This window comes from Pan paniscus, chromosome 13 (genome assembly GCF_029289425.2).
Source record: "Pan paniscus chromosome 13, NHGRI_mPanPan1-v2.0_pri, whole genome shotgun sequence".
Classification (NCBI taxonomy): domain Eukaryota; kingdom Metazoa; phylum Chordata; class Mammalia; order Primates; family Hominidae; genus Pan; species Pan paniscus.
The window spans coordinates 102,511,371-102,655,549 of record NC_073262.2 but is presented as its reverse complement, the minus strand read 5'-3'; the positions used below and the strand labels follow the sequence as shown (position 1 = coordinate 102,655,549).

Below are 144,179 nucleotides of genomic sequence, written 5' to 3'. Positions count from 1 at the left end.
AACTTGTGTGTCTTAGGGGTTTGGGGGAGAGAAAATGCCTAGACAGCTGGCGTGCGCACACACACACACACACACACACCAGCAGCAGTTTCTGTATTCCAGGGAAAAAGTGGAAACTTGTGTGTCTTAGGAGCTTGGAGGAGGAGAAAATGCCTAGGCAGCTGCCCTTGGGGAAGCTCTGAAGTAGCAGAATAATCCAAAGCCAATTGTCAAAAGTATTCTATTGAATATTACTAAAGTCAACCTGTATTGGGGGCAGTGTCAACCTCTGCAAGCTCCTCCATGCATTCACATCACAGTATTTATGGAGCCCTCATTATGGGCCAAAGCACTGGGCCAGGAGAAGGGAGACTGTAACAAGCAACATAGACACAATTCCTGCCTTCACAGAGCTTATAGTCTGACTCGGTTGTCATCATCATGCTGTCTACTGATACTATTTCCTTGGTAGTACCAACCAGTCGAGATTTCAGAAAAGAGATGTCCAGTAAGATGTGTGTGGCTGATGAACACCAGACACAGCAATGTCGGATACCCAGTTGTAGTTTCCTTTCCCACACTGAAATTCCCTCGTATGACCCTCAAGACATTTAAGGCCTGTTAAACAGGGCCGGGCACATTAGCTCACACCTGTAATCCCAGCACTTTGGAAGGCTGAGGTGGGAGAATTGCTTGAGCCCAGAAGTTTGAGATCAGCCTAGGCAACATAGTGAGACCCTGTCTCCAAAAAAATTAAAAAATTAGCCGGGCATGGTGGCTTGCACCTGTGTTCTCAGCTACTTGGGAAGCTGAGGTGGGAGGATCACTTGAGCCCAGGAGTTTGAGGTTGCAATGAGCTATGATCTTCCACTGCACTCCAGCCTGGGTGACAGAGTGAGAACCTGTCTCTAAAGTAAAATAAATAAGTTTGTTAAACAGGACTGCCTGTGCTAGCTGAGCTATGGGGAATAATAGGAGGGCAAGTCCCCACACTCTTCAGCAGAGCAGGTGTAAGGAAGCAGCAGGACCCTGGAGAAGACCCTCAAGAGGTGCTGAGTCAGAAGACAGGGCAGTCCAGAGCAAGGGGGGAGGACAGGAGCCAAGATGGGCTGGTGCGATGTGCAGCCTTACCCCAAGGACTCTCAGAAATAGATAAGGGACTGGCCCTCCTTCATTCACCATGAGTGGAGTACATGTCATTATTGTTGTAACATTAAAGGAACGGCTGGAAAACATATGAAGGATCTCTAGAGCACACAGAAAGGGAAAGAGATAGCTATAAAATCATGGAAAGAAATATACCAAATATGCCCAGGGGTAAGTGGGTCCTAGATGGATTCATTCTTTCATCATTTTACATATATTATTATCACGTGCACGAAATGTCGTTTCAAATGCACCTGCTCTCACCACACTCATGTCACACATGGATTTTTCTCCTACTCTGTATCTTCCTTCTTCTTTCTCATTGTTTTTTTCTTTTTCTTCCCTTCCTTCCTTTCCTCCTTTCCCTGCTTGCTCTCATCTCAGGTGTTGTCTTTCAGCTGCAGGTATAGCAACCTCTTTCTGTCATGGCCTATCTTTGGGGTTAAAATAATAACATTGATCTTGCACTGTTCTAATCATTTCATGTGTATCAACTCCTTGAATCTATATAACAATCCTACTTGGTAGTAAGGTCACTATCCCCATTTAGCAAATTAGGAAACTGAAATCCAGAGATGTTAACCAACCTGCCCGGACACACTGGTAAAAAGCAGGACTGAGCTCTGAACCTGGACACTGAGGCTCCCAAGCACACCCATCCAAGCCACCTCGCTGCACAGCTCTGGGAAAGCATAGAGGCCACCAACTACAACTCCTGCCCCAAGACTGCTCAGCATCTCAGCTTTTATATGAAATTGAGGGCACAATGGCTGGGGTCCTGAGCCCAGTTATTTCACAAGTGGTGCGACACAAATACAGCTTAGTGCCTTAGAGTCCTATCAGGTAGCCATCATGCCACACCCTCACGGACGGAAAGGCAGGTCACAGGATTTCACTACTTAGCCGTGTGATCCTGGATATGTTCCTAAAGCTTTCTGAGCCTTGTTTTTCAATCTACAAAACGGGTATCCAATCGCTACCTCATTAGACAGTATTGTATATTCTTACCACAATACCTAGCACATAGTAAGTTCTTAATAGCGGTAGCTATTTTTCCCACCAATCATTGGCAAACTGCTTGTTAGAGGATTCATTTGTCCTTATGTAGTTTATACTCTAAATGGTACACACCAGGGGCTCAGCAAACTACAGCCCACAGGTTAAATTTGGTTGACTGTTTTTGTAAATAAAGTTTTATTGAAACACAACCATACACATTTGTTTACATATTTATTATCTTTTCATGTTATAATAGCAGAATTGGCTAGTTACAACAGAAACCATTTTCTTTAGGTCTGCAAAGCTTAAAATATTTATTCTTTGGTTCTTTACTGAAAAAGTTGGTCAACTCCTGCTATAGACAGATGTACTTACTAGATGAAGTATCAAAACAAATACACAATCCAGTAGTTTGTCAGATTTTAGATAGATACTTCTGTTTGCTATTTTATTTTATTGGGAGCTAAAGTGAGAAGGTTTATTTTCTAGGCAAACACAGTAAACACCTAACATAGAAATTAAAAAGTCATAATCTTTTAAAAAATCGCAAATATACAAAGTCATTTGGCAAGATGTAAAATAGGTTTCAAATTCCCCACATCATTTGTCCTTTCATGTGTCATTTCAGCTCTGCTACTGAAGGCTTCTTTCCTAGGCACTGATACTCTTATTAGGAAGGCAATAATATATGGTTCAGCTCTTTTGTTCATATGTTTAGGGTATCATCTGCCTTGCCCTGAGATGAATCAAAATGAAACATTACAGGAGCTAGAATGGTGGAAGTTATGGCTTCCAGAATAAAACAGCAGCCTAGTGATCTATAGAGTGTCTCCAAAAGATATTAAATTAATCAGCCAAGGATTATTGTGTATTTTTCCGGAACATCTGTGGGCTCTTTCTTTAGGGTGTTTTGAATGGGGTTTCTATTATGAGATTGTGGCAGGGAGAGCACTGTTATTGTCATACAGATGGCATGTGGAGAGAGACTCCGGATGGGCAACAGGGACTCAACATTCAGAAATACAGTGGATCCTCTGGGAATATGAATACATGCTCGCTCAGAGAAGGGCTCTCTGCTTTGTTTAGAGAAGGCTTAAGTTGGTAGGAATGGAAAATTTGTTTTCCCTAGTGTGCTCTCTCAGAATCAAACAGCAGCCAAAAATCCCAGAAGGAAAAAATGAGATTTCTCTTCAGAAAGATAATTGACTAGGAGGAGGGTTAGACCAGAAATTGATGGCAATTGTACATAGTTACCAAGAAAGTGAGAGATTCCTCCCAAATGAAAGTTCACATGGGGCAACAAAGATCAAAGATCCTAACCAACCAGGGACTCGGGGGAGTGCAGTTTGGAGGCAAAGAAATGACTATGGAGAAGTGGAAACAATTTAGTTTAATGTAAAAAACTGTCGTGTCTCTCGTATCCATCAAATTAGTTGTGACAAAAATTACTTTTCAAGGAGGGTACTTAACTAGAAAGGCATAATATCAGAATTTGATTCGACAATACTGCGCATAGAAACAGCAGCGAATGCTGACACTGGAGTCGGAGAAAGAACAGGGAGTTTGGATGGAGACAGACCTGAATGTGATGCTCAGATCTACCACTCAACATTACAGAAGCTCAAACAAATTGGCCAGGCGCGGTGGCTCACACCTGTAATCCTAGCACTTTGGGAGGCCGAGGCGGGCGGATCATGAGGTCAGGAGATCGAGACCGTCCTGGCTAACACGGTGAAACCCCGTCTCTACTAAAAATACAAAAAATTAACCAGACATGGTGGTGGGCGCCTGTAGTCCCAGCTACTCGGGAGGCTGAGGCAGGAGAATGGCGTGAACTCAGGAGGCGGAGTTTGCAGTGAGCCGAGATGTTGCTACTGCACTCCAGCCTGGGTGACAGAGCAAGACTCTGTCTCAAAATAAATAAATAAATAAATAAATATATAAATTACTTCCCCCTCCCCCAAAAAACCTCCCTCTCCTCACTTTCTGCATCAGTCAGGCCTTATAGTCTACTCTGTTGAGAAAATGGCAACCGTTAGACATGACCTCATGCTGTCTGGGTCTCCCTCCAACTTCAAGTTTATCTACATCCACACCTTTGCATGCCTGTGTTCTTCCAGATGGAGTGCCCCTCCTCTTGCTCTCTTCAAGGCCACCTGTGTTCCTTGACCTTCTTTCCTGCCACCTCCTCTAAAATCCCTGGCTCTCCAATCTCTTCCTCCCTACCCCACTCCCCATTAACATTGAACAAATATTCCCCATCTCTCCCCTAAAATTTCCTGACCCTGCATTTACCTCCTAATTCCAGAGAAACTTTTCTGAATATTCTCTGGATGTTGTCTTAATTTCAATAATCTATTATTTTTAATATATTTCCAGGTTATTCACTGTATTTTTGTATTTATGCTATAAAGTCTTAAAAATTAGGGAGTAGTGTGTGTTCAATTCCCAGTTCTACCACTTACTGGCTGGGTAAACATTAACACCTACTTTTCCTCCTGTGTCTGTTGGTTTCCTTGTCTGTACATTTGAGATAATAGTACCTACTTTGACTTCAGGACTGAGAAAATACAGACCAGTGAACAGTCACTATAAACTCAACCAATATATTGCACACACACACAAAAAAAAAGAGAGAGAGAGAGAGACAGAAAACTATTTCTGGTGTATATATTTGTGTAGGAAGATACTTTTTGGAGATTGCATTTAAAAAATACAATAAACTTTCTCCCTTTGTTGACATGATTTGACTTTTTTCTTGTGAATTCATTCTCTCCCTTCCTCTCCTCTTGAAACCACTTCTCCTTGGATAACGGCATATTTTTAATAAAGCTAGTTCTCCACCAGGGTAAGGAAAGGAGGTAAGTTGGGCCTGTTAAAATGATCTGAGGTCTCACACTCTTTCTCAATTTCATTACCAGAAATTCTAAGGTGTGGCATGGTGGCTCATATCTCTAATCTTGGCACTTTGGGAGGCCTAGTTGGGAGGATCACTAGTGGCCAGGAGCTTGAGACCTGCCTGGGCAACATAGCAAGACTCCCAAGTCTATAAAAAATAAAAATTTTAAAATTTTAAATTAAAAAGAAAAGAAATTCTAATTCAGTAAATCCAGAGCGAGCCCTGAGGAATTTGTGATTTGAAAAGATTCTTTAGGTGATTCAAATATTTACTTTTTTCATGTCACTCTGACTCCCAAATGAAAGTCTGTGTTTGAACGTAGGCAGGTACTTCAGGCCAGGTCTGGAATCATTCACAAGACTCCTGGCGCCACATCCACAGGCCTCTTCACTTGTATTAGCTGTGTGCCTCTGGGAAACTAGATGCATCGATGACAGCCTGACTCTATCAGGCGCCTTCTAGTCTTTCTAAGGAGTCAACGCAGTGTTTTTGGCTGGGTCAGGTGTGAAATTGGAAACATTCTTTGAGAGATCCTGTTCAGATTTCTATGTTAATTCAGTGTTTTCATGTCTAATTTCCCACTCTGATGCAATTATACATATGTAATCCATGTTGACAAGTTCTGACCCTCAGATTCCAGCAAAATCTCCACCATGTATTTCTGAGAGTTCTTAGAGAGGACTCATTAGTGATTCTGATATTTTAATTCTCTCTATCTGCCCCATCTTCCCTCCCCTGGGTGCTGCCATGTTCACCAAACTCTCCTGAACCTGTTGGGCCTGCTGAGGTTTCCCCAGGACACTCTTGTCTCTGTCCCCTCTGCTGGGTGCCTGAGCTGAACACCACGACCGCTTTGGCCATACCACCAGCCCAACAGGCTTTGCTGTCCCCACTCCTTGCCCCTAACCTAGCAAATCTCAGGCTTCCAGTGTTGATTCAAGGGGACCCTGACTGCCAGACTGCTGTTGGGAAATGGGAGAAAATGTCTCTCTCCCCTTTTTAGTGTGAGACACTCTTAAAGGAACTGATCAATGTGACCTTATTAATCCACATACAAGATATTAGAAATAATTTTTCAGTAGTGAAATTAGTGGTATTCAAGATATGTGCTTGGCTAGATTTTGATGAGGATATTTGAAATACTTTCTCAGCCATTTCTGGAGTATGGATTGAAGATTAGGGAATTTCAAATGTTAATTGACCAATACGCTACACTGTAAATACAGGTTAAAATTAACTTAAATACACATATATCACATTGTTCATTCTGAACTGTTTCAAAGTAAAATCCCACATAGACGATATAGCAAGCTCAGACATATTTCTGGTAGAGACCTGGATGAGAAGATAAATTCAATAGATAAACACTAACCAGAATTGCCCTTTGCATCCATATTTAAGAATTAGTAACTTGGCATGGTGGCTTATGCCTGTAATCCCAGCACTTTGGGAGGCCGAGGGAGGTGGATAACTTGAGGCCAGGAGTTTGAGACCAGCCTGGCAAACATGGTGAAACCCCGTCTCTACTAAAAATACAAAAATTAGCCAGGCGTGGTGGCACATCCCTGTAACCTCAGCTACTCAGGAGGCTGAGGCGCAAGAATGGCTTAAACTTGGGAGGCAGAGGTTGCAGTGAGCCAAGATCATGCCACTGCACTCCAGCCTGGGTGACAGAGTGAGACTCTGTCTCGATAATAATAATAATAATTAGTAAGTTGGTCTAGAGTATACAGCCTGACTCTTTCTTCTAAAATGAATTTGTTTTCTCTCAGGAATGTCCTTAGACTCATTTAACTGGACTCTGGGTGGTCCATTCAACATCTTCCCAGATAGACCCAGACCCAGCATTCCATCTACATGTAGCCCTTGAAATTTTGCTACTGTGCTACTCCTTTCTTTTCAGTCAGATTTCTTTTCACTCAGTAATTGGACTGACCCCTTCTCTTTCTCTTTTAAGAGTTGTTGATCACATTTGGAGTTCAATGACACTACTGTTTTGCTTTACTGTTGGAAGTTGGGAGAGACTAATTACTCATTCCTCCTTATTTATCAGTTCCAACCAATTTATAAATAGACTCAAGGAGTCAAGTTAGGAACAAAGTGCAGTACTGGCAAAGTTGATTTGGGTAGCGTGCAGAGATACTCTACCTTTTACTCCAGGTTGAACTTACCCACCACTGAGATTAAAAAGCTGGGAAAACGTAGACCTTCTCAGCAGCTGAAAATCTAAGGCAACTATAAAATATCAGGCTGTATAGAGCCGTTCCATCTGAAGTCAAGCAAGTCCAAGAGAAGAAAAACAAGCGAGGCATTTAGCACAAGCCATTGGCACGTTAGACCCATCCAGTAGTGACCCAATGAACATCTGCTTCTCACCAATATCCTACTTCAGAATGTTGAGGTATAACCAAGGGGATATGAGGAGTAGGATCCCCCTCTCCACGTACTCTAGAGCATGTTCATCACCTCCCTTTCTTCCATACCCACTGTCCTTGGCTCAAGGACAAAATCGAGTTTTCAAGAAGACCTAAGGGGTCTTCTGTTCTAAAGGAATAGAAATTTCAGGAGCAGCAATATGGAATTAAACTCCTTCTTTTTGGTTCTCTCCATCTTTCTTTCTTCCTAGGCAGCTGGAGGGTATTTGGGGTTAAGTAAGGGGCTCCTGCTTGAGAAGTTCTTCTCTTGAAGGTCTAATAGACAATGGGGTGGGGCCCAGGAGAAAAAGGGCCTGGAGCTAGGCTTCAGGCCTGCCTATCTGGACCTTAAGTTAATGGGGGTAAACAGAGTCTGTAAATTTTCCATGTCTGTCCACTCTACCAGGATTAGAAATTAAAGAGACTTGGACCTAAAACATAAGTGAATATTTAAAAGTTAGCATTTGCCAGTAATGATAACTTAGACGGACATGCCTACAGAACCACGTGGAAGCATCCCAGGTAGGCATTCAGAGTAGGAGGAGCTCAGTCATCAACCTGCTTTTCTTGGAGACCAGCATTCGACCACAGATGAGCCTTGTCTAAAGCACATGCGTAAGTTTCCAAATATATCCAGCATTAGCATTAACCCCAACTGTATTATCATAGGATGATGACTTGTTCTTCAGCCAAGATTGTGGGCCATTTTCATCTCTGCACACTCATGTAAAAACAATGGGGTTTGGACACATGCTTGACTGCTCCTAACACAAATACTAGCCACTATTTTGGAAACCTGACAGTTGCTTTTCAGATTCTTTTCCAGTGGCCTAATGTTACAGTCTTAGAGAAACTTATTAAGGAATGATTACCTCATTTGAGTCTTTAATAGTCTTCAACCTCTTTTTATAGATATTAACTTGCAACTCCCTCACAGAACTATCATAATATGATTATGTTCCTTAAGTCCAACAGCTGCCCTTTACCATCGAGAAAACTGAGGCCTAGAACATTGGTGCATTACCTTCTTAAAGATCTCAGTTGACTTATCTGATTTATTTCAAATTTCCCCAAGCTATGAAGTTTGGTTCTATTGTGACATTGTTATCTTGGAGTCTACACAAATTTTCATTTTGGATGTGTGAAATTCTGCCTATTAGTCACTTCTTTTGAAAGGTGGAGAGTAGAAAGAAAGGGAGAAGAAGCAAATTTATTGCTGATTATAAATTGAGTCCTGCTTAATAAAATCCATATTCTGGCTTGATAAACTTTCTGCTAAAAGTCCTAATTAGCAGCAGATGGTTTTGAGGTTCAGGAGACAAATTTACTTTCCAAATTCCCATTAGAAATTAGTTGGAATCCTTGATTTTTATCTTTTTCTTTTGCTTGTTTGAATTTCTAACTTTTCCATAGAGAACATGAATTACATGAATAATTTAAACTGTTGTATAAAAGCTACTAATACTGTGAACAAGTTCAAACATTTGAAAATGTTAACCACATAAGAGGACTGTCTGTATAGAAGAGATGCCCCGCACTGAATCTGAATACAGCCTTGGAATTATTTTTTAAAGTTCTATCATTTGCAGAACTATCATACTGCAGTTATATACTATATACATACAGCTTTAAAGCTAGGTCTGTTGGGCTAATATGGCAGTGTGAATTCATTTTTGAAAAGTCACTGTGCTCCAAACAAATGCAATGGTACAATAATGGATAAAATACAGAAACATACAAAAAGAGTACCAAGAAGTTCAACTGGCCTGAAAGGTGATATTAGTATCTTATCATGGAAGATACTAATTTAGCCATGGCCTAGTCATGGAAGAATTTTTGTTTTACTATCTGTATTTTTTAAATTAATGTTCCCAATTTGAGATAATTATAAATTCACATGCAATTGTAATAAATAATACAGAGAGAGCTTGTGTAGTCCTTATCCAGTTTCCCACAATATAATACCTTGCGTAACTATAGTGCAATGTCACAAGCAGGCAATTGGCATTGATACAATCCACCGATCTTATTCATGTCATGAGTTTTACATGCACTGATCTGTGTATGTATTGAATTCTGTGCAATTTTGTATTGCACGTATAGGTTCACAGAGTCACCACTACCTCAAGTTACGGAAAAGATCCATGCCCTTAAGGATTCCCTGTGCTGCTGCTCTTTTTTTTTTTTTTTTTTTTTTTTGAGGCAGAGTCTCACTCCGTCACCCAGGCTAGAGTGCAGTGGCGCGATCTCGGCTTACTGCAAGCTCCGCCTCGTGGGTTCATGCCATTCTCCTGCCTCAGCCTCTCGAGAAGCTGGGACTACAGGTGCTCGCCACCACACCCAAAAAATACTAATTTTTTGTATTTTTAGTAGAGACGGGGTTTCACCATGTTAGCCAGGATGGTCTCGATCTCCCGACCTCTTGTTCCACCCGCCTTGGCCTCCCAGAGTGCTGGGATTACAGGCGTGAGCCACCGTGCCTGGCCTGCTGCTGCTCTTTTATAACCATAACTCCTGCCTGCCTCCCCTATCCCTATTCTCTGGCAACCACTGATCTGTTCTCCATCTCTAAAATTTGGTCGCTTCAAGACTGTTAAAAAAATAGAAGAATCATGCAGTTTGTAAACTTCTGGGGTTAGCTTTTTAAACTCAGCACAATTCACTTGAGATCCATCCAAGTTGCATGGATCAGTTTCTCTTTATTGCTGAGTAGTATTTCATGGTATGGATATACCACAGTGTATTCACTCACTCACTAAAGAATATCTGAGTTGCTTCTAGTGTTTGGCTATTACTAATAAGCTCCTATGAACATCTGTGTACATGTTTTCTGTGGATGTAAGTTTTATTTCTCTGGGATAAATGCCCAAGTTTTTTTTAATCTCCAAAAATAAAAGCATAATAAGATGAAATCATGTATGTCATACGGTTTTCACATCTGGCCTGTGAGTCTGGCTCAAACAAATGTACTCACGCTAGAGATGAAGAAACTGGAATTGTCAAAATGATTTGCCAGAGTTATTCTGAATGTAAACTTAAAGCTGGAATTCTTTCTCAGTGAAAGCCTTGTTTATTCTTTAAGGCAGCCCTTTTAGAAGGGAAAGTCACTTTGTACGTTGAAACATAATATCTGCTACCTCTGAGGTCTACCCAGATGTTTGGCATCCAGGATTTTTCATGTTAGTTAAGGTACTTATGTCTAAAATAGCCAAATTCTGTGCACGTTTAAATGTCTATGATTCTGAAAATTGATCCCTATGTCTATTCTCTTAATGAAGAGAGCAGTTTGGTGACCGCAGACAATCAGGAATGCATTAGCACCAACTGGGGAAGAGCAGGAAGTCTACAACCCTCTCAGCTGAAGCTAACTAGCAGCCAGAAATTCTTTCTCCCCATAAGCTGGAAAACAGCTGTCCCAGAAAACTGTTCCTCCAAAGGAGGAATTACTTACACCCTTTTTTTTTTTTAATGGAAGAGATCATGGCCTGGCCAAATGCAAGGCCATGTCAAGCGTCTGTTCATTCACAAAGGGCGAACTGAATATCCTCAACATCCAACTGGCAATAGCTTGAAAAAACAAAACCGGAAACCAAGAACCAACAAACCCTAAGCTTCATTATAGCCTTTTTTGACTTTCATTTTATTCAAACAGGTCACTGACTGTTTATATTTTAGCAATGTTTATCCATGGAAGAGGAGATGAAAAGACTTAAGAACTTAAACCTAGGACGAACAAAACTTAAAAACCAAAAAACTCTAAATCCATCAATCCCAAAATGTGTATTTCAAAAGATAGGGAGCCAGCCTAATTTAACAATATGCTAAACAGGTAAAATATTTCATCTTAGAATTTAACTCCGCAGCAGTGAAACAGGGAGCTTCTCCACTGTGTCTGGAAAAGACAACGCTTTGGTTCTATTGTAAGAACTGTGAATTCAGCCCAGGGCAGGCAGGGATCCAAATGACCTGAATATGCCACTTCCTACGATTAATTCAGAGGAAATGAATCTTCTACCTTTCCTGGATACTGGGCTGACTTTACATATGAATAGAACTGATCAAGGCCAATGAGATGGGATTTCACATAAGTAATAAAAACAATCATGGCAATAACAACTAACATTTATTGAGAGCAGCATTTATAAACACCAGCAGTGGGCTAGAAGTTTCATGGAGATCATTTCCCTGACTCTTCATGATAATCCTATAAGGTGGGTGTTATTATATCTACTATTTTATAGATAAGAAAACTGGTTCTTAGAGAGGAGAAGTATAATAACTTGCCTAAGATTTTGTAGCTGTTAAGTGATGGATCCAGGACTCTAATTATAAAGTCCAAGTTCTAAACTATATGCTCAGCCTTCACTCAGAAATTGCACCATTAGAAAGCCATTTCTCCAGCCTACGCAACATGGCAAAACCCCATCTCTACAAAAAATACAAAAAATAGCGGGGCATGGTGGCACATGCCTGTGGTACCAGTTACTCGGGGGGCTGAGGTGGGAGGATCCACAAAGAATGCAATTTTTCTGGAATAAGATATGGTCCCTTGTTAAATGCCATCCACCTTTGGAAGGGATTACATGGTATCATGTTCTCAGTCATCAACTCCAGTGTCAATGAGTTCTTCAGGCCCTTTATCACTTGATAACAAACTGAGAGGAAGTGTTTCCAGGAATCAGAGGAGACTGCACATAGGAAGTCTAAACGGGGCAGTGAGGTTGTAGAGAAGCTACAAGAAAGCTATAACCAGAGTCTCTATGACTGCTGACATGCCTGCCTCAAGAGATTTAGAGCAAGCCCACTTTTATCCTTCCATCTGTAGAAGGCATTCTCTCCCACAGAGGACTGGCCCTACTCACTGTCCCATTCTTTTATGTGGTAATTAACTTTACCACTACTTCTAGGGGACAAGAATGTACATCCCCTGGAGACTCCCAGATGCTTTCGTCTACTTCTGTGGGTCTCACGCTCCACATAGATCCAACCTTCTTGTCTCTTTCTATATCTAGTAATTCTTGATGAGGAAGAAACCCATTTACAAATTTTTTTCTGAGACAGGGTCTTGCTCTTTCACCCAGGCTGAAGTGCAGTGGCATGATCACAGCTCACTGCAACCTCAGCCTCCCAGGCCAAAAGGACTTATAACTTAAAAGGATGGATGGGGTGGAGATGAACACAAGCTGAGGCACATTAAGCACCAGACTCTGATCCAGGGCTTGATATCCATGATGATCTCATTAAATATTCACAGCAGCTCTCCCAGGGAGATGTGATATCCCCATTTTACAGGAGAGTACACCAGCATCCAGTACCTCCTCACAGTTTCAAAGCTTATTAAGAGACCAATCCAGATTCAAACACATGTCCCCAGACTCCAATCTCCATTTCCCAGCCCTAAAAGAAAGAGTAAATTGGCTACAAAATAAATATCTTAGAACAGAACCTCTTATTGAAATTAAAACAATATTCAAAGGGGAGCAAAAAGGGAGCTGATGCTTCTTATGTATCTTAGCCATCAAATGTAAAAGAAGGTTGAGTTGGCCTTTATGAGGGGGGAAAAGTAGTGAAAGTGATGGGCCACAGAAATCAGCCAACTAAATTCCTTTACAGCCCCTCACTTATTTGGTGAATGGCATGTGCTGCTCACGATAAACAGAAAAATGGCTTGGATTTCTCATCCTCAAATTCTTACCTGAGAGATGGTAACATTCTAAATAAAGGTACATTTCTTATTACAACCTGAGTTTGAGCCCCAAAGCCCAACATAATCTCCTGGTGAGGTGGGGTGTGCCATTGTGAGCCCTGGTTCCCATGTGGTTTCTAAGAGCAGCCAAGCAGCAGATAGTCCTGGGCCTTCTCATCACCCTGATACTCATGAGGCACTCTCAGTCTCTGTTGAGAGTAAGAGCTTTTAGCTTTTGCATCTCCTAGAGGAGCTTTTGCTCCAGTCCCTAGCATTATTTCCTAGAAAAGAGATGTGGCTAAGTTGTGTCCTTGGCTTTCATACCCAAGTACATTCCTCTTGGCCTAAGGGAGAAAGCCTTGAGCTCCTCTTGTGATAGGTGCTTTGATCATGTCCTATTCACCCCATTGGTGAAGGAGGTATTTCAGGACACTGGACACCACACAGATAAGATTGACAGCAGTTTATTCGTCACTGATACTGATAGTCTGGGAGAGGACATTGCGCAACACACAGGGCCACACAGGGACTGCACTTGGGACCAAGGTGAACAACCAGGGGCCATGAGAGGCAAGCTTGGCAGTATCAAGAGGGTGACATGCCCCTTGGTTCCTGTGGGAAAACGTGATTGGCCTCTTTGAATGATTCCACATGCTGGCAGGGACTGAAGCTTGCTCCTTAGGGATAAATAGGAACTGCACTTGGTCCCCATGATAAGAAGAGTTATTAGCTAGGGAACCTTTTCCACACTAGCAGAGTAGGGAGGGGAACTTGTGTTAGGCCATCTGAGGCCTGTCCTGTTTTCTTCAGATGTCAAAGCAAGCATGCTATGGGACCTTAGTTCTAGTCCTTGTACCATTGTAGTACATGTCACTAAAGGATCAAACAAAAATAGAGAAGGAACTGAACAAGTTTTGATTTGTATATGCCCCGTTCCTCCTTCAACATACATGCTCTAGAGGTAAAGAAACATGCGAGTCCCTCCCTTTTACGTTCCTTCATGAAGCCTTGGATAATACCAAGTCCTTTTTGATGGAATACCACAATAACCAGTGACTTAATAAATGTTATTGTTTGAGGAAGCCAATCTTTATTTGAGTAGCTATTGCCAGCCAAATTCTTTATTAATTTATCAAATATTTATAGAAAATCTAAACAGACTATTTGTATAGGAGCTGTATCTGTCAGAGTTCTTTGGTTGCAGGCCACAGAAACTGAGTCTGGTTGACTTTAACAAAAAAAGGGAACTTACTAGACTGGATTTCAGTAGCTCAGAAAACTGGATTAAAAAAAAGAATTTAAAGAACCCAGGTTCAGAAAGGACAATAATCAGGACAGCTCTGATTAGGATCTTGGTAGCAGAAACTGATGAATACTCTATTGAGGGCAGCATGGGAGAAATGAATTAACTCTAATCCTTCCGTTAGTTGGCCTAGCATTCAAACTGCAGGAGGAGTCTGACTGGCATGGCTGGAGTCTTGGCCCAGGGAAGGAGGACATGTTGATCGAAAATACAACCAAATCTGCAATAGACAGCAGATGGTTGCTCAAAGGAAAACCAAATGACTATTTACCCAAAGAAAGAGGAAGGGATTCTAGGCAGGCAAAAACAAAAACAAAAACAGGCATACATTTCTAGAGCTATGTCATTATCTTATATGAATTGGAAAATCAATGATTATTAAACAAAACAGGTAAATCATATCTTAACCCACTTTCTTGGTTGTGCTTTCTACAGTGTGTATTTGTGTACTTTTTTGTTTCATTAAAATAAAACATGTTCAGTGCCTCAATACCTGGTTGTAAGGTAGATTTGTTGTGGATTTAACCCTCAGACAGGCCAATCTGCCTTTAAGCCTTATCTCTTACTCCAACCACGTATCTTACAGAAATAGATCTTTTTTCACAAAGAAGAAGTAGAGATATGAATGAATCAGCAAAAAATATTTTAAGTGATTTTAAAATTATTTAATGAAAGCATTTTATGTAGGCACTGCCCTGCTAGACTTATGGGCAGCAAAAAGATAGATGCACACCACAAAAAGTACTTCCCACACCTAAGTTTATAATGAACATGTGCACACGCAAGCAATTAAATGACAGTTCAATAAGAAATATGTAACCCAGATGTCAGTGGAAACTCTACATTCTTTTCCTTCCCAATATTTACGTCCTGAAGAGTCCCAGAAGTTCCCATACTCAATGTCATTTTTGAATCTTAGTTTCTGTTACCCCTGAAATCTTATTTTCACTTTTATTTTTGCCCCACAATTGTTGCCTTTTCTGTGTTCCATACGAAACCAGAAATACCCCCACTAAAAAAAAGGGGCGTGTTGAGTACAGCAAACTCCACTCAAACATTGGTGAGAAGAAGGGGACCCACATGAAAGAAGAGCTAATAGGTAAAAAGTGTTTGATTTCTATATTTTTAAAAGTCTTTTAACTATTTCCAACAATTCAGGCCACAGCATTCTGTCATGTATTTCAGCCCTCTACTTTTTTCACTGCTTATCAGTAATCTACCCCATGTTACTATGCAAAGCAATCTAGGCTTCCTCAATGCAGCTGCAGCACTCCCTTGGTAGAACCAAACACTCACTAGCTGTTGGACAATTGATCACCTACTTCCTCATCAGTCTCTACAAGAGAACTGGATCAGATTTTTTCCCAGGGGTATGAATCCTGCCACCCATCCTTAGGGGCGTCAAGGGGGGCAGAAATGGCTATAGTAAACCTACATTTTAAATAAGAGTTTGCCCTCTGTCACAGCTGCTCTGAGTGGGCCCATGAGGGAGGGAAGGTTGTGGGTCTTAACAGTGTGGAAGAGATTTTAGGGAAGGACTCTAACTTGAACTCATGACTGTGACTTAAAAATGCAGGGATCAAATTTAAACTGAAAACTTCAGACTAAAATTTTGTAACCAAATATATACATTTTGGTGTGTGTGTATATATATATATATATATATATATATATATATACACACACACATACACACACACATATATATTTCTCTCACTTTTCCAAATCCCATAAAAATATCATAAGTAATATCAAAATAAGAACAAACCTATTGCACTACTGAAAACCAAGAGGGCATCTTCAGGCAAGTAAAAAATTTCTGGAATATATAAAGCAAATGACATATTTCCCCGAAGCTGAAGAATCTGCAACCCATGTAGTTGAATAGAAAAAAAGAAAAAAAAAGAGAGAGAGAGAAAATAAAAGATTAAAAGGAAGAAAAGAAGGAAGGAAGAAAGTTAGTTTTCCAGATGAACTTTGAAATCCTAAAACCAACAATAGTTGGAATTAAAAGGAGCTGGAAATGGGGTGACAGGCTGGGTGAATAATTAAAGACCTGTGGAACAGCTGCACGAGTCCCCTGCTCTCAGAATTGCTGGTTCTGTTGTTTGCCTGCAGGATACAATTTTCCATTTGTGAAATAATTTTTAAACCCTGATACAGAGTATTCCCAGGATGGTTGTTGGGACCAGAAAAGCAGGGCACTCCCTAGGTAATATATGATCACTACGAGATTCGCAATGAAAAAACAGGTGACTCAGATAACTATTGGTTCTACATCTTTCTCTCTGCTTCCTTTATCAACTGCCAAAAGAAAGCTTGCTATATTCAAAAACTGTCACTGCCAGAGAAACAGAGATTTTTCACTTGGGCTGAGGAAATGGACCCTAGCTACCAATCCAGGTCAATACATACCATTGATAAACGTGAGTATAAAACAAACAATCACCAATCATCTGAAGAAAATGAATAGCATAAAAGAGAGGGAACAAACCAAAAGAGTAGAAGAACTAATTCCTGAAGAAACAGAGTTAGTAGAAAAAAACAAAAGAGAGTTAAGAGCATGCCATATCCTAAAGAAGAGCAGATGTGTGTGAAAAAGAATCTATCAGGACCTTGGAAATTAAAAACATGATCACCAAAATAAATAACAGATGGCTCAAATAACAGAATTTACGTAACAGAAAGCAGAGTTAGTAAATTAAAATATGTGGCCAAGGAAATCTCCTAGGGTATAGTAAAAAATAATGAGATGAAAATAAGTACAAAGTTGAGAGATAGGAAAGACAGATGCAGGAGATCCAACGTTCATCTAATTGGAGTTCTAAAAAGGGAGAACATCAGGAGGAAATTATCAAATAAGTAATTATGTAGGCATATGAAAAAGTGTTCAGCATCACTAATCATTAGGGAAATGCAAATCAAAATCACAATGAGAAAAAATCACCATTTTACATACATTAGGATGGTTATTACAAAAAAAAAAAAACCCAAAATAGAAAATAACAAGTGTTGGCAAGGATGTGGAGAAATTGGAACACTTGGGCTTTGCTAGTGGGAATGTAAAATAATGCAGCCACTATGGAACACAGTATGGTGGTTCCTCAAATAATTGAATGTAGAATTATCATATGACCCAGCGATTCTAACTCTAGCTGTATACCAAAAAGAATTAAAAGCAAGGACTCAAACAGATACTTGTATACTGATATTCATAGAGCATTATTCACAGTGGCCAAAAGGTGGAAACACCCAATGTCTATGAATGGATGAATGGATAAACAAAATGTGGTATAACCATAAAATGGAATATTATTCAGCATTAAAAACGAAAGAAATTCTGATACATGATATAACATGGCTGAACTTTGAAAACATGCTTAAATGAAATAAGCCAGATCTGAAAGGACAAATATCGTATGATTCCACTTATATGAGATACTTAGAGTAGTCAAATTCATAGAGACAGAAAGTAGAACAGTGGTTATCAGGAGCTGGGGGAAATGGGGAGTTACCATTTAATGGTTATAGTTCCAGCTTGAGTTGAAAAATTTCTGAAGATGAATGGTGATAATGGTTATGTCACAATGTGAACATACTTAATGCCACTGGGTTACATACTTAAAAATAGTTAAATGGCAAATTTTATGTTTGTATATTTTACCACAATCAAAAGCCCTTAAAGCAAAGCAAAACATATTACAGTATTGCTTTTGCATTTAAATAAATTAGACATTTTTGTAAAGAAAGAACTATGGAAAGTTTCACTGAGCTGGAGTCTTCACATGGAACGAACTCACTGAGTGATGAGCAGAAGTAACTGTAAAAGAAATAAGCCTAGACACATCATGATGAATTTTCTGAACTCTAAAATTAAAGAGAGAATCCTAAAAACCACAGACCAGAAAAAAGATTACCTATTGCTATGGACTAAATATTTGTATACCCCCAAAATTTATATGTTGAAATCCTAACCCCCAAGGTGCTGGTAATAGGAGATGGGGCCTTTGGGTGGCAATTAGGTCATGAGGGCTGAGCCCACTTGAATGGGATTAGTGCTTTTATTAAAGAAATCCCAGAGAGCTCCCTTATCCCTTCTGCCATGTGAGGACACAGCAAGAACCAGAAAGCATCAGATCCTGATATGGTTTGGCTGTATCCCCACCCAAATCTCATCTTGAATTACCATGTGTTGTGGGAGGTACCTGGTGGGAGGTAACTGAATCACGGAGGCAAGTCTTTCCTGTGCTGTTCTCATGACAATGAATAAGTCTCACCAGATCTGATAGTTTTAAAAAGAGGAGTTCCCCTGCACAAGCTTTCTTCCTTTGCCTGCTGCCATCCATGTAAGATGTGACTTGCTAGTCCTTGCTTTCCACCATGATTGTGAGGCTTCCCCAGCCACATGGAACTGTAAGTCCAATTAAACCTCTTTCTTTTGTAAATTGCCCAGTCTTGGGTATGTCTTTATCAGCAGCATGAAAACTAACTAATACAGTAAATTGGTACCAGTAGAGTGGGGTACCTGAAAATGTGGAAGCAACTTCGGAACTGGGTAACAAACAGACGTCGGAACAGTTTGGAAGGCTCAGAAGAAGACAGGAAAATGTGGGAAAGTTTGAAACTCCCAGAGATGTGTTGAATGGCTTTGACCAAAATGCTGATAATGATATGGACAATGAAAAGCAGGCTGACGTGGTCTCAGATGGAGATGAGGAACTTGTTGGGAACTGGAGCAAAGGTGACTCTTATGTTTTAGCAAAGAGACTGGTGGCATTTTTCCCTAGAGATTTGTGGAACTTCGAACCTCAGAGAGACGATTTAAGGTTCTGGTGGAAGAAATTTCTACACAGCAAAGCATTCAAGAGGTGATTTGGGTGCTGTTAAACGCATTCATTTGTAAAAGGAAAACAGAGCATAAAAGTTTGGAAAATTTGCAGCCTGACAATGCAGTAGAAAAGAAAATCCCATTTTCTGAGGAGAAATTCAAGCTGGCTGCAGAAATTTGCATAAGTAATGAGGAAGCAAATGTTAATCCCCAAGACAATGAGGAAAGTGTCTCCAGGGCATGTCAGAGGTCTTCACAGCAGCCGCTCTCATCACAGGCTCAAAGGCCTAGGAGGAAAAAGTGGTTTTGTGGGCCAGACCCAAGGTTCCTGTGCTGTTTGTAGCCTAAGGACTTGGTACCTGCATCCCAGCTGCTGCAGCTGTGACTAAAAGGGGCCAAGGTACAGCTCAGGCCATGGCTTCAGAGGGTGCAATCCCCAAGCCTTGGCATCTTCCAAGTGGTGTTGAGCCTGCAAGTGCACAGAAGTCAAGAATTGAGGTTTGGAAACCTCTGCCTAGATTTCAGAGGTTTTGAAATGTGAGGACATGAGATTTGGGAGGGGCCAGGGGCAGAATGATATGGTTTGGCTGTGTCCCCACTCAAATCTCATCTTGAATTCCCACATGTTGTAAGAGGGACCTAGCAGGAGGTAGTTGAATCACAGAGGCAAGTCTTTGCCATGCTGTTCTCCTGATAGTGAATAAGTCTCACCAGATCTGATGGTTTTAAAAAGAGGAGTTCTGGCTGGGTACGGTGGCTCACGCCTGTAATCCCAGCACTTTGGGAGGCCGAGGCAGGTGGACTACGAGGTCAGGAGATGGAGACCAGCCTGGCCAACATGGTGAAACCCTGTCTCTACTAAAAACACAAAAAATCAGCTGGGCATGGTGGCACGTGCCTGTAGTCCCAGCTACTCAGCAGGCTGAAGCAGGAGAATTGCTTAAACCTGGGAGGCGGAGGTTGCAGTGAGCCAAGATTGCACCACTGCACTCCAGCCTGGGCAACAGAGCAAGGCTCTGTCTCAAAAAAAAAAAAAAAAAAAAAACCAAAGAGGAGTTCCTCTTCATGAGCTCTCTCTCTTTGCCTGCTGCCATCCATGTAAGATGTGACTTGCTTCTCCTTGCCTTCCACCATGATTGTGAGGCTTCCCCAGCCACATGGAACCATAAGTCCAATTAAACCTCTTTCTTTTGTAAATTGCCCAGTCTTGGGTAAGTCTTATCTGTAGCATGAAAGCAAACTAATACAGACCCCAAATTTGCTGGCACCTTGATCTTGGACTTCCAGCCTCCAGAAATGTGAGAAATAAATTTCTGTTGTTTATAAGCACCCAGTCTACTGCATTTGTTATAGCAGCCCAAAATAACTAAGACATCTACCAAAGAGAAAAAAAGCATATTGGCATCTTATTTATAATACATGACACTAGAAAACAATGGAGTGATTTCTTCTAAATTCTGAAGGAAATTATTTTGAGCCTAGAATTCCTGCTTCAGCAAAACTGGTATTCACATGTGTGTGGGGAAAGGCAATTTTTGAACACATAAGATCTCAGTTTACGACTTATGAATTCTTTCTAAATTAATTATTGAAAGCTATAGTAAGCTGAGAAATTGGTTTTAAAAAAGAAGTGTAATTCAAGGAAAAAATAGATACTAATAGGAATTTTAATTAAAATTAAATAATTATTGATAATATGGCTATATGACTCTATAATTTTTAAAAAAGATAAGTGTGCCATGAAATATTTCATAATAATTAGAACTTAAAATTCAAAGCAATTTCAACGAAACTAGGAAAAGAGAAAGAGAAAGTAAGTGAGAGGATTTTCCCTTATTCTAGGGGGAGTGAGATTTTAAATACAGAATAAATATCAATTCTGAGAAAAATGTAAGTTTAAATATATTTATTAAAAACCTAACAATAACTACTGGAACAGTAAAAATAAGATTTGTAACTTTCAAATACCAGGTGAAAAAAGAAAACCTTATCATCAAAAGAGAAGAACAGCTACCCAAAACAACACAAAATAGAAAACAAGCAAAACCAAACCAAGACAAAAAAGCCTTACAAAGAGAAAACACAAAATGAGAAAGCAAAAATAAGATTGATTGATATAACAAATACAGCACTTTCAAGTCCTAGGGACTGTTCAAAGTGCTTTATAAATATTAGCTGATTTAATCAAACATACAATTACCTCAATAAATGTGAATAGGTTAAATTCCTCAATTAAGAAAACCAGATTCTGATGTCTTAAGTTGTGTTAAAACAAGACAAGAGAGAAAGCAAGAGAAATAATGTCTTTAAACAAAATGACTAAAGTTTGTTAAAACAAAAAGCCAGGAAAATTACACCAAAATAAAACAAAACAAAGTAGCAGGGATGGCAGTATTACTATTGAACAAACTAAAATTCAAATCAAACAGGATTAAATGGAATTTTTAAAAATTACATGTATGTAAATATATGTCACTATAATATATGTCATTATATTTCATATTTTTAAAATATAAAAATTTAAATATAATATTTTAATTTTTAAAATACAAAATATAATAATAAATCTGTAAATTTGTAAAAAGCTTTAAGAGCACTAACCTATGAGCCTTAGGATAATATCAAACATGTTTATTCAAAACTATTAGAAATGTCAGGATTTGAATTGATTCATGGAGTTGCAAAGGGAAGGAGACATTTTTGGCAAAAAGAAATTACCCTACCTGGTCAGCGAAGCCACTAGTGAGGCCACTTTGACTAACACTGAGGGTCTGTGGAGGAGGCTAAGGAAGAAATAAGATTAGAAAGGTGGAGCAGGTCTAGCTTTTACTTCCAGGAAAGGTGATGAGGATCAATGGAGAGATGTGATTACAGGTGTCCTTTAGAAAGGTAAATCAGGGCTGGGCACAGTGGCTCACTGTGAAACCAAGATGGTGAAACCCGGTCTCTACTAAAAATACAAAAATTAGCCTGGCGTCGGGGTGGGTGCCTGCAATCCCAGCTACTAGGAAGGCTGAGGCAGAGAATTGCTTGGACCCTGGAGGCAGAAGTTGCAGTGAGCTGAGATCACGCCACTGCACTCCAGCCTGGGTGACAAAGTGAGACTTCATCTCAAAGTGAGACGTGAGACTCACTTCACAAAGTGAGACTTCATCTCAGAAAAAAAAAAAAGAAAAGAAAAGAAAGATAAATCAGGCAGCAGCATGCAAAACTGGCTGGAGAAGAAATGGAGTATTGGCAACACAGGCAGAAGTGCATATTCACTATTAGTAAATCAGTAGTACATTTCCACATTACCCTTATGCTCTTAGTCTATCAGAAAGAAGTATTTGGAAGTTGAGTTCAATAATATGAAAGTCTTCTGAAAATTGAGGTGCTTTAAATATGTAATATTAATATTAATTATTCTCATTCATTCTATAGTATTATATTTAAATACTTAAAGTCTCTAAATCATGATCATAAATTGGTATCTACAATCCTTATCCTGTAGGTAATTGAAAGCTTTGAAGAACTTGATCAAAGTGAATTCTTTCACCAAAGATCTAAGAATAGCCAGAAGATGTTCAATTACAGAGGCAGTCCAGGCATATCTGCTTTTCCTCCCCTTTCTCTCTTTGCACTGTATCCCGCTCTACCCTATGCGGAGAGTTTGGATATGGAAATTTTGGAAGGGTCCTATTAGCTACAAGGACATAGCCTCCTATGGGAGAATCTGTCTTTTTCAGGATATGAAATCAGTTTTATAATTTTAAGGAAATTTTTGATACCTACATTTTTAAGGAAATGTCATTCTTGACTCTGCTTAGGCTATGCACAGGAGCAGGCCGGCGGAGAACAGATTTTCCTCGTTTTAGGAACTGTTGTTAGTAATGCACTCTCCCAATCACCTGCATCAATGAAGGGGAGCCAAAATGGAAATAATCCCAATGGTAGATCATCCAAAAACACATGGCTCTTTAGTTTGGAAGTACATTCAATTACTTTTTCTTGCAGCTAGGTCTTTCTAAATCTGTATTCCCTGGTTATTGCTAAAGTAATTTGCTATCCCTGACCACACACTAATTCATAATGGGAAGAATGGCCCAGGTGGGCTGGTTGGCAATGGTGCATCAGCCTGAGATTAACCATTTGCCACAGATAATTACAAATGAGTAATTCAGAGCCAGATAATTGAGAATTCTTATATACCATATATTTTGTCTCAGGAGGCCAACTGTAAAATTCCTGTGATTTCTATGATTCTATGTGCATGTGTGTGTGTATAAGAGAGAGAAAGTGAGAAATTAAGAAGAATTTATGATAATTTTATGGTAATCCTTTAGCACTAAAAGAGAATTACTAAGGCCTTGCTTTTAGGAATTGAAGTAACATCTTTAGCTGCTTTCTAACTTTGAAAATGTGAGGATTTTGATTTTTTTAAAAAAAAAATCAACCATAATCTTTAAGTAAATGACTTTAATGTCACATACCAGAAAGGGAACATATAAAGATGAAGCTTATCATTTCTCAACTAGTTTCATCAAGAATTATAATTTTCAATGGGTAAACTTTGAGAGAAACTATACTATTAATCGTTAAACTCAAGAGTTTTATCAAAGCCTCAAACATTATCACTGGCAACAAAAGACTGAATGTAAACATAGTTAATTATTTCTCTGGCTTTACCAAATACCATTCTGAGGTACTGAAGATACCTATTAAGATAGACATAATTATTATTGAAGGATATTATTTATTTATATATTTTCCATAATACCTATAAAATAAATAAGTTAGAGGAAATCATAATCAAAATGTGTATTAAAATAACATTGTCAATAGCTATTGATATTTGGCAATAGCAGTCAATAAATTAAATAATTACAAACTTGTCAAAATTTGGTATTGGAGATGATTGTCCTTTACCCAACTATCATTTCCTTGATGCCCATACCCCTTCTTAGAGAGCGTACCTGGCACTGCCTGGAAAGAGCACTAGAACACTGTGTCCTTGCCTATCTGAGAGTGTGAGCCCATCACACTGAAGCTGAGCCCATCACATTCTCTCTCCTGGTTTTGGATGTGCAGACTAGAAACACCATTTGTAATCAGAGGTGGGTGCTGCTCTTTTAGGAGCACTGGTAATGGGAGTTTTTCCAAAGACAAAAGAATGAAACAGGTGCAGCAGAGACAAGGAACCAGGGGCCAGAGGGACAGGAAGAAGAAGAAAGTGAGAGTAAAAGAATTTTACTGATAACCTTCTGGTTCTATAAAATTTTTTAGTTCTTGCTAAAACTGGACACCTTGAGATGCTGTATCCTTACAATAAACTTCTCTGTAATTAGCCGAGCTTAAGTGGATTTCTTCTGGCAACTATGCATATGAAACTGCTCTACCACTATGTTAATTTTCAAGTCTTCTAAAGATGGCAACAACTTAAATTTCCCTGCCAGAATTTTGGAGAGAGGCAAGCAAATCTGACATCAGAAATGTAGTTGTCTCACTTATGGTTTAAATCCTGAATCAGTTTAGGGAAGCAGTGGGTGAAGATTATTTTTAAACAGCCCACAGTCAACTTATCCTACTCAAAAGTATGACCAAAACACTGAGGAGGCAGAAGAGATAAAGAATTTTTATTTTCTGATAAGTAGTGGTTATTTTGACATAAAATAATTATTATATGAAAGTCCTTTGAACCACTGTGACTTGGATTGACAATTAGAGAAAGAGAGAGAGTGAGAGAGAGAATAGAGTGAGTGTACATGTGGCCTACTGCATGAAAGGTAAATCAGCAGATTCTTGAATCAACCGTCTATTCTATTTCTATGATTATGTATTGGTTTAAAAAAGACTCCTTCTTAGTAAAGGCAAGTGTTGACTAAGTTATGTGTGTCACAATAAAAGCCATACACCTTCTTTTTGGCCTGTTAAAACAAGGTTTAAGGAAAATGAGGAATAGTTCAAGCCAAGAACATCTGAGCAAATAATCAAATAAGAAAAACAATTAAAAGTTTGGGATGATATTAACAAACTGAGAAAAAAACACTGAGATAAGAATCTTGGGGGGAAATAGAAAGCACAGTAAAAAAATAAATAAATGGGGCGAGAGTTAAGATGTGAAAAGACTCAGAAGACCTTCATTCTTACAGTAACACAAGAAAAGTCATAATATAAAATTATACTTACATATGAGACAATAGAAAAGTGGTAGACAAAAGAAAACCTTGACAATCTAATTTTTAATAGATCAAAACCTTTCATGGGTCAGCAGAAAGTGACAACATCCTCTAGGGTAAGTTCTGTGTCTAGATATAGGCAGGCAGATGAGAAGACGTGCCATAAACTTGATAAGTGTATCAGGTAAGAAGAGGCCAGCTGATCTATTGGCAATGGTAAAGGAAGGCAGGATGGACTGAGGTATGGAAGACCCCTTAAATGCAGCATTTTTTCTTGGCATAATAATTCTCCCCATTCTCTTCCACAATTTGTTGAGAAAAGCTGGGCATGCTGTACTAGATAATAAGAACTCGGGTAAATAGTTTGTTAATTTTAGAGTTTATGGTAATCTAGCTAGAAATTAGACTTTTTAATGTTTGCTGTAGCTATAGATGCCAGAAGCTTCAAATTCCTCTGGCATCTTTGTTTTCATCTCCCTTTTTGACTTTCAGCTTCCCTAGGTATTCCTCCTCAAAAAGAGTTGTGTTGTACAGCTCTTTCAGCTGTAATCCACTGTTATAATACTGGAGCCCCGCTGGTGTGGTGGTAAGCCATGGCGGATAAGGAGCATTCTATACTCTTCTAATTAAATCTCTGTGTTTTATTGGGCCTGTGTCTTCTACAAGTTTTTCTCCGGTGGTAAAGACCTTTTTCCCTCTCTTGCCTCCACTCCTATCCCAGACTGCTCCAATCCCAATCTATTTTCTTAAAGCCTTGACCCTTGTTGACTATGTCTTTCCTCCTTACATGAGACAGGAAGACTGGAGGGAGCTTCAGTGGGAAGAATATCCTTCCCCCAATTGGGATAAAGTTCTGAAAGATTCTTTCCCCATGGAGCATAGGCCATTGTTAGGGAGAGGTCTCTGGGTATATTTCCTATTGGGATATTTCTGGGTATATTTCTCACTCTTCCTCTTCTCTTCCAGAGCTACCAGGGGATCTTCCTTCGCCCTTCACTGTGAGAACCTGCTGAGGTCCCTGAAAATACAGTCCGTGAAAGTGCAGGAGCCACCTAAGACTGTGATTCCCAGGAGTTTCTCATTCAAGTCCATACTCAGCCTCCAACAAAATTTATCAAATTTACTGTGTAAAGGTTCTGTCTACTTTATGGCTTGAGTACCTTCTGCTTCAGGTAAGAAGCTCTTGGCTATGTTTCTCTGGATGTCTCCCAGATTTTGGGGAGAAGGGTTGCCCTATAACCTCAGTTCTCTGATGTGTCCAATAAGAGTCACTGATTTTCAGTTTTCCAGCTTCTTCTTGTAAGGATGAGAGTGATGATTCAGGCTGTTAACACGTCAGAACTAAAACTGGAAATCACATTTATATATTTTCATCCAACAACTACAAAATACACTTTCATTTCTAGTACACATGGAAGATAGACCATGGCAGTACATTTAAAGGATTGAAATAATACAGAGTATTTTCTATGATCAAAATAGAATTAAGTTAGAAATCAATAATAAAAATTGATACATGAAAAATCTACAGTATTTGGAAACCAACATTAACTTCTGAATAACCCATAAGTCAAAGAAGAATCAAAGGGAAATGAGAAAATGTTCAAATTAAATTAAAATGACACAACATATCCAAATGCATGGAATAAAACAAAAGTAGGGCTAAGGGAGTGTATTAGTTAACTACTATTGTATAATAACTTTGCCAAAAATATAGCTATTTAAAACAATATATAGTTATTATCTCACAGTTTCTGTGGGTCAGCAGTGTGGGCATGACATAGCTGGCCTCTGCTCCAGGGTGTCACAAAGCAGCAATTAAGGTGTTAGCCATGGCTGCTGTCTCAGCTAAAGACTTGACTGGAGAATAATTTACTTCCAAACTCATGCAGTTTTTAGCAGGATTCAGGTCCTTCCCATAAAGAAAACTCAAGGCCCAGATGGCTTAACTGGTAAATTATATCTTTAAAGGGGAAATAATGCCAATCTTACATAAGTCCTTTCAGAAAATAGATGAGAAAACAATACTTCCCAACTTCGTTGTGAAGCCAGAATAACCCTAAAACCAAAACTGGCAAGTACATTACAAGAAAAGAAGTAACAGAGAAGTAAGTTTTAACAAAATATTAACAATATAACTCTAGCAATGTGCACATAGGGTAATACAGCACAACCAAGTGGGGTTTATCCCAGGGATTCAAGGTCAATTTAATGTAAAAGTGTAACTCGTCGTGAGGTGTGGTGGTTCATGCCTGTACTCCCAGCACTTTTGGAGGCCAAGGCAGGAGGGTTGCTTGAGCCCAGGAGTTTGAGATCAGCTTGGGCAACATAGGGAGATCCTATCTCTACAAATAATTTAAAAATTAGCTGAGCATGGTGGCACACACCTGTAGTCTCAGCTACTCAGGAGGCTGAGGCAGGAGGAACACTTGAGCCCAGGAGTTCAAGGCTGCAGTGAGCCGTGATCTCACTACTGCACTCCAGCCTGGGCGACAGACCAAGACTCTGTCTCAAAAAAAAAAAAAAAAAGTTCATCACATTAACAGAATAAAGGAGAATCACCATGTAACCTTCTTCGTAGATATAGAACAATAATTTAACAAAATTCAACTCCTTTGTAGTAAAATCTCTCAGGAAATATAAATAGAAGGAAACTTTAATAATCTGACATGAAAACTGTATGGCTACAAAAGACTTAATAGTGAAATTTTGGATACTATCCTTCTAAGTTCAGAAATAACAAAAAACAGTTTGTTCTTATCACTTGCATTCAGCATTGCACTGGAAGTCCCAGCCAATACTACAACATGGCAAGAGAATAAAATAAAATGCATAAATATTGGGAACAAATAAGTAAAACTCTTTATTCACAAATGATATGATTATATACCTAGAAAATGCAAAAGAATCTACAAAACTCTGCTAGGTCTCACAAGCGAAGTCAGCAGCAAACAACTGGAAGAGAACATTTTTTAAATGATGGATAGTAGCATCAAGAAACATAAAATACCTAGGAATAAATTTAATGACAGATATACATGTTTGCTAGACTGATGACTATAAAACATTGGTGAGAGAAAGAAAATCTAAATAAATGGAGAGCCATACCATTTTCACAGATTGAAAGATTCAATATTGTGAAGATATCAATTATCCCTTGTAGTAGTTTCTTATGGTTGTTTAATAATTTACCAAAAGTTTAGTCAGTTGAAATAATACAAACTCCTTATTTTACAGCTCGGTAGATCAAGGAGTCAGATGTGGGTCTCACTGGGCTAACATAAAGGTGTCAAGACTCTATTCTGGAGGCTCTGGGGAAGAATCCATTTCCTTGTCTTTTCCATCTTCTAGAGGCCACCCACTCTCCTTGGCTCATGGCCTCTTCCTCCGTTTTGAAACGTCAATAACAGCATGTCAAGTTTTTTTTGTATTGCATCATTCTGACTTCTTTTTCTGCACCCCTTTTCCATAGCTAAGGACTGCTGTGATCACATTGGCCCCATCCAGATAAGCCGGGATAGCCTCCCTATTTTAAGGTTAATTGGCTGGCAAACTTAACTACATCTGCAACCTTAATTTCCCTTTGCCACATAGCCTAACTTATTTACAAGTTCCAAGGATTAGAATATGAACGTCTTTGGCAGGGGGTGAGGGGAAGGGAAAAATTATTCTGCCTGCCATTTTCCTCAAATGATCTGTAAATTCAATACAATTCCAACAAAATACTGGCATACCCTTTTGTAGAAATTGACATGCTGATACTAAAATGTATGATGAATACTAAACAACTTAGAACACTTGACCCTTGTGCAACATGAGGGTTAGGGGTACCAACCCCCATGCACTTAAAAATTTGCATATAACTTTTGACTCTCAAAAAATTTAACTACTAACTGGAAGCCTTACTGATAATAGTCAATTAACACTTATTTTGTTTGTTATATGTACTATAAGAAACTGTATTCTTACAATAAAGTAAGCTAGAGAAAAAATGCTATTAAGAAAATCATAAGAAAGAGGTAATACATTTACAGTACACATGGTATTTATTGATACTGTAAGTTTGCATTGTCTGTTTACAGGATTGATTGTCTGTCTGAAATAGTGGGTGACCATAGCTGCAGACCTCAATCTATGGTACATATCAAGCAATTCGACTTTTTCTCGTAGTGTGATAATTTTTCTCTGCTTCTTGGGAGTGCTTCCAGCATCACTAGTGGCACTTTGTATGGGTCCCATGGTGTTACTCAAGGTCTATGCTGTTGCACTAAACTCATTGAAAAATATGCAAGAACTGAGAGAAATCACTTTCCACTGCAATTTGCAATATACTGAAGAGACAAACTGCTCATGTGGAGATGATTAGCATCACATGGCATTTTAAGCAGATACTTGCAACATTTGAGCTCATGGAAATAGCAACAGGAGGTAGCTATGAAATTATGACAGTAGTACAATATGTACAACAGTGAATTTTATGTAGTTGTGATTCAATACTGCATCTTTACATTTGTGTACATTTCTCCGGACTGTGAGTGGCACCATCTATGATCTGTAAATGCTTATATGCATAAGTTTTGATAAATTCTAACTTTCTATAAAAGATCTATGTGTATTTTATGGTAGTAAAGGATGAAATAGGTTAGTATCTATGTATGTTCTATGCCTTCATGACATATCTAACTTTTTCTTAATTTGGGGGGTATTTCTAGGCTACGTGGTTCTTCTGTAAGTTTTCTCAAATTGTCACAAATCTCCAAAAGAATTTTCAATATATTTATTGAAAACAAATTCATGTTTAGGTGTACCTGTGCAGTTTAAATCCATGTTGTTCAAGCATCAAAGGTACTAAACAATCTTGAAAAGGGTAACCAAATCTGGCAGGCATACACTACCTAATTGCAATATTGTCAGTAAAGCCACAGTGATTAAGAGAATGTAATACTGGTATCAGAATAGACTAATAGATCAATAACAAATGGTGCTGGAACATTTGGATATCCGTATGGGAAAAAGAAGGACCATGATGAATACCTTACATTCCCAAAAATTAACTCAAGATGGATTGCACACTTAAACTTAAAAGCTATACTATAAAGTCCCTAAAAGAAGACACAGGAAAATATCTTTGTGACCTTGTGATAGGCAAAGTTGTCTTAAAATGTGAAAAGACCTAATTCTAAAGGAAAAAAATTGATAAACTAATAAACTGGATACAATTTTTAAATTCTGCTTATCAAAAGACACTATAAAGAAAATGAAATCTGAATAATAAACTTGGAGGAATATTTGCAATACATGTATCTAACCATCATGAGTGCATGTTGCATCACCAAGACCCCTCTCTGAGACTAGAGGATTATGTAATGAGCTCCTTAGAAAATTGTTGGCTGACAGCTCTCAGTTGACAACTCTCTTCAAGAATTGCCTAGGCTGAAGATGTCACACCTCCTTTTGGGGGTAGTCCACGTCTAATATCTTATTGACTCAGGAGTGTAAATGTTTGGTCCTGCACTGCAACTTAGGAAAATTCTGAAGGCCCACCAGGTTCAGAATTTCCTATGTTGTGACTACACAGGTGGCCAGTTTCTCCCTTTAACAATCTTCCTTTTTCCTACGGATGTTGATCCCAAGAGCACTCCCTAATACTTCTCATACATTTGCCTCTCCATCTGCTTCCTAAGAAACCCATTCTGAGAAGCATTGACAAAAAACATGTGTCCCTGATAGATAAGTTACTCCTACAAATCAATAATTTTAAAGTAAAACAACTAAAGTTTTAAAATGGGCAAAATACTTAAATAAATACTTCACAATAAGGGATACACAAATGGTTAATAAACTCATGAAAAGATTGTCAAGATTATTAATCAACAAGGAAATGCAAATCAAAACTACAATGAGAATACCCACACACCCATTAGAATAACTGAAAAATAAAAGTATTAACAATACCAAGTGTGGGAGATAACATGGAGCAACTGCATCTTTCATACATGGCTAATGGGATTGTGAATTGAGGCAATAACTTTGGAAAACTACTTGAATGTTTTACAATGTTTACAATATACCTACCTCATAATCCAGCAATTCCACACTTAGATATTTACCTACAAGAAATGAAAACATTTATCCATGAAAAGATTTAAACGAGAATGTTCATTACTGCTTCACTTATTAATTTAAAAATAACCAAATTAACCATCAACAAAAGAATAGATAAAGAAGTTGTGGCATTTTCATGCAATGGAATACCACATAGCAATAAAAAGAAGGAACTACTGATAGATGCAACAACATGAATGAATCTCAAAAACACTCTGTTAAGTGAAAGATGCTAGACTCCCCAGAATGACATACTGTGTGTTCAGTAACAGGCGAAATTAACATATGAAGGTAGAAATCAGAGCAGTGATTGCCTGAAGAGGAGGGGCTATAGACCTTGAAGAGAACTTTCCAGAGTAAGAATTTTCTAGGGTGATGGCAATGTTCTATAACTTAATTGGAATATTGATTTACAGGGTCATATATTTGTCAAAATTCATCAAACCATACACTTGAGATCTGTGCAGTTTACTATGAGAGGGAAGATACTGTTTGACAAAAGAATGTAAACAGAAAACTGCTAATAAAACATCAGTAAGACAGGAGAATAGTGGTGGGAGACATTCAGAGAAACATGCTCTGTTTCTTGGCCAGTTCCAAGGCTCCTAACATATCTGCTTTCCCTGGAGAGCCTGATAATAGATACTTGCTATGAAATTCAAGCACACATGAAAATTCAGAACGTGTTCATCTTTATCAACGGTAATAGTTTTGAGGGCAAAACATGCAGTCAAGTGTAGTGCTGCACTTAGAAGTGCCTACCCAGCCACAAAATGCAGGGTTGAAGCCCAGCTCTGCCTCTGTTTATGAGATCTAGACCAGTTAGTTATCCTCTCAGCTGTAAAATGGGGATAATGATAATAATTGCATCCACTTAGTGGGGCCACATTGAGGATTAAATGACTTAACACATGCAAGCCTCCTAAAAAGTGTTTGCCATATAATAAGTGCTTGATAACTGTTAATATCGTATGAATTCTAAAGTGCATCCTCCTGCATGGATTTGCTATTGTGCAAGTTTAAAGATATCCAAGCAGAAAAGGATATATAGATCTTTGAAAACTTGAATCTGCTTGTATATTTCTCTGAAAATGTCACTGGCATCATTGTGGCAACCCAGCAGTGATGGTTTCTATTCAGGGAAGAGGCGGTTCTGAATTCAATAAGGTTTTTTGCAGAGAATCAAGAGGCTGTGGGTTCTGGTCAAGGTTTCACTGTAGTGTCTACCAAAGTGGGGTGGTAAAGGACCTATTGTGTCTAAAATCATTTCTTCCCACACCAATGATTACAAAGTTAACAGCTACAGTTAACTGGCTGTAGCTGCAACTGTGGCTGCTTGCTTTCTTCAAATTATGTAAACTACAACCAGCCAGAATACTAGTGAAATATTGAATAGTACTTTTGCTTTTATTGGTTTATTCTTTATTCAATCAAAGTCTGTGAACATCTTCATTTCACTTCAGATTTTAGCAAAGATATCCATTAATTAGACCTCAAAATAACTACATTTCTACAAACTAAATTGCGTTAGCCAGCTTATATTACCGGCAATAGTTTTTTAGTCTGAAATAAATATATGGTACCATCCCAAAAATCTGATGTAGTTTTCTTGAAAAAATTTCAATTTCCTAGTAGTATACAGCAATCCAGAGATGTTACTTACTGATATAGAGCTGCTGTATAATGTATCTTATTGAATCAGAATTATTTCCCAGTTGATTATTGGATGCATAAATCCAACCAAAATTATCACCTATCAACCTGAAAACATTAAACTTACAGAGCCAAATGGATCATCTGGCAAATCATAAATATGGCCATGGCATCCAAGTACACATCAGCACTCTGTTGTCTTGAGTCTAGACTTGGGGGAAACGTTAACTCTTTCAGGTGGCCAGTAGAGTAGGGCAGCTGCATTCTCCTAGAAACAACTCCATGTAATTAGGTTTAGGAAGCCAAACTGCCCTTCACATCTGAAAAGGCACCCTTCCAAGCAGTACATGGCAAAAAGTCTCCTTCAATTTTCCTGTCCTCTCTCCCCAGGAGCCAGTGACCTCCAGAACTGTAGACAAAGCAGCTTTTGCTGCATTTAAAACAAACAAATAGCACAGGAAGGTGACTCAGTGTGATCAAGAGAATATTAGGCTGTTCTCACTGATCATAAGAATGTAAAGTTGAAACCTCATTAATATGCTGTTCCTGCTTTCCTCCTGAGAGAAAGTTGAATTTGGGGTTACCAGAAGGCAGAGCCATTTCAGGGTGAAGCAAAGTGGGCTTTTGTTTCATTTTGATTTTGTTTTAGAGTGGCTTGTTGAGTCCTCTATCATTCCTCTCCTCTCTATGCCCTATTGTGATTTTCTGTCCTGTACATACACTTACATAGAGAGTAACCAAACATCTTATGTATTTCTAGACACTTCTTTCAAATATGTTATTTCCTCCATAAGCATACTCATGTCTATCAGATCATGTTGCCTACTTTTTAATTTGAAAACCAAGGTCACCAAGATGCCCATGATGAAAACACTGCCCCATTCTATACTGAGTGTCTGTCTTCATTCCCTTATCATTAAGCGTGGCAGACATTTTGCTACATTGGTATTCTCTGCCATTGTCTGCATGTTAGTTAACATTCTTTTGGTTCCAAGTGTTAGAAACAGTCTGGCTAAGTTAAGTTAAAAAGGTAACTTATTGAAAGGATGCAGAGGCAGCTCCCAAATCTGGGGATGAGGGGAACAGCCAAGTCTGCTGGCTGAAACCTCAGCAGCAGGAATCCGTGGACTTTCTCTCTAGAGTGCTGCCTTTGATGTGCTTCAGCTCCGAGTAATCCCATCTTTGTGAGTCTTGGTTCAAAATTCCAAACTGGAGATTCCAGAGAGAATCTGATTTGCTCAGCTCAGAACAGGTGTTCACCGCTGTGTCAATCGGCTAGTGACAGAGGTGAAACCCCCTCAGTAAGATATGGCTGCTGAGGATCTCTCCTTTGCCTGTCTGGGGCAGGTCCCCTTCAAGCAAAGTGACACCAACAGGCATTTAAGCTCAGGAACCCCTCTTTGTATATTGCTTTGAATAGAACCATACCTCGAAGCATTTCTTTAATACTTTGCCATAATACTTCCAACAATGGTTAGGAGTATTGTCTCTTCATCCCAAGAGAAAGGCATGTTTTTAAGTCTAAATATTCCCTTGGCTTTGAAAACATCATTTGGCTCATCTTGAAGTGGTAGAGAGAGTGCTGGGCTAACAATGGGTTACAATAGACATACTGAGCATGCCTGACCAAGTTTTGAAAAAGAAAACTTCCATAATCAAGTAAGATACATCCATCTACCAAAAGACATAATTTAGGGTGGAAGAAAGAAGGGCTCTTTTAAAATGCCAACCGGTTAGTTTATGGCCTGTATCAGTGCTGCAGTGGTGGAAAAGGAAGGTGTCAAAAAAGTAAAATAGCTGATTTACTGTCTACAAAAGATTAACAGCTTGCTAGGCCTGGGTGAGTATGGAAGTAGAGGCGAGTGAAATGTTCCCATTGGAGACACACTGATGAAAAGGAGCTGGGTGAGCAGATTGACCAGCTTCTTTTTGTTGTGAGGAAAAAGTTGCCATCCATCATGATTGAACTCTTCATTCTAGGGAAGTGTTTGGAAATCCAGATTGTTTAAGGTTCATTTCCACAAACTGAGATAAACAAATTATTCTGGGACTAAATAATAAGCAAATTCCTACTTTCTGTCTAAAAGAGGGATATCACTGACCATCAGTCTCCTTTGAGGATTTATTCAAGTCGCCCTTTTTGGAGTAGGTGACACCAACATGCCCAGGAGGCTATAGTTTGGTAAAGGCAAGCCTCAGTAGAGTTGATATGGCCAAACTGTGGGTCAAACCAAGGAAACAAGATGTTGGCTGGGACTGGAGGAAAGCCAGTTTCAGAGCCAGAGTTACCTTTTCTGGGCCATCTGTCCGAATGCTGGGAGAGGCCATCTGGGAATTGCAGCTTCTTCTGGTTGGAAGCAAGAGGTTGAGAATCGGCATCTGGGACAAGACCACCATTCAACCCTCCCAACCAAGCCTAAGCCCAGAGCTGGAGCGTGAGGCACTGAGCATAGGACAGTGTTTCCATATGTTCGGAACCCAAGGCCATTGACTGGAATAATCTGAGGAAGTCATAAATACGTAGATAAATTCTAGCACATGTCAAAATAAAAGCTAATAAGCAAATGTTTTTCTAAAGTCATGAAAAAGAAAATCACATTCTTTATTAGTGTGCTGTCAAAACCTGTCAGTCTCATCTGGTTTTTAAGCATATAAGATACAGAATCTATTTTCCAATATCGAATCCATCTTTCTTTTACCAATGACCCTGGGCATGAGTTCATGTAATGGTTTAGTCTTGCTCATGTTTAACCTGCACTCCTCTGGCCTCTGAAAAAATTCTATCCTGATAAGCTTGTATTAGGGCAGTGCTTCTAAACCCTATCAGACCTAATGTCCCCTTTTAGAGCACATATTGTACAATACCTTCTTTATTAACTTGAGATTAAAATCACAGATGATATATCTTACCTTCAAACATAATGTTTTAAAAATCAATATAATGCCATAACTGTAATTTAAATAAGAAATAAAAGGAACATAATGTATAATAAAATAACATATCAATATGGAGAAGCTCAGACATGGCTTCATTAGAAGACAGAATGAAGAAGTCAGATGTTTGTGCCTCTATGTAGAGTTACTATGATTGCAACAGCTAAAAATGCCAACAGACAGAGGTGCAGTGTTGGCAGCTCAAGTGCCCCAAGCAATATCGTTGCCAGTGATACAATTTTCTGAAGTGGCTAACAACACTTGGTTAAGTTCCCAACAAAGCAAAGTATAATCTTCCCTCCACTCACATGGTAGTTGCACTCATGGAAAATTCAGTATATATTTAAACTGTACCCAAGATAGTCTGTGTTTATATAAAAATCGAGTTAGGCTTTAAGCTTAGATAATTGCAAACAGGTTTTTCACCTACATTGCTGTCTTCTGGGACATCTAAAAGTCATGGCAATCATGCATCAATTATTCACTGTGCAAGATCATCCAGCACATTGCGGTACATAGAGAATCCTTGACACTTACCTAACTAATGGCAATTACAGCCCTCAAACACTGTGAAAATCAAAATGTCTCCCCCATATTTCCAAGTGGCCCTTAAGGGAAGGTGTATCCCTGACAGCCACTGTATTAGGGCATCTTACTACAACTGAAAATATAAGGATCATTTAATTAGCCCTTTTTGCAGTATGAAGATACTATATTGTTGAAAACCAAAGTCATGCACCAAACTATACAGGCCAAACCTACCAGGTTGTAATCAAAAGCTCAGGATGGAAAGTGTTCACACATTTTAGGTTGCCTCATCCACTGGAGAGATTACAAACATGGTTTCAAATCCTAATCTGCCCTATACCTGTAACCTTCTAGAATACTATGTGTCTGCAGAATAAGCATTTAATATTAACTATCTGTGACTTATGTATTATCTAAGTGTTAAGCCCTTTTCTAATGTATCTTATATTTTGTCACAGGAACTCATATAAGACAATGGACTGTGAACTACTCCCAGGCAGTAGAACCATATCCTAATCAAGAACATTTGCTGCCTCCAGGCAAGGGGGTCTTGGCAACATGTGCCTAGTTAAATTTCAGAATTGCCATGACCCAGTGACTTCTCTTTGCCTCCTCTCTATAAATGAGAGTGTTGGTTTGGCTCATCCTTTCCCTGTATCACATTGAAGGAAGGTATTTATAAGTGGGGAGAGGGGATGGCGATAACTTGTCTTTTTAGTTTATAGGTTTCCAGATCAAGAGGAGTTGCACTTGAAGAGTGAAACCTCATCTGCAGTTGGACCTGATTTGGAGAATGAAATCATGGCCATCAAGTCTGCTGCCATAATAAGATGAGATTTTTGATGGACCTGAAAAGACTGCAGTAGATTTGCAAGGGGGGAAAAAAAAAGAAAAGAAAAGCCACAATTTCTTTGAATTTCCTCCCATTGCCATTTGGTCCTGTGACCTGCATTTGTCAATGGGACATTAGCAAATGTGATGCAAAGAGACATTTGAAACACGTGCACATTGGGATTCAGAATTGCTGCTTGGAAACTATGCAAGCAAGCTTGAACTAGCCTCTTAGAAGAAAAGAAGATGTGGAAGCAGGCCACGGCCACCCATCCTGCCCTCAAGTGGATTGCAACCACATGAGTAAGCCTGGGTCAGACCAGCAGAACTGCCCATATGAGTACAGCCCAAAGGGCCAACTTACAGAATCATGAGCCAATCAATGATTATTTTAATCAGTACATTTTGGGGATTGGTTTGTTACACAGTATAAATTAACTGCTACCGTAACTCTACAGCACTTTAGGGATAGCAACCTCAGCACCATGAAGAGTCAGAGGGAAGTTCCTGGTGAGTCCTACAAAGACTTCATTATCTGACTCACTGGAGATATCAAAGATACCAGCTTATGAGAAGGAACACTGGCGACTCTGATTACTGACTTATTTTATACATCCAACATTTGCACATAAAGTTTCCAATCTTGCTAAGTTATCAGTTTCTGAAACTGCCTGAGAAAAAAGTAACTGCATGGTCCACTACACCTACCTGACATTTTTAGGCAGTTTTTCTCACTTTAATTTTACCTTTGGCTTATGAAATCTTATATAATGGATCAGTTGTGCTCCATAAAAGCCTTGGAATTTTATCAAATTGCATGTTGTTAGTTGACCCCTGTGCATCTCTCTCCATTATCCTGGCCCACTGCAAGGAACGTGCGATTAAATGTCATTAACCAACCAGAACTAAAGAAGCTTCATAAATAGACATGCTAACCTTTGACCAAACGCAGTTCATAAACTCTTTCAGGAAAGAAATGCTGGAGATTTCTTATAGCATTTCTGGTTCTGAGTTAAATTGGGACTATGTGGAGTGGAAAGGGTACTAAACTCGGAGTTAAAAGGCCTAGCTTCTTGTTTAGATCCTTCCTTCTCTTTACTGGGAGATCTTGGAGTTATTTAACCTCACTAAGCCTTGGTTTTCTCATCTGCTAATGGAAATGATGAAGCCTTCCCTGCCCACCCTCACAGGGCAGATGTGATGAATACATAAAGTAAATCCTTTGTTTGCACATGGCAGCATCAGGTGCTGACTGGCCCACAGAGACCTTGCTTTTAAATATTTTTAATGATACTATTTCACCTATACACAGTACTGTAGGAGGAAAGTCATAGTGGCAGTGCTTACTGGAGAGAAGAGAACCCAGTCTGAAATGCTGTCAATGCAAAGCCCTCCAGTCCTTGGTGCTGACTGTTAAAAAGAGGCCTGGACCCTCCTGGTGTCTGGCCTCTGACCATGCTGTGGAAGGCCTTTCTGGCATGCGTGGCATTGACTCATTAGATCAGGACTGAAATCCCCATTGCTATGTCTGCAAAATGCACCTCTGCCAGAACGATCCCTGTGCTTCTTGCATACACACCCTAACATTTGTGGGAGCCAGAGGACAAATGAAAATCCATATGCCTGATACCTAAATATTTAAAAGGATCAAGGAATCTAACAGAGCACTTAAATAAAATATATTATATCCTCATATCTTGACAAATACACTTCACGCTGACCTTGAAGGCTAGTTTTGAATTTAGAACTCCTCAGACTTCTCAGAGTCCCTTTCCAGGATATGGTGGGCCTTTCTTTTCCATCCCACAGTATGAGGGCCTCAAGATCTCACGTGTGGACACCCCTGTCTCCATGTCCAAGCTCCATCCACACTCCCCACAAGTGTCTGTCGTTTTGGCCACCGATCAGATTGAGGAGTACATTGGGGGAGCCTGTCCACACTCAGAAGGACAGACCTGTGCAGAGGCTCATGCAAGCCCTGAAAATTGGCTCAGGACATTTGGGCAGAGACTTCCGGGGTCTTGGCTACTGAGGCATGGTCTGGAAGGGGAGGCGTCCAGTGGCCAGGTTCCCTTGGTCCTGCAGATTCCTCAGCTATTACTGGAAATCCTGAGGCCTCTAGTTTTCAGGTCCACTACTCCTCTCTGTCCAACTTCAAAAGCAAGCCATGACCCGAGAAGAGAATGGGCTGGCAACCAAGGGTGACATTAAAAGATATTTTTAACCAGCATGGCATGAGTACCATCCAATCATCTAACCATTACACCAGCAAAAATAGACACGGATGATGAGAAATTGCTATGGCCATAGTTCTACTTAGAACTGGCATTGCTCTATATCTGACATTTATCCTTGGCCTTCTCCCTCTCCCTGCTACCTTGGCAAGGCCCACACAACTGATATTCTGCTTCGGTTGATTTCCTGGGCTGGAACCCTTTCCTGATCCTTAGTGTCTTTGACTGGGGCAGGCTCTGATACTCTTCCAAGTTCTTCCCATCTCCTTTCCCCAGGATGCTAAATCAAGAAGATGATCTTGATGCATAGTGTCATTACCTGCCTATGATAAAACTGCTGCCTGGATCCCACCGCTACCACCTACCCACTAGCAGGGGGACCATGGAATGCTGCGGTTATTCCTCCCCTTCACCCTATGGGCATTGGACAGCTGTTGAGACATACAGATTGAGTTTGACAAGATGCAAACACAGAACAATAGGGAACAAGGGTGTGGCTTAAGCAGGATCCTGTACTTCTGGTATCTGCCCTATTTCCAGCCTTGCTGATTCCTGGCTTCAGGTTCTGTGACCAGAGGCTCTTCTTCATCCCATGCCTCCAGCCTGGAATTTCTGCATCTGGCATCTCCTGCTCCACTCTCTTTCCACCCTAGTTGTCTCACCTGGTTTGCTCTTTCCACTCTTCACTTCTAGCAGAAGCTCTTTCCTGACTTCCTTTTGGCCTGTGCTCCAGCACTGTCTCTCTCTGAGTACCCGGCTAGTCGTCTCCCATCCCAAGCTCAGCTGGCATTCCTGATACCCTCCATGGGGCAAACAGGCCCTTTTGTCCCAGGAAGTGTCACATAGACACCCTGGCCCTCGGTAGAAGTACAAACAGAGGCCCACATACCATATGTCTAAATATTTTTAAGTTATACATTAAGCCAACCAACTGTTAAATAAAACATGTCCTATTCTCCTACTTTGACAAATATACCTTCACAGTGTCCTTGAGGTCCAGATGGAAATTTTAATTTCTGGGACTCCTCAGAGTTTTACGCCAGAACATAGAGACAGTGAGAACCAGCCCCCAGTCTTTGGCCCCACCCTGCTGCACAACTTCCTTTTCTTTCTGACCTGGATTTGCCCCACATGGTGAGGGGCCTTGCAAGGACAAGTGTGCACTTCCCAGCCTTCACAGCCAAACTCCACCCACATTCCCTGAAGAGAGCTGCTCCTGGCCCACCCTGTCCTCAGAGTGACCAGCCCTAGAAGTGGGCCTGAGACTATCAGGACAGGGAATTCTGGGGTCTTGGGTACCTGGAATATGGTCTCAAAAGGAGGATGTGGGCTTTGGGGTGGGGATGCTCCCTCAAGCTTCAGGCCTATGGCAGGAGCTCCTCTTTCCCTGGCCTAAGGGCTGTTCTGAGAGAGAGAATGAAGAAATTTGGGTTTAGATAAGTCAAGTTGGAGGAGCTGGTGAGAAACCTGTGTGGAGATGTCCTGCAGGCCTTTGGAAATGTCCATGTAAAGTTTGACCAAAGAACTACGCACAGTAGAAACCTGAACATCACTGAGCTGGAGAAATGGGATTGCGTGGGCTTTCCCACACCAGCTGATGATGGAATAGAGTTGTTTAAAGGCAGCACAGCTTCTCAGTGCCCGAAATCACTGCTCCTCACAATGCAAAGGTTGTTGCCTCTCCCTGTCTTGGTAAGGATGTTTTAGTGAGACATGTGGCTTTCCAGGGGTCATTAGGGACATGTGGAGGTGCCTAAGGTAGAGGTTGTATATAAGATAGATTAGAGTTGACAGTGAGTGCCAAAAGATATAAATGGCTTATAGTGGCAGTTCAGGCTGCAATCATGATGCTACAATCTCTAAGGATCCAGGCTCCCTGTATCTGAATAGTATTTTCCATCTATTCTGAATAATAATTTCCACCTCACTGTTCAAGGTAGTTGCTGAAGCTCCAGTCATCACTTCCACATTCCAGTCAGTGGGAAAGAACAGTGAAATATACACCTCTCCCTTGTTAAAAGAAAAACTTTAGCCAAATGAAATTTAAAAGAATTTAATTGAGCAAAGAACAGTTCCTGAATTGGGCAGACTCCTGAGCCAGAGTAGGCTCAGAGACTCCAGTGCAGTGCAGCCACATGGTGGAGAAGATTTATGGACAGAAAAAGGAAAGTGATTTACAGAAAACAGAAGTACAGAAACAGCCAGATTGGTTACAGCTCAGAGTTTGCCTTATTTGAACATGGTTTGAACAGCTGACCACCTTTGATTGGCCAAAACTTGGTGATTGGCACAAGAGTAGGTTACATTCTGTTTACAACTTCATTTAGAGTACAGTTCACGATGTACAGAGAAACTTTTAGGCTGAACTTAAAATATGTAAGGAGGTACCCTTAGGCTAACCTTGATTTAATACCTCTTAAGGCCATTTCTCAGAAATTTTACATGGCAGTTCTATTTTCATCTCATTGTCTAGAACTTAGATACATGACCACATCCAACTGGAAGAGGCTGGGAAATACAGAGTTTATTTCAGCCAACGAGAATCCACCCCCCACCCCGGACATTCCTAGCTAAAAATTAGGGTTTCTATTACTAAAGAAGTAGATAATGGGAACTTAGGGACAATTATCTGGTTTTGCCACAGGTTGGAAGAGCAGAGATGACAGAAAGAATTGCCTTAGCAACATGCTGTTTCGCTTCTGATGCTCTGAAATCCTTGGTGGTATGGTCATCTTTAGGTCCTGGTCCTTCCACTGCTATTAGGAGGGTGTGGTCGAAGCCTCCCAGCTCCCTTAGTCCCATTTCTTTTTGGGTAAAGCCTGGAACAGCAGGCTACTATCTAGATGCTGGGTGAGAGTCACGTCTTAATTTGTCCTTGCACAGCTCATCAAAGGCTATTTCTCTCTTTGAATAAGCTGTAGCTGTAGCCATTATTATGCCCGGAAAGGCTGTGAAGTTCCACGGATCAGCAGTTTTGGTAGTTGACTCTGCCTGATCAGATGTAGAGCAAATCATAAACTATTCAACATGTAAACACTGGAGGATGTGCTCTGCATGGGTAATGCACATGAAGTTTGGTTTGGCTCAGTGGCTCCTGTGAGGGCTTTAACCCAGCCCAGCTGGGTGGAAGTGTGGTTTTAAAGCCTCTCAGCCCAATATGGCAAAGTTGCGGAGGGAGAGGATGTTGAAATGATGGGGGAAAGCAGACAAATAAAGAGAAAGGGGTCTGTTTTTCATAGAGGAGTCTTCCATTTGAGATTCTGTTCTCTTCCTTCCTGAAGCCCCTCAAACTCAAGGACTTCTGTGGAGTCCATTGAGGAAAGTCTTTGGAATGCTGTCACACAACAGTCTAGGGAAGAAAAGATGGCATTATGAATTCCTTGAAGAGGCAGCAAAGCCATCACTCCAGCCAAATCCTAGCACTAACTTGCCTCACCCACTATTTTACCAGAAGAACTTTCTAGTTGATCTGTTTTTTGACCTGTTACCACTCACCGGAGGCCCAGGAAGGGAAAACACCATTCTGGCCAATCCATGGGATTTGGAGTCAGGCAGATCCAGGCTAAAATTCTGCATCTGCTATTTACTAGTTATGTAGTTTTAAGCACATTAACTTTCTGAGCCTCCATTTGCCTACCTGTAAAATTAAAGGGGGAGAAAACTACCTCACAGGATTTCTGTGAGGCTTAAGTAATATCATATGCATAAAATCCTAGTTCAGTTCCAGCCCTTCAGGCACACAAGCTATAATTTCCTTCCATCTCCTCTGCTGGGAACACTGAATCACAAGTAGGACGTGCCATTAAAACCTTATATCTAAGAATCCTTGCCCACCCCCAGTCCCCTTCTCTACTTTCCCTTCTCTTGCTGTTCCTGACTCTCTGGTAGAACCCTACCCTTATCCAATTCTGTTCTCAGCAGTTACAGGATGTCCTTTAACAGCTGCCTGACCCTCGTCAATTTCCCCCTTCCACAGAGAGACTTATGGAGGAAGTCTTTAATTTCTCTTACCACAAAAAATTGCTTGCTAGCTAAATGCTACCTCAGCCCAGACGACCTGGGCTTGGCCAGTCCAGGGTGTCAGTCTATCCACAGTTGTAGATACATGCTGTCCTCAAGCCTCATTGTCCTCTGAGCCTGAGGGCCCTCTGGACCACTCCATGAAAGTCTAAACTACTGAATTGAAAATGACCAAAATCTTCTCCTGGATCAGAACAGGATGGGGGAATTAAATGGAGAGACCCGAACTTTCCTTCTTGGCTGTGGCTTCTGTTTACAGCTGAAACCCTCTCATTCCCTTCTCATCAGTCTCTTGGCCAATCACATCAGCAGGCACAGAGCAGCCTGGCTGCGCCGAGTTCAGTTAACATTGGAAGCCTTGCAGTGGCGGAAAGAAATCTTGCTTCCTCAGTAAGACAAATGTGGTAAGACCTACATCTGCCTATCTTCTTCTTCCTCCCACCGGAGCAGGAGGTGCCCCCAAAGGCAACTCTGCTTGGGCTCAAGTCTCAGTCCTTCATGCTGTCTCCCTAGTTATACCTTCTCCTTTTTCATTGCTTCCCTCTGGACTGAATCACTCCTGACATCATAGGTAAACATACTGTATTATTTCCCATTTAGGAAAACACCAAAACAAAAATAAAGACCCTCTCCTGACCCCACATTACCCTCCAACCGCTCTCCCATTTATCAAAACCTCTTAGAAGGATTGTGAGCACACTGTCTCCACCTTCTCACTCCTGTTCACTCCACAGCACAATCCAATCCAGTTTCCATTCCCTTTGCTCTGCTGAAACTGTTCTAGTCAAGACCTCCAACCATCTCCATACTGACAATCCAGGGAATTCTTTGGACCAGATGATGTCATTGGTTTGCTTAAAATTCTTTAGTCTTCCCATTGGGCTTAAAAGGACATCCAAACTTCATTTCTTGGCCTTCAGAGCCTTTACTGGCCATGGTCTAACCCTTAAACCTCATCTCATGACCCTTCCCAACCTTCTCGTGAAGTTTTAGTCTTTAGTCATTGGCCTTCCATGGATTCCAGAGATTTTCCAGTCTCTTTCTGCCTCAGGGCCTTTGTGCCTGCTACGGCTTCTGCCCGGAGTGTTTTTCCCTTTGCTTGCTGTGTGGAGGATTCTTTCTAAGTCTTTAGGCCTTAAGAGTCACTTCCTCAAGAGACCTCAGTGACTACTCTACCTAAAATGACCCACTTTGGTATTTTTTATTACATCACCCCATTTTTAATATTGCATAAAATCTATCATTATTCTGACCATTTATGTATTTAAATGTTTATCATCTCTCCCCATTTTTCTCCCTACTCCCCCCTCACTAATGTAAACTCCATGAAGTCAGGGACTGTGGCCGTCTTGTTTGCCATCATATCTTGCTAGATCTGGTATGTAGAAGTGGCTCTATACTTATTGAATAATGAATGAATGGCTCAAATGTTCTCCACATATGAAGTAGCATGTGGATTCTTGAGATGTCTGGGCCTACTTTCACAGTCATTTGAATGTTAAGCAACTCAGATGATCAGCAGAGGTACCCGTTCTTTGCTATTTACATATAGTTGAGAAGAACTCCCTTTCCTGCAAAAGTGCAATACCCTCCTCAGGATGTTTGTGAATGCCTGGTGTCTTAAACTCTCATGAGCACTTGTGGTTTTAATTTGCTGCCCCTGTAAATTTTCAATCTCATTCACATCTCATCTCATCTCATGCAGCTGTTCTTAGCTTTCTGCTCCAACATGACCCAGATGAGTCTTTCTCTTTTTTATTGGCCCCAGATATCACCGATCAGACATTTGAGTATAGACCAGTCTTTCTTCAAGTGTTGGAGCATTGCTGGGGACAAAGAGGCAGCCAGGGGCCATAGTGTCTATACCACAACACTAGGAAATAAACAACTTTAAATTTTAATATTAAATATCTTAACAGTCCTTTTGGGCTGGGCTCAGTGGCTCACACCTGTAATCCCAACACTTTGGGAGGCCAAGGCAGGGGGATCACTTGAGGCTGGAATTTGAAACCAGCCTGGGCAACAAAGTGAGACCCCATCTCTACAAACAATTTTTTAAGAAATGAAGTGGGCATGGTGTCATGCACCTGTGGTCCCAGCTACTTGGGAGGCTGAAGCAGGAGGATCTCTGGAGCCCAGGAGTTTGAGGCTGCAGTGAGCTATGATCACAACACTGCACTCCAGCCTGGGTGACAGTGTGAGACCCTGTCTCAAAAAAAAAAAAAAAAAATTCCTTTAGTTACCACCCCCACTGCCCTCCCTCTGGTGACTTTTTGCTGGTGACATTTCTCAGCCCCTCTTCTCCTTCTCACTTGCTCTTCATCATTTCTTTTGGAGAGCAGTTTAGTTCTATGTTCCTGTTCTTTCAAATGAGAGAGGGTGATGAGATGGGAACAGGGAATAAGAGAAGAAAAGGAATATTTGCCTTTCGAATAATAGAAGGCAATCTACTCCTAGAGAAATAGTCCAGTCCCTTAGAAACAGAGCAGCTTCAGGCTGTTGTGATTTTAAAGAGCACTTTTTAAAACTCCACTTTACCAACACATTTTATGCCCCAAGTGAGGGAAGTATATTTATTGCTATATGTTGCTATATGTTCCTACGTTACAAGTCACACACACATACACACACAGAGATGCACAATTATGTGTTGCTTAATGTTGGGGATAGTATCTGAGGAATGTGTTGGTAGGTGATTTTGTCATCATGTGGACATGATAGAGTGTACTTATACAAACCTAGATGATATAGCCTACTACACACCTGGGCTATATGGGACAACAGCCTATTGCTCTTAAGCCACACACCTGTACAGCATGTTACTGTACTGAATACTGTAGGCAGTTATAGCACAATGGTGAGTATTTGTGTATCTAAACCTATCTAAACAGGAAAGGTATGTTAAGACAGTATTAGAATCCTATGGACCGCCATCATATCTGTGGTCCATCTGAAATGACTGAAAGGTCATTATGCAGCACACGACTGTGTGTGTGTGTGTGTGTCTGTGTGTGTTTATGTGTGTCTGTGTGTATGTGTGTGTTTATGTGTGTGTGTAATTTTGGTTGTTTTCCAAAAAAGCTCCTGTATAGGCCAGAACCTAGTGAACCCAATTCTCAGTCAGTCATACCTTCAGAGTCTGAGTAAAAATTCTTGATTGGGTCTGCCAGCCTCCCCACCCTCACCCCTTCATGCTGAGACCTGTTACACCTTGACTCAGGTAGACCAAGTAAAAAGCCTAGTAGGATGATCAGGGGAAAGGATTTAAAGACATCAACACATGTTCCAGTTACGATCAGCCACAGAAGGTAAGAACATTTTTGTTTGGATTTAACGTGTGGAACACCAATAAGAATGGTCTGACTTGATTTCCAAAGAACAACTTTGAGCACCTAGAAAACCTCACACATCTTAGAAACAATAAAGACAATAATAAAAGGACTGTGCTACTCTGGTGAAAGAGATTGAAACCACTCTCTCTAGATAAAAGCATTTGGGAAAGTCATGTTTAGATTACCCAAGGGCCATAATAGCTGACTCGCCAGGGCTCAGAGCAAAGTACACTCTCAGACTCCAAGATTCTCTTTTGCTCTAAGTACAAGTTGATATGTTCTAGACCTTTCAGGCCAAAAAAACTTGGTCTCTGAATACCGATGAATTGATGCTTTAGAGAGAGCTCTGACCCATGCCAGCTTGCTTAACTTATCGAGAATGGAGTATAAATGGAAGCACCTAGCAGTCCCCAGCACCTAACTTAATGCCTGTTGTTAACAAACATTCACAAAATAAATGAATAAATGAGTTAAATATACACTGTCTGGCTAGACTCTTTGTTTTCTGGTCGAAAGAAGTAGGTATAAGTAAATTAAGAAGGTAGCAAGGATTAATAGCAAATTTGGGCTCTGCACATGCAAACTCAGCCATTCAGATGCATAATCCTAAGGAAAGAGAGTTGAAAATATAGCTGTGTTCTCAAAAGATAATCTTTGATCATGCCCTGGACCCAGAGAAGAGATATCAGGGATCTGAGGATATAGATGTATTCTTACCACATTTAAGTACATCTAGAATCATTTGGTGGAGTACAAGGAGTTCTCAACTTTGGCACTACTGAAATTTTGGGCTGAATTTTTTTTGGTTGTGAGAGACAGTCATGTGCATTGTAGAATGTTTAACAGCATCTCTGGCCTCTTCCTACTAAATGCCAGTAGCACTCCTCCCCCAGCTGTAAACAACCAAAAATGTCTCCAGAAATTGCCACATTTCCCCTGGGGGCAAAATAGTCCCAGTTGAGAACCACTGGTCCATGTTCAGATGGATCGTATGATCTGAAAAGTCTTAGATGCCACAAAAGAAAGAAAGAAAGAAAACTACATTGGTAATAGGTTGCTTTATATTCCTGGCATGAGGACCAGCACAAAGTATTCAAAGGCCAGAATGTGTAATCAATCTAGCTTTAGCTTCAGAAATAGACAAAAGATCTACAGGATGAAGCCTGAAGCTCACTAGAGATTTCCAAAAGAAGAAGGAGGTGAATTAAATATGATTAGATAAAATAATTCATGCAACTGTGACAGGATTTAATTATGGGTGACTGCAGTCTATGCATGTGAATCAAGAAAGTGCCAAAAGCACATCGCGCAATGATGACTGAAATGATGCTCATCATAAATGACTGGCTCGTAAACTAGGGCTTGCTGGTTGGAGCATGTGGACCAAGCTGCATCTGGTAGCAGCCTTAATCAATAGGCAGCTCTAGGTAAGCAGTTCAGGAGTTGCTAAACTGATGGTGTCACTGGCCCATGGCACTGGGATGAGAGTGCTTTATAAATCATCTTGACATCCATCCAAGCACTAGAAAACCCAAACTGAGGTTTCGGATCTTAGGTTTAAAAGAATGTGGCAAGTGCTTAGATAAATGGAGTGAAGAGAAATGATAGGGATGAGACAGCAGTGGAATGTGCTCTGCCCATGTGAAATAAACTCCAACATTGTATTGCCAACATGCAAATTTAGACACCGTGAAGGAGTCAAAACAGTTAAGGAAATCAGCCTAGAAGGATCTTGGAGTGGGAAAATGATTACAATACAGAGCCCTCCCAAGGAAAACAGGAAACACACTGCACTGGGGAAATAGCACAAAACCTTTCTCAGACAATCTTACATGCAAGTGGAAACTTGAAAGGAGACACAGAGCCACACACTCTCACACAAACACTCGGTAACCACATAACAGCTGTCTGATGCAGAGCAGGGTTTGTGAATATGTCTTTGAAATTATCAGTGGCAACAGCTGAAGAAGACAGATGCTGCGAAGGCTTCTTCTCTGTTAAGAGAGACTTTTAGAAAAGATCTGGGAGACCACGGACCTCATGATTTCAACAGCAGGGGGAAAGTGTTTTGAAGCCGTAAGCCACAGCTTGAACGTAAGAATCCTTAAAAAAAGTTATGTTTAATGACAAAGAAATCAGCACAAATTTTCAATGGTGAAACTGTCCTGCAAACCTGTGAGGTTAAACTGCAAAAGAAAACATTAATGGATGAAGCAGCCTATCCAAATAATTTAAACACCCTTCCGGAAAGCATTTGACACCATTTTTCATAAAAAATCTAATCTGCAAAAATATATTCTGGCATTTACAAGGCAAGCTATTTTAACCACAATGAGAAAAAGAATCCCCCAAACCAATTTTGAGATAGGCTATCGTATTACAGTCAATACTGTGGCCTGGCAGGAAGAACACTGAAGCTCATTTGAAATACTGTGTGCAGCTCTGATAAGGACATAAATATGGAGAAGGTGGAGCAGAGAGCAACCAAGTGATAAAGAGACTCAAAGGAGACATACTTTACATTAGCACATATCTTGCAAAATCAGCAACTGCACAGCACTTGGTCAGCAAAGAAGGGGATTTATGAGAGAATTTCATTGAGATGTTAAGAAAAAATCTGAAGGGATTACAAATGATAAAGCAACAGGGCTGCTTGACTTTGAATATAAAATCAGGGTCTGCAAATTCAGGTGAATTGAAAAAAGGTTTTTAATGTTTTTTGTTTGTTTGTTGAGGAAGAGCTTGGAGTTGTTGACATGGGGAAAGGAGCCTTGAGCAGTGCTGAATGGGAAAGAGGGACAGCAGAATAATTGTCAGAACTGTGGAAAGGTTAAAGGAAGAAGAAAATAAATGTTATAGCATCTTTGACATGGCAGCATAGAATCGTCCCATCTTAGACTGGAGAAACAGATGCTTTCCTTCACAGATCCACCTCTGAGTTTTATAGAGAGAGATGTTGCTCTTCTTGGGTCCACCTCATACTGGTTTTGCGTAATTCTGATCTATGATGCAGAAAGTAACTTGTTTCATTGTGATGGAAAATCTAGATCCCATAGATCAACTTCTTAATGCTCTTTCTGGCTTTTCTCTTCCATTATTTCAAGTCCAAGCCACCATTCAAGGTTCAGTTCACATTCCATCTCCTCTGTGACATCTTTGCCGATCTCCCCGGTGGAAGTGAACTCTTCCAGCATGTACACCTTTCATATTCATTTGGCACTTTTTAACTGCCAGGGAGGGGCCCCCACCCAGATTATAAGAAATTTAAGGGCAGGGACAATATCTTATTTGTTTGTATGTTTTCCCTTCATACTTCTCATGCACTTTTTGGTAAGGGGCTCAAAAATGAGTTAGGGCTTGGTTAGTAAAGGACATAGAAGCATCTTATTACTTATTAATAAGCATGCTTATTACTTATTAGTTCATTACACCTTATTATCCTAGGTCTTGGTTTTCAAAGACAGCCAGGCAGTGAGGATCGGTGTGATAATAATAGTGGCTACCATTTATTGTGCACCTACTGTGTACCTAGCATCAGTTATATCGAGAGAGAGAGAAAAAAAACAAGAATTGCAGGGAAAACATGCCCTTTTGAGTGGTGAAAAGAAGCAAGAATAGAGAGCTGAGATCCAATCTAAGATGTGAAAATGGAAGAAATCGGTTTTCTTAGAAAAGAGAAAAATATTTTAAAGTGCTAAAGTATAGTTACATTTATTTTAAATTATTTCATTATGTTTGTATTATGTGATCATACTCTACCATATATATGTGTGTGTGTGTGTATATATGTGTGTGTGTATATATACATATATATCCATGTAAACGTATTTTTTAAAGTTCTAGAGGGACAGACACCTGCTGATAGCTGTGGTTTCCTCTAGGGAGTGGAGTAACTAAGTGACAGATACTCAAAGGAGACATAACTTACATGATCACGTTCAGTGTGCAGCAAGAAAAGGGGGTGATATCATTGAGGACTTTCTGTTGGCCTCTATTTATGTATTATTTTTATAAATGCATATTCATGTGTATACCAGTAAGAAGAAATACAGCACTTCGATTATTTTATCAGTGAGAATTAGAATTCAATATAAAGAATTTTTAGCTAGAGATTAGAGAATTGATAAGGCAAAAAAGGGGCCACTGAAATGTAGCAGAAATAGTAACTGCAGAAAGTAGTCACCACTTCAGGCTGGGGAACAAAGGGAGAAGGTTGGGCTTGTTAGGATCTCAGAGGACAGATTCTGATCTTTGATAAGCGGGTGTCCGCAGAGGCTGGGAAAACTGCGCACTGGAATCAACTGCCTTTGCTGGGGTGAAGGGCTATGGCTGGGAAACCCTAACAGGAACAGGAAGCAACTGGTTCTTTCTCTTCCTTCCACCATGCTGTCTCCCCTTGGCGCCCTCTAATGGAGACAAATGGCTGAGCTTCCTTCTAAGTCCCACGGGCATGTGTGTGGCTTATTGATGAACCTCCCAATTAAGCTGTGCTGCAAACTCTACCGATCTAGGTGGATGACATTAACAATTCAGCTCTATCATAGTCATAGGAGTCAGAAGTAGCCCTAAAGAAGTTAGAAATGAACCCGGCGCTTATGTATATAACTAGGTACGTTGGTTTGGTAGAGAATACACAGAAGACCCCAATTTTTTTTTATTCTATTTGTGGCCCTCTCCACTAATTAACTGGACAATTCTATATAAACCACATAATGTATTTCAAAATAACCATAGTAAGAATTAATTCCAGTATAGCACTTAACGATGTGACAGACACTAAGTGTTTTATGTATGTTAACTAATTTAATCCTTGTGACAACTCTACAAGGAGCAGGACTGTTAAGTAACTCATCCAAGGTCACTAATAGTAAGGGGCAGTCCGGGAAGTGGGCCCGACCATCTGATATAGAGATTATCTCTTTATTATCAAGCTTTGCTGCCTCTCACTTACATTGGGCTTATCATATGCCAGGTATGGCTCTACTCCCTTAAAATATAGAACAATCCTCTAAGGTAGGAACCATCATCCCCATTTTACAGATGAGGGAAACAAAGCCTGAAGGGCTATGAAACCCTCTGGCCTCCATTTCTCTGGCTGTCAAGTAAGGAGGCTGGACCAGCAGAAGTAAAAAGCTGGTTCTGTTAGACACTAGGAAAGAGCCCAAGTGTCCTGGCTCAAACACAACTAGAAAGAAAGACTCCCTTTATGTCTTTATAGACCCCCTGACCTCAGAGGATTGATGATAAAACAGTCTTGTATATGAGTACTAAAATGGCCAACTCAACAGAGGTTTTTATTCCCCGCTGTCTATTCTCCTGCCAGGAATTAGATGGGAAATAAAAAAAGGGAATTAACAGCTTTAAAAAAAATCATTTAGGAAAATCTGTTTCTTGCTGTTGGCAAGTAGCTCTCTGGTCATAGCTGCATCTGAGTATATTCAGACTCCCTTAATATTAAACGGGAGTGTGGGGGTGAGGGATAACACACCCTTTTTATTGCTTTGCTTTTTCCCATTTTTATTTTCTGCTTGACTTTAATAGTTTCAGTCTAACACCAGCCTTTGAAATGGGTTAATATTGTCACAGTGGAAAGGCCCAGAGCCCAGGGAAGCTGAAGACCTTGCCTGAGGACACCCACCTGGTGAGAACTGAGCTGGGATTTGAACTTGTGATTTTTACCTAAAGTGACAGTATCAGGACTGCCAAGACAAAAATTGATCTTGTGTTAGAAATTCTGTTGTTTAAATAAAAACTTTCCTATCACTGTGTAAGCTTATAACTCCTGACAAGCCAAGGATAGGGACATTGTTAAACTGCCAGCCCCTCAGCCAAGTGAGCTGACATCATTGCATCCCTGACAGACTCATGATAGCAAGTCACAGGCCATCCACGCACCATGCTGATGCCATTTGAGGTCCATAGGTGTTTAACATCCCCAGGACATACACACCACATGAGGGAACGGGCATGTGGAATATGGCAGTACCTGCAAGAGCCACAGGAATGGAGTGATTTTATAAGGATGGACACCTGTTTTCTTCGAAATGTTCCTATGCAGCGGGGGAAGAAAGTCCTCCTGGGCAAAAGCAAGTCCTCTCTGTTCTCCACCAACAGATAACTTTACCACACTTTTATAATGCCATTTTGGGCTTATAAAAATGTTCCTAATATAATCTGCTGGGAAATTGATGGCTTATGGCAATGACAAGAAGCCTGCCTCAGAATGATCTTAATTCATCATTTTGAACATCTGTAGAACCCCCTAAATTAGCCTGGAGAGGAATGAAAGTGAAGGGAGGAGAGCAAACCTTCCCAGGGAATGGGACTGGTATGATGCAGATTCCTGCTAATTTACTCTAAGAGTTGTTAAGCAGAAACGGCGGAGAGAGCTGCTCCTATTTCAACCCTTCCCTTCTTCAGATAAGCCAGAAGGTCTTAGAGAATTCTACACTCCTCTACAACACAGCTACCAAGGGTATTATTCAATACCCCCTCAAACTTGAATATGAATTACTTTAATCAACAAAGTCAACAGTTAATTGAATCCAGCACTGTTGAAGGGAGATTGGAAGGAGGTGGGGTTACTTAGATCAGGGTTACAATCCCACAGCCCTCACTGGATATGCAAATCTTTGCAGGTATTACACATTTTGTCTGGGTTTCTTCATTGAACAAACAGGGGCAATAATGCCCATCTTATTGGCTGATGAAACTATTAGCCATGATGCTTGGCAGTGTGCAATTTACAACATCTGGATAAAATTTTAGTGTATTCAGAATTATGTTGACTGACTAAATTTTAGTGCATCTAGGAGGCATGGCTATTGGTTTCTTATGGATGTCTTAACAAAGTACCACAAACGTAAAACAATAAAAGTTCTAAAGCAACAGGAACTTTTTCTCTCATAGTTCTGGAGGCCGGAAGTCTGAAATCAAAGTATCAGCATGGCCATGTTCCCCCTAAAGGATCTAAGGAAGAATCCTTCTTTGTCTGTTACAAGGAGGCTCCAGGCACTCCTTGGCTTATGGGTGCTTAACGCCAATCTCTGCCTCTGTCTTCACATGGTCTTCTCTCTGTGTCTCTGTGCTCTATCCTCTTCTTAAAACATCACCAGTCATTGGATTTAGGGCCCACCCTACTCCACAGTGATTTCTTCTTGATCCTTAAGTAATTACTTCTGCAAAGGCCCAAATAAGGTCAAATTCTGAGTTGCCAGGTGAACATGAATCTTGGCAGACACCATCAACCCACAAGAGCTGATTAAAGGGGTTAAATGAGAAGGTGCAGTTGAAGTGCCACACATATTACCTGCACATTAGGGTTTTTAATAAATAAAGGGAGTGGCTTTTGTTTTGTTATTATTGCTGCTGCAGGGATCATGATTGTTTTTCCAGGGAATGGAAGGAAAAGGTTGGATTTGGGAGTGGAAAGGCAGGCCTGAGGAGTAGATGAGGAGGGAGCAGCATAAAGACCCAGCGGAGAGAAAGGAGGAGCCTGAGAAAGGGGGGAAGAAAGGGCTAAGGGGACAGTCCTTGCCTGGGCTTGCCCGGCTCCTGTGCCCTCAGATGCCAAGGCCTGGATAAGCAAGCAGGGTTGGTCAGGAAACCTGGACACCTCACCCTGACACAGTCTGGCACAGTCTGGTCCTGTCCCCATAGGGTGGTCCCACTTCCCTAAGAGAAAAGAAATAGGAATATGCAGAAAGAAACTATGTGTAAGTTTCCAATTCTTCCTCTCTGTCTGTAGATATTTCAGAGTTTTTCTTGAGGGAGTGGGAGAAGAGTAGATTCTAGAAGGAACACTCTCAGAATGCTAGACCTTCTTGCTGAAAAGCAATGAATCTCAGTGCTGAGCCTGCACAGAAACTCCTAGGCTTTCAGAAGATTCCCGAGCCCTGGAAGTCAATCAAGCATAACAAAAATTGTAAAAGCAGCTGGAAACGCTGGGCCTTTCCTTCCCAAGGCCAGGATGACAGGCATCCTGGATGTGCTAAAATTTAGTCAGTCAACATAATTCTGAATACACCAAAATTCTACCCTGATGTTGTAAATTGCACACTGCCAAGCATCATGGCTAATAGCTTTTGAAAATTTTTTATTTTTCGATTTCAGTAGGTTTAGGGGGAACAGGGAGTATTTGGTTCCATGAATAAATTATTTAGTGGTGATTTCTGAGCTTTTGGTGCACCCATCACCCCAGCAGTGTACACTGTATCCAGTGTGTAGTCTTTTATTCTTCAACATCCCTCATCCTTTCCCCAGAGTCCCCAAAGTCCAAGGTATCATTCTTATGCCTTTGAGTCCTCATAGCTTAGCTCCCACATATGAGTGAGAACATAACGATGTTTGGTTTTCCATTCCTGAGTTACTTCACTTAGAATATTAGTCTCCAATTCCATCCAGGTTGCTGCAAATGCCATTATTTCATTCCTTTTTATGGCTGAGTAGTATTCCATCATATATATATGTTGATATTTACTCGATATATATGTGTGTGTGTGTGTATATATATATGTACATATATATATATATCAACGAGTACATAAAGACACTCTGGTATATACCAGAGTGTCTTTATGTACTCGTTGATTGATGGGCACTTGGGCTGGTTCCATATTTTGCAATTGCAAATTGTACTGCTGTAAACGTGTGTGCAAGTATCTTTTTATATAATGACTTATTTTCCTCTGGGTAGATACCTAGTAGTGGGATTGCTGAATTAAACGGTAGATCCACTTTTAGTTCTTTACAGAATCTCCACACTGTTTTCCATGGTGGTTGTACTAGTTTACAATCCCACCAACAGTGTAAAACTGTTCCCTTTTCACCACATCCACGCTAACATCTATTATTTTTTAATTATGGCCATTCTTGCAGGAGTAAAGTGGTATCACATTGTAGTTTCAATTTACATTTCCCTGATAATTAGTGATGTTGAGCATTTTTCCATATGCTTGTCGGCCATTTGTGTATCTTCTTTTGAGAATTGTCTATTTATGTCTTTATCCCACTTTTTGATGGGATTGTTTGGCTTTTTTCTTGCTGATTTGTTTGAATTATTTGTAGATTCTGGATACTAGTCCTTTGTCAGATATATAGATTGTGAGTATTTTCTCCCACTCTGTGGGTTGTCTGTGAACTCTGCTGTTTATTTATTTTGCTGTGCGGAAGGCTTTTTGCTTAATTAAGTTCCATTTATCTTTGTTTTTGTTACATTTGCTTTTGGGCTCTTGGTTGTGAAGTCTTTGTCTAAGCCAAAGTCTACGAGGGGTTAATAGTTTTAATATAAGTGTGGGACATGTTTATGTCACTGGAAAAGATGGAAGGGCAAGAATTGAGTCATGACTAAAATTATTGAGCACAAAGATTCCCTTTAAGACTGACTTCTTTTCTCCAGAAACCATCCTATTGGCCTCTCAGCCAGGTGTTAATTTTTTTTTTTTTTTTTTTTTTTTTTTGGTACCATGAGCCCTTTTGCCAGTCTGCGGAAATCCATGGGCTCCTTCTCAAAATAATGTCTTAAACTTAATAAAACTAAATACATAAGATTACAAGGCAAACCAATGATATCAAAAGACAGTTATTAAAATATCAACAACAAAAACAAATTTGTGATATAATTCTGTATGTGCTTTTTTATTAATACATTAAATGACAAGATCCAGCAGTAGTCCTATAGCTACTGTAATTTTGAAGTCATGAGATGTAAATGGTATTTCAAGATATCTGCAACAACCGTAGTGGAATCTGTAAATATCTGTAATTTGTTGCCTATATTCATAATTGAAGAAAATGCTAAATTTCAGTTGGAGCTTAGTGAAAATAAACATATAGCGTTTTTCCCATCCAAGTTCACAGAATTTTATCCATGGAGATTTGTGCGCACCAAATTTAGAACCCCTGCTCTAAGCAAACTTTTCAAAGGCATCCAATTTTTGATGGGGCTCTACCAGCTAGCCTGAGCACCAACAGATTTATGTTTGCAAAGGACGCCCCCTGCAGGCCAAAAGGCTTGGGCTATTCACCCGAAAATTCATTTAATTTGCCGCGTTAGAAAACAATAGGTCAGGCAATTAATTCACTGACTCACATCAAGAAATGGAGAAAGGAAGACTACTTGTCAGCGAGGCCCAGGGGCATCTAATCAGCATAGATTTAAAAGCCCCTTTTGGCTTAACGGGAAAGTGCTGATGACTTGTGCTGTTGGTTATTAGCACAGGAGAACAAGATTGCTAACCCGGCAGGCTATTGCTAAGGGGGCTGCTTTCCCTGCTTCTGGTCAACAGCAGGGCGGCTCCGCAGATTGCTGAAAGGTTAGATTTCCCAATGCGCTGTCTGACCAAGGTCTTTAGGATCTGCTTTCAGTGCTTGGAGCTTGGAGCCAAGAGGAAAGGAAGGAGAGAGGAAATGAATTCAGAACTTACTATGTGCCAGAAACCTGCTATTTTCGCTTAGGCTATTGCACTGAGTTCCTAAAGCAACTCTATATGGAATTTATTATTATTGTTACTACTATTTACAGAGGTAACTGAGGCTCAGAGAGGAAAGTCGTCACTTGCCCATGGTCACTCTGAGTAAACAACTGTGTGGGTTTGAGTGGGTAGGGAGCCCATTTGCTGTCCAGTCTCTGCCACCAGGGACACGGCAGTGAGAATCCCACAGCACTGCCCACTCCTGTTAGCATAGAGTTCTGGAGCCTGGTTTGAATTCCGGACTTCCCCACTTACTAACGGTGTGAACTTAAGCAAGTAATCATGTGCCTCAGTTTCCCAATCTGTAAAATGAGGATAATAGTAAAGACTAAATGTTTACTATTATTTTACTAAAGTTACTATTACTTTATTAAATAGTAAATACTAAATGTTAAGCCTGTAGAACAGTGCTCAATACCTGTAGGCATTCAACAAATGATAGCTATTACTGCTCTAAGACAATGTTGTCTCCTGACAACCATAGCAGCTACACAGCAGCTAACAGCCTAAACCAGTACCTCTCAACCACATGCAATTTTGTCTCCTAGGGAACTTTGACAGTATCTGGAGACATTTTGGTTGTCACCACCAAAAATGCATCTAATGAATAGAGGCCAGAGATATTGTTAAACATCCTAGAATGCACAGCATAGCCCCCCCACAGTGAAGATTTGTGTGGTCCCAAATGTCAGTAATCCAAGACAGAGAAAGCCTGCCCAAAACCGAACACCAGTGAAGTAGAGACTATTTTGCCAGACATAAGGAGGTGCTAAATTGAAACTCTAATTGAGGAGAAGGTGCAGACAATAAAAAATAAAAAATGAACTATTAGATGATAATAAATGCTGTAGTAAAAATAAAACAGGGTGGCAGGAGAGAGTAATGGATGTGGTTTCTTTGGATGGAATGGTCAGGAAAGTCTTCTTAGAGGAGGTGGCATTTAAACTATAACCTGACTGTCAGAAGGTGATCAGCCATTGAAGATCTGAGCAAAGAGCACAGCTGGCAGAGGGAGCAGTTCCTGCAAAAGTGTCAGGGGAAGGGCAACTTTGATATGACTGAGGAACAGAAAGAATAGGAAATTAGAGTAGTGGGAGGGAGGGAGAGAGTCAAATAAAATTCCGATAAGGCCTCAAAGAATGGCTTCCTTTGGACGAGGCTACTTCTTGGTGTATTCCCTCAGGAAAAAAAATGTCTCAAAGTAATTGACTATAACTAAAATATGTGATTTTTAAAATGTGGTATAATTTTACATTGGTTTTAAAGTTGTTTACTTTTTGTTTCTGTTTTGCTTTAAGGAGTAATAACAAGAAGTCTCTTTCCCAGCACTGAGTTAGTTAATATGGTCAATTATTGATTTGCTTACTTCTGGTTTGAGATAAAACCACATTATGTCTTTCTTTTCTCTGGAGTATAGGGGATTATTCAGATGTGGTATCATAAGAAAGGAGACAGAGCAGTTTCATTTTGCACTGTTGAAGCATTTCAGCTGCCCTGAGTCAGATGTAAGACTGCAATGCACATTTTGAAAACCAGTAATGCCAGGATGGGGGTGGTGGGAAGGGCAGGCAGGGTGTTCTCTTAAACCCATGAACTTTGTCCATAGCTACTCTGCACTTAAAAAGTCAGAAGCTAGGGGATGAGTCATAAAAGGAAATCACCATCTAATTCTTGCACTGGTCTTGGTGAATTTCTTTACATGAAGGTAAAAAGTACCACAGGATTCTTTGCCTACATCTCATCTAAGGTATTACTAGTGAGAGAGTAGAATAATAGTCACAGGATAACCATGCCTACATCTCACATAAAAGTGAGCCAGAGTTGCAATTTACTAAGCAAGTAAATTTTGATAGAATGTCCAATAAACTGATAGGTTTATAATAGGGAAGGAAGCGGGGAGGAGGTTACTTTTGAAGATGGGATAAACTGTATCCAGGGTCCTCTAGACAGGAACCTGTATGTGGTATAAACAACACGATGTGAGGGTCAGAGATCTGGACCTATCATTTGGAGCAACCCTTCAATGGCTCTAAAATCAAAAAGTTTTCTCTGGGTGCTCTACTTCATTTAAGTGTTTTAAATTACCTGGGAACAGACACATAGAGCAGTGAAACAGAATAGAGAACCCAGAGGTACGTCCACACATCTACAGTGAACTCATTTTTTGACAAAGGTGCCATGAACATACATTGAAGAAATGATAATTTCTTCAATAAATGGTGCTGGGAAAGGAGATACCCATATGCAAAAGAGTGAAACCAGACCCCTATCTCTCGCCACATACAAAAATCAAATCAAAATCAACTAAAGACTTAAACCCAAGACCTCAAACTATGAAACTACTACAATAAAACATTGGGGAAGCTCTCCAGGATATTGGTCTGGGCAATGATTTCTTATGTAATACCCCACAAGCACAGACAACCAAAGCGAACATGGACAAATGGGATCATTTCAAGTTAAATAACTTTTGCACAGCAAAGGATACAATCAACAAAGCAAAGAACAACCCACAGAATGGGAGAAAATGTCTGCAAACTACCTATCTAACAAGGAATTAATAACCAGAATATATTATATAAGGAGCCCAAACAACTCTGTAGGAAAAAAAAAAACAACTAATAATCTGATTAAAAATGGGCAAAAGACCTGAATAGACATTTCTCAAAAGAAGACACACAAATGGCCAACAGGCATATGAAAAGGTGCTCAACATCATTAATCATCAGAGAAATGCAAATCAAAACTACAATTAGATACCATCTCACCCCAGTTAAAATGGCGTTTATCCAAAAGTCAGGCAATAACAAATGCTAGCAAGGATGTGGAGAAAAGAGAAGCCTTATACACTGTTGGTGGGACTGTATATTAGTACAACCACTATGGAGAACAGTTTGGAAGTTTTTCAAAAAACTAAAAATCCTACCATAGGATCCAGCAATCCCACCCATAGGTATATACCCAAAAGAAAGGAAATCAGTATATCAAAGAGATATCTGCACTTCCATATTTATTGCAGCAGTATTCACAATAGCCAAGATTTGGAAGCAACCTGTATCCACCAGCAGATGAACAGATAAAGAAAATATGGTACATATATACAATGGAGTACTATTCAGCCATAAAAAAGAATGAGATCCTGTCATTGGTAACAAGATGGATGGAACTAGAGGTCATTATGTTAAGTGAAATAAGCCAGGAACAGAGAAGTAAGTTTTGCATGTTCTCACTTATTTGTGGGAGCTAAAAATTAAAATAATTGAACTCATGGAGATAGAGAGTAGAAGGATGGTTACCAGAGTCTATGAAGGCGGAGATAGGAAAGTGGGGATGTGATAGGAAAGTGGGGATGGTTGGTGGGCACAAAAAAAATAGTTAGAAAGAATGAATAAGATCTAGTATTTGCTAGCACAACAAAATGACTAAAGTAAAAAATAATTTAATTGTACATTTTGAAAACACTAAAAGAGTATAATTGGATTATTTGTAACACAAAGGATAAATGCTTGAGATGATTGATACCTCATTTACCCTGATGTGATTATTATGCATTGCATGCCTGTGTCAAAATGTCTCATGTAATCCATATATTCACCTGCTATGTACCCACAAAAATTAAAAATAAATTAAAAACTTTATTTAAGAATTAGCTTAGCAAGGCCAGGCATGTTGGCTCACACCTGTAATCCCAGCATTTTGGGAGGCCAAGGTGGGCAGATTGCTTCAGTCCAGGAGTTACAGATTAGCCTGGGCAAAATGGTGAAATCCCATCTCTACAAAACAAAACAAAACAAAACAAAATGCAAACAATTAGCCAGGTGTGGTGGTGTGTGCCTGTGGTCCCAGCTACTCAGGAGGCTGAGGTGGGAGGATCACCTGAGCCTGGGAGATCACCTGAGCCTTGGTGAGCTGTGATTGCACCACTGTACTCCAGCCTCGGTGACAGAGTGAGACCCTATCTCAAAGAAAAAAAAAATAGCTAGGCAATATTTAGGGCTATTTCCAGACCGCAGTTAGAAGCCACCATGGTCTGTCAGTGAAGCTGGGGAAAGCAAGTCTGTCAGCTATTTGGCAGGGTCTGTGTGGCTTCATGACTCAAGTAACCCAATTAGGGCAAATTGCTAGAAGCCTACAGCCAATATTCATTCTCCCCCTCCTCCTCAGTTTTAGGACCTCTAGTTTTATTTGAGGCAACAAAATGTACCCAGCTAAACAACTGTATTTCTCAGCCTCACCTTCCCAATTACATGTGACCATATGACTAATTCCTGGCTGATGAAATTAAGTGGAAATGTTTTTTGTGCCTTCTGGGAAAGCATCTTAAAAGACAGCTGATGTATATACCCCTTGCCTGTTCTTTTCTTTCCTCCGTTCTGCTCCATGGAATATGGATATGAGAGCTGGAGCTCTACAAGCCATTTTTTAATAGAAGGACACATATCATGCCCTAAAGAAGATAGTTGTGACTAGAAGGAGCCTAGATCTCTGAGGACTCTGTGGAGTTGGCATACAAGCCCCAAAGCATCATATCTCTGAATCTCTATTAGTGTAAGAGGAAACAACTACTTCTATATTATTTAAGCCATAATATTTAAAAGTTTTTGTTTCGTGCAATTATTTAATAGAAGTAATCCTAAACAGTATGCCAATCATTTGCATAATCTGCCCACATTGTGAAATTAAAATGGCCAATATCAAGTACTCTTATAAGGTCTTATGTAAGTTTCTTAAAATTTATTTTGAGATAATGAACAATTTATAATAATATTGACATGACCAATTTTGTTGTTGTTGTTGTTTTAGAAACAAGGTCTCACTATGTTGCCCAGACTACTGCTAACCTCAAACTCCCACACTCAAGCAATCCTCCTGCCTCAGCCTTCAGAGTAGCTGGGATTACAGGCGTAAGCCACTGCTTCCTCCTAGGTGACCCCATTAATCTAATGAGTGTGTTAGCACACCTTAGCAGATCTCATCAAATGGAGATAATAGATTCAAGGGCTCTATAGCCTTTCTCACTTAAACTGGTTTAGACATCTGCAATCATTGTTACACTGAACGAGTGATTCTCATCTCCAGACCCCCATAGCAGAGTAGTCAATAATGCTCAGTTAATAATGTGTAACTAAAACACCTGGAAAGTCTCTCTCTTGCTCTCTGTGATGTAATACTGTGTGCTTTTTCTGCATGTGGTAATCATTATTGCATCTCACCAAATACTTCTTACCCTCTGCCTTCCAGGAACATGGCAGATTTGTACTTCCTGGGTCCCTATGGTTGAGTGAGACCATGTTCTGGCGAAATAATTGTATCACTTCCAGGTTCACCCTTCAGAGTTGTCTTTTCCATTTGCTATCATAGCCGGTAGTGGCTTCCCATCAGCCTGTGTCCGGGGAAGAAGATGAGCTGGCACTGAGCAGAGTCCCCAGGTGTCTCTTACTGAACATACAGTGTGAACAAGAAACAAACCTTTTTGTTTTGTTTTGTTTCAATCCACTGAGATTGAGAAGCTGTTTGTTAATGCAGCATAATCTACATTATCCTGACTGATACACCACACAGTCTTCCCAGGATGGGCATAATTACAGAGGCACTGAATGATATAATCTGTGGTTCCAGCAGGGATATGGGTAAAATTTCCCTCCAATTTGACCCATGCAATTAACCACTTTTACATCAACAAATTATATTCATAAAATATTTTTGTGGAGCAATTTCCTAAAACACATCTATGTAGAAAAATCTGTCAATAAGCAAAGCAATCTTCCCCTTCCTTAGCGGCTTCAAATCCTACCAAACTTACAGCCAAGCCTGGCATTTAGATTTCATATACAGTTAGCTCCATCGTGTGGAATTTAGAAAGAATGACATTTGTTACAGGACCATGAAAGTGAGGTCAAACATCCAATAATACCATATACTCCTTGAGAGGGGTACTGTACATGATTTTAAAAATCACATCCAGCTTGCTAGGGTATCAAATCAAAAGCAAGAGGGAAAAAGTTCCTGCCATGTGAACTAGGAAGTTCAACAGAAGTGAGGCTCACTCTTATTTATCTGGTCAACTAATATTTACTGAGCTCCACTTTGTATGAGATATTGTTTCAGTAGTGAACAAGATAGGTAAAGTTCTTCCCTTAGTTCCAAAGACAATGGGAGAAATAAACAAACACATCCTACAATGTCTGATCGTGATAAGTGCTATAAGCCAAAATAAATCAGGGTTAGGGCATAGAGAATGATGGGGAAAGAATTATTTTAAATAAGGTTGACAGAAATAAAGGCAAACAATCCACATTTAGCTTTCCCAAAGTTATTGTAGGTAAATGATCCAAAATCTCAAACATGTATAAACATTCTCTTACAGACATAAAATGAGAAAACACCTCAAAATGCTCAAATCTTGGTTTTCAAATTCATTGCCCTAAAAAAAAAAAAAGACTCCTTGGAGAAATGGCTGATTCCAGCTCTGAGGCAGGAAATGGACAAGAAGATCCTGAAATGTATTGTTACATTGGAAAACACAGGCGCACTCAAAGACTAACAACAGAGTCATGTTCATCTTTAATCTGTCACACAGACAGATTACAAGGACTCCTGCTGGCAAAACTGGGGCATATTTAGGCATCAACAAGAATAATAACTATAATTGATACTACATTGGATGAATAAAAATCCATGAGTTTAGGCTGGGTGTGGTGGCTCATGTCTGTAATACCAGCACTTTGGAAGACTGAGGTGGAAAGATCATTTGAGCACAGGGGTTCAAGGCTGCAGTGAGTATGATCCTGCCACTGCACTCCAGCCTAGGTGACAGAATGAGACTTCATCTAAAAAATGAAAGAATTCATGAGTTTCTAGTGATATTTAAGAAAAATGAAGGGATAGGGCTCTGTTGTATCAAAGAATGCCAATAGGTATTATAGAATTAAAGAATAATCATTTGGCAAATTATAAGGTAACACTGATTCATATAAGGATCATCTTCTGTATTAATTTCTTGTTGCTTATGTAACAAACTACCACAATGTAGTGGCTTAAAACAACACAGATTTATTATTTTGCAGTTCTGGAGATCAAATGTCTAAAATGGGTCAGTGTGGCTGCGTTCCTTCTAGAGGCTCTGGGGAGAATCTGTTTCTTGCCATTTCTTGACTCTAGATGCTGTCCACATTCTATGGCTGTCATGGCCCCTCATAGTTCCAACCTCTGCTTCCATCATCACATGTCCTTCTCTCTGACGCTGACCCGCCTGCCTCCCTTTTATAAGGACATCTGTGATAATATTGGGTCCGCCCACATAATCCAGCATAACCTCCCATCACAAAATCCTGAATTTAATCATACCTGCAAAGTCCTATTTTGCCAACTAACCCCTGGAACACATGTTCACGTGTTCCAGGGGTTAGTATGTGGGCATCTTGTGAGCAGAATATTTACCAGGTATCAAAGTATCATCTCACAGATTACTTATTAACTATAAAGAGAAAAAAATGACTTTTACAACTGAGGGTTCTCATAATCACCACTCTAAACAATGGGACAATAAGAAATTAGGTACTGCCTGATGTTATATAATAGGAGGTCCGCAAATCACTTATATATTCTTGCCAAAAATGTTTCACCTGAATCTAATCAACTCTTTCGCCCTAACTTCCAGCTTACAGAAATGATGCCATAGAAAAACAAGCACATTCAAGATATGGGACATGCTGTGTGTCTACCATTCTAGACTTCTCCAAATTGCAGTGCCATAAATGAGGATGGGGATATTCTAAATTTTGAAACAAGGACTAAAGAGACATAACCAAATGCAATGGGTAAACCTTGACTGGATCTTGAATTAAAAAGTCATTGTAAAGACAACTGGTGAAATTTTAAATTTAAGTATTAGCTGATACTATGGAATTATTGCTAATGTACATGTGGTTATATAGGATAGTGTCCCTTATCCTTTGGAAACACATATTGAAATATTAGGGTTGAAATATTAATACATGATGTCTGAAGCTTACTTTCAAATGCTTTCAATGAAAATATTTGGTCAAACACTATTCTAGATGTTTCTGTGAAAGTAGTTTTTGATGAGATTAACATTTAAACCACCATACGAATGTTAAATTTCTCTATATATGTTTCCATAGATATCTATGTTTCTCTCTCTCTCCATAGATATGAGATAGATAAATATAAGTTTTGTTTCTCTGGGGAACTCTAATACAATACCCTTCTTTCAACTTTTCAGTATGTTTGAAATTTTTTCTAATGAAAAGTTAGGGAAAAAATGTAATGCAGATAATTTTTTAAAAACATTCAGGAGTTTTTAAAAACATTTTCCTGATCTAGCCAATGCTGACATTCAGGAGTTAAGTACGTTATTTTGTAGCTCATAGCTATTCTTCTAGGAGAGAAAATTAGTCTTAATGGAGAATAGTCTGAGGAGCCTAGCCAACTAAAAATAAGCATCACCTGTTAGTTTGCAAATATTTTTGAGAATTTATTGTCTTAGTGGCTATGCTCAGTCCTGGGAAAAGAATGGTAAGCCACCCAGAAGTAGTCCTTTCTAACTTCTTCCTGTGTCACTATGTGTCCCATACTTGGCAAGCCAAGTTCATTTGGGTCAAAGTAGAATACATCTAACTAGTTCTTGATTTTAAGAGAATCTACAGGTTTTCTGATCAGGGAGCCTGTATTGATGATATAGCCACTTCAGTGAAAGCCAACAGTGACAGCTTCATATTTCAAAAGTCAGACAACTCCAGTGAACATGATATAAACTCTTTTCTTCCTCTGTAACCAACACAAAACACATTTAGAAAGCGTATTTAAAAACATGTCAAGTTCTCAGAGAGAGAAGAAGAATGGTTACCAGAGGCTGGGAAGGGAAATGGAGGTGGGGTGGGGGAGTGGGGATGGGGATGGTTAATGAGTACAAAAAAACTAGTTGGAAAGAATTAATAAGACTTACTATTTGATAGCACAACAGGGTGACTATAGTCAATAATAATTGTACATTTTAAATAACAAAAAGCACATGATTGGATTGTTTGTAACACAAAGAATAAATGCTTGAGGGGATGGGTACCCCATTCTCCATGATGTGATTATTACACATTGCATACTTATTTCAAAACATCCCATGTACGTGCACCCCATAAATATATAACCCTACTATGTACCCACAAAAATTAAAAATAAAAAAATTTAAAAATAAGAAAATAAGTTCTGCTTTGGCCATAATAAACATTTATCCTGATGCCTTAAACACTAGACAACTCAGCAGATTACATGAAACTACTGTGCTCAAACACTGGACAGTAGGAAGCACAGTATTTTTATCTATGAAAGAAGAGAAACGAACAAGGCAGGTCCTATGATAACCCAAATTTCTGTGTGGGGCACTTTCTAGACCACCCAGCCAGGGAAAAAAATCCCCAGCCGAACATGATAAACTTGCTGAATTGAGGAGACAGACATGGAAGGCTATGGAGTCTGAAGAGGCCAGAGGTGTAAGGCAAATGTTCAGACAGGAGCAAGCTATGCGGAACAAAACTTCAGAAGTTTGTATAGTAATTTCCTTGAGTTTTTAGTGAACTCTAAGCTATGAACAAAAGCTATAGAGTGAGACTCTATAAAGTCAAGCAAAGAGTGACTAGAAGCTGTGAAGTGAACAGTTCTCAGAGAGCCTATAGTGCTGGGAATTCATTTGGGTTCCCTAAGCCAGCATGGAGAGTGCTGTCCTGTTTGATAACTCAGGGCATCCAGTAGAGACCCCATAAATTACTCCATACAAATGGGGCTACACTCTTGGTAGAGTAAAAACTAGTCTAGATAAACCCTAACAAAGCTTAACAATAGCCTCAAAAAAATCAACCTGAACCCCAAATAACCTAACTGGCTACCTAAGAGAACACAGTTCAACATTCTTCTCAAGGCAAATACTACCCAATGATACCCAGATATTCAATGACAGAAAATTCATAAATTCAGCGTCCAATAAAAAATTACTAGACCAGGCCAGGCCTGGTGGCTCACACCTGTAATCCCAGCACTTTGGGAGGCCAAGGCAGGAGGATTGCTCGGTCCAAGAGTTCAAGACCAGTCTGGGCAAAATAGTGAGACCTTGTCCCTATTTATTTTTTAAAAATTACTAGACCAGCCAAAAGCAGGAAAATGTGGCCCATAACCAAAAGAAAAATCACTTACTAGAAAGAGATTTTAAAGAAAGACAACTTTAAAACAACTGTTGGGCCAGGCAGAGTGACTCACACCTGTAATCCCAGCACTTTGGGAGGCAGAGGCAGGCAGATCACTTTAGCTAGAAGTTTGAGGCCAGCCTGGGCAATATAAGGAGACCCCATCTCTACAAAATCTACAATAATTAGCTGGACATGGTGGCATGCACCTTAGTCCCAGCTACTTGGGAGGCTGAGGTCGGAGGATCACTTGAGCCTGGGAAGCAGAAGTTGCAGTGAGCCAAGATCACACCACTGCACTCCAGCCTAGGCAACAGAATGAAACCCTATCTCAAAACAAACAAACAAACAAAAAGCTGTTATAACTATGCCCAGCAAGTTAAAGGAAAACATGAACATAGAGAAGCTATGAGAAAGAATCAAATGGAACATGTAGACATGAAAACTAACACATCTGAAATAAAGCTGACACAATTCCACTCCCACCTTTCACTAACACAACACACTCTTCCTCAAAAATCCCTGTAAGATCAATGGTTTGCTCTGCTTGACAAGACTCCTCCCTTACTAAGGTAATAAATCAATTCAAATTTGGGGTTTTATATTGATTTTCAGTGGTGGTCTCATATTTTGACAATTATGAGGTTCCACCAAGGTTATTTTGATGACTCTAACTTAAAAATAAATAAAGGTGTCCTCATCAGGTCCCTTTGTGTCCAGATTTCATTTATCCTTTGGATTTGTTCCAAGTATATTTGTCTCAATATTGATCTGTACTCTGACTCTCAGTGAGCATGTATTGTTGAGTTTATTTTGTTAAATGAGGATTCCTATCAAAATAGTTCTTTGTAGATGGCATTGTCAATATTTTGGCCATTAATTTCATTATTCTTCAAGCGTGTGCTTGTTTTGCTTTAGTGCATCTACTAGTACAAAGTCTTGGCTCAGGACTTTTTTTTTTTCCTGTTTCTTTGTCTTTCATAGTCATTTTATTTCTTGGATATATAAGGGGGTTCTACATAGGGAATGAACAAAGGAATAAGTCCATTCAGCCTCCAATTCATTCCAAGTTGAGTCCAAGGACTATGAATTAGAGGTCCAGTAGACAATGACAAATTCATGATCAAACTTTGCCTTTTGTCCCCTAAACACCTTCATAGGGACACTTCCTCTTTTATCAATTAATGAAAGGCCATTTTGTTTAGTCCATATGCCAGGGTAAAAAATTGTCATGTCATTCATTGCATAGTCCCTTCTTAGCCCCAGTTGGTAGGTAACCCGAGAGGCTATTCTTTAGCATATATTTTTGTTTGACTATAATGGCTTCTTTCTTGTTTGTCATGAATTTTTCTAAATTAAAGTCATAACTTCTTACTGGCAGAACTACTTTTTATATGAATTCTCACTAAAATACTAACTCATGTGCTCACCCTAGTACAGCAAAAATATTTTTAACTCAAAGTAGCAATGATTACCTTGGGGGACATTCTGATAGTCAAAATTAATACATTTAAGCAGAGCTCTAGAAAAATGAGGAAAACCAATAATATTCACAATTCAGTAGTCAACTTCTTTGGTGTGTCGAGATCTCAAAACAAACAGTTGATGAGAAGATAGTCTCTTTCAAAGACTCTCTAATTTCCTATCATTCAAGCCTTCTGAAACTATGCTCCGTATATAGATGATATCGAATTCTCATCACTCAGTCATATTCTTTCAATTCCTTCTACTCCTGGCCTCCTAAATGTCTAAATGTGATACCCTTTCCTCAGGACTTTTCTCAGAAAAGGTCATTGTATAGTATTCTCCTTAGACTTGCTAGAACAGAAAGCAGGATCAATAGAAGCTGAATTTAAACCTTGGTCTAGAGCATCAGTAAGACTAACACAAATTCGCTGCAGAATTTGGAATTTTGTTAGATAGACATTATTTTGGACTATTTAATTTATATAGCTTGCTTAATTGCTAGTCTCTCAAACGGGAAAAATGGTTAAAAGCAGCAGGATGGGAAACACCAGGAGGAGATTTTCATCACTTAGCTGTGTATAAGTGAAGAAAATGGCTTTGAGAGGGAAAATAGATGTATATATAGTACACTATATAGGGACATGCAGTTTTTCCTTTACGGATAAGAACAGATTCAACATTGTAAGCAAAGTGAAGACAAATTAATACAAGACTTTAAAGATGGATTTTAGGAAAGTTTCAGTTTGAGTAGACAGTTGGAATAGCCCCAATATATGAAATGAAGGGAACCTTATCTGTCATTGTAACGGGCTGAGACTCAAAACAGGGGTCTTAAACAGCAATTGCACAATGGAATGGAAAATTGCCAGTTTAGGAGAGTTCCAACATGTAGCTGAACATTTTCAATGAGCTTTAAAAAGGAAACTAGCTGAAAATTAAACCAAACTTATCACCCTTCAGATAAAGTAACTGGCTCCAAGTTAAAAATAATACCAAAAGTCCTCTGTTCTTTAAAAATAAAGAGCCTATGGCTAGGAACACCTGTAGATGTTGTAAGCAGAAAAGCCAGTGAAGGAAACAATGGGCGATATTTTGAACAAAATATGAAAGAAACAGAGTTATCCAAGATTTGTCCAATTATGCTGCTGTAAGAGAAAACTCAGCACCCAGCAATTTTCTGTCATTCCTCTAAAGTCCCAAGGGGAATTGTCTATAAATACAGATGGACAACAATGCAGCTTTTATGTTACTAAACATGCCGCCTATCTATCATTAATTCTACTTCCGTAGAATATCAGATTGCTCAGAAAAACATTTTAAAGTTGAAGAGCCAGAGGAAAGATGAATTGACTTGTACTACAAGTTCAGAAGAGGGGAAAGGGAGTTTTGTCTTAAAGTGAAAATGTTTGGTTGTGCAATAATGTGAAAGAAAATAGTAACAAGCAAACTTGAGGGTGTATGTAAGTTGTAGAAGGCTTGATGAAAAGTGGACTTTACTTGGCCTTGTTTTACTAAAGCAATTCAGAAGTGGGACTTTCTATCAATCCCAAATCTTTTCACCAGACTCAATATTTAAAGTTACTTTGGGACTACTATGAGAACATTCCTTTCTTCTTTGTGACGTAAGTCCTATCTTACATGGAATTTCCAGATAAAATAAAGCAGAAGGGTTATTTTTAAGGCTCCCTAAAATTTTCCCTCATGTATACACTTACTAACTGGTCTATGCATTGGAAAACTTTCACTATATAAAATTCAAGAAATAACTACAGAATTATCTATGGTCCACAGATGAGGTCAGAATATTTGCAATAAAGGCCATAAGAATCCATTGACTCATTCAAGGTTATCATAAAAGTTCAGTTATATAGGTGTGTGAAAAGATAAAGCTCTTCTCCCTAGGGGCCATAACTCAACAGCATGAAAATTGTCAAAGAGCCATTGCATGTTCTCCTTGTTTCAAAGATATTGTAGTCTCAGCTAATTTTGTTAAAACCTTTTCAGATCATCTTTCCCAATCTGTGAACTGCCTTTTAATTATCTTACTGATGTCTTTCAAAAAGTTTTAATTTTAATAAATTCCAAGTTATAAATTTTTTTTGTTTCATGGTTCATGCATTCTATATCCTAAGAAAATCTTTGCTAATCTCAAGACAGCAAATGTCTATTTGTTTTTTTTTTCTAGAATTTCTAGGTTTAGCTTTTGCTTAGGTCTATCATCCATTTTAAAATCTAAATTTTGCACTAAAATTATGTATGTGATGTAAAAGTTGAGGTTCATTTCTCATATGAATATATACTTATTCCATTTGTTGAAAAGATGCTTTTCCTCTTTGCTTTGGTGCCTTTTTGTTTTGTTTTCTTTTCTTTTTAGACAGGGTCTCACCCTTTTGCCCAGACTGGAGTGCAATCACAGCTCAGTGCAGCCTCAACCTCTCCAGGCTCAGGTGATCCTCCCATCTCAGTCTCCCAAGCACGTGGGACTACAGGCACACACCACCACACACAGCTAATTGTGCCTTTGTCAAAAATCAATTGTCCATATATGCATGGGTCCATTTTTGAACTCTATTCTGTCCATTGGTCCTTAACATTTCTTATAAAACATGTCCATTGGCAATAAATTCTCTCATCTTTTCTCTGAGTCTTCTCACTTTTTGAAGATTTCTGCTGAATATCAAATTCTAGGTAAACCGGTTATTTTTTCAGCACTTTTAAGATGGCATGCCAAGGTCTCTAACTTGCTGTTTAAGAAAAATAGGTAGTTATTCTTATCTTGGTTTCTCTGCATGAATGTACCTTTATTTTTTTCCTCCAGCTGCTTTTACAACTTTCTCTGGTTTTCAACAATTTCATTATGATGTACCTTGATCAGACTGTTTTCTCTGTGTTACCTTGTTTGTTGAATTTCTTGTAATCTGTGGGCTTATAGTTTTCATCAACTAGGACACTTTTCAGCCATTATTTCTTAACATACTATTTTTGTTTCCACTACTCCAACTTCTAGGACACAAAATACAAGTATATTAGAATAGTTGATATTATCCCATAGGTGGCTAAGACACTGTCCTATTTTTTTCTCTCTCTTTGTATCTTAGCATGCTTTTAAATTCACTGATTTTCAGTTTTGTAGAGACCTATCTGCTATAATTTCATCTATTCCTTCTTACCTAGCTAGTGACCAAAGAGGCCAAATAGCAGCAGTGATTAAAAAATAAATGAATAAATCTTACACATACTTAAAATAAAGGTATAAGGCCAGGCACAGTGGCTCACGCCTGTAATCTCGGCACTTTGGGAGGCCGAGACGGGCGGATTGCCTGAGGTCAGGAGTTCGAGACCAGCCTGGCTAACATGGTGAAACCCTGTCTCTACTAAAAATACAAAAAAAAATTAGCTGGGCATGGTGGTGCACACCTGTAGTCCCAGCTACAAGGGAGGCTGAGGCAGGAGAATTGCTTCAACCCAGGAGGTGGAGGTTGCAGTGAACTGAGATCATACCACTATACTCCAGCCTGGGCAACAGAGGGAGACTCCGTCAAAAAAAAAAGTGTAAATGTATTAGCCACAAATAAAATATTTAAGAACTATTAATTTAGAAATGTGTAAGTAGGCTGGGTGCAGTGGCTCATGCCTATAATCCTAGCTCTTTGGGAGGCCGAGGCAGAACCACTTGAGGAGTTCAAGACCAGCTGGGCAACATAGTGAAATCTCTATAAAAATTTTTTAAAATTAGCCAGCCATGCTGGTGGATGCCTGTAGTCCCAGCTACTCTGAAGGCTGAGGCAGGGGGATCGCTCAAGCCCAGGAGCTCGACGTTACAGTGAACTATGATCATGCCACTGGACTTCATCCAGGGAGACAGAGCAAGACCCTGTTTCTCAAACAATTTAAAAAATATATAAAGAAATTTGTAAGTAGTTTTTTCAATACCTTCATTATGTCTATAAAATTATATGTAGCATTGGAAATGTTATTGAATATGACACCAACAACGTGCTATTGTATTTTTTTAATTTTGACTTCTTTTAAAGAAGGTGATAACAATCTGTGGAAAATGCTTTTACTGTATCATGCCAATATACTGCAAGGAGTATTTCAAAATAATATAAAAGTAATTCACAGACTTAGATTAAGTGAAGATCAAATGACCCCAAAATTTTTCTTCCTTAGTTTTTCACAGCAACTGCTAAAGTCCATAAGCTGATTTTTCCAAGAAAATTATTCTAATAATTTTGAGTGTTCAATCCGTGCAATGGTCCAGTCAGGCTTTACTCCTTGTGTGAACTCCCTCTGAAACCTAGGAAAGACATTGCAAATAATGTAAATCTTACATCAGTCCAAGTATGTGTTAGATAACTATGTAATTTGCAAGTGTATATTTAGAAGAATTTTTGGCAACAAGCTAATGGTTAATATTAAATCAAAATCAAAACAAAAAAAAGTTTAACCTACCCATTCAATCACAATAAATATACCCACAAAATTGAAGTACATTCTCAAGTAATGTAAGTATTTTTAATGGACTAATCTATATTCAACGTCTACCAGCCCCTAAGAGAAACTTGGATATATGTGTTATATAAATAACACATATAGCTAGTATGTGTTAAATACTAGCTATAACACATGCCTAATATGAGGACAGATAAACTGGACTCTGGTGATGCAAACAGCACTTTAAATACATAACCTAGGATACAGGAAAAAAGCTATTTTTCAAATAGCACTGTTACCAATTTAGGAATAAATAGTGGAATTTAGTTTACATACATTAAATCAATCTTGAAAATAACAATGTTTATGAAGTACCCATAGTCTTAGTAAGAAACATCAGAAAAGATAAAGTTTAGTATTGACGACAGTGCTCTTTAAAAATTATTTCTTAACAGGCAATTCAGTAGATTTAAATTAAGTATTTAAATATATAGAATATTTTGGGTAATTACAAATAAAGCAAAATTTTAAAAAACACATTTAAGAAGAGCAAAAAAAAAAAAAAAAATGAGGATATAATTCTCTTTTACCTTAGTAAAACAGAATACATTTTATTTCTTAGGTCATTTTTGGGGTTTGTTATTTTGAAGCAGATTTGTGTAACTCTGGCAACATATCTTTTTAATAAATGTTAAATTATATCTTCACTGACTTGCTCCAGCAGTTCACTGTTCTAGATTTTATTCGCATAAAAATACAATATAATGTCTCTTTTACGTAAGTTGCTAACTTCCTACTATACAGTATGTGCTTAAGGGCAGTATCCCTTCAACTTTGTATCTGAACCTCTACCAGAGCATGTGGGCACACAGATGACCAACAGATGTCTAGTGAATAAATGGTTCATGTACCAATTATGGCAGATTTTATTTTCCAAAAATGGCCACAACCATATCTCCCCTCCCATGTGCTCTTCTGCTATGTGGCCTTGCTGGTTTTTGCCCCCAAAAATGGGGGAGTCTTTCTATACCCTTTAAACTATACAGATCCTTTGACTGCTTTGACAAGTAGACTATGGCAGAACTGATGTTCTAATTCTGGGCATAGCCCTTTACTGGTTTAGCAGCTTCCATTTTCTGCCTCCTAGAATTCAACCACTATGTGAAAGATATGACTAGTCTGAAACTACCACAAGTCCAAGCCACAAAGAGTGGCCCTGGAGAATACAGAGTCATGCAGAAGCCAAGGAGTATCAAGGTGCCACCCATGCGAGTTAAGAAGTCACTGTGGAAATGAATCCTCCAGCTCCTGCCACTCGTGTTGATGCCAGGTGAAGCACAGAAAACCCCCTAACTGAGCCTATCCAAAATTTCTGAGCAGTGAAATAGCAGGCAAAGTCAATGGCTGTTTGAAGCCAATGAATTTGGGGGTAGTTTATTAAGCAGCAATAGACAGCTAAAACATCATTTAATTAAATTCAGCAACATTACCTCTTTCTAATTTCTTAACTCTCCTGTTTCATATCCAGTGTGTCTTTCTGACCTTTTCTCTTCATAAATAACTTGTCAAATTTCAATTCTTTTCTTCCTAAAGATCTCTTAGTTTTCATACCTTCACACTACCTTCCATTTTCTGAAGAAACAATGAAATCTGATTAAACTTACTCATAGCTTGCACTAAGAAGTTGTTTAGTTTCCACATTCTGATTCCCCAACTTAACCTGGAATACACTGGCTCCTCTTAAAGTTTCACTGGGGATGTTGGCACTGGTTAGATACCAAAAGCACATCAGGATGTTAACAAACTTCCTTCCTTAGAGAAAAAACATATACACACATACGAATACAAATCAAAATAATCTATCATCCATATAAACAAAATGAAATCAGAAATTGGCAGCAGTTATACAGTTGTTACAGGTCAAATTTTGTGCTTATTCTGATGTGACTTAAAATACTTGTATTGATACTATTTTATTTTTAGAAAACTGTCTTAGGGTTTATGGCATACTTGCCCTCTTCTCTGTATCTCAGTAATAAAACTACTACTTAACTGAGCACGTACTTTACTAAGTATACTACATGGATTATTTTCAATTAGTGGCATTTTCTTTTTCTTTCTCTTTTTTTGACAGAGTCTCACTCTGTCACCCAGGCTGGGGTGCAGTGGCGCAGTATCGGCTCACTGCAACTTCCGCCTCCCAGGCTCAAGCGATCCTCCCACCTCAGCCTCCTGAGTAGCTGGGACCACAGGCATGCACCACCATGCCCGGCTATTTTTTCATATTTTCAGTAGAGACTGGGTCTTGCCATGTTGCCCAGGCTGGTCTTGAACTCTTGAGCTCAAGTGATCCACCTGCCTCAGCCTCCCAAAGTGCTAGGATTACAAGTGTGAGCCACCGCATCTGGCCAGGCATTTTCTAAGATTATAATAATCTCCTGACAGATACCTGTTGTCAAACCAAAAATGAGGAGAAAAAAAATATTTTTTGCTGCTCAGTAACTATCTTAACTTCAACTGCCAGAAAGAGTAAAGGCTTCCTATTCTACCCAATTCACCTTACTGTGCCTGGTGATTCTGACAAACTCCTGATGCAAAAATTAGTTAGTGACCATGGTGCTGAGATGCAATTTGAAATATTAGGGAAGAGGAAAATATTTATCACTAAAAATATCTTTACAAATATTTCAAAATAATGTGTGCATGAAAAATTTTATCATCACTAAGAGTCTTTTTCTTCCATCTTGGGAAGTGTATAAGCAGAGGCTACATTTCCTGTGTGGCTGGCACATAATACATATGCAAATAGAGTCATCCCTCGAAATCCACGGAGGATTGGTTCCAGGACCCCCCTGTGGATACCAAAATCCACAGATGCTCAAGTCCTTTATATAAAATGGTGTAGTATTTGCATAACACACATCCTCCAGTATACTTTAAATCATCTCTAGATTATTTATAATACCTAACACAATGTAAATGCTAATGTAAATAGTTGTTATACTGTATTATTGAGGAATAATGACAAGAAAAAAACTGCACATGTTCAAGTACAGATGCAACTATTTTTTTTAAATATTTTTTACCCTAGATTGGTTAAATCTGTGGATGCGAAACCCCCAGATACAGAGGGCCAACTTTGTATGTATCAGGAACAAACGGTGAATTATCAGGAATGCTATAGGGAAAATGTATGCCTCAGAGAAGAAGAACCAGATAACCACTAAATTTCCTACCAACTTTTTTCATTATTCTCAAATAGATCCAATTTGGGAGTTCTGCAGTTAATCTTTTCAAATCGTCTTTAGCTGACAATATCTAATTTGATTTTCTTTTACCCCTCATTCCTTCCATATAAAGTGCAGCTTTAAAATACTCAATTGTTTCCTTCAAGTTAGGAAATCTGAAACATAAATATTTTCTATTTGAGACGTGGGAGCCGCTCAAACTATTTTCATCAATGTAAGTGATGATGTTCTCTACTGTGAATAAAATAGTAGCAGAAAAAAGTTCTAGATAGAAAGGCTTAAGAAATGATGACCATATCTCAACTCTTTCAGAAGTAGGTCTTTAAAGAATGGATATAACATTTTCTTTGAAGTTCTATAAATACTTGTCCTGACAAAACTCTACTATTTTGTGATTATCCACTAGTTTAGCTTATCTGGACAATTATGGATCATTTCAAGTTGACTATGCTCTGGCATTACCTTTCTCATCATAGTAAATGGAGATGTCTCCTGTTGATGTAAATACAATTTCATCTATGTTAGCAGCAAGGGCATTTTTATGGTTGTCAGGTAGTGAAGTAACCTTTTCTTTCAATGCATGTAGCACCTAAGTTTGAAAAAAGCAAGCCATTAGTTCACTGATACAATTTTTGAAAACTTTCAAAAAGTGATCTTTATCATGGAATACATTTTTCCAAACCTATTTTTAAATTTACTACCATATTTACTCATCCTCAAAAGCAAGGCTGAAATGTATCTCATTATTCAACTAGGTAATTCCTAACAGAACATTCTATATAAGAGCAATTGGAAGACATCATGATTACTTCATTATGCCTTAAGTAGCAGGAGTTATTCCATGCTTTTATATGACCCAAAGTACCCATAAGAACAGATACACAGACTCTACTTTGGATGCTGGCACACACACTATTTTTAAGCATAAATAAGGAAAATGTGCATCATTCTATTGCAAGAGAATAGCATTTATTTTTAAAGCAAAATGTAAAATATACTTTACCTCTTTGGCCACAAGTTCTTCCAACAGATCAAATTTACACTGTGACAGCAACTTGGATACATGAGCAAAAGCCTTGAAAAAAATATTAAGGGAAGTGTGGGGATTATTATTTCAAAATACCATACCATGTTCATATTTAAATGGCTAAGTGTAATACAGACTATTTTATGGTAATAGTGATAAACAACATCAAATATTAATTTATCAAGGCATGACTCTTGGTTGACTTTTCATATATGGCCTTCCCACATATATAGCAGTAAGTGACTTGACCTTTAATTCTGGATCCACTCTCAGGACCGGGAAATGATAGTGTGTGGTGTACAATCTAGATGTCTCAATAAAAATCCTCCTTTATATTTCTTTTTAAAATGATGAAGTAAACAATCATTTGGCAGTTATATGACCTACCTCTTAATCATGCATAGATAGCAGTTGGAAAGGAGAACAGTCGAGACTGCATTGGGAGTCTGGAAATCTGGGCTGTAGTCTGAATCTCAGTATGGGAGATAATGTAGGTTTGGGAAAGTGGGAGAGAAGGTCATTAGTTTATATGGTCTAAAACAGTAGATCCTAACTTTGAAGTATGAAATTCCATTTTCAAAGAGGGAAAAACCCAACTGCAATTCTCCTCACTGCTAGCAATGAGAAAGCAAACTGTGAGTTAAGATCCTACCTGTCTTCAGGGAACTTTCAGTCTACTTGGGAAAGGACAAGTAAACTGACAAGTTTAAGAATTTTGACAGGGATAAGAACAGGATGACTTGGGAGCATACAGAAGAGCCTTCTAACCCAATCTGGGAGGATCAGACGGCTTCCTAAAGGAAGAAACATCTAAGCTGAAATCTAGGCTGCCAGAGGATGCACAGGCATGTCAGATATGGCATGTCAGAGAATACTGCCTAACTGTTATAGGATGAATTGTGCTCTCCTTCCCCCAAAATTTATGTTGAAGCTCTAACCCCCAGAACCTTGAAATGTGACTATATTTGGAGATAAAGCCTTAAAGAGGTGATTAAGTTAAATGAGACCATCAGGGTGGGCCAAAATCCAATCTGACTGGCATCCTTATAAGAGGAGCAAATGTGGAGTAAGAGCCACCAGGAGCACGCATGCACAGGGAGGACCATGCAAGGACACAGCAAGAAGACGGCCATCTGTAAGCTGAGAGAGGCCTCAGGAGAAAACAACCCCTCCGACACCTTGATACTGAAATTCTGGTTGTTTGCTTTATATAAGCAACAATGCATACAGGCTGGCTGATGAATGGGGTGGAAATACTGCTTAATAGCAAGGAAGGAGGTGAAAATAGCTAACAGCTGGAGGACCACTAGGATTGGAGTGACCCCAAAAATGCTGCATGCTCCTCCGTGTGTTCAGAGGAAACAAGTACTGAGGCCTGATGCCTGCCCATGGTGGGGAGATGATTTCCATTCCTTACTGAAACATAAATGAACTGGTACCATCATATGTGTTATGAGGTGGACAAGCTCATATATCATCAGTGGGCATTGTAAAGAACAGTAGGATCAATACAACTTACCACTGCATGGACAAAAGATTTTGAGAACTGACAAGAGCAGAGGTTTATCAATTATAATGCTGAGTTAAGCATCTTAATCAAGTTTGTTCTTTGACTTTTTTTATATAAATATATATAGTAGTCAAGAGTTGACTCAGAGAAGCAGGCAGCAGGAGTTAATACTGACACTTATTACACAAAGTTGAAAACATTTGATTTACAACTGATTGGTCTTATAAATACCAATGGCCATGATTATGGAAAGAATCTGAAATAAATTTGGAGTAAAATATCAATACCAGTATACAACCAATACTGTAAAATGATTACACCAATAGCATGGTTTTAAGGCATATGGAGGTATGAAGCAGGAAATAAACTTTCTGACTTCTATTGTGGTTTTTTTGTTTGTTTTTGTTTTTTGAGACAGAGTCTCGCTCTGTCACCCAGACTGGAGTGCAGTGGCGCAATCTTGGTTCACTGCAACCTCCACCTCCCGGGTTCATGCAATTCTCCTGCCTCAGCCTCCAGAGTAGGTGGGACTACAGGGGCTCGCCACGCCTAATTTTTGTATTTTTAGAAGAGACACTGTTTCACCATATTGGCCAGGCTGGTCTCGAACTCCTGACCTTGTGATCCACCTGCCTCGGCCTCCCAAAGTACTGGGATTACAGGCGTGAGCCGCCATGCCTGGCCGACTTCTATTGTTATCAGCAGTTCTGCAATGTTTGGGAACGATACAATCTGTAAAGGAGTCCCCCCCCCAAAAAAAAAAAAAAAAAAGCATGTACCCACAAAATCTACAAATAATTTCAGGACCCAAGTGAACATATGTCACAAGGGTAAGGCAAGGTATAATCAGCCATTCAGAAACAGGTACGTAACTAACAAAGTCAGGGATAAGAATCTCTAAAGGCTAAATATTTTCTGTGTGCAGGGTGCTGTGCACTTAGCCACCAGGCAGTCTCAGCAAATCCTTTGAAAGGGTAAAATTGCTCATCTCCAGTTTAATCTTTACGGAGTATGGGGTGGTGTATTGGTCGGCTCTGTCTAATAGCTGGCAGGAAGTTCTGCTCTTCTACCCAAGGTGACGTTACAGCACTTTGGAAATGTTATCTCAATTATTCTTCAATCTTACCTATTTATTAATGTATTCAGCAAACATTCATGGAGTGCCTACTATGTGCCAGGCATTGTCTTGCCCACTTTGTAAATTTGAAAATTATGTTCAGACAAGATGAGCCATATAGCTTTTTCTTTCTGAGACAGGGCCTGGCTCTGTATCCCAGGCTGGAGTGCAATGGCACGATCACAGCTCACTACAACGTCCAACTCCTGGGTTCAAGCGATCCTCCCCTTCAGCCTCCCAAGTAGCTGAGACTACAGGCGTGTACCACCATTCCCGGCCCAGAAGCTTACTTTAAGTCAAGCAATGGCTGGAAGGCTCTATGTCTGGGCCACTAATCACGTTTGATCACTTGTATCCCAGTGAAGAAAACTCACTGCTAAGCACTTCTGCGAGCAATAGTTGAACTCATTAGAGACGGATAGGTCAATCAGGGAAATAAACAAACCTGCTTCGCTCCCTCGGAGAACTCTGTGATGCTGAACTCTTTGTCGAAATAGGCCCAGATAAGGAAGGCCTTAATTCGAGTCCTAACCCAGTTGATGGGGTTGGAGAATCCCAGGACGATCATCTTGGTTTTCTGGTGCTGCTGGGGCTTCTCCTCGGTGCTGTAGCTGCGCTGAGGGCAGGCAGGGAAAGAAGCGAAGGCTGCGGGGAGTCCCGGGCTGCTGAGCACTGGCCACCGGGAGCCCTGGGCAGGTAGCGCCGAGGCTGCCAAGGCCCTAGCGCTTCGTGGAAATAACGCCGCTCCCGAGCCGAGGCGACAGCGGCAGAAGTAGCAAAGTGTGGCCGACGGCAGCCTCACCTCGGCCACAGCGGGAGTCCGGAGTCGGACGGCCCCGCAGGGCAGCGACCGAGAGTGCAGGAACTGCGGTAGCAAACGAGCGGCCAGCGCCATTTTTATGACCCTTCACCCCGGTGCCTGCCGGTGCTGTATGGAAAGGAAGTCGGTGGGACACCGCCTCAGCGGTGTCGGAGAAAGAGACTGGAGAGCAAAGTGGACCTGTTGCTGCAGCCTCTGGTGAGTCGGCCCCGTTCCCGCTCTCCAGCACGCAGCCCAGGCCGAGGCCCTTCGGCAACTCGCCCCGCGCTCGGACCCAGCCACTCTGGAGTCTGTCGGCCTCGCGGACCTTTTCTCTGCCGCTCGTGTTTCCGGGCGGATGGCGCTGAGGAACGCTTTAGAACCGAAGTTCCGAAGACCTGGAAGAGGGCAGGCGTGAGCAACCATGGCCGGGCAGCACCTCCCGGTACCCCGGCTGGAGGGCGTTTCTCGGGAGCAGTTCATGCAGCACCTCTACCCACAGGTGAGGCCCTCGCGCGGGGCAGAACCCCGAGAAACCAGCGAGAGACACGTCTTTACCTTTCGGACAGCTGGGAACTGATTTTTAGAGACCCAGGGTGTGGGAAAGAGGCGCAGGACGGCAGATCACTGGTTGGCCCTTAGACCAAGGGAAAGGTGCACGGGGGACGCCGACTGGCTCCTCTATTGAAATTTCCGGATAAAGTCCCATGTTTCTGGGGAGCAAGATGATGGCGGAGAGCTGAGTGCGAGAGGTATTTTGCCTAAACTCTTTACTCCGCATCTGTCAGTCTGCTCCGAATAAATGGATTTGAAGGCACAACTTTTCACTCCACTGAGCCGAAAAGGAAAGCAATGGGATTCCGCCGGAAAACTACTCGTCTTGAATTCTAACTTACTTAGGTTCTGGTTCCGACATTGGAGTCTTTTATACCTGTAGTTAGAACCTTAGGTCTTTAAAAGAAAACTCAGAGAGAAATATTAGGGAAACAAAAAGTGCTTTTACTTGCAGTGCTTTACAAGGGAGTCCAGACTTAAGAAAAACAGAAGGTATTAAAAGGAAAAACCCACAGGATTACAGTAAGTCAGTTTATGGTAGGAAAAATACCCAGCAATTTTCTTACCTGATATTTACATTTATAAGGGTGGTGATAGAATTACAGTTCTGGGGCCGGGCGCGGTGGCTCACACCTGTAATCCCAGCACTTTGGGAGGCCGAGGCGGACGGATCACTGGAGGTCAGGAGTTCAAGACCAGCCAGTAGAAATCCCATCTCTACTAAAAATACAAAATTAGCAGGGCGTGGTGGTGGCCCATACCTGTAATCCCAGCTACTCGGGAGGGAGGCTGAGGCAGGAGAATCGCTTGAACCCGGGAGGCGGAGGTTGCAGTGAGCCGAGATCGCGCCACTGCACTCCAGCCTGGGCAACAAGAGCTAAACTCTGTCTCAAACAAACAAACTACAATTCTGAGTGTTACAAAAGTCGGATGGGCCGGGCGCCGTGGTTCATGCCAGTAATCCTAACATTTTGGGAGGCTCAGGTCGGTGGATCACTTGAGGTCAGGAGTTCAAGACCAGCCTGGCCAATATGGTGAATCCCCGTCTGTACAAAAAATACAAAAATTAGCCGGGCGTGGTGGCGCACGCCTGTATTCCCAGCTACTCTGGAGGCTGAGGTCGGAGGATCTGCTTGAGCCCGGGAGGTCGAGGCTGCAGTGATCCATGATCCTGCCACTGCTCCAGCATGGGCGAGAGGGTGAGACCCTAGCTTAAAAAAAAAAAAAAGGCGGGGGTGGGGGGATGCGGGAGGAATGAAGTTTTTCTTTTGATAGCAACCTACGGGAGAGGATTCAAGCCTTTATTAGTTTGGAGACTTGTACTAGATGTGTTGTTCTTGCTCTCCCTGTCCTTAGACACCCCCCATCTCAGAATGTGCTAGACGTAAGTTGCCTAAAGGGCAGTGTTGTGAAGATTAGGGTATGTGGAAGTGCTTTGTAAGAGTCATAGCAAAAGGTATTTTGTAATTTAATCTCTTCAGACAAGACATACAGCACAAAGCATCATTACATTTTAAAAAGTCGAAAATTACAAACAACTTTCTCTGGCCATGGGCAGTAAAACTAGAAATTAATAACAAAATTGGAAAAAAAGACCTTTCTATCTGGAAACACTAAAAAGTATGAGGGGGCATAGTGCTATGAGTTTTTTGTTAAACATTTTCTAATAACTCCATAATTAACACTGTATATTGTACAGGTACATGAATAGATAGACCAAGGGAGTAGAATAGAAAGTGCAGAAATACCTATTCCTATGGAAATTTAGTGTATAATAAGCATGACATTTCAAAAATCAATAGGGCACAAAATGACTTTTTAAAAAATAGACTGTTTTTTCGAGGCTTTATAGGTTCACAGCACAATTGACCAAAGGTACAGAGATTTCTCATGTCCTTTCTGCCCTGACGCATGGATAGCCTCCTCCATGATCAACATCCCCTCATTAGAGTGGTATATTTGCTACAATTGATAAACCTACATTGGCACATCATTTTCTTTTTCTTTTTTTTTGAAATGGAGTTTTGCTCTTATCGCCCAGGCTGGAGTACAGTGGCACAGTCTCGGCTCACGTTAACCTCTGCCTTCAGGGTTCAAGCGATTCTCCTGCCTCAGCCTCCTGAGTAGCCAGGACTACAGGCACCCGCCCCGACGTCCGGCTAATTTTTGTATTTTTTAGTAGAGGCGGGTTTCGCCATGTTGGCCAGGCTGGTCTCAAACTCCTGACCTCAGGTGATCCGCCCATCTCAGCTTCCCAAAGTGCTGGGATTACAGGCGGGAGCCACCGCGCCCAGCCTGGCACATCATTTTCACCCAAAATTCATAGTTTATATTAGGGTATACTATTGATATTGTACATTCTATGGGTTTGGGCAAATTTATAATGAAATGAATCCACCATTATGGTATTATACAGAGGAGTTTCACTTAGAAAATGATAAAATTCGGTTTATATCTCACACTGTACACAAGAATAAACTCCAAGTGGATCAGAAAAATGTAAAGAAATGAAACTACACAAGTTGTGAGTACACTCGGCAATACAAAAAAAAAAAATGAAGCTACACAAGTGCTAGAAGAAAATATGGGTAAATTCCCCTATAATCTAGGTCTATGGAAGGCATTTCTAGCTATGACTCAAAATTCAGGTGTAATATTAGATTAAAATTTGACTGCATGAAACATTTGTATGCCAGAAACACTGTAAGCAAATTTGAAAGACAAATACAAAGTGGGAGAAAATATTTGCAACATTTATCTCATATAAAGGACAGTAAAAGCCCTTGTAATGGAAAGAACTTTCTAAAGAGGGTAAAAGGCTGAAAATCTGGTAGAAAAATGAGCAAACGATTGAGGGGGGAAAACAACATTAAAATGGCCTTTAAACTAGGACGTTTAAGTTTACTCATAAGAGAAATAAAGCTACACTGAGATACAACTTCTTATATATCACATTGGCAAAAATTTAAAAAGCTCTGGTAATACTCTCTTGGTGATGCCCTGAAGAAACTGGCACACTCAAATTTTATACCAAATGGTACAACTCTGTTGGCATATCTAACTATGTTCACTTTATGACCCAGTAATTCCTCATTTAGGAATTTATTCTGGAGATATACCTCCAAAAATGTGTAAATATTTACGTAGTGTTACTGTACTTGCAAATTATTGGAAATAACCTAAATGCTTATGCAGGCGAGAATAATTGAATAAATTATGGCCCATTTACACTGAGGTATACTAAGATGTAAAAAAGAATAAAGGCGATATCTGAACTGATAAGTGGTGATTTCTAGGATATATTTATGATTTTTTTTTTTTTTTTGAGACGGAGTCTTGCTCTGTCACCCAGGCTGGAGTGCAGTGGCGCGATCTCAGCTCACTGCAGCTCCGTCTCCCGGGTTCACGCCATTCTCCTGCCTCAGCCTCCTGAGTAGCTGGGACTACAGGTGCCCGCCACCACACCCGGCTAATTTTTTTGTATTTTTAGTAGAGATGGGGTTTCACTGTGTTAGCCAGGATGGTCTCGATCTCCTGACTTTGTGATCCACCTGCCTCAGCCTCCCAAAGTGCTGGGATTACAGGCGTGAGCCACTGCACCCAGCCATATATTTATGAATTTTTTAAAAGCACACAACAGAAGAAAATATATGGTAAGCTACTATTTATGTAAAAAACAAAGGGAAGAGATAATGAAATATATGTTTTTGATCACTTTGCAAAAAAGAAAGGAATAAGCCAAAAATTAATGAGATCAGTTATGCATAGGGGATGTGTGAGTATGAAATGGAAGAATGTGGATGGGGTGACTTTTGTATAGTTTTGATTTGGGGAATCACATGGATGTTTTACATTCTAAAGTCATAATAATAAAATCAACAAGGATGAAAAATTATTTTTTAAAAGACCCTAATATAGAATATAAAAAGTAACACATGAATCTGTTTAAGTGGGAGAGGGAGAAGTTACCCAAGTCACTTTTTTTAAACACAATAATTATATGTCCTCAATCTAAGACACAAAAAACTGAAAACAAACTGAATTCTAGTTAGTACAGTAAGTCCTCATTTAACGTTCTCAGTAGGTTCTTGGAAGCTGCAACTTTAAGGGAAATGACCTATAATGAAACCAGTTTTACCACAGGCTAATTGATACAAACAAGAGTTAAGTTCCAGTGGCATATTTCTGGTCACAAAAATATCACCAAACTTGTAAATAAAGACCCAAAACATTTCTAATCTTAAACATTGAAATAAACGTGAGCTACATGTACATTTAAGAAGGATTAATAAAAGTAAATAATTACTCAATTTTTGGTGAATTGTTATGTGACAGTGGTCATAGTAGTGGTGGGTTAAATCAAGGAATAAATGTTTAGAAATGGAAAATTGTAAGGAGCGCCTCCTACCACTGAACAGTTCAAAACAAGTGTGACAGGTTTGCTGATTGCTTTCATACCCCCTTGTTTATTGTGCACTTGTATGGTTATCATATGCTTTACAAATTTTTGTTTTACATACTTTGTATTCACTCCTTTCTTCATTTTCCAACCTGCTTATTTCAGTTCAGGGTCACAGGTGGCCAGAGTCTCTCCTGGCAGCTCAGGGCACAAGGTAGGAACCAACCCTGGACAAGATACCATCCCATCTCAGGGCATGCGCACGTGCATATACACACACACATACACACACACACACCCACATGCACTCACTCATACTGGGACCATTTAGACATGCCAGCGTACCTAATGTGCACATCTGGGGGTTGTGGGAGGAAACCAGAGTACCCGGGGAAGACCCACGGACATGTGAGGAGAATGCAAAAACTCTACTCGGACAGGGGCCCTGGGCAGGAATTGATTTTTTTTTTCTCATCTGTGTTATAACTTTATTTGAGGACCTGTTGTAGACATGTTTTTTACAGTGGTATGACCTAACAGTGGCAAAAGCAAATTCTGTGAATACTTCTTGTGAATTCTGGGATTTTGCGAGTGATTAAACATTGAGGATAATGGGAACTAGGTTTCCCACTGCTGAAAATGGGAATTACAAATTCAGTAGATTATAATGAACCTTGAAATGTTTATGGTTCATACGTACACCTGTTAGGTATATGTGTGTGTGCATGTATTATATATATGGACATATATGGAGAGAGAGCTGAATAGAATAGGTATATGCATATATGGGGTGTACGTGTATATATATTTGTGCGATATACATAGACCCTCACATATATCCTAACTCTGTCCACTGAGAAGAAACCAGAACTACTTTAAGAAATGACTGGTCACAGGGCTGGGCAGAGAAAGTATAAAAGATGTCGGGTTCTGTTATTTTGCCATAATGTAAGGAAGTGCCCCAGTTAAAAAGTCACAAGAAGCATCTTGAAGGGGTTTACTGGCCAAATCTGGGATAATTTGGGTATCAAAATTATACCACTAGATACCACTGGATTATTACCCAGTAAATAAAATAATTCAATGGAGAATTTAGAGCTCATTTCGATATTAGGATGCCAACTAATAAATGTAGAAGAAATGATGGAGTTTAGAAAAATCACTGTTTTTTGCACTCATCATAGCAAAACATAGTGTGCTACCTGATGTGGCATGCTGAGAAGGTGACACCATTCCTTTTGTGGTACATTCCTTCTCCAAAATGTGTAACTTGAGTCTAATTATGAAGAAACTTAAGATAAACCCAAATTGAAAAGTTTTCTACAAAATAGCTGGCCTATACTCTTCCAAAATGTCAAAGTCATAGAAGATAAAGAGGCTGATGATTAAACATTTCAGATTAAAAGAGACATAGCAACTGAATGCAGTGTGACATCTCAGATTGAATTCTGGGTTAGGAAAAAATAAAGCTAAAGGAAATCATTGGGACAATTAGCAAAATTTGAGTATGGACTGTAGATTAGATAATAGTATTATGTCAGTGTTTTGTTTTTTGTTTTTTTGTGTGTGATGGCGTTTCACTCTGTCGCCCAGGCTGGAGTACAGTGGCGCGATCTCAGCTCACTGCAACCTCCGCCTCCTAGGTTCAAGCAATTCTTCCATCTCAGCCTCCCGAGTAACTGGGATTACAGACATGCACCACACTTCAAATTTTCTTTTTCTTATTTTTTTTTTTAATTTTTAGTAGAGATGGGGTTTCGCCATGTTACCCAAGCTGGTCTCCAACTCCTGACCTCAAGTGATCCACCCTTGGCCTCCCAAAGTGTTGGGATTACAAGCGTGAGCCACTGTGCCCAGCCTACATCAGTGTTAAATATAATTTTGGTAATTATTCTGTGGTTATATAAGAGAATGTCTTTGTTCTCAGAAAATACACTTAAGTTTTTAGAGATAGGGATCATGGTGTCAGCAATTTAACCTTGAAATGGTTCCAAAAAAAATAAATTATGCTTAATTTAATTTCAATTAATAATAATATGTCCTTCTCTTGAAAGTAAGAACAAATCATAAAGCAAATGTGCAAAATGTTAACAGTTGGTGAATTGGGGTAAAGCATTTACGGAAATTCTTTGTAGTGCTCTTAAAACTTTTTTATGTTTGAAATGACATCAAAATTAAAAGTTACAAAAATATTTGACTATAAAGTACAAATTTTAGTCATTATATATTGATGGTCTTGCAGTTTTGTTTTGTTTTTCTAATCTTAAAATTTTGTTCTAGATATTTCACATGGCCCCTCTTCTTGTTTTAGTGACAGCATGAACTGTCAGAAGCTTTGAGTTCAAGCATCTTGGGAGCAAGAGTCAGATCTTACTTGTTTTTGTCTCCCTGTTGCCAAATACAGCTCTTGATGTGTTGTTGGTTTTCATGAATTTTGTTGTATTTCTTTCCCCACTTACAGAGAAAACCTCTTGTGTTGGAAGGGATTGATTTGGGGCCATGTACAAGCAAATGGACAGTGGATTACCTAAGCCAAGTTGGAGGGAAGAAAGAAGTAAAGATTCATGTTGCTGCAGTTGCACAGATGGACTTCATTAGTAAGAACTTTGTATATAGGTATTTTCTTCTGAGGTTTACTCTGGGGATACAAATAACTTTTTAAAAACTTTTAAAATATTTTTGCATTATTATACAAAGACCATATGGCATTTCATCTTTTGGCTGGTTTGATGTAATCATGGAATAGCTTACTGATTTTTAAAGAGTGGTTTTTAAAAGACAAGAGTTCTGAGTTTACATAATTATACAATGACAATTTTTTATTTTATTTTTTATTTTTTTTGAGACAGAGTTTTACTGCGTCACCCAGGCTGGAGTGCAGGTGTGTGATTTCGGCTCACTGCAACCTCTGCCTCCTGGGTTCAAGTGATACTCCTGCCTCAGCCTCCCGAGTAGCTGGGATTACAGTCACGTGCCACTATGCCTAGCTAACTTTTGTATTTTTAGTAGAGACGGGGTTTCACCATGTTGGCCGGGCTGGTCTCAAACTCTTGGCCTCAAGTCATCCACCTGCCTCAGCCTCCCAAAGTGCTGGGATTACAGGCATGAGCCACCATGCCTGGCCAACAATTTTTTAAATAGGGTATATACCCAATACCTTCTGGAGTCATGGAAGGAAGATAAAATTTCTGTAACTAGGGTTAGATTTCATACGAAGTTGGATGTGCCATACTCATTCAATGCTTGATTAATTAGTTGATCCTACCACATTAGTAACTGTTATCTAGAATAGGAAATTCTAAAAGGCTCATGTTTTCTTTTTCTGTCCTCTCCAGAAAACCAGGACAAGCTATGTTTGGTATAATCTTTCATCATCTTAGATAACTTTTAAAAATCATACTTAATTTTCCCTTTTGATAAAATAGTCTTAAATACCTTTAATTTCTCCCATGACTGTTATTTTATGCTGTGGAATTTCTTAAAAGTAAATAAGAAATAGTCAAAAGCTGCTGATTGTCTAAAGATGAAAGTTTTAAATGCTGTCATCTTGCAGATTTCATTTGCTATTTATTCCCATGAGTTTCATTTAAATTGTTAAATTAAAAACAAACAGCTTTCAAACTCTGAGCATGTGAAGTTCCCAGCAAATTCAGTCTATTGAAAAACCATGTAGTTCACAAGACTTCAATTTAGAGATGAGTTAAATAGAGCTTCTAATGTCCACAGCCATTCCTTTCTCATTAGAGTTTTCCAAGTTCATATAGCAGCTGCCAAAGCATTGCTCAGTTTTTAATCCTTTGAATATTCACCATAATGGTTTTAGTTATTAATAGTCCATGAATTGAATTTAATTGACTTAAGTTTTTCCAAGTGTAGGAACTTTTCATTTTTTATCAAATTAAAAATGCCAGAATGATGAGTGTTTTTCAGCTGGCAGTTAATGATGTTTATTTTCCAGGGAGTCCAATGCCATAACAAATGAGTACTGAAACTTCATCTTGAATTGCCTTGATGTTTTGTCATGTCTTTTTAAACTTTTCAAAAGTTGTTTTTGAAGCACATACATTATGTAATAGTTCCTATCGCAGCTTCCTCCAAGCCTTTCACTAGAGCTACTAAAAAGTTGCAAGATTATTTTTTTTAGTGCAACCAAAAAAATAGGTTTAGTCATTTTTAGCATTTACCAGGCAGTAAGAAAGAAGGAATGCATCCAGGCCAAAGAGAGACTAGAAAGTAAGAAACCCTGCAGACACATGTATATTATTATTATCACTTCAAATTGAGGTTGCTTTTATGCCTTATCAAACATTGGAAGATTGATACGTTAACAGGTATGAACTTTTACTTCTTTCTTATTGGTAGCGCTCATTGTTCAGAGTCAGGAGAGTCTGGACAAAAGAACCTTGTGTGGTGAAAGGATATTGTTGGCATTCTTCTGATCATAGATTTTTTAAAAAAGTCTCATCATGTAAGGTTTGCCACATCTTCCTGTCACATCCTGTAATTCCTGTCATCATCGTGCTCTTGTTTATTGTACTCTCATCAGTTCTGATCTTGATTTTATAAAGCAGCCTTTTCCAAATGGGGAATAAGACAGTGAAGGGCTTTCTTCTTCTTTTTCAAAATGTTGATGACTACTTGCGTGCTGCAAAAGGGTACATTATCATTGTTGTTAACCCCACCATCTGTCCTTTACTGAGTACTTATTATATATCAGCTACTGTGCCAAGCAATCTAGGTTATATTACTCATTTAAACTTCAGAACAATCTGTGAGGTAGATATTTTTAATAATAATTTCACAGATGAGGAAAGAGAGGTTTAAAAATATTAAGTAACTTCTCCAGGATCACATAGCTTGAAATGATGGAACCCAAGGTGTTTACTCTAATTTCCCTGACTCCACGGAGCCCATGATTAAGCCTTCTTTGACATTACCCTCCTTACTGGTGCTGCCAGTCCAGACAAATGGCACTTTAATAACCAATGCCCTTGTTTTTGAAACATGGATAGGATAGATTTTTAAAAAGCCAAAGAACTTCCCAATTTACATACCTAATTTCTCCCTCATCTGGGCTTAGTAGAAGCTATGACAGGTACCATTACCTAGGAGAAAAGGTTGCTAGTGACACCCCAGTTCTGCTTATCTGGGCTGAGCTACTCTGTCTGCTCTTTCAGGGTCACTGTTCTGTTCTGTTTTTCTAAAGGTCTTGAAACACTTTTGTGTTATCCCTGGTAAGAAAGCTAAGCCTGGTTAAATGCAGCAATTACAGTAGTGGCTATGGTCCAGATAAACTTCCCCACTGGCCCAGACTCTTCAAAGATGCTTTGAAGAATGAAAGCAAGAAGGAATGAAGGGTGTATGGTGAGGTCAGAGATGGGAAACATTGAGTAGGAGAATGCCAAGTAAATTTGTTGATATTAGTTAGTCAGACACTATTTATAGTCAAAGAAATAGTACTCTGCATTGGTCTGAGTAGATGGCAGACCCCTTTTCTCTCCTGCAGTGCTCACTCTACATAATTACCAGCAGTGGCCTCAAGTTCAGACTGACATACAGAGCACCCACCAATCCATAACCTGGCTTCAGATTCCCTTAGCTTTTTGCGGGAGGATATAAGGCAGGAAACGGCATTCTAGCAGGATAGTATCAGTGGAGTCTTTATACAAATCCAGGGAATATTTTTTTTACTCATCAAGTTACAGCTTAGTTGTAAGGGAATGAGACAATGGAGGTAGTATAGAAACACCTGAGCTTAGGTAAGACATATGGTCCATAGAAACCGGTAGCTTGAAACACCCCATGAACTAAGCTTCTGCGTTCCTCCAAGGGCCATACTCAGTTAGGAGAGTTGCACTACACACAGGAAAGCCAAATCATCTGCTTCTGAACAAGTATTTGTAGTCCACTTATAGGCCACCTGGTGCAAACATAATTCATCTATCGGGTTATTTTTACGATAAACAGTGTTACCTGATATCACAACTGACATTCCACATTTATCTTTAATTTTTTTATTTAACATAATTCATGGGTTCACACCATGTTTGTGTTTACCCAGTATATTTCTGGGAAAACAGTGCAAGGAGAAAGTAAGCTGGCCCAAGGTCATCTTCTCATAGAGAAGGAGAAAGTATTTAACCTTTTCTTTCGACTTTCTCAGTACAGAGTTCAAGTGGGAAGATATTTAGTAGTAAGACTGAAAAGATTACAGCTTTTAATCAGAAGTTTGGAGGCAGGAGTGTAGTAGGGGTAGCAGAGGAGAGGATTTTGACCTAGAGGCTTTTGAGGACTTCATTGTCTTGTTACTTATACAGTATCACCATCATTTATAGAGCAGTACTTTTGATTCTAGACAGTAAAGGAATAGATGCAATCTGGAGTAAGAATATCCTTCTAGCTCAAGAGTGTGATGTAAAGGAAACAAATTTTGCTTCCACAGTGTTCAGCCCTGTTCATCAGGATGGAAGGAGACAGGCATTTGGGCAGAAATTTTGAAGAATAAAAATTGGTCACTTCACTGGAATTCTCCTTGAGCTATTCCTCAGAAGCCTTAAAATGATAGAGGGTGGTGCAGCAGGATGAGAGCAGTGTTACTGGCTTCTGTGTTCTGTGATATGCCAAAAGGGAGGAATATGGGGGGTGGTTATCTTCATGGGACCATTTGTGTACTGTGTCTTCCAAAGTAGCACTAGTAGTTTGCCCTAGTCTTCACAAGATTTGTTTTGCCATGACACTTAAAAACAGGTAGCAATCACCTGAAAGTCTGTGTATTTACAAAGGTAATCAGATACCATAGTAACATTTTTCTATCATAACTTGGAATAGAATATTGATCTATTGAAAGATCCATCTGTATCATAGATTTTGAAATCTTTAATTCCAAAATTTCAGACAACTTAGATCAAGTAAACATACTGCTCAGTAAGTTTTGAAAAGTTAGAATTTCACATAATAGGTTATAATAAAAATTACAGATATTATAAAACAGGAGATTATATCCAACTCCAGCAAGCCTTTATGTATAGAGATTAGATTCTTACTAGTTGATCTGTTATTATTAAGTCCAAGGATTCCTTTGTGTTTATTTCAGAACTTTACCTTTTGACCAGTTGGTCCAGAGGGCAGCTGAAGAGAAGCATAAAGAATTCTTTGTTTCAGAGGTAATTGCTTTTAACATTTTTAAAAGAAGGCATTAATATCTATATACTAAATGGATTTTCTTATGAAAGAATAGTAGATACACAAGAGCAATAGCCGTCTCTGATAGACATTCATAAGATTTGGTTGGATGCACCATAGACTGTAGCTCTGCTATTTATTAGCTCTCAAACTTTGGCCAAATTATTTTTCTGTACTTCAGTATACTCATCTGTGAAATGGGGGTGATAATAGTACCTATTTTATAAAGTGTTTGTGAGGATTAACTAAATAAAATAGTAAAATACTTAGCAGTGTGCCTGATGTATAGAAATTACGCATTAAATGTTAGCTATTAATGTTACATCCTTTTAAAATGCTTTGGTCTGATATGCCAACTTCAAATGCTAATGGAAAACTTCATTTTCATATCTATTGACTATTAGACTGTTTCTGTATTCTTGTTATCAATGTGATTTCTATTGTGTATATTTGCTGTAATATTTGTTCAGGATTAAATGCGGAAGAATTCTACTTAATTATAGTCTAGCTTTAAATAATTCAATTTAAATACCTTGAGATAAGGCATCAAGGCCTTGTATATAAATATGTTTTTAAAAATTTCCTGTGTTGGTCGAGCGCAATGGCTCACGCCTGTAATCCCAGCACTTTGGGAGACCAAGGCGGGTGGATCACCTGAGATGGGGAGTTCGAGACCAGCCTGACCAACATGGAGAAACCCAGTCTCTACTAAAAATACAAAATTAGCTGGCATGGTGGCGCATGCCTGTAATCCCAGCTACTCAGGAGGCTGAGGCAGGCGAATCACTTGAACCCGGGTCGCAGAGGTTGCAGTGAGCTAGATTGCGCCATTGCACTCTAGCCTAGGCAACAAGAGCATAACTGTCCAAAAAAAAAAAAAATTCACTGTGTTATTCAAAAGCACATTTTAAAAACAAATTGCTTTTTAATCTTTGAATGAAGCTGTTTTCTGCATTTGAGCCAGCTGGGCTGGGGAGTTTGGTTCTAAAAGGTGCTGCATTTTTACAGTCCTCTTGTCAGGTGATAGTTGTACTAGATTACTGCCACAATCCCCACAAACTCTGTAGGTCTGTGATTCTGTAGTACAACCAAAATGTCTTTTTAAATGGATTCCATTAGCTGCACCTGAGAACTGTTTTATAACTTTATAGCCATGCTTTGAACATGTATATTCAGTTGCCCTTTGGTACTTTCATGTCTAAGGGTAATCAGTGGTATATATTTAAATAGCCATGAAATGTGAAGTAAAAGAAATAGACACGTGGTAAAAGATTAAAGTCTAAAAATCATGGAAACTATGTAAACAAGATCAACTTGAACTGTCAGTTTGGTCCTCTAGGAAGCAGATGCTGAGATGGAATTAGGAGTACAAAAGGCTGGCCGGGCGCGGTAGCTCACGCCTGTAATCCCAGCACATTGGGAGGCGGAGGCGGGCGGATCAGGAGGTCAGGAGATTGAGACCATCCTGGCTAACGCGGTGAAACCCCGTCTCTACTAAAAATACAAAAAAATTAGCCAGGCATGGTGGCATACGCCTGTAGTCCCAGCTACTTGGGAGGCTGAGGCAGGAGAATGGCGTGAACCCGGGAGGCGGAGCTTGCAGTGAGCCGAGATTGCACCACTGCACTCCAGCCTGGGCTACAGAGCAAGACTCCGTCTCAAAAAAAAAAAAAAAAAAAAAAAAAAAAAAAAAAAAGAAATGAAAAGAAAAACAAGGAGTGCAAAAGTCTTGTTAAATAGGAGAAATAACTGTGAAAGGAAAGGGGAGGAAGCAGGATTGGATAGGGGAAGCCATGTAGATACAGATCTGACAGTCTCTGCCAACTCATCCTGGAACTCCTGAGCAGACTGCCTATGAGAAAAGTCCTGCATTGGGTGGCAATGTCTAGGTCTTTTACCAGCTTAAGTCACTGGTTGTGACTACCCCAAGAAGAGCATGACCTAGGTTCCAATCCTGAGGTGGACCTGAAGAAGTTAACAGCTGGTAGCTCTAAGCTAATCACACTCCTTACAATTAAGCAGTGAGTTCTTTCTTGAAGGAATTTCTGAGCAGTGCACTTCTGTCTCTGGTGCATTAATTTTATTTTTTAAATCTTGAAATGTTAGAACTAGTAGAAAACCCTTAGACTTTCGAAGAACATTTTGAAACTTATTAGCCAGTAATTTATAGAATCTATGTGATGTGGTGCTAGCTAAAAACAGAAAAGCACTGAGAGTTCAATTAAAACCTCAATCATCAATTTATGTCTTAAGATAAATATTATTATCTTTTGAAGTTTATGTTATAATTCTCAGTGTTGGGTGAAAGAGGCAGAATTCTGAGTTTGGATTGCCCAAGTGCTTGACTTGGTATATCTCACTTCTCTAACAGTGAATGTTTTATAATTCAAACAGTTCTCTAGTTAGTTGGTGAAGGATAAATAATAATTTTTGGCCTCGCACAGTGGCTCATGCTTATAATCCCAGCACTCTGGGAGGCCAACACAGGAGGATCACTTGAGTCCAGGAGTTCGAGACCAACTTGGACAACATAGCGAGTCTCCTTCTCTACAAATAGTAAAAATAATTAGCTGAATGTCCCAGCTACTCGGGAGGCTGAGGCAGGAGGATTGCCTGAGACCAGGAGGTTGAGGCTGCAGTGGGCGTGATCGCATCACTGCACTCCAGCCTGGGTGACAGAATGAGTCCCTGTCTCAAAACAATTAATTAATTTAAAAAATGTAAATAATTTTTTTAAATGATCAGTTTACGTTTACTACAATGAAATTATATTTTTCTAATTCATACATGAGCTGAATCTTAAGCATTTGGCTTGAGAATTTATAGACAGGGATAGGCTTAGCTTGATAAAATGCAGTGTTCTCAAGTTTAAAAAAATATATTATTAAAAGCATAAGGTATTTATCTGTTACTGTATATTTGTATTATATTTACTAAGTATTAAGACACTATTAAAATAAGAGTCTAAATAATTTGGAATATAAAGACTAAATCATTGTAGCTTTAGAGATGGTATGTATATGTTGCCTTTAGAATTTATTTTACTTATTGTTTTATGGATCCAGTCACTATCATGAGCAACATATTAAAGACATTTCTTCATATGGCCACCAGAGAGCATTAGTAGAAAGGGTAAGAGAACTGAACTTTTTTTTTTTTTCTTTTTTGAAAAGGTCTTGCTCTGTCACCCAAGCTGGAGTGTAGTGTCACGATCATAGCTCACTGCAGCCTCAGCCTCCCAAGTAGCTGGGACTACAGGCACGTACCACCATGCCCAGCTAATTTTTTGTAGATGGTGTCTCACTCTGTTGCCCAGGCTGGTCTTGAGCTCTTGGACTTAAGCAGTCTTCCTGCCCTGGCCTCCCAGAGTACTAGGATTACAGTTGTGACCCACCACGCCCAGCGATAATTGAACTTTTTAGAAAACTACTTAACTGGGTCAGATTTTAAGACTTGTTTCCTAACTTTACTTCCTAATATTTTTGAAGTGAAGGTGTTTTATTTTTTTCCGTAGTTCTCAGTACATAATTCTTTTTTTACTTTTAATTATTATGAATACATGATAGCTATGCAAATCCTAGTATTTTTACATTTGAAAAAGTAAAATATTGCTGATGTTATTTTTCTTTGGGGTGTTTAAGGATGAGAAATACTACTTACGGTCACTTGGAGAAGACCCTAGAAAGGTAAGAATTCTAAATGTAAAACAATTCCCTAAAATCTAAATGGATGTATGTATGTTAACTGGCAACACTGTAATTTTTATACTTACTGCCTGACATATTCCCTGTTCTATCCTTTTCCATTCTTTTCTCAGTGATTTGTGCCCCTGAATAAGAAGTAAGATGATTAAAAAGTGATTACTTAGTATTCAGGTAGGCCTGTAGAATCTTAGTGTTTATAGTCATCTAATCCCTATACAATAAGAAATCTCTTCTACTGTATATTTTATAGGTGGCAACTCAGTTAACAAAATATTAATTTGAAATAATTATTAGAATCCTGAATAGTTCATTGTATAAGTTTTGACATGTATTCAGAGTCAAATTAGTATGGCTGCAATATTAAGGAGTAGTCCCTAAAATGATCAAATAAGGTTATTTTTTCCATTTATGTCACCATTTAGTTGTTTACCCTCTCTTTTAGTCCCCTCCCTCAGTAGAATTCACAGGTTTTATGTAGGTGATAGCTAGTAATGTTAGTTCAAGGTGTTGACTCCTGAATATTAGAGTGGATGACAATTGTGTAATTCTTGCTTAAAGTAGAAAGAACCTTTCTATTAATGAAGCATATTGAGCTTAACAGTAGTGATACTATTAAATCTGCAGTCTTGTTACACAGCCTGGTATTTCTTCATTTGAAAGATCATGTATCGGCCAGGCAAGGTGGCCCCATGCCTGTAATCCCAGCACTTTGGGAGGCTGAGGTGGGTGGATCACCTGAGGTCAGGAGTTCAAGACCAGCCTGGCCAACATGGGGAATCCCGTCTCCACTAAAAATACAAAAATTAGCTGGGCGTGGTGGGAGGTGCCTATAATCTCAGCTACTTGGGGGAGAGAGAGAGAGAAAGATAGAGAGAGAGAGATCATGTATTGGCACATGGTCACATCTTAGTATTTTAAAGCAGTGAACAAAGTTTTGCCCCAGTCTTCCTTAATATCATAGAGTCTAATCTAATTTTTTCTTTTTTATGTTTCTGTAAATGCAGGATGTTGCAGATATCAGAAAGCAGTTTCCTTTGTTGAAAGGAGATATTAAGTTTCCAGAATTCTTCAAAGAGGAACAATTCTTTTCCAGTGTTTTTCGAATTAGTTCACCAGGATTACAACTATGGACTCATTATGATGTATGCTACATAAATGAGAAATTTAAAGCTACAATAGATCTTTAGCATTATAGATTTAACAGTCACAGTTTCAACTTCCTATAGGTTACCCTAAACATCTGTGTAATTTGCTGAAACATGACTTTTGAAAATAGGTGCTGTGCAAAGCAGTGATACAGGAATGAATTATTTTGCTAATGGCAAAGCCTAGTTGGTTCCTCACATTTGTATTTCCCTGTGGTCCTATTCTTGATTCATCATCATATATATACCAAGTTTGGTGAAGTGATTTTTTTTTTCCATGTGAAAAATGGCCACCAGATAATGGGGGAAATTGTATTGGAAAAAGCGATAAGCCTTTAGTATGAGGAGGTATAAATGATACACATGACTCTGGCTACCCAGAGATCCATAACTCTCTGGGTCATGCAGAGTTATGTTATTCAGGAAAAAGGCTGAAGCTTGTTGAGTCATTACCAATTGTAAGAATTTGGGGATATCTGAAGATCTTAGGATATATATGCTTTGAGAATGTCAAATATCTGCTGTATTTGTAGGGCAGCAAAAATGTGTACAATATTGATCTTGATCTGCTGGGTGCAGTGGCTCACACCTGTAATCCCAGCACTTTGGGAGGCCGAGGCGGGCGGATCACGAGGTCAGGAGATCGAGACCATCCTGGCTAACACGGTGAAACCCCGTCCCTACTAAAAATACAAAAAATTAGCTGGGCATGGTGGCGGGTGCCTGTAGTCCCAGCTACTCCAGAGGCTTAGGCAGGAGAATGGCGTGAATCCAGGAGGCGGAGCTTGCAGTGAGCCGAGATTGCACCGTTGCACTCCAGCCTGGGCAACAGAACGAGACTCTGTCTCAAAAAAAAAAAAAAAAATTGATCTTGATTATTTATGGTGTTATTTTGTTTGCTTAAATTTATGTACACATCTATAAGCGTTTTAAAAACATTAAAAATACTAGTATGGTATATGGTTTGGTGTTGGGAAGTAGAGAAACTTAAGGAAGGTAAAGGAATATCTAACAAGTTTCCAAAGAAAAAAAATTTTTAAGTTCTAAATCACAGTATAACGTTTTATACATGTGTTTTGTAATTCAGTTGAGACCCTCTTGGGAGGATTTTACCATAGTCAGTAAATCTGTAATTATGAAATAGACATGAACTCTTAGCATATTTTACAGTTTTATATGAATAACATGGTGAGAAAATCATGTGGTAATACATTTTAACTATATTCTATGATGATGATGATGATGATTGTTGTTGTTGTTTTTTGAGACAGAGTCTTGCTCTTTCACCCAGGCTGGAGTGCAGTGGCACGATCCTGGCCCACTGCAACCAGTCCCTCCCAGGTTCAAGTGATTCTCGTATCTCAGCTACCCAGATAGCTAGGATTACAGGCATGCACAACCACACCCGGCTAATTTTTTTAAAATTATTTTTAGTATACATGGGGTTTTGTGACGTTGGCCAGGCTGGTCTCAAACTCCTGGCTTCAAGTGATCCGCCCACCTCGACCTCCCAAAGTACTAGGATTACAGGCATGAGCCACCATGCCTGGCCTCTATGATTATGTTTTAAATTTTGAGTAGTATCCCCTTTGCCTTGAATTATAATAGAATGTAATATATAAAGCTTTTATTATAAATTAAGTCAGAGGAACGCTAGTTTGAATTGTATAGTTATGGTTTACATAAGTAAAGGGTTAGTACTAAAAGGAAGAATGCTTAGGTAGAAGTAAAAAATCGCGAATATATCTTACTTAGTGCTTATTTTAAATCCTTAGCTGAGAATTATGTGACTCTGCCTTTAACATTTTTTCACAATCTATACCAAGAAAGTATACCATTACGTTCATGGGAAACGATTGCTCCAATAATAAATATATATTAAGAAAATCTGTCATAAATCACCATACTGTTTGCAGAAAAGGAAAAAAAAAATCTGTGAGATTATATTCCTATAGAAATAATTTGAAAATCAAGATACCTATAATGAAATTATGGTTGAACATATATTAAGAGTGTAGCAGCAGTTGCAACAGTACCTTGTATTTTCCTAGCATCTGATTTTTCTAAGTGCTTTTACTCTGTTGTCTAATTTTGGGCTTATAGCATTCCTTAACAGATGGTAAATATTAACCAAGGGGAGCCTTAAATAGGCTTAACTATGCTGTCAGTTAATGGTGAGGCAAAGGCAAATAGTTTTCTGACTCCACATTTTCTAATTTGCCAAGTCTTCCCATTTTAGGGCAGTACTGCAGAAATGTCTTGAAGGCCCAGTTGTATATGGAATACAAATGTTTTTATTGTTAGGTAACTGTAAGAGTCTTAAGTAAGTCAAGTCTCATTAAAGGATCGGGTTTGCAGTTAAAGTTTAGAATGCCATTGGTTCTATTTATTTGAATTTTAGATAATGATTACCCATACGCTTTTATTGGTCTTCAGGTAATGGATAATTTGTTAATACAAGTGACAGGAAAAAAGCGTGTTGTACTCTTCAGTCCTCGAGATGCCCAGTATTTATATTTAAAAGGTATGGGATTTTTTTTAAGTTTATATTTCAAAAGTCTATTCAGTTACTCTTTTTGAGAAATCTCTTGATTCTTATAGGAAAAGAACACTTCAGTACTTAATCCTAATTGTATTTGTGTATATATGTAATAACAGGTTCAAATTTGAAATTATCTTATTACGTGGGTATCAGTCATCAGAATTAAAGAGTGAGTCATTGAAAATTGTCTTAGGTGTCAGTAGCATAGTAATTCTCACAGTGTTGGTACAGTAAGTAACTGGATAGAAAAGAATAAATTTTCAAATTTATATTTGTGATTACTTTTTTTAAAATGCTAACTTTGCTGAATCTATATTATCCCTTTTTGGAACTTTTTAGGTACTAAATCAGAAGTACTGAATATAGATAACCCAGACTTGGCTAAATATCCACTTTTTTCCAAGGCTAGAAGATATGAATGTTCCCTTGAAGCTGGTGATGTATTATTCATTCCTGGTAAGATTTCTAGACCTCACTAATGTGCTATTTATAAAATGTGTACTCTGTCACTCATCCTTCATGTGATTTTTTTTTTTTTAGTACAAATATATATTTGTTATATGTATCCGGTCCTATACAAGATGATTTTTAGACAAAACTCTGTGTGTGTGTGTGTGTGTGTGTGTGTGTGTGTGTGTTTAAAGCAGGCCTAGGCAAACTTATTTTAAGTTAACAGCCCTTGTAGTTTTGGCCTATAAGTTAACAGGTCTTGCACTTTTGGCCTCAAGCAATCCTCCCAACTTGAACTTTGGGAGGCCAAGGTGGGAGGATTGCTTGAGGCCAAAAGTGCAAGACCAGCATGGGCAACATAGCGAGACCCTGTCTCGACAAAAATAAATAAATTTAGTCAGGCATGGTGGTGTGCATCTGTACGTCCCAGCTGCTCGGGAGGCTGAGGCAGAAGGATCTCTTGGGCCCACGAGGTTGAGGTTGAGGTTGAGGAGGTTGATGCCATGGCATCATGGAATCACTGTACTCCACTGTGAGCAACAGAGTAAGACCCTGTCTCTGAATAAACTAAATTAACAGTCTTGCTTTCAAGGGCAACCTATAAAAATAATATTATACTCTGTTTTACTAAGTGACATCAAGTAAGACACATTTTTTATAGCTTTTATTTATTTATTATTATTTTCAAAGTGGGACACTTTATATCTGGGAAAAGATTATACTTGTTGGTTTTCTAAATTATTTTTTAAAAATAATATTATACTCTATTTTATTAAATGACATCAAATAAGACACTTTATATCTGGGAAAAGATTATACTGATTGGTTTTGTAAATTATTTTATTTTAAAAATATTTCTGTATTTTAGAACTGTGTCACTTAAATATTTACCAAAAAAAAAAAGAAAAGTATCTTTCAAGGCCAAAACAGATGAAAGATTTCATATTAAAATGTTATAATCTCAACACCTGTAGTATCATTTGTGTACATTATTTTTCTATACAGTCTGGATTTGTGTCAATTTCTTTGTTCAATTAATAGGCATTAGTTTGAAAGTCCATAAAGTTCAACACAGCAAGGTAATTAACATCTGTAATTAATACTTAAAAGTGAACTCTTGAAGATTATAAAAATCATAATTAAAATTAAAGGGATGTATTAACAAATTCTATTTACAGTTGTAGTTCCATATTTAAATTAATCTATTAAGAATCATTAATACTTTTCACTGATAAAAATAAGCAAATATTAATAAAGATCCATATTTGATGACTTCTTTTGGGACTAGATTATAAATTCCTTGAAGACAACTATGTTTTGTTCATCTTTGTCTTCCCCAAAAGGGCCAGATATGATATAATGGCTTTCATATAATTGATAATTTATAAAAAGTTGACTTTTTATTCTTATTTTCATTGAAAGCAACCAATGTATTAGTCTTCAAATCTATTGTCATCTTTTAAATTTACACTTTTGGTTTTTGTATCTTGGGAGCATGATTAAGGTCTATGTAGTTTTCCCTTATTCTTCATACAATTGTTTTAAGAAAAAAAAAAAGAAATACTGAACATTTGCATATATTTTTAAACAAAAGCAAAATTCCTGTCTTTGGGTTTAAATTCAGCTGAATGGTTAGCATTTTCTTCCTATTATATTGAATAAGGGAAGAAAAAGATTCTGAAAGAAAGTGTAGTTAAGATTAAAACCATGTTTGAAAATTAGTTTTCCAAATCAAAATGTTAAGCTTTTGTTTTTCCTTAAACACTCTTAGAATAAGTTTCTAAAATTTAAATCTCCCTTTCACAGGATTAAAAGGGTTTTTCCTGTGATTAGTGTTCCATCTTTGTTATATTGTGGTATTGCTTTAGTATTCCTCTAGCACCTATATTCTGAAAATGTTTAGATTCAATTGAAATAAAGTAAATTTCCCAATAAAAGGAAAAAAATTAATTAGGTATATAATAAAGTTTACTCATCATTTCTACCACCAAAATATTTGCTGTAGTTTTGTATACTATTTATAAAGGAGCTGAAAGAAATATAAGATGATTATAATTGCATTCAAAATATAAAACGAGGAGGCTATAATGAATACGAATTTAAGCAAGTTAGAAAACCAAATTGCAGCTTGAACAGGAAGTCTTTAGGGACAAAAGTATTATAATGAATCAGAAAAGGTCAAAGATACTCCTCAAGTAATTGAAATGTTCTGTGTACCAAAAAATAAACACTTTGATGTGGTTGTATGACTCAGGAAGTATAAACAAGTAACACAAAACACAGCCCTAGATTAGAGAACTGCAAAACAAATATATCTTTATTATGTCTTTCAAGTTTAAAGGAAAAATTGCTATTTCTAAAGGTTTTAAAAGTAAGGGTTGTGCTATTGACACTTTAAATTTGTTGGCAATTCATAAAAGTTAAAATGATTCTGTTAAAAGCCTGGAGTGTGCTAACGAAGGGATCTGGTTACAAGAATTATTTCTTGCATTGGCTATATGCAATTCGTGATATTTCACTGACATTTTGGGTTTTTTTTTAACTGTAGGTTTTATTTTTAACTTGTTTTTTAAACTTTCTCCAGCTTTATGGTTCCATAATGTAATTTCTGAAGAGTTTGGAGTGGGAGTGAATATCTTTTGGAAGCACCTTCCATCTGAATGCTATGATAAAACAGATACCTATGGAAACAAAGATCCTACAGCAGCATCAAGAGCTGCACAAATTCTGGACAGAGCCTTGAAAACACTGGCCGAGTTACCAGAGGAATATAGGGACTTCTATGCACGACGAATGGTCCTACACATTCAAGACAAAGCCTACAGCAAGAACTCTGAGTAAATAATGAAGTGAATGCAATGCACATCAACACTTTAGTAAGGTATAACGATATAAAGATTTTGTTAAAATAGGAAAGATACATCAGATTTACAGATTATGTAAGTACGAAGGGGTGTTTATGTGGATTCTACTGGATACAGATTGTTATAATTAAAGAATGCTGTGCTGGGACCACTCTTTAACATTCAGATGCTGACCGCTAAAAGTCCAACTTAAAATGACTTAAAAACAGTAAGAAAATATATTGATTCACGATACATGAAATCTATTGACAGAATGTGCTGCAGTGTTTCTGATCCAGTGATTCAGTAATGTCATCAAGAACCTTGGGAACCCGCCTCCACACCCCACCCCCTTTTCAACCACAACATTGGCATCATCCTAAGGCTGGCTACCCTCGTGGTCATGGGATGATTGCCAGTAGCAGTTGGAGCCTTGTGCATCTTCATTTACATGCAGCGGAAGAGTCAGGCTGGATTCTAGGGGCCCTGTCCTAATATGAGAAAGCTTTCCCAGAATTCACTTTCCATATCCTTAGGTCTCATTGCTCTAAAGTAACTTAGACCTGTCCATCCCTGAGCCAGTCACTGGCAAAGGGTCTAGAATAACCTTTAGGGCAGTCAGGTCCACTGGAGCTGAGAGTAGAAGTGGAGGCAACATGAGGGATATATGGGGACAGAAAGGATAGTTTTTTTTAAAATCATGGTTCTGATAGGAAAAACATGAGCAACCCACAATATCTATTACATTTGCCTAGAAGCAGAATTTTTTGAGGAACTTTAAAAAATGTACAGATACTTAGGTCCCAACTTTGTAGACTGATTCAAGAGTGTTTGGGATTTGGTATAGGAACTTAACAGACCTCACAGGGTGTTCTGATGCATAATCAGAGCTGAGATCAACTGGAGTTGATGATAGTGACTTGGATTATTAGTTTTGTGATTAGTGCAAAACAAATGTTTAATCTGATCTTGACTTTTCTTGCCACCCAGTATGTCAGGTCTGTCTTTTTGGTTTTTGAATGTTAGAAAATAAATATTTTAATTTATACCTATGTCTAAACCTTAGCCTAGTTAAAGATTTCCCAACTATTTTTTCCACCTATCCCTTTTTTAAAAGAAAAATTACTTAAAGAATGAATAAATGAGATCCTAAAAGTGTTGTCATTGAAGACAGTGAGCCATTGTGTGTGGATCTCTGCTTTTCTTTGTTTTGTACCTAGTAATTATATTGCAGTGTCATTGAAGACCAGATAATCTTCACTGAACATAAATGTGTTCATCTAAAGCAATCTCTTAGTACATCAATTTGGTGCATTTTAATTAGAGAAAATCATTTTCTCTATTGAAGAGAATCCATCCACTCATGTCCTATAAATTATAGTAAATAAGGAAAAGCATATATAACATTCTGAATTTCCTAGGTGTCTTTGGAAACAGGTAAGTTACTCAGGTGAATAAAGGTGAAAAAAGTCTTGTCAGAAAAGGAATGATTATATTAGCCAAATTTAATTACCAGATTTTGATCTTCATTAAGCAAAGAACTTCTTTACTGATTCCTTGTCCTTCAGTAAGGAAAAAGACAAAACTCCCCTTAGTTTACACAATATTTATGGTCAGTTTTTAATAAATCTTGTTTTTTTTCTTAACCAGCAAGAGAATTGATACAAAGTATAAATCCAGAGTCATGTAGAAAACTTGGAAGTATTAATAAAACAGATTACAGTTTGTGCACTGAATAGTCATCTTAATTGATTGTTTAATGGAGAAGCAAACTGGATGACCTTAGACAAAATAACATTTATCTATGAAGCTTATTTTCCTCATCTTTAAAACAGAACTACAAAAATGCAGAGAGTTCAAGGGCAGGCACATAGTTGATAACTGGTGCTAGTTCTTCTATTTAATTATATTCCGTCTTTGTTGAGAGATTTGAGGTAGCTCCTGTTGCAGTATTAATTTATAATATTTAAAAAGTTAGAGAACTTTCCTTTGGGATGTTTTAAAATTATTTCCCTGGTCATAATTAATATTAGGGTCTGTTTATTTCAAATACAAAATATTTTAATCTTTTCTTCCTACTGGGTTAAGACCAAATGAGATGTTTGTTTTTAATGTATAAAATATTATACAGTGTATGTTAGCTGCAACTTCTCAGGAATTCTGAATCTTAGAACTTTTTTATTGAAAGAGATCTTAGAAGCCATCTAACCAACCCAGATTGCTTAATGATTGTCTGGGTTCACATAGCTATGGGTGATAGAAACCAGGATTAGTTGTGACCAGTAATTCTTCATTCTTTCTCCCTAATGTGCAGCACATCTCCAGTACTTCTGAATAGATTACACAGCTTTTCTTTGGCTAGTTTGGGGGCTTGACCTGATGCAAAAAGGAATTTTTTTCCTCTGCCAACAAAATTTCTCACTGCACTGCTTGCTACACAGACAAGATTCAAAATAAAAGTAATGGTGGGTCAGGTGCCGTGGCTCATGCCTGTAATCCCAGCACTTTGGGAGGCCGAGGTGGGCAGATCACGACGTCAGATCAAGACCATTCTGGCCAACATGGTAAAACCGCGTCTCTACTAAAAATATAAAAATTAAATGTTACATGAAAAACATATTTGAAACTGTACTGCCATTTGTGTAAAACAAGGTATGTGGTGTGTGAACATCTTATTTGCATATGCATATAATTATCTCTAAGGATGCACGAGAAACCAGTGATAGTTATGCCTCCAAGAAGAGGTTCAATTAGGTGGGCTGATTAGAATCTACAGTTTTGTATTATTTGGACTTTTGTTCACATTATCCTTTCAAAATACATTTTAAAAATACTATATGCACTGAGGTGGGTGGATCATCTGAACTCAGGAGTTCGAGACCAGCCTGGGCAACATGGCAAAACCTTGTCTCTACCAAAACCACAAAAAATTAGCTGGCTGTGGTGGTGTGCGCCTGTAGTCCCAGCTACTCAGGAGGCTAAGATAGGAGGATCACTTGAGCCTGGGAGGTGCAGGTTGCAGTGAGCTGGAATTGTGCAACTGCACTCCAGCCTGGGTGACAGAGTGAGACCCTGTCTCAAAAAAAAAAAAAAAAATTATATGCAGAGCTGGGGAGTGGTGGTCCACACCTGTAGTCCCAGCATCTTGGGAGGCTGAGGCAGGAGGAGTGCTTGAAGCCAGGAGTTCAAGTTCAGCCTGGGCAACATGGGGAGACCTGTCTCAAAAAAAAAAAACTAAACAGAGTGTAATTATTAGCATTTCATAACATTATTTGTCTTGGTATTTGAATACATTAGAATTCTATTTGTCCTGTAATTAATTTCTAACTCACTTTGATAAAATACCAAAACAAAGGAAACAAAGTCAACAAAACTTAATTTGTATCCTTCATCCTTTTGAACAGCAGCTATGTGAACATTTGGAAAGAACCTTAGTAAGGCGGCTTTTCTATCACCTATAAGAAGTTGCCAACAGACATCAAAGGAGTTGACAAAAAAAAAAAAAAAATGCAGGAAGCTGGAAGGCAGGCCTGGATGGAATTGGAACTGTGCTGCTGTGACTCCTTTCCCCAGTGCTAAAAAATAGATGTAGTCAGGAGGAACTAACATAGATTGGCAGTCACCCACACATCTCTGGTGTTACCTTAGTCTTGTTTCAAGCATACAAGCCACAAGTTTTTGGGTGTCTTAAATATACCTAAGTTGTAGTCACTATTTATTTTTTTATTATACTTTTAAGTTCTAGGGTACACGTGCACAACGTGCAGGTTTGTTACATATGTATACATGTGCTATGTTGGTGTGCTGCACCCGTTAACTCGTCATTTACATTAGGTATATCTCCTAATGCTATCCCTCCCCCTCCCCCAACCCCACGATGTAGTCTAAGTTCCATTAAACAGAATACTAAAATGACCTTTTTTGGTGACTCTTGCCTGTCTCTACCACTAACTGGCTTAAAAGCTGCTGGGTCTCTTCCTTTGTAAAGAGCAACATGAGTTTACAGATGAGGTCTGTCTATATCTCCTCTTATGTTTTTCTCTTAAAGAAAGAACTTCAAGTGAAATAAAACAAAATAGCTCTTTTATGAATACTACCTTTTGTATTTTACCTCATAAGATTTAATGTATTAAACATTTCTATACCAACATGCTGGGACTTTGTATTGTCTGTCCTATATCCTCATTGCCTAGACCCTCCTTGACTTTGGTGGTTACTTAGATAGTACATGAATGAAATGAAAAATAGATTACACCATACCCTAACCAAGTCTTGTAAGAAGCTAAAGGACTACAAGTCCCTGAGATGATTAGCACAGAAAAGAGAAAAGGATGAACTTGTTAGAGGTTTTGTTCTCTATGAAATCCAATAAAAGAAGTGGATATAGTGCAAATTTTTATGGAGCAATTTTAAAGGGAGAAGATATGTATTTGTACAAAAAAGGTTCAAAGTTGCTCATTTGAAAAGACATGGAGGATAATGAAAAGATGTACAGTAAGTCCTCACTTAATGTGCATAGGTTCTTTTAGAATCTGTGACTTTAAACAAAAAAGGACAAACAGCAGGTCCTCAACGTTTTGTTCGTTGTCATCTAGTTAAAACAATGATGAGAAAAAAATTGGTTTTGTTATATCGGTTTGCTTCAAGTCCCAGTTTCCAAGAACCTACTGATATGTTAAGTGAGGACTTACTGTATACAAACCCAACTTAGCAGGGTGGAGAAATGGCTTCCTTTATAAATAATCTGAAGTTTTAACAATGCTAATAAATATAAAGCACATCCAAACTTCTGTGGATGATCAATTTTAATACAATTATACATTCATGCTGTGGTGGTAACAACTTTCACATTATTTGTAGGACTACTTTTCTCAACTCATGACAAAGGCACAATCCAAAAGTATAAATTAACATTACAATAAGTTTTAAACAAATGTGGACAAAGGACCAATCTGAAGTATTAAACAGAAAACATCTGAATATGGATCAACTTGAATATATTTTCATTCCAGAAAATATTTTTTCTTTTCAACACTGTCTCATTTTGCTATGATGGCAGTTTTGTGTACCTGGTGAGTTACTCTTAATACCCATTCAACATGTAACAATTATAATTAAGCATTCACATACTGGATAGACAACCTAGATTTTTAAATGTCTGATTTTTAAAAATTATTTTTAAATGAATTATTCTGCTAAATGTCTTACTTTTCCATTTCAGTTAATCGTGAAAATAAATGCTTTTTCTTCCCCTTATAGAATTCAGTAACTCAGCTATTTTACTTTAGATACATGTGAATTTAACCAAGGATTATTAAACAAATAGAAAAAAAGCCATCCAATCATAGTGCTTAAAGGCAATGTAATATGTAAAATGTTAAACTCAGGCTGATTTATTTCCTTGATGGGAATTTTTGGTCTCAAAAGAAACAGGAGGTATTTAAAGAAACTGAAGCAACATAATACTACTTTGTCTTTAAAAAAAAAAAAAAGCCATTTAGAGATGCTGTTCTGCAGTTTATAAAATTAAGTGTTAAAACACCAAAAAGAGATGTTATTTTTAAACATTTGTTAAGAATCCTTTCTCATGAGTCTCTGAATATTTGGAATGTATTTATGGAGTCATTAAAATATAATTCTGGGAAGAAACCAAGAAATTAACATTTTTATTCTATATGGCTTTATAAATCTAGGTCTTCTGGGTCATTAAGGTATTAAGCTTCAGTGTCTTTTTTTTTTTTTTTTTAGTCCTAAAACAGCATGTTACTTCCCTGCTATTTCATTACCTGCAAAAGCTAATTATTAATAAACAACAAACTGCTCACCTTTTATTGTAATCACCCAATTACAATGTCAATGTTGGTTGACATTCATTAGATCTGGATTTCTCAAAGTGTATTTATCTAGGTCAAGAAAAACGGGCAGAAGGAAACTTCACCCAAATTATGTAGCAGTGTTAAGCAAATTCAGTTTTTGAGCCAAAATTAAATCATTTGTGTCTTCAAACTTTCCCTTGTAACTTTTCTTATAGCAATGTAATTTTGCATTTTGGCCAAAGAGAGCTATTTTCTTTTGGCAGACAAAATCATGCTTCTGGAGAAACATTGACTTAGATCTATGGAATCTGTTTCCTTTTTAATAGAGCTCTAACAAATAGAGCATTATATATTTATTTTATCCAAGTTGATCCTTTCAAAGACTGATATAATGAAAATTTTGAAATTTGCTCTGTAGTACATTTTTATCCAATATACATAAATATGCTCAATTTAAAGCAATTTTCCAAAACAACTGGTTTTTGGACAAGATTCAAGAAACCCCAGAATGTCTTATCCAAAATAATGATAAACTGACAATTAAAAATTAAACAATAGTGCTTAAGTGTAATTTTGTTTTTTTTTTGTTTTAGAGATGAAGTCTCACTATGTTGCCCAGGTTGGAGTGCAGTAGCTAGTCACAAACACAATCATGGTGAACCACACAGCCTGGGCTCAAGCAATCCTCCTGCCTTAGCCTCCCAAGTAGCTGGAACTAAAGGCACGTGCCACCACACCTGGCTATGTTTTTAAAAACCACCTTTACACTATTGTACACTTGTGGACATTTGGAAACAAATATATGTTGACTCTCATGAGAAAAGTACTTGGTGACACATTAAAGAATGAGTCAAGGAGTTTACAAAAACACAAGAGGCAGGGTGCAGTTATTCCAAAATGATAGAAAACAGCATCGTACCTTTGCTTTTGTTTGAAGAGAAATGAAAATATTTCCACTCAAAATAGCTAATTACTGTTAAAATGTCACCAAATTAGTTTAAAACATTACTCAGAAAATCAGTTATTTCCAACAGTAACAATTTTAGTTACCTTTTATAAGAACAATGTTGTAACTTTCATTTTAAGGGTCTTATATCTCCTCAGCATTATTACAAACCACCTTGTTAGATTTCAAATTAACTAATTCTAACTCAATCCAAATTAATAACTGCTCACATTCACAAGCAAAAAATACTATTGCACATTACACTCACATTTTAGGAATGTGTGCCTCCCCCCATACCCCAAAACTGACAATGCAGCTATGAATTACATCCCATTATCTGAATTTATAACACTCAAAAGTGCTTATGTTCTTCCACTGAACAAGTTCATTAATATACCTGTAATCTCAAAATACTTCATGAACCCTGAAGTGATTCTCTATGGAAGGAGCTTCCTTTGTAAAATGAATTTGGCTAGTCACCTGCATACCAAGATCCCCAAGTATCTGAACAAATTTCTTGTGCTCCTTTCCAATCCAAGATCTCATTGGATCACGTACTTGGTAAGGTGTTACATGAGTGTGAACGATAATTCCTGTTTGTGCAAATTCTTTCAAGACTTCTGGATAAGTAACCCAAGTATTGCTTCCTCCAGAATGACCACCATCCAGCCAATACATTGTTCTTATGCTTTTGATAAAAGCATCTATGTTCTTGTCTTTCTTGGCTTCTTTCAATTCAAAAAGCAACTGATTCAAAACAACACAACCTTTACTGAATCCAATCAAAGTAAAAGATGCGTCATTTAGTGATGGTGGATAAAAACTCATGGCAGACTCATCAGATTTTTCACAGGTCCTCACTTTTTCTCCCTGGCAACCATTCGTAGTATGAGAAGGACTGGATCTACAGTTAGATGCTATGGAGTCCTTATTCCAAACATTCAAACTTTTCTTTGATAAACTATTCTGACTTAAATTAAAAGCATTAACTAATAACATATAAAGGTGCTTAAAAGCTCCAAAGTCAGTATTGTGTTCTGGGGCACCAAACATGTTACTTTTCACAAAATTGTCATAGCAGCTGAATTTGTGCAAATGCATTCGGGAACATTTTATCACCCAAATATAACTATTGGGGAACCGGTGGGCTAAAATGGTAGCAACATTTTCTAGACTCCAGTTTTCCCATTGATAATTCTCAGGATGACGAGTCATAATTTCATGGTAATTCTGAAAGGTAAGAAAGATGAAATAAGTATTAAATACATATTTACATAAAATGATTTCCACAAAATAGTTTCCATTTTTATTGTGGAGAAAGGATGTTACAATGACCTATGATTAATGTACACTAGAAATGAAAACTATAAATTTGTCATTACTTTCTAGTAATAAGATTTTTGAACCAATTACTTCTTCAGTTTAAGCCTGAAATCTATCAAGAGACAAGGAAGTAAGTTATACCTACATGAAACAGTAAAAAGTTTTTAGAAATTTAATTTTGAAAGGTTATAGGTATGTTTAACAAATTTTATTTAGCATATACATATAATCAATTTTCCTAACACATCAACTGAAAATATAAATTTGGTTCACTAGATAGACTTTTTGACCAACATAGAATCTTAAAATATTTCCCTAAGTTGCCATTCTATACCCCTCCCTCTTTGGATTTCTCTAGCAACCTGAACACTATGTTCAATTTCAGATTTAGTATTATACACAAGGCTGCAATAAACATTATAGAAAACTCTTTGTACACATCTGTGATTATAGCCTTAAATTCCTAGATATGGAAAAACTGGGTCAAAGAATATTTGTAATTTAAGTCTGGATTTCTATTCTTGCCTATTCATATCCTTTGCCCCTCATTCCCCATTTTCTGTGTGAGACAGGATCTCTGTCATCCAGGCTGGAGTGCAGTGGCATGATTATGGCTCACTGCAGCCTTGACCTATCAGGCTCAAGCAATCCTCCCTCCTCAGCCTCCGGAGTAGCTGGGACCACAGGTGCATATCATCACATGTGGCTAACGTTTTTATTCTTTGTAGAGAGAAGGTCTCACTTTGTTGCACAGGCTGGTCTCAAACTCCTGGGCTAAACCATCCTACCTCATTCTCCCAAAGTATTGGTATTACAGGCATGAGTCACCATACCCAGCCTCCTTTGCCCTTTTGTATTTACACCTTATTTATAAGCATTCTATATATACTAACCACAACTTTTTGTTTAGGTCCTAGGATGTGCATATAAATTGTTTTCCTTTTAATTTTACTCATACTGACTTTTTTTTAAAAGGGAGGCGATTCATTCAAATTTATTCATTTGTTCTATAAAATTTACTGGATACCTACCAGTTGGGCAGGGAGCAAAACAGACTAAACCCTTGTTCACATGGAGCTCACATTCTACTGCAGAGATACACAATAAACAACTCCACAAATAAATAGAGCAGCACTGTCCAACAGAAATAAAACATGAGCCACATTTAAAATTTTCAAGTGCCAGATTTTAAAAAGTAAAAAGTTAACAGGTGAAACTAATTTTAATCATTTCTTTTTTGAGCTAAATATATCCAAAATATCACAATCTCAACATGTAACCAATATTAAAAATTACTGGAGGATTCTTAACATTCTTTTTTCCTTCCTAAGTCTTTGAAATCCAGTGTGTATTTCGTACTTATAGTACATCTCAATTTGGATGCTAAATTTTCATCAGAAATACTTGATCTGAATTTGAATCTCATAAAATTTACAGCTGAAAAAGTAAACTCACATACCCAACTTGTTCCAAATATACTTAAAAGTTTTTCCATTAACTGAACTGGGTATCCGTTATTTAATATACATTTAAATTAACCGAAATTACAGTTACAAATTTAGTTCCTCTATTAAATTTAGTACCTCAAGTAGACTAACAACATTTTAAGTAGTCAATAGCCACAAGTGATTAGTGGCTACGATATTGGACAGTTCAAAACATATTAGACTTATAGCTTGGAAACATTTCAAAAAATATATATATTAGATGTTGGTAAGTACAACGGAACATAATAAAGCAGGAGAAAAGGAATACAGGTGGAAAATTATTGCTTAACACAGAATGGTCAGGAAAGGCTTCTCCAATAAAGTGATAGTTTGAAAGGACCTGAAGGAACTCAGAGAGTGAACCACGTGGGTATTTCAGGCAGAAGGAACTGCAACTGCAAAACGCCCTGAGGTGGGAGCTTGCTGGACATAACCCAGACACAGCAATGAGGTCAGTGTGGCTCCAGAGGAGTCAACAGTAGCAAATGTGATCACAAAGGAGGGCAGAGAGATGGTTTGGGGAAAAGGAGAGGTGCTGATCAGGCTTTTTAAGACACCACAAAGACTTCGGCTTTTGCTCTGAAAGGATCTGGAGCCAAGGGCTGATATATGCTTTGAAAATATTACTCTGGCTCCTAATAATGAAGGGGCAATAGCTGATGCAAGGAGACCGTTAAAAGGCTACTGAAATATAATCCTGATAAGAGAAGGTGGGTTGAACCAGAGTAGAAGTGGTCAAGTCCTGAATTTATTTTGGAGGTACAGTCAACAGGATTTGCAAATGGATTGGATATAGAAGGTGAGAGAAAAATAAGATAAATGGTGTGAGTTTTCCTTATTTCTAATGGTGATATACAGTATCTATCAGTTTTAAATACACCTTCCTTTTGACCTAGTAATTCTTCGAGAAATTTATCTCATTGATATACTTACATATATGCATAAATAAATATGTATAAGGATATTTATTTCTGCTTCAAAAGAATGAGGCAGCTCTATGAGTACTCCTATGGGTTGTAAAATAAGGACTAAAAAATCCAGTACACTATGCAACCATTTGTATTTTTAAAAAAAGCCTGAGGCTGGGGGCGGCGGTTCACGCCTATAATCTCAGCACTTTGGGCGGCAGAGGCAGGCAAACCGCTTGAGTTTGAGACCAGCATGAGCAACATGTGAAATCCTGTCTCTACAAAAAACAACAACAACAAAAATTGGCAGGGTGTGGTGGTGTGCCCCTGTAGTCCCAGCTACTCGGGAGGCTGAAGTGGGAAGATGGCTTGAGCCCAGGAGGTGGAGGTTGCTGTGAGCTGAGATTTTGCCACTGTACTGCAGCCTTGACAATAGAGTCAGACCTTGCCTCAAAAAAAAAAGAAAAAGAATAAGGAAAAAAACACATAAGTATAGAATGTCTCTGGAAGCATATATATATATATATAAAAGCATATATATATATATAAAAGCATATATATATATATATATAAATAACAGTGGCAGCCTTGGGGAAGGGAAATGGGCAACTGGAGGGAATGGGGTGAAAGAATTACTTTTCAATGTAAAACCGTAAATAATCTGAACTTTTAGCAACATGCACATTTTCTCTATTTAAAAATAAAAACTAGTAAATACTACAAAAATTCTATATACAAAGGTACAGGTAAGATAGAAAAATCATCCATATAACCAATTAAAAATAATCATTAAAATTCTGATGTCTAGCAGTCCAGTTTTCTCTAGCATACACATATACAAGTATGTATACAAGGAAGCATTCTTCTCCCCCAACAAGCAATAAGCTTATACATAGTTTTCACTTAAAAATATATTATAGGCATGGTTCCATATCAATACAGATTTGCATCATAATTGTTAGACATCTAAGGTTAATACCAATTTACACTTTCACTGGAAACATAAAAGAGTGCTTATTTTCCCACATCTTTACCCATCCTTAATGCTAATGGCTATTAGCATCAATTTTTTAAAATCCTTGCTACTATGATAAAATGATATCTTACTTTTGATTTAATTTGCATGTTTTGATTCCCAATCAGGTTAAACATTGTTAACTGGCAGTTTTCATTTTTCTTTTGTTAATTTTCTGTTCATGTCCTGTGATAATTTTCCCACTATGATGTTCAATTCCTTCCTAAGTTATATTTCACTAATATTAGTAGTTTGCCATATATGTTAAAAATACTAATTCCCAGGCCGGGCACAGTAGCTCACGTCTGTAATCCCAGCACTTTGGGAGGCCGAGCCAGGCAGATCACGAGGTCAGGAGATGGGAGACCATCCTGGCCAACATGGTGAAACCCCGTCTCTACTAAAAATACAAAAATTAGCCAGGCATGGTGGCGCGTGCCTATAGTCACAGCTACTCGGGAGGCTGAGGCAGAAGAATCGCTTGAACCCAGGAGGTGGAGGTTGCAGTGAGCCAAGACCGCGCCACTGCACTCCATCCTGGGTAACAGAGCAAGACTCCACCTCAAAAAAAAAAAAAAAAAAAAAAAAAAAATACTAATTCCTAGAAGGCCATCATTTGACTTTTTTTTTTTTTTTTTTTGAGAGGGAGCCTCAGGCTCTGTCCCCCAGGCTGGAGTGCAGTGGCAAGATCTCGGCTCACTGCAACCTCTGCCTCCCGGGTTCACGCCATTCTCCTGCCTCAGCCTCCCGAGTAGCTGGGACTGCAGGCACGCGCCACCATGCCCGGCTAATTTTTTGTATTTTTAGTAGAGATGGGGTTTCACCATGTTAGCCAGGATGGTCTCCATCTCCTGACCTCGTGATCCACCGCCTCGGCCTCCCAAAGTGCTGGGATTACAGGCGTGAGCCACCGCGCCCGGCCCATCATTTGACTTTTTATGGATTCTGCTATTGCTTTCTGTGCAATTATTTTATAATTAATGATATATCCAATTATCATGAAATCATAGGCACTTACATCTCGAAGGGCTCATCTAAATCCTTTTTATAGTTAAGGAAGCTGAGGTCCTGGAAACTACAGTTATTTATATATTTATTTAGTTAATGAGCCAAAATGAACCTAGATTTTATGACTCTCAGTTTAGTTCTACCACATAGAAGGTGCTCTAAATCTAGAAACATGATATTTTCCTTGATTAGCCCCAGGTTCCACGATTAGAGGAAGGAGAATCCTTATTCTAAGGAACTGTATGCAGTAAAATGTAAAGATGGAATCATTACTGTGTGTCAAAGCCCAGATCTGAGAACAATGGAAACACACTTTCATATTCTAAAAAGAGGCACCAGACACCCCTCTAGGAGTTACTAAGAGGTAGCCCAAACTGGTTCTGCAACCGAGGCTGTTACCCACGGCCAATCTACAGAAAAGGTTAAAGACTAAGGAAAGAGAGAGATTTCTTTCAAGATAGTTTTCATCCTAGTTGGGAATGCAATGCACTACTATCCCCATAAGAGGTAAGGGGTGAAAGGCCATGCTTCTCATCCCCAGTGAGGCAGGCCACAAGAGAATCTCTTGAGAGTTTAAAGAATGCCTACTACTCCAGTTAGATGCTTGCTGACCTGCAAAAACTCAGAGACCCACTCCAAACTGCTATTGAAGTAACGAACAATGGATTTTTAGGAAATCTTGACATGTGTCTCTAAGAGTTGGTAGACAAATGATATTCAAACTAAGTGTTCTGCCCTTAGAGCAGAGTGAACTTCTGCTATGGTTTGAATGTGTCCGCCAAAGTTCATGTTTTGTAAACTTAATCCCTAAAGCAACTATGACTAGAGGTGGGATCTTTAAGAGGTGATTAGGTCACAAGGGCTCTGCCCTCATGAATGGATTAATGGTTCTTGATAAAAGGATGAATTTGGCTTCTCCTTCCCCTCGTCCACTCCCTAGTGCTCTCTTGCCCTTCTGCCTTCCACCATGAGATGACAGGGCAAGAAGGCCCTCACCAGATGTAGGCCCCTCCTAACCTCCAGAATCATGAGCTAAATAAATTTCTGTTTATTATAAACATAAAGTGCACATCTGAAGTAAGCAGGCTAGAATGACCAGAACAGGGTCCAGCCTAAGAGAGCTGCCTGATAAAGCACAGGAAGCTCCAAGGCACATGACCAGGAGACACCACTTAGGGCATGATCGTCTATAGATCCTAACCTTTAGGAAAGCAAAACTTTTAAAGAGTTAAAACTGGAAATAACTCAAATGTTTATGAACTGCTGAATGGATAAACAAAGTATATATCCATACATAGAATACTACTCTGTAAATAAAAGGAACAGACTACTGGCTGGGCACAGTGGCTCACGCCTGCAATCCCAGCTCTTTGGGAGGCCAAGGCAGGAGGATCACTTAAACCCCGGGGTTTGAGACCAGCCTAGGCAACCTAATGAGACCCTCGTTTCTACGAAAAATTTTAAAAATTAGCCAGGTGTGATTGTGCATGCCTGTAAGTCCCAGCTACTTGAGAGGCTAAGGTAGGAGGATCGCTTGAGCCTGGGAGGTTGAGGCTGCAGTGAGCCATGATCACGCCACTGCATTTCAGCCTAGGTGACAGAGCGAGACCCTGTCTCAAAAAAAAAGAAAAATGAAAAAAACTACAGATACAGGTAACAATATGGATGAATTTCAAAAGTATTAAATAGTGAAACAGTCACACACAAAAGACTACACACTATATGACAAATAAACAAAATTCTAGAAAAAGCAAAAACCATAGTGAAAGAAAGCAGGTTAGTGGTTGGGAAAAGAAAACTGACCATAAAGGAGCACGGAGGTACTTTTTAGGATAATGGAGATACTCTACAACATGATTTTGGTGGTTACATAATTCCAACACTTGTCAAAATTCACAAAATTGTACTCTTACTTAAAATACAAGGGCCGGGCACAGTGGCTCACACCTGTAATCCCAGCACTTTGGGAGGCCCAGGCGGGCAGATCACTTGAGGTCAGGAGTTCGAGAGCAGCCTGACCAACATGGTGAAACCCCGTCTCTACTAAAAATACAAAAATTAGCCAGGCGTGGTGGCACACACCTGTAATCCCAGCTACTCAGGAGGCTGAGGCACAAGAATTGCTTGAACCCGGGAGACGGAGGTTGCAGTGAGCCGAGATTGTACCACTGCACTTCAGCCTGGGCAACAGAGGAAGCCTCCGTCTGAAAATATAATGATAATAAATAAATTAAAATACAATAAAATAAAGCGGATACATATAATTATATACCCAAGGCTTTAAAAAGATAACTCAAAATGGAAAGCACCTACTTTAAAAAAATCCTGATCACCCTTCAAAATCATTATTGCTAGATAAGAAAAACATAGGTACCTAAAGAAATACAAAATACTATGGATATATGGTTTGGTTGTGTCCCCACCAAAATCTCATCTTGAATTGTAGTTCCCATAATCCCCACATGGGAGGGACCTGATGGAAGGTAATTGAATCATGGGGCGGTTACCTTCCTGCTGTTCTGGTGACAGTGAGTTTTTACAAGATGGTTTTATAAGGGGCTCATCCCCCTCTTTGCTCTCATTCTCTTTCCTACCACCATATGAAGAAGGGCATGTTTGCTTCCCCTTCCACCATGACTGTAAGTTTTCAGAGGCACCCCCAGCCCTGTGGAACTGTGAGCCAATTAAACCTCTTTGCTTTATAAATTACCTAGTCTTGGGTATGTCTCTAGCAGCATGAGAATGGACTAATACAGTAAATTGGTACTGCAGAGAGTGGGGTGCTGCTATAAGGATACCCAAAAATGTGGAAGCAACTTTGGAGCTGGGTAACAGGCAGAGGTTGGAACAGTCTGTAGGGCTCAGAAGAAAACAGGAAAATGTGGGAAAGTTTGGAACTTCCTAGAGACTTGTTGAATGGCTTTGACCAAAATGCTGATAGTGATTTGGATAATGAAGTCTAGGCTGCATTGGTCTCAGACAGAGATAATAAACTTTTTAGAACTGAAGCAAAGGTCACTCTTGTTATGGTTTAGCAAAGACACTGGCAACATTCTGCCCCTGCCCCAGAGATCTGTGGAACTTTGACCTTGAGAGGGATGGTTTGAAATTGGAACTTATATGTAAATGGGAAGTAGCACATAAAAGTTTGGAAAATTTGCAGCCTGACAATGCTATAAAAAAGAAAAACCCATTTTCTGAGGAGAATTTCAAGCAGCCTGCAGAAACTTGCATAAGTAACGAGGAGCCAAATGTTCATCACCAAGATAATGGGAAAAATGTCTCCAGGGCATGTCACAGATATTCAGGGCAGCCCCTACCATCACAGGCCCAGAGGCCTAAGAGGAAAAAATGGTTTTGTGGGCTGGGCCCAGGCCCTCGCTGCTTTGTGCAGTCTTGAAACTTGGTGCCCTGTGTCCCACCGTGGCTAAAATGGGCCAACGGATAGCTCAGGCTGTTGCTTCAGAGTGTGCAAGCCCAAGCCTTGGCAGCTTACATGTGATGTTGGGCCTGTGGGTGCATAAAAGTAAGGAATTGAGGTTGGGGAACCTCTGCCTGGATTTCAGAGGATGTATGAAAACACCTGGATGTCCAGGCAGAAGTTTGCTGCCAGGGCAGTATGGAAAAGAAATGTGGGGCTCTACACTTCCCTACTGGGGCACTGCCTAGTGGAGCTGTGAGAAAAGGGCCACCATCAACCAGACCCCACAACAGTAGATAAACCAACAGCTTGCACCGTGTGCCTAGAAAAGCTACAGACACTCAACACCAGCCATGAAGGCAGCCTGGAGGGGGGCTGTACCCTGCAAAGCCACAGGGGTGGAGCTGCCCAAGGCCATGGGAGTCCACCTCTTGCATCAGTGTGACCTAGATATGAGACATGGAGTTAAAGGAGATCATTTTGGAACTTTAAGGTTTAATGACTGTCCTATTGGATTTCGGACCTGCATGGGGCCTGTAGCCCCTTTGTTTTGGTCCATTTCTCCCATTTGGAATGGCTGTATTTACCCAATGCCTGTATCCCCATTGTATCTAGGAAGTAACTAACTTGCTTTTGATTTTACAGGTTCATAGGTGGAAGGGACTTGCCTTGTCTCAGATGAAACTTGGACTTAGACTTTTGAGTTAATGCTACAATGAGTTAAGACTTTGGGGAACTGTTGGAAGGGCATGGTTATGTTTTGAAATGTAAGGACATGAAATTTGGGAGGGGCTAGGGGTGGAATGATATGGTTTGGCTGTGTCCCCATCCAAATCTCATCTTGAATTGTAGTTCCCATAATCCCCATGTGTTGTGAGAGGGACCCAGTGGGAGGTAACTGAATCATGGGGCAGGTTACCTTCATGCTGTTCTCATAATACTGAGTGAGTTCTCATGAGATGGTTTTATAAGGGGCTTCCCCACCTTCGGTCTCATTCTTCTCCCTCCTCTTGCCATGTGAAGAAGGACACATTTGCTTCCCCTTCTGCCATGATTGTAAGTCTCCTGAGGCCTCCCAGCCCTGTGGAACTGATTCAATTAAACCTCTTTCCTTTATAAATTACCCAGCCTCGGGTATGTCTTTATTAGCAGTGTGAGAATGGACTAATATATATGGCCTTAGCTTTCTTGTAATTCAAATGATAAAGGACAAGTACAGAATTTTTAAAAAGGACATACAACTAAACATGACTGCAAAAGGAACATCAAGAAGTTAATAGGAATTAAGAGGACTTAAAATCATATGAAAAACCAGTTCCAATTAACAAACACCAAATAATGAAACAGTATCAAGATAGGTGAAGCTTCAGGCCAGGTGCGGTGGCTCACATCTATAATCCCAGCACTTTGGGAGGCTGAGGTGGGAGGATCACCTGAGGTCAGGAGTTTGAGACCAGCCTGGTCAACATGGTGAAACCCCATCTATATTAAAAATACAAAAAAAAGAAAAATTAGCCAGGCGTGGTGGCACGCTCCTGTAGTCCCAGCTACTCAGGAGGCTGAGGCAGGAGAATCGCTTGAGCCTGGGAGGTGGAGGTTGCAGTAAGCCAAGATCACGCCACTGCACTCCAGCCTGGGCAACAGAGCAAGACTCCATCTCAAGGGGAAAAAAAAAAAAAAGATAGGCAAAGCTTCTAATACTATCTTACAAAATTCTGTTTAGCCCTATTCTGTTCAATATTTATTCAAATTAAGAATAAAGCTATAACAAGAATGCTCAGCGAGGTGTGGTGGCTCATGCTTGTAATCCCAACACTTTAAAAGGCTGAGGCAGGAGGATCACTTGAACACAGGAGTGGGCAACATAGTGAGACCCTGTCTCTGTAAAAAATAGTAATAAAAGAAAATAAATAAAGAAAATAGAATGTCTATAGGCATTCTAAAAGCATCAACACAATAAAAAGATGGGCTGTACTCAGCAGCGAAAAGTTCATAAGGATAGATATTAGGCTCAAAAGAATCAAGTACAAAAATACAGATGAAGAAATCAGCCTAACAGCATTTTATAAAATAGCCAACACATTTCAAGTATTTCATGCATTGTTCAAAGCAACTAAAAAATACTCATTTATACAAGTCATCTACTGCACACCTACAACATGCAACTCTCAAGCATCACAGATTGTATTGGTGAACAGACGTAAGCTTATATTTTAGTGGCAGAAGGCAAACAAAACTCAAAACGAAAACTAGTATAGTAAATGCAATGGGTAAAAATAAAGAAAAAAAGTTGATAGGAAGCCTATATATACTATGATTATTAAACAGGATGGTCAGAAAAGGCCTCAGAGAGGCAGAGTCTTGAGCAGACCTGGAAGAGGTGAGGTAATAAACCTACAAGTCATCTACTTGGAAGGCTGTTCCAGGCAGTTTACAGAAAGCTTTTTAGGTATAATGTGCCTGACATGTTTGAGCAACACCAAGAAAGCCAGAGAGGCTGGAGAAGAGTAAACAGAAAAAGGAGACCAAGTCAGATAGGTAACAGGGTGGGAAAAGATAGAAATAATGAAAAGGCTTGCAGGACAGGATATTAACAGGAAGGACTCTGGCTCTTACTCTGAGTGACATGGGAAGTGACTGCACAGTTTTGAGCAGACGTGGAATGATTTGACTGACATTTTTCAATGGTTATTCTGATTACTTTAGATACACTGAAAAGGTAAAGCCACTAGATTTGATGAAATGAGGTATGAAAGACAGTTCTAATGGATGACTTCAAGATTTCTATCTTGATCAACTAAGAAGGTAAAGTTTCCATTAATGACATGAGGAAGACTGCATAGGGGTAAAGATACAGAGATTTTAGGTTTAGGATATCTATTAAATATCCAAAAGGAAATAATCGTGCATATAATTGGTTGGCCTAAAGTTTGGGGAATATGTGTAGGCTAGATACATAAATGTTGAGGGGTGTCAGTGTACAGGTAGTGAGTAAAGCCATGAGACTGAAGAGAGTGAACACAGACAGAGGAAACATGGAAGAACAGACGACTGGGATACTCCAATAATTTTTAAAGTCACCAGAGAGATAAGAAGGGACCAGAACTCATTTAGTATCCACACATTTAATCTCCATTGACACCTTATAAACTATTATTCTTATTTTGTAGTTGAAGTAGCTGAAACACAGAGAGATGTAACAATTGTCCAGGGACTTTATACCTAAAAAGTTCTAAAGCAGGGTTCAAAGCCAGGCAATCTGGCCTCAAACTGTATGTAAGACTTTTTAGACTTCCTCTGAAGACTTGTACTATATATCCTGGCTGGCACACTTTAAAAACACTTAGGAGGTGCTCAATAAATGTAATCATTATCATCATCATTATTTTAGGAATGCATGCAGTAATTGTTCCACAAAATTATTCTGGCAGTCATAGTCGGAAATGTCACGTTATTTTCCCAATCTGAGCCACAAGGGCACCAAGTAAGTAAGTGACTTTTTTTTCTCTTAAATCTAAGTACTAGTTGTTTTTTTTCTTTATTCTCTTTTTTTTCCTCCAGTTTTTATTAGCAGTCAACTAAACCAGTCAATTGTTTTGAGGGCAAAAGAAAATAATATATATTATAAAAATATATATTATATTTTATATATAATATATTATATATTTATTTTATATATAATATATTATATATTTATTTTATATATTATATATATTTTATATATATATAAAAATTATAATATATATTTTATATATAATATAAATATATAATATATATTTTATATATAATATAATATATAATATATAATATAATATATATAATATATAAAATACATATATAAAATAATATATATTATTTTCTTTTGCCCTCTAATTGACTGGTTTAGTTGACTGCTAATAAAAACTGGAAAAAAAAAGAGAATATATATATATCTATATCTCTATATATATCTCTATATCTATATCTTAATCATTATCTGACTCAGAGCACAGTTTCTAAGTATGTCATTTTAAGGCACCAATTTTGAAAATAAACTAATGTAGTTTCATAGTATAAGAAACACATGTAGGCCGGGTGCGGTGGCTCACACCTATAATCCCAGCACTTTCAGAGGCCAAGGTGGGCAGATCACTTGAAGTCAGAAGTTCGAGACCAGCCTGTCCAACATGGTGGAACCCCATCTCTACTAAAAATACAAAAATTAGCCCAGTGTGGTAGCGCATGCCTGTAATCCCAGCTACTCGGGAGGCTGAGGCACGAGAATCACTTGAGCCCGGGAGACGGAGGTTGCAGTGAGTCGAGACTGCGCCACCGCACTCCAGCCTGGGCAACTAAGCAAGACTCTGTCTCAAAAAAACAAAAAAGAGAAACATACCTAGCTATATTCTAGCTTTACCTGTCTAGAACTTTCTATGATGATGGATTATTTTCTATGATAATGCTATATATCTGTGCTGTCCAATACAGCACACACAAGCCATCTGTAGCTACTGAGCACTTGAAATGCAGCTAATATGACTAACTGGATTTTTAGTTTTATTAATTTTAATTAATTCAGATAGCCATATATGGCTAATGGCTACCATATTAGATAATGCAACGTTAGATTAAGACCCAGTTTTCAGGGCAACGTAACCACGGATATTTACCTGCAGCTGTAAAATAATAAACATAACATGCAAAAGCAAAAGCACAAAAGAGGTGAGCATAAAAACATTGACATGCTTAATAATTATTGTCCCTTTTCTTCCACCCATCCCCACTCTTTTTTAGGGTTACTGGGTGTCATACCTTTGTAATGTTTGTTTGTTTGGTGTTTAATTACTGCCATCGTTTTCTAAACACTACGTGCTAACTTAATTTGAAAGCCATCGCTATGTCCCCTGCCCAACACACACACACGGTCCTCTGAGAAACCAAATTATAGAATAAATATACAAGATGCGTGTCACTCCCTGTCTCAAATTCCGCCTCTTGGAAACCTGGACCGACAGCTGGCTCTTTCGAGATCGTAGCCCTCGTCGGACACCTTCCCCATGGGGTTCTATGGACAAAGGGCGCCAAGGGCGTGGAAGGCACGGTTTTGGATTTCGTGGAGTAGAGGAAGAGCCACCCTCAGTGAATGTGTGGGTGTGTTCAGGCAAGGAAAGGAACCAGGCAGCAGCCACGAGGGAAGAATCAGTGACCGCGTACGTATACACGAGAGGAAGGAACAGATACCCAGGCAGGCCCTGAGTTACCTGCACATCCCCAGGGAAATAGAGGACGTGATGCTGGGGCGGCGGCTGCGGCTCCTCCTTCGCTGGGTCCCCGGGGAGGTCCTGCCGCTCCAGTCCCTCCCCGGCCGCCGCCAACAGGAGCAATTCGTTGCTGCGCTGCGGATCGGCTCCAGGCACGGTGGAAAGCTGCAGGCACTGACGGCGGCGCACCTCGGCCGAGAGGGAGCATCGCGCGCCGCCGCTGCCGCCCGGGTTCATGGTTCTGGCCTGAGAGCAGGACGAGGCGTTTCCGATTCCGAGCTGCGGCAGCAGGAGCAGCAACGGCGGCGACCGCAGGAGCCTGAACCCCCACATGGGTCGCCGCCGCGAGAGCGGTTCGGCGGTGGAGGGTGGCGGAGGGGTTCCTGAGGGAGGGACTTCAGCAGGCGGCTCAGCAGGCGGCTCAACGGTCGGCGGCCGCGGCCCGGCCGGGAGCCGGCGCTGAGGCGACGACGTCAGAGGCCGACGTCCGCGCGCAGCGTGCGTAAGGAAAGGAAGGGAGGGGTGTGGGCGAAATCGGTCTTGGGATCCCGGAGAAGACGGTGGGCGTGGCTTGAGGAAGGGCGTTTGTGATTGGTGGGTTCTGCAGCGGCCGGGAAGTTCGAACAGAAGTCTGGGGAAGAGCCGGCGAAGAGCAAAGAGATAACACAGTACTCCCAGCTATAGCAAGCGGCAGTTATGGAGCATGCGCAGCAACAGGGGCGGCCGCAGGTCGCCGTTCAATAATACGTAATGTATAGACTTTTGAGTATACGAAGCTCCCTGTTTCTGTAGGTTCACCTGAGGTTTATCTGGTCTTTCAGGGCTTAAAAGGGAGACATTCCCAAAGACGATTCCGTGGGAAGTCTCCTACAAGCCCCGAAGGAAGGGAATCTCTCTCCTCATACCTTGAGTTTCCTGAGTACAATTATTATAGATATACGAAGATCTCTGTGCTCATGGAGAATTTGTGGTTAGATATGAAGCTAATTCATCTCTGTTTGGGAACAGGGTACATGATCTAGGACAGGAAAAAAACGGGGCGAGGCATTACGCATTACTTGGTGTTTTGCTATTTGGAGGTTTTCAAAAACTGAACAGTGTAGGAAAGTCATGTGTGTCCAGCAACTATCTGTGGCCAGTTGAGTAGGAATAAGATTTGGCGAAATATATGCTCAGGCCTGTACTCCCAGCACTGTGGGAGGCCGAGGCGGAGGATCACTTGAGTCCAGCAGTTTGAAACCAGCCTGGGCAACATAGGGAGGCCTTGTCTCTACTAAATTTTTTTTTTTTAATTAGCCGGGCGTGGTGGTGCATGCCTATAGTCCAAGCTACTGGGAGGGCTGAGGTGGGAGATTGGATCGCTTGAGCCCAGGAGTTGTATGCTGCAATGAGTTGTGATCCCACCACTGCACTCCAGCCTGGGCAACAGAAGCAGACCCTGTCTCAAAAAATAAACCAAAAACAAACAAAACAGGGAAATGTGTGCGAGCGAGGATGAGATCCAAGTACTTGTGAGACAAAGCACTGTAAAGAGAATAATTAATGAAAATTACAAAAAACTACAGCCAACATTTGTTGAGGGTTTACTATAGGCCAGAAATCTAAGCACTTTATATATAATTGTTCGGAGTTTATATATGTGTATTTAAGCACACATACTGTTTTCTTTGGTCTACATATGCAAATAATAACAAATGGCTTGGAGTAGGAACATAAATGAGCAAATGATAAAATATGATTTATATATATGTATAGACTTGGTGACTTAGTATGCTAACCTACTCTGGTCTAAATTGTTGCATTCCATCTGACATCAAAATATTGTTATCAATCAAAAATTATTCAATTAATTACTAAGGAAATCTGCCGCTTTCTAAAATAACTGGTTAAAAACAAGTAGAGGTTAGTTATACAATAATTAGTATATAATGACATTTAGGCAACCTGACGTCACTCTGTTTTGCCAATTGCAAACATGTTACTTTGCATTGTTAGATAGAGGATTGCTGAAATGTTATCTAAAAGTCCAAACATGTACATGAATTGCAAATGCAGCTTTTGATTTGTGGTCTTGTTTTTAGCTTGACCTTATAATGAAATCTATTTTTATTTTTAAGTTTATTTTTTTAAGACAAGATCTTGCTTTGTCACCCAGGCTGGAGTGCAGTGGCACAATCTCAGCTCACTGCAATCTCTGCCCCCCAGATTCAAGCGATTCACTTGCCTCAGCCTCCCTAGTAGCTGAGATCACAGGCGTGTGCCACCACGCCCGGCTAATTTTTGTATTTTTTTAATAGAGACAGGGTTTCTCCATGTTGACCATGCTGGTTGCGAACTCCTTACTTCAGGTGATCTACCCGCCTCAGCCTCCCAAAGTGCTGGGATTACAGGCAGGAGCCACCATGCCCTGCCTTAATGAAATCTATTCTTATTGAAGAGAGTGGAGAATGTGTTTTAGAAGGAAAATTGTAGCAAATATTAAATGCCACAAAGTTGTCTCAGTATCGCTAAGATAATTAAGGTCTTTGAGAAATACAAGTAAGAATTTAAAGAGTAGAGTAAAGAAACAGACTAAAGTAAGCACAAATGTTTCCTTACAGTCAAGGGATTTGTACAGCCCTGTAGGAGACACCTCCAGAGAAAGTAACAGCTCTCAATTGATTAGCTGAGGTATGTATGTCATTTATGGCAAGTCATTGCCATTGCAATTCCTTCTCACAGGTCCCCTTGATATTACTGTAATACCTGTTTTCTGTCTCCATCCCCTCTGTCTTCTAGGAGACCGATTTTGTAAATCACTACTTTTCTAACAACACTGGCACAGATGGCCAAGCATTCTCCCTTTTCTCAGAGCTGGTTTTCCATCCCGGAAAGAGGTCTTACATATACAAAGTTACTCTAATCAGTTGTGTGAGTTTTCTCTTCTCTAACTGATAGGTTCTGCACAGGGATTATATTAATGCTTATAGTGTCCAAAAGGCTATAGCTCACCTCTGGACTCTTGAGAGTTCTCAAGGGATCCTGCTGAGCTCTCAGACCTTTTTAATGCTATTCAATATAATAGAAAAGTTGCAAAATTGGAAGGAATCTGAGAAAGGCTAATTTACAATGGAAAGGACAGCATTAAAAGGCACAAACTCCAATATCTACAGGGGCCAGGTCTATATTATAAATAGTAAAATTGGCCACAAATAAACAATAGGGAATGTAAACACTGGCAAACTAGAGAGATGTCGTATTTGAAGAAGGCAGTCACTATTCACTGCTAGCCAGTTGTAAAATGAAGGCAACATTTTGCCAAACCTTCAAACTTGTTAAGAGATTTCTCGACACAAATCAGATACAGATTTTTATGTTTCATTTGCCAACTTGTAAATGTTGACAACTAATTAAATTTGCTTGTAAAACACCATATTAAATTAAATGCACACATAGGCCGTATTTGGCCTAGGGGCCACAAATGTGCAGCTTCTCTACTGAAAGGTGAAATGGGTGGATACAGGAAGGCAGGAGATGGGGGAAAAAATAGACAAGACAAAAAAGACCGGGCACAGTGGCTCACACCTGTAATCTCAGCACTTTGGGAGGCCGAGGCAGGTGGATCACTTGAGGTCAGGAGTTCGAGACCAGCCTGGCCAACATGGTGAAACCCTGTCTCTACTAAAAATACAAAAATTAGCCAGACATGGTGGTGGGCACCTGTAATCCCAGCTACTCGGGAGGCTGAGGCAGGAGAATCACTTGAACCCGGGAGGCGGAGGTTGCAGTGAGCCGAAATTGCGCCACTGCACTCTATCCTGGGCAACACCGTTTCCTAAGAGTCTGTCTTTAAAAAAAAAAAAAAAAAGCGGGGGGTGGGGTGGGCAAGCAGCAAAAGCCCTTAAATGTGGCTTTCTGTGAGCAGTTGAGAGGGAGAGGAGTGGGGAAATGATTTTGAGAAGTTCTGTGAGATTTTAATTGGATCCCATTTGATGTTCTTTAAGAGATTGAAAAGTTTTAGTTTTAAAAAATTATTCTTGGTTTTGAATACGTATTTTTTTGTGTTTTAATAAGCTTGTTTGCCAAAACTGGGCCTTGAGAGGAACAGGCTTCATATGAGGTATGTCACTCTAGCATGTAATTTGGCCCCCAAAGTGCTTGATAAAATAAAAATTAGAGAATAGAGCCATTTGGGGATTTGAAAGCTTATTCTTTGGCTAGTTTCACCAGCTAAGCAACACCATGTACCCTGTTCCTGTGGTATATAATTTATTAGACACCTACTTCCTCAAAATGCAAATCACTACATGTCAAGACCTTATAGATTATCTTTACCACTCAATGAATCCTCAAATGCAATAATTAGCTAAAAATACTTGCATATATTGTACTTTACTCAATGTTAAAGGGTAGAAAAAATTGAATCAATTCAAAATACAGCAAATCCTTAACAAAATATTAACAAGCTGATATGGTTTGGCTCTGTGTCCTCACCTAAATCTCATCTCAAATTGTAATCCCCACATGTCAAGGGAAGGAGGTGATTGGATCACAGGGGCGGTTTCCCCCATGGTGTTCTTGTGATAGTGAGTGAGTTCTCACGAGATCTGATGGTTTTATAAGTGTTTGACAGTTCTTCCTTCACACACTTCTCTCACTTCTGCTGCCTTGTGAAGCAGGTGGCTGCTTCCCCTTCTGCCATGATTATAAGTTTCCTGAGCCCTCTGCAGCCATGCAGAACTATGAGTCAATTAAACCTCTTTCCTTTATAAATTACCCAGTCTTGTGTATTTATTTATAGCAGTGCAAGAATGGACTAATACACAAGCCAAATCCAGCAACATATGAAAAGAATTATACACCATAAAAATGTGGGATTATCCCAGGAATGCAAAGTTGGTTTTTAATCTCTGAAAATCTATTAACATTATATACCATATCAATATAATAAAAAACAAAAATGACATAATCATCTTAATGGGCACAGAAAAAGCATTTGACAAAATCTAACACTCATGATTAAAAACACTCAACAAACTAAGAGTTGAAGGGAACTTCCTCAGCCTAATAAAGGGCATTATGAAAAACCCAACTAACATACTTAACGATAAATGACTGAGTGTTTTCCCCCTAAGAATAGGAAAAAAATAAAGATGTTTACTCTTGCTACTTCTAATCAATATCATCCTGGAAGTTCTACCCAAGGCAATTAGGCAAGAAAAAGAAATAAAAGCTGTGTAGATTGGGAAGGAAGAAGTAAAGCCATGCAGATGACATGATCTTGAATATAGAAAATCCTAAGGAATCCACTAAAAAATTATTATAAATAATACACAGGTTCAGCAGGATGCAAAATCAATACAACAGTCATGTTTGTATATGCTAGCAATAAAAATACAACAATTCCATTTACATTAGCATCAAAAGGTACTTAGGAATAAATTTAAAGAAATGCAAAATTATATAGTGAAAGCTACAAAACATTATTCAAAGAAATTTGAAAAGACCTCCCATATTAAATGGGAGGAAATGGAAAGATCTCCCATATTCATGGATCAGAAGACTTATTGTTAAGATGACAATTCTTTTCAAATTGATCTACAGATTCAATGCCATTTGTATCACAATTCCAGCTGCCTCTTTTGCAAAAATGTTTAAGCTGATCCTAAGATGTGTATGGAAATGCAAGGGACCCAGAATAGCCAAAACAATCTTGAAAAAAATGATCAAAGTTGGAGGGCTCACATTTCCCCATTTCAGTACTTACTACAGAGCTACAATAATCAAGACAGTGCATATTGGTATGAGGATAGGCATGTAAAACAGTAAAATAGGATCGAGAGTCTAGAAATAGACCCTAAATTTACGGTCAAATGTTTTTCAACAAAAGTGCCAAGATAATTCAATGGGGAAAAAAAGCCTTTTAACAAGTGGTACAGGGTCAAATGGATAGACACATGCAAAAAAAGGAGTTGGATCCCTTCTTTAAGCATTCAAAACTCAAAAGGGGGTGTAGAACTAAATATATGAGCTAAAACTATAAAATTTTTAGAAGAAAAAAATAGAAGTAAACCTTCATGACTTTAGCTTAGCCAAAGCCTTCTCATATATCGCACCAAAAGCACAAGATTAAAAAAAAAAAAAAAGAGGCAAATCGCACTTTTATCTAATTAGAAAAAGTTTAGTGCTTCAAAGAACACCAATAGAAAATGAAAAGACAGCCCACAGAATGAGAGAAAATGTTTGGAAATAACATATTGGTTGTGTTAGTCCATTTTATATTGCTGTAAAGGAGTACCAGAGATTGAGTAATTTATAAACAAAGGAGGAGGTTTATTTGGCTCACAGTTCTGCAGGCTATAAAAGAAGCATGGCACCATCATCTGCTTTTGGTGAGGCCTCAGGAAGATTTTACCCATGGCAGAAGAGAAAAGGAGCTGGCATGTCACATGGCAAGAGAGGTGGCAAGAGAGGTAGCAAGAGAGAAGGGAAGAGGTGCTAGGCTCTTTTTAACAACAAGATCTCATGTGAGCCTACAACCACTGATTACCATAGGGAGGGCACCAAGCTATTGGCTAGAGATTTGCCCCCATGACCCAAACACCTTCCATTAGGTCCCCCCTCCAGCATCGGGGAACACATCTCAACATGAGATTTGGAGGGGACAAACATCCAAACTATACCATTGGTTGAAGGATTTATATCCAAAGTATAAAAACCACTCTTACTACTCAGTAATAAAAAGACAACCCAATTTTTTAAATGGGTAAAGGATCTGAATAGACATTTCACAGAAGATATACAAATAAACAATAAGCACATGAGAAGATACTCAACACTATTAGCCACTAGGGAAATGCAAATGAAAACCATAAGAGATACCACGTTATAGCTACCAGGATGGTCATAGTAAAAAGACAGATAATAAAAAATGTCAACAAAAGTTGGGTATTCATGCATTGCTCATAAGAATGGTGTAGTGGCTTTAGAAAGCAGTTTGATAGTTTTCAAAATGTTAAATGTAGATTTATCATGTGACCCAGCAATTCTACTCTTTGGTATATATTCAACAGAAATGAAAACATACAACCACACAGCAACTTGTTCATAAATGTTTATAACAGTACTATTTATAATAGCCAAAAAGTAAAAACAACACAAATGTGTATTAACTGATAAATGAATAAAAAATGTCATATATTCATACAATATATTGATATTATTGAATAATAAAATATTAATCAATAATAACAGAAAGGAATTAGTCCGGGCACAGTGGCTCATGCCTATAATACCAACACTTTGGGAGGCTGAGGCAGGAGGATTGCTTGAGCCCAGGAGTTCAAGACCAGCCTGGGCAACATAGTGAGACACTGCCTCTATTTTTTTTAAGTAATTAAATACTGATCCAAGCTACAACATGGATGAACTATGAAAACATGCTAAGTGAAGGAAGCTAGTCGCAAAAGACTACATATTTTATGAGTCCATTTATATAAGTGCTCTAAAAATTGCGTATCTATAAATTCAGAAGTTAGATTAGTGATTACATAGGGATGGGGAGAAGAGGAACTAATTAAAACCTGGTCATTAAGTCCACTCAAGGGGAGAAGAATTAGCCTCTACCTTTTGAAGAGGCTCTACCTTTTGAGGGGAAGAGTACCAAACTCTTGTAGACATATTTTAAAACAACCATACCCAAGCTCACTCTAGACCCATCAGAATTCAGAGAACTTTGAATTTAAGCACAAGGTGAATAAAAAGAAATAAGGTACGGCCATTCACAGTGGCTCACGCCTGTAATCCCAGCACTTTGGGAGGCCGAGGTGGGTGGATCACGAGGTCAGGAGGATCACGAGGTCAGGAGTTCGAGACCAGCCTGACCGACATTGTGAAACCCCATGTCTCTACTAAAACTACACACAAAAAAATTAGCCGGGTGTGGTGGTGCGCTCCTGTAATCCCAGCTACTTGGGAGGCTGAGGCAGGAGAATCGCTTGAACCCAGGAGGCAGAGGTTGCAGTGAGCTGAGATCACGCCATTGCACTCCAGTCTGGGCGACAAGAGAGAGACTGTCAAAAAAAAAAAAAAAGAAAGAAAGAAGGTAGACTTGGCTAAGACTAGATTATTGTCAAGTCCAACAGAGCTTAAAGGTTAAAAAAATGATTGTATGAGACTAAACATAACCTTTATCTTGAAAAACCTGGGGAGCCACTGAATAATTTTAAATAGGGAAACTCATTATCAGATCTGCACTTTAGAAAGATCACTGTTACAGCAGTATGGAGAAGAAACTGAAGGAGGCAGAAATGCAGTCAAGGGAAGCCAGTTGGACCGCTACTTCAGTACTCCATATATGTCTGTTATCTATTGTCACAATAATGCTGTATATTTAACAAACCAATCTCAAATTCAGTGGCATAAAACAATAGTATTTATCATTGCTCATGAACCTATTAGTCAGCTGGGCAGTTCTGCTGATCTGGCCCAGTATCAACTGATCTTGGCTAATCCCTTTATTCAGCTGACAGAATGGCTAGGGGCTGGCTTATTTATTATAGCTTCACTTGCATGTCTGGTGACTGGCTAGCTATTAGCTAAGGCAACAAAGGTAACTAGACTACGTATCACTTATTATCCAGAAGAGTAGTCTGGGCTTATTTTCATGATGGCGGTGCCTAGGAGAATGAGCAACAGTGAAGCCAAGACTTAGAACTTGCATGTTATCCAGCTGCTGCATTCTATTAACCAGAGCAAGAAATAAGGCCAGCTCAATTCACGGAGTGAAGAAATAGATTCCGCCTCTTAATGGGAGAAACTGCAAAGTCACATTGCATAGGACATGGATATAGAAAGGGTTGAAGAATTGTAGCCATTTTTAGAATCTACCACAGTCCACTCTCTGGCCACAATTATTCACATCCCTCCTTATGATCCCTCTTCCTACTCCAAAATATGATATCATGGCATTTGAGAAAACAGCAGAAGCAGGAAGGTCACTCTCATCTTCCCCCTCATTTTTCTTTCCTGGAGCAACCATAAAACTTAATTTCCTGACCTTCCCCTGAAGAAGATCATATGACTCTCTTGTCAGAGGTTCCTTTCCTATTTTCGGAGGAAAGGAACATCCTTATCTCTGAAGGCACAGGGTCACAGAGAAGGATCTGAACAAACAAGCCTTGCTAAGTTCCCCCCAGTTTATTACTGTTAGGTCACATCACCTTTCTCCATACTTCTCAGCTATCCACTTCTTCATCAAACATAGCATAAAATTATACAAACTTCCCTGTTTATTTGAGTCTACATTTCTGAAAGCTCCTGTGTCATGTTAGACTTATATTAAAGAAATTTGTATGTTTTTCTCCTATTGATCTTTCTTTTGTTATAGGGGCCTCAGCCATGAATCTGGTGATTGATGAGAAAATAAATGTCTTTTCCCATACACTCACATACAAATACATTCACTTCTACCGCAAGACACCCTAATTCTCGTCCAGTCATGGTTTCATACTTCAGAATTTCATGTTCTGTATCAGGTACCAATGTGGCAGCACCTCCTGATATGCAAATCTATAAAGTGAAAAAGGTTACCTGTCCCTCATACACTCAATATTTAGTGGTGAAATAAGGAGTGGAAAATCACATAAATACTTCCATTCAGAAAGAGAAAAGTTAGCACACTTCAGTCCTTGGTTCCGAGCAGTTTTGAAATTCCTCTAGACACATGTTATCAGATCCCTCTATTCCTGGGAAAGGGAATATTCCTTGATTGGGGCCCAGCTTAGGTCTCTGGGAGTGGCTCTGTATTCCATTGTGTCCTGTGAGTTTTGGCTCTAGATTCTGAGCAATATATTATGAGACACCTTTTCTTCTCCATCGTCCTTTGGATACATCTTAAGTAGCTCATGTTGGCAGCTGACTAACTTTCTTAACCTGCTTTCTGCCAATGGCAAATTAGGGATCCAGAGGTCTTTTTGCATATTCGAATACTCTCAGTCCTTTTAAGGGCATGCTAATAGCTTTTTTACCTATAAAATTTACTTAAAAATTGTGTGTGCTATGTATTTGATTATAGTCTATGTCATGCTCCAAAGCTCACAATCATAATTGTTTTTTTGGTTTTGGGGTTTTTTTTTGAGACAGGGTCTCACTTTTTTGCCAAGGCTGGAGTGCAGTGGCACAATCATGGCTTACTGCAGCTTTGACCTGTGAGGCTCAAGCAATCCTCCCACCTCAACCTCCCAAATAGCTAGGACCACAGGCATGCACCACGCTCAGCTAAATTTTTTAAATTTTTTTGTAGAGACAGAGTCTCCCTCTGTTGCCCGGGCTGGTCTCAAACTCCTGGGCTCAAGTGACCCTCCCACCTTAGCCTCCCAATGTGCTGGGATTACAGGCATGAGCCACTGTGCCCAGCCTCCATAATTGTTTTTAAGACATGCCTCTCACCAGACATGGTGGTGTGTGCCTATAGTCCCAGCTGCTCTGGATGCTGAGGCAGGAGGATCACTTGAGTTCAAGAGTTCTGGACTGTAATGTGCTATGTCAATTTTGTGTCTGCACTAACTTCAGCATCAATATGGTAACCTCCAAGGAGCAGAGGACCACCAGGTTGCCTAAGGAGGGGTAAACCAATCCAGGTCAGAAACAGCAGGTCACAACTCCGGTGCTGATCAGTAACAGGATTGCACCTGTGAATAGCCGCTGCATTCCAGCTTGGGCAACATAGTGAGATCCCATCTCTTAAACAAATAATAATAATAAAGCATACTTCTGTATATAGAGATTTTTACTTTGGGAAAAGGTTTCTGTGAGACCATGACCCTAAAATTCCAAAACCCCTCTGCCCTGCTGATAAGGTCTAATAGTTATACTTTAGTTCTTTCAAAGACCTGTATGAAGGATCTTGTATTTATACCCTTGATCTTATCTGTGGCTACCAGGCTATATTTTAATTGGAGAGACTGGAGATAGAAAGTTTTATTTTCCAACATAAGAAGTCCTGGGCCCTTAATACTCCCTTTATATTTGGTTTGACTACTGGCCATTTTTAACTCTTGTCTCTTTCTTTCTGTATCTTTTCATACACAACTAGGAGCTGATACCATCAGCATTCTTACTGAAGAACTCCTTAGTGAAATAGGGAAGTTCATAAAATGCTTGTGAGAAGATGGAATAAATAGGAATTTCTGTATTCCTCCTGATAAGTACAACTAAAGACCCTGGACATTATTTATAAAACAAACTGAAGAAGACTCTGAAAGATAGAGAGGAGAAAGCAGACCACCTAGGGACCTCAGGACTCAAGGAACAAAACGGTAGTGATACCTTGGGTATTCTTTTTGCGTCATATATTGCAGAATTGGAGCTGAAGAAGCCAGCAACTCAGAAATGCCACTAGGCATAGACCAAAAACAGAAAGAAAAAGAAAATCCTCAAAAAGAGCTTGTAAGCCAGGCGCAGTGGCTCCTGTAATCCCAGCACTTTGGGATGCTGAGGCGGGCAGATTGCTTGAGCTCAGGAGTTCAAGACCACCCTAGGCAACATTGTGAAATCATGTCTCTACCAAAAAAATTAAAAAATTAGTTGGGCATGGTGGCATACGTCTGTGGTCCCAGCTACTCGGGAGGCTGAGGTGGGCCTGGGGGGTGGAGGTAGCAGTGAGCTGAGATCGTGCCACTGCACTCTAGCCTGGGTGACAGAGTGAAACTCCATCTATAAAAAGGAACTAGGAAAGCTGGAAGCAGTGGCTCACTCCTGTAATCCCAGCATTTTGGGAGGTTGAGGCAGGGGGATTTACATTAGGGCTCACTGTTTGTATTAGGTTGGTGCCATTAAAAAATGGCAAAGACCGCAATTACTTTTGCACCATCTAATATTTACATTCTATGGATTTTGACAAATGTGTACTGCCATGAATCCACCATTACAGTATCATACTGAATAGTTTCACTACACTAAATATCCCCTGTGTTCCACCTAGTCATTGCTCCCCTGGAGACCTCTGATCTTTTCACTGTCTCCATAGTTTACTTTCTCCAGGATGTCACGCAGATAGAATTAGGTAGTAACCAGCCTTTTCAGATTGGCTTCTTTCACTTAGCAATATGCATTTAAGTTTCCTTCATACCTTTTTGTCATGACAGCTCATTTTTTTATTGCTGAATAATATTCCATTGAATTTATGAATCAGAGCTAATGTATTCTTTCACTTATTGGAGGATATCTTGGTTGCCTCCAAGTTTTCAGCAATTATGAATAAAGCTGTTATAAGCATTTGTGTGCAGGCTTTTGTTTGAACATAAGTTTTTAGGTTGTCTGGGTAAATACCAAAAAGTGCAACTGCTGGATTGAATGGTAAAAGTATGTTTAGTTTTCTAAAAAACTCAAACTATCTTCCAAAATGGCTATACCATTTTGCATTCTCACCATCACTAAATGAAAGACTCTGTTGCTCTACATCCTTACCAACATTTGGTGTTGTGAATGTTTTGGATTTGGGCCATTCTAATAGGTGTGTGATAATAACTCATCGTTTCATTTTGTAATTCCCTGATGATGTATAATGTTGAGTGTCTTTTTATATGCTTATTTCCATGTGAATATTTTCTTTGGTGAGGTGTCTGCTTAGATCTTTGGTTTATTTGTTAATTGGGCTGTTTGTTTTCTCACTGCTTAGCTTTTAAGAGTTCTTTAATCATTTTGGATATCAGGCCTTTGTCAGACATATGTTTTGCAATTTTTTTTTCTAATCTGTAACTTGTCTTCTCTCTCTCTATCTCTATCTCTCTCTGTCTCTATGACTAGGTCTCACTTTGTTGCCCAGGCTGGTCTTGAACTGGGCCCAGGCAATCCTCCCACCTCAGCCCCCCAAAGTGCTGGTACAGGCGTGAGCCACCATGCTCAGCCTTTTTTATTCTCTTAACAGTGAATTTCACAAAGCAGAAGTTTTCATTATAAGGAAGTCCAACTATCAGTGTTTTCTCTTATGGATTGTGCTTTAAGTATTGTATCCAAAAAGACATCACCAAACCCAAGGTCACCTAGATTTTTCCCTGTTTTCTACTGGAACTTTTATAGCTTTTCATTTTACATTTAGATCTGTGATACATTTTGAGTTAGTTTTTATGAAAGATGTAAAATTTGTGTCTACATTTATTTTTTATTTTGCATGTGGATGGACAGTTGTTTCAGCACCATTTGTTGAACTATCTTTGCTCCATTGTATTGCCCTTGCTCCTTTGTCAAAGATTAGTTGACTATATTTGAGTGGGTCTATTTCTGGGCTTTCTATTCTGTTTCATTGATCTAGTCAGTAGTCTTTTAATAATTTCGATCCTCCCAAAGTGCTGGGATTACAGGCGTGAGCCACCGTGCCCAGCCAAGTTTCCCTATTTATGAATGAATTCAACATATAATTTGGTGGTGGTGCAAAGTAATGTTTCAAGATCTCAAACTCTCTAAACCTATTAACCTAAATAGTTACTTTCTCTTGCCAGTTTAAAGAGGTGCCCTTTCCTCTTCTACTGTATAAATTACCAAGACCCATCTTCCTCCTCATCTGCAACAGCCATCTTGCCAAGAGAGCCTCTGCTGCCCAAGGAGCTCTCCCAGGAGGTTCTGTCATATTACCAGAGGGTCTGATGCTACTAGAAGATAAACAGCCCCTTCTCACACTGCCAAAATTGGGAGAGATGTGCTTCCAAAATGAAAATTGGAATTTATTTATTCTTAGAAACAATGTTAAAAGATAGGTACTTAGTACATCATGTATTAAATGGCTTCTTTATGGTCTACTCTAGGAAAATAAGACTGTTTATGGCACTTTTATTACAAGTTCTAAACAAACTTCTCTTTGGAAAAATCTTGCAAATTAACTTGGGGGCTTCCTATATGTACTGGTTACCAAGGAGTGGGGAACAGTTCACCTCAGCAAGAAGGAATATTTTATTGCTGACATTGTTTAGAATTGATATCACATGATGATTATCATTGAAAAGCAGATCTATTTTTAGTCTGTTTTACTATTGTTTTTAAATTTTCTCCCACATAAGGCATCTTGGGTTGCCTGCTCCCAAGAGCTGATGGTTTTACTCTCCCCACGGCCCCACTACTTTGTACACCACTGCTTATATGTGCATTAGAAGCTGGGAAGTGGAAATTAGAGTTCTGTTGTAAAAAAATAAAATAGGCCGGGCGTGGTGGCTCACGCCTGTAATCCCAGCACTTTGGGAGGATGAGGCGGGCAGATCACGAGGTCAGGAGATGGAGACTATCCTGGCTAACACAGTGAAACCCTGTCTCTACTAAATATACAAGAAATTAGCTGGGCGTGGTGGCGGGCGCCTATAGTCCCAGCTACTCAGGAGGCTGAGGCAGGAGAATGGCGTGAACCCAGGAGGCAGAGCTTGCAGTGAGCCAAGACCGCACCACTGCACTCCAGCCTGGGCAACAGAGTGAGACTCTGTCTCAAAAAAATAAAAAAATAATAAAAATAAAAATAAGATAAAATAAAATGAAGAATTTGGAAGGATAAAAGCCTGGCATGAATCTCTGTTCTCCATTTTACCAACAAGACAATTCAGGGCTAGTAACATCCTTTCTGAGCCCCAGCTTTCCCTTCACTAAAATAGAGTTAAATATCTATTTTTGTGAGCATTAAGTAATGTGATTTAAAGCATCTGACACTTAGCATATACTCTTAACTAAAATTGATTTTCTCCTGTAGTAAACATTTTCATATTTTCTGGTAGCTCAGGATGTTTTGAATATATTTGCTATGTTTAGGGAATTTCCAATCTTAATATAAGTGGTGCTTCCCCAAGGTAAGCTCTGAAAATTTTTCCAGACTCTCAAAGCTAGGGCCAGCACGCCTGCAGAAGACTGATTTGGAAGTTAGCAGCTTGAGAAAGGAAAGATTCTGCTTTGAAAACAATTTGCTGATAAAGGCATATGACATTTGGGATGGCAGTGCTTGCAAGGCCACAACTAGTGCAGTAGTGGCCTTGCTGGGCAGTGGGAGTGGCAGCAGTTACATTTAGTGTTTGGTAGGGCATTAATAAGTTGTGGCGGTGACTTTGTCATTGGACCAGTTTTATGGGATAGTTTTAAGCATTGTTCCTGGAAGCCTAATTCCATAGCTGTTCCTCTAGCCTCCCATTGATTCTCTGAGTCCTCCCATCTCCTTTTAACAAATTCTTTTCTGCTCACTCAGCCAGAATTAGCTTCTGTTACTTACAACTGTGAGTCCTGACTGAAAACATATTTCTTCCTTTGAAGAATTGTTACCTGTAACAGGCTAAGAAGAATATTAAGGTAGAGGGAGTAATTATATAATTTATAATCACTGTAAACAAAGGCGCATAATGCTGGAAAACAAACTCTAGAAAAGTTTAGTGAACTATTATTGAGCAGAAATTGAAGAATGTATCTTTTAAGGAAATTATACATAATATGGGGATATTTTTGCCAAGTTTCTCTATTACTGTTGGAAATAGTTGGAGACCTTAGACTTTTTTTGTCCTCCAAAAGAAATTATCTTAAAACCAGTTTATACAAATACAAATGTATACAAATTTTCAATCCCTGGATATTGATTCTTTTGTTTCTGGGGTTTTGTTTGTTTGTTTTTTTTTATGCACCCTCTCTTGTCTGTCACCCAGGCTGGAGTGCAGTGGTGCAATCTCAGCTCACTGCAACCTCCGCCTCTTGGGTTCATGCAATCCTCGTGCCTCAGGCTCCTGAGTAGCTGAGATTACAGGAATGCACCACCACCCCCAGCTAATTTTTGTATTTTTAGTAGAGATGGGGTTTCACCATGTGGGCCAAGCTGATCTTAAACTCCTGGCCTCAAGTGATCCGCCTACCTCAGCCCCCCAAAGTGCTGGGATTAAGACATGAGCCACTGTGGCAGCGGGCCAATATTGATTCTTTGCAGCAGTCCCAAGTGAGTTTATCAAGTCAAAGCCAGAATCAAAATGAATCAGGCATTATATAGCATATTAAATTTCTAGAGCTCAGCTCAGCTCCCCTAATCTCTTAGCAGCAACAAGCAGAGTGGCAGCTCTCTCTCATTGCAGTAGGGAAATAACAAAGCGAGAGTAAAACTGCTGTTACAAAATGAAGCACATCACCACATTTCCATCTAATGCGTTATACTTCATGAGTCTCCCAGGAGCCAGAAAAACACAACAAAGTCTTTAAAAGTGAATCCAGATGTCGGCCATCACCATAGCAGTGCTTTAATTATCAAAAAACAAATAACTCCTTAGGTACAGTCTAAGCAGGTGTTTGTTCACAGAAAACAGAAGAGCTGAAGAAACAGCTGTGGCATTATATCTGCTTCAAGACTAGGGAAGAAAATTACAATCTAAATGACAGAGAGACTACCCAGGGAGAGCATAGAAAAATCACAATTATTAGAATTTTGCAAGTATTAACCTATATGACATAATGACTGATTAATATTAATTACTCCATTTTACAGATGGTAAAACTAAGTGCCTTGTATTATAGTCATGCCTCATTCAAAACCTGTCAGTCTTTGACAAGTTCACTACATGATGAATTTATTTTACAAGATCCTTTATGCATATCATATAGTATGGGCTTGTTTTTAAAATATATATATATATTTTAACACAAATAATTTTTGTTTTATGAAACTTAGAAAATAAAAATTAGCAAAAAGGAAACCTTTAAACCATCTCTAATAACTGCTAACTTTTTAGATGAGAGGATTTTACATGTGGATCTATGGTTAGGCTTCACAGGATCTGTGAACCTCTGAACTAACTAAAAAATGACAGTATGTTTTTTCCTGGGGTGAGACTGTATATACCTTTCATCAGGTTCTCAAGGGTCTATCATAAAAATTAATAACTCTCCATTCTCTAGATTTTATATGTTTGACTAGAAGACCAAAGATTCATTACAGCTTATTAGTCGCAGCTTGAGAAGGAAGGTGGCCTTTGTCTAAATGTTAAATGGGCCCAAATAAATAGTAATCTCTAAAATTTGGCTTAGCTTTTGTACAGCAATCTTTCAAAATTACTGAATATTAGGAAAATATTTCCTTTCTTCTTTAAGATTTGTACTTTTTGTTTCTGTGCATGTTTTTGTATGTGCAATCTCACAATTACCTGATGGACAAGAAGAATAAACAGATGCTTTTACAGCTCGCATTGGCGGGAAGTTCTGGCACAAATGAAGTATCTATAAGGAGCAGCAGAGTCAAGGTGGTGATCCTGTGGATGAATAACTGAAACCTGATATACTTGACAGCAGAAAATATAAAGCAAATTGAAAAGGAGAGAGTGTGGAGATAAATAAGAAAATGAAAGAACTGATAAAGTCACTTGGATTAAAAAACCTGGGAGTAAGGGCTTTGTTTATGATTGAACTTAAGAGAGAATTGAGGGACCACCTACCTTTGATGTTAACGAGAAAGTAAAGAGGAAACATATTTAGAGATACCCTTTGGTGAAAAACAGAGATGGATGTGTCATTTGATGCATCACATTATTTACTCAACAAACTCTTAGTGAGAACTTACTGTGTATGAAAGACTGGACTGAAACATATATAAGAAATAATTTTTGGCCCAAGGAATTTATAGTATAATTGAGGAAACAAATACAAATCACTTCTGCAAAGTAGCAGAGACACAGATGAGGAATTGTAATGTTTGTAAAATCAAAGTGGTGGGAGTAGTCAAAAAAGTGTTTAAAGGATGGTATTCAAAATGGGCCTGAAGGCAGAAATCAGACTGGTTGTTACCTGGAAAACAAGGAGAGAAAGGACAAGGCAGGAGAAGAGAACAAGTACAAAGGCATGTGGGGGTAGGAAGGCATGGCATGGGTAGAAAATGCCAGTTAAATTGACATTGTGGGAAAATAACGAGTTTAGTGTGTGTGGGCATAGCAAATAATGACTCTGGTTTCGGCAAAACCCCAGGGGAAAGAAAATGAGATCCTGAACTATGGCAGTAACAGAGGGGAGAGGGAAAAGAGGATTAACTAGAGAAATATTTAGAAACTAAGAATCTCAGGATTTAGTACTTCTTGGGGAAGCCATCGTGAATGCTGGCTCTCAAGCTGCATTATCAACAAACAAAAATATTGATACCTTAAAGTTAAAGTCCCACCCTCCTTTTAGAGACTGTAAGACATAGTTCTATCTTGTCTCACATCTCTACCTCTGTTAATCTCCATTTGGGCCAAGCATCCTCAACATGCCTATTCTCATATTCCTCCAATTACAACCTCCAGGGTCTTCATGTTGCAGAACTCATGGAGTTGGATTCTATGTGAATTGTAAATCGGGTACAAGGTGCATAATGCCCTATTTACCTTTTCCTTAGCTTCCGAATTCTTTCATCATGATCTCCAAAATGCCACCCAGCATGTCTAACTCTGCGATCAACAAAACACCGTATGACCTCAACCTCTTTCCTGAGGTTTCTTGCATTAATGGAAGTTGCCCTGAGCTCTGATGTCCTTGCTTCTCTTGCAGCCCTCCCACGTCGAAGCTGTTTTTTCCTTCACCTTTTTTTTAAAGTATTTTAAAATTTATTTTCATGCCTTTAACACCTTATGAATTTGTGTGAATCATTCAAGATTACATCTGCCTTCCTTTCAAACTAGCTATGAGATATTTGATTCTCCTTGACAAACTGTTCATTCTACACAACTGGCAATCTCCACAGTTCATTCTCTCAGTTGGGTTGATTCCAACCTCCTCAGAAAAGGGTATCAATGGAATAAGGGTTTTTAATTTTTAACTTTTTTTTCTTTTTTTTTGAGACAGAGTCTCACTCTGTCACCCAGACTGGAGTGCAATGGCTTGATCTCGGTTTACTGCAACCTCCACCTCCCAGGTTCAAGTGATTCTCCT

At 39.0% G+C, this 144,179-nt stretch overlaps 3 protein-coding genes and 1 long non-coding RNA gene across 5 annotated transcripts; 2 read left to right on the top strand and 2 right to left on the bottom strand.

Moving 5' to 3' along the window:
* Nucleotides 1-73,181: 73,181 nt before the first annotated feature.
* Nucleotides 73,182-81,505, bottom strand: MAIP1 (matrix AAA peptidase interacting protein 1). 2 transcript variants are annotated; one of them, XM_008974140.5, is made up of 5 exons: nt 80,969-81,505; nt 77,873-77,944; nt 77,332-77,458; nt 75,286-75,433; nt 73,182-73,484 (listed from the first exon to the last, which is right to left on the bottom strand). In XM_008974140.5, the coding sequence occupies exons 1-5, from the start codon at nt 81,416-81,418 to the stop codon at nt 73,406-73,408; spliced, it is 876 nt and encodes a 291-aa protein (XP_008972388.1). In that variant the 5' UTR covers nt 81,419-81,505; the 3' UTR covers nt 73,182-73,405. The 2 variants fall into 2 exon arrangements, with proteins under 2 accessions (XP_008972388.1, XP_034810664.1); XM_034954773.3 differs by lacking the exon at nt 75,286-75,433.
* Nucleotides 81,506-81,685: 180 nt separating this feature from the next.
* Nucleotides 81,686-104,311, top strand: TYW5 (tRNA-yW synthesizing protein 5). The gene is made up of 8 exons (XM_003820710.7): nt 81,686-81,824; nt 88,738-88,892; nt 93,370-93,439; nt 97,100-97,144; nt 98,167-98,304; nt 100,744-100,831; nt 101,189-101,305; nt 103,884-104,311. The coding sequence occupies exons 1-8, from the start codon at nt 81,747-81,749 to the stop codon at nt 104,138-104,140; spliced, it is 948 nt and encodes a 315-aa protein (XP_003820758.1). The 5' UTR covers nt 81,686-81,746; the 3' UTR covers nt 104,141-104,311.
* A 4,618-nt stretch (nt 104,312-108,929) lies between these two features.
* Nucleotides 108,930-125,831, bottom strand: C13H2orf69 (chromosome 13 C2orf69 homolog). Its single transcript, XM_008974290.4, has 2 exons — nt 125,307-125,831; nt 108,930-112,134 (listed from the first exon to the last, which is right to left on the bottom strand). The coding sequence occupies exons 1-2, from the start codon at nt 125,637-125,639 to the stop codon at nt 111,310-111,312; spliced, it is 1,158 nt and encodes a 385-aa protein (XP_008972538.3). The 5' UTR covers nt 125,640-125,831; the 3' UTR covers nt 108,930-111,309.
* Nucleotides 125,832-125,914: 83 nt separating this feature from the next.
* LOC103786462 (uncharacterized) lies at nt 125,915-131,412 on the top strand. Its single transcript, XR_612192.3, has 2 exons — nt 125,915-126,053; nt 127,907-131,412. It is a non-coding gene; the product is annotated as an uncharacterized LOC103786462 (long non-coding RNA).
* The last annotated feature ends 12,767 nt before the right edge of the window (nt 131,413-144,179 follow it).

Coding starts and splice junctions, on each gene's coding strand:
- MAIP1 (XM_008974140.5), bottom strand. CDS start 81,418: ATGGCGCTGGCCGCTCGTTTGCTACCGCAGTTCCTGCACTCTCGGTCG. Junction 75,434..77,331: donor CATTTACTATGATGAGAAAG/GTAATGCCAGAG, acceptor TTTTTCTCTAAG/GAAGGAAGTTTGTTAACATC. Junction 73,485..75,285: donor CTTCTTAGTGCAAGCTATGA/GTAAGTTTAATC, acceptor TGTCTTTCCTAG/GTTTCAGAGGGAGTTCACAC.
- TYW5 (XM_003820710.7), top strand. CDS start 81,747: ATGGCCGGGCAGCACCTCCCGGTACCCCGGCTGGAGGGCGTTTCTCGG. Junction 93,440..97,099: donor AAGAATTCTTTGTTTCAGAG/GTAATTGCTTTT, acceptor GGGGTGTTTAAG/GATGAGAAATACTACTTACG. Junction 101,306..103,883: donor TGATGTATTATTCATTCCTG/GTAAGATTTCTA, acceptor AACTTTCTCCAG/CTTTATGGTTCCATAATGTA.
- C13H2orf69 (XM_008974290.4), bottom strand. CDS start 125,639: ATGTGGGGGTTCAGGCTCCTGCGGTCGCCGCCGTTGCTGCTCCTGCTG. Junction 112,135..125,306: donor ATTTCCCTGGGGATGTGCAG/GTAACTCAGGGC, acceptor CTTACCTTTCAG/AATTACCATGAAATTATGAC.